The sequence below is a fragment of the Cygnus atratus genome, chromosome 15 (assembly GCF_013377495.2).
Source record: "Cygnus atratus isolate AKBS03 ecotype Queensland, Australia chromosome 15, CAtr_DNAZoo_HiC_assembly, whole genome shotgun sequence".
NCBI lineage: Eukaryota > Metazoa > Chordata > Aves > Anseriformes > Anatidae > Cygnus > Cygnus atratus.
In genome coordinates this window covers 13,342,034-13,463,929 of record NC_066376.1, presented here as the reverse complement: position 1 = coordinate 13,463,929, position 121,896 = coordinate 13,342,034, and the positions used below count along the sequence as shown (strand labels likewise).

The following is a 121,896-nucleotide window of genomic DNA, read 5'->3' as shown; positions in this document are numbered from 1 at the left end:
CATGCTGTTTTCTTTTCCTTTCTCTTAGCAGGTTAAAACAGCTGAATGCTACTTTGTGCATAAAAGCATTTAAAATGCCAAGATACAGGAAGCCCTGGAAACTTTCAACAAAAGGGATTTTGCATAATGATATCAAACATAATGCAGAAAAGGGAAAGGGGGAGAAAAATTGCCATTTAAGCTTTTGAAAGGCCCTGAGCAGCGGCTTCCTTCCCCAGAGCACAACTGATCTTGGCTTTGCACCTCTGGTTTGTGCTTTAGTTATCTGGAGTTTTGTTTGCCGAAGTTGAATTCACTGCAGTAGTGCTGGGAAGCAGCAAAGGATGCTGCTGCCTGTGGGACGCAGCGCTGGGGCTGCAGAGATCTGCCTTTTGTTTCTCTGTCTGCCACCGACCTGCAAAGTGAGGCTGGGCAGCCCATCTACCTAGTGTGTCTCCTCCTCCTGCTTGTAGGAGAGAGTTAAGGTTTCTCATACGGTCCGTTTGTGCAAGTTGCTGCAATGTATTATGGTGTTTGATGTGAGGGATCTGAAATTTTCCAATTTTATTTGTGTTACAGGTGTGTGGTAAAAATGGTGCAGAAGTACCAGTCCCCAGTTCGAGTCTACAAATATCCTTTTGAGCTCGTCATGGCGGTGAGTAACGCTCAGCACTTTTACTTCTCCAGCTGTTACGGGCTGCAAGCTCAGGCCAGTGGGAGGTGGGGAACTGCAGTTTTGGCCAGCGTATCCTCATGGCAACATTATGGGGGTACATTGCGGGAACAGAGGCTTAGCTCTCAGTCTTCTGTCCCTTCTTATTTTTCCATGAAAAATAAGAATTATTTTTATGTAGATTTTTTATATAGATTCTTATTTTTCATGAAAAAATAAGAATCTGTATCTCAGTATTTTAATAGAAACAGTTTAGTCACTGGAAAAATAAAAAATAAAAACTCAACTCTATTGTAGTTACTCTTTCACACAGAAGGAAAAAATGGTGATGTTCAGGTAGACGGGGTCAGTTTATTGCCAGATACCTTTGCATTGTCACCAAATGCCATTCTGTTTAGAATCTCTCTAGTCCTGAACCCAGTCCGTATCATAGGATTTATGTATCTAAGAAATCCATTCTAAATCAATGAGCTTCCTAATTTGATTTAAAAACTAGAAATCTTTGGGAAAGGTCTACCATATTGTTCTTCCCTGTTCACCTCATCATTGAAATGTTGGGAGAGATCTCCAAGTTCTGTGATTTCCAGAAGGGGCTCGAGGGCTGTAGTTTTCTAGTTGGTTGTGCAGAAAGCTAACGTGACCATGGCAGCTTCCTATGGTAAGATTTTAGTGGCATTTAAATTTTTGGACTTTTCTACTGTTCTTTAGTTTGTGAGTCAAATATACTTCAGAAAGGTTTCTCCTTGCATTTCAAGGGCTGCGCTGAGCATGGATCCCTGAGCCTTAGTATTGGACACTTTTTTTTCTTCCCTGCTGAGCAAGGATACCAGTTTTCTTTGGTCTTCTAGGAATCCTGTGTTGAAGAGAGGAAGGTATAGCCTGTAGGTAGCTGAAATCATTCCCGTGAATGGAAAGGAAAGCCTGGCGTAATACACTGTGTTCCTTTTGACAGCGTTGCCTCTTTTGGGTTCCTGGGAAATAAGTGCAATAAGATTTTTTCTATCCAAAACAGTCTCTAGTCTTCAAATTCAATAGTTAAAACTGGAAGAGAGATTCTTTGCTTGGTCCTAAGCGTGCATAACGTATCCCAAAGGCAGCAGCTGTTCCCCAGCTGGGAGCAGGTGCCGTTCACCTTGATGATACCTGGTTATCAAAGTAGATGCTTCCTTTCTGACAGGTGGGCTCCCACACCACAGTTTTCCCACTTTTTTTTCTCTTTCCAGTCCTGTCCAAGTTCGCCATGTCTGCTAGCAGCTCTGCCAGCCACACGCTATAGAAGTGCTGCAGCTGGGGCTGATGTTTGCGTTAGTGAAACTATTCCGGCTGTGCCTTTTGCTCTCCCAGTGCATTCTGTGTTAGAATAAGATACCAGCACTTGTTACGGAGATGCTGGTAGACTTTGCTCTGTGCATCGCTCTCCATGTTCTCACTGTCCGTCTTAGTAGGATAACCCTAACACCAGATGCCCCTCAGTAGATTGGCTGCTAATACAGGAGGGCTGTCTCTAGACAAATCCTTTGTAAGCTTGTTAGCAAAATGCCGGGGTTTGATGGGTTTATTTTTCAAGTGGTTTAGTTTTATTTGCTCCCAGTTTTTCAGAATTTAAAATTCCCTGAGATTTCAAAGCTGGGGTTGCAAATGTCATCCTTGAGGAGTGAAGAAAATCAAATTCCTGTTACCTTAGCAAAGTTATTAGTTGTCTCTATAAAGATTAAGTTACTTGTCCAAGGTCACCCAAAGGACTGTGGTAGTGTAGGATACTGAGTATAGACCCCTTAGTCCCACTCTAATCTCCTGTGACAATCACGTGTCTGCAGCAGGATCTGCTTTATTATGCAGACTGGCATTATAAAGACTCTAAAGAGTGGTTAAATCTAGTGGCAGTCCACACTGGCTGAGCTGGATGCAGCCTTCGTTATCGTATTAGATGTGTTTGGATGGAGTCCTCCCTTTGTGTGGAGGCAGTGCAGATTTTAGAGCTGTCAGGTGCTAGCTGTCAGTTGCTGGAAGTTTTGCAGGGAGTGTGGGCGTGCAGTGAAGCTGTTTTGCTCCTCAGCACATGGCATTGCTGTTAATCTGCCTCACCATAAATCTGACAGCAGCTTCCTCAGTGCTGGGAACCTTATATTCAGCTGCTTTCATCTTTTCCCCTCAAATGCTTCCTGCGAACCTTTGGAGTGCTGTGCTGTCATAATGTGGTTAATGGCAAGAGAGCAAAGATCGTGTGGGTAAACTCAACTCACCTCCTTATTTTATGGGTCCCCGTGCACTCTTCAGCCTGATGGTGCTTGTGCTTGTTCTGTGTAGCGGGAGGGTCGTACTTCTGGCGGTCTGCACAGGGTGTGTTGTGAGGTAAGTAGTGTTTGTTAGGAAAAGTGTTCTTCCCCCAGAGCCTCTGATGTTGGGGCACTGCTGTAGTAAACAGCCTGCGTGTGCTTCGTTCAGTTGTGAGGCTCTGAGAAATAAGGTGGTTGTAGCCAAATGATTCATTGCATCCTGCCCTTAAAACGCACAGCATTTCCCATGCCTTTTGTTGAGCCCTGCCATCAGGAACATGATTTATCTTGCTGGGGCTTGTTCAGGGTGCACGTATGTGCAACTCGTCCTCTAGACAGCATGGGGCTGTGCATGACAGAAGAGCCAGTGTTTTTACTTGTTAATACCTGTGTTATTGTGTATCTCTGGATAATTGGCTATGGATTTACAGTCTGCTGGTTACTAACGCTTCTGCAGCTTGCATTTGGGCATTAGCAGGCAGCAGATTTGACACATCTTCCAAGTCCTTCAGACTGCATTCCCCTTCTTGCTATCTTTGCCAGTCTTGTGCATCTGAGAAAATAAAGAGGAATCAGCCTAGTGAGTCTCCCGGTCATTCAGGAGTTTTGAACCTTTTTTTCTTCCTCTTACTGGAAGAGTCTTCCCTTCTTCTTAAACAAAGGATGATCCTTTCACACCTGCCCACATTCACAGAAGTCATTTTCATGTGCTTTGTTCCTAATCTGCACTTGCTTTAAAGGATCACAAGCGTTGTGTTCTTCAAATTATAACCAGTGCCTGACATCTTCATCCTTTATAGTTGAAAAGAACCTTGACTCATAGTATGTTTTGTTAGCTTGTCAAGTTTTTCATTTCCATTTTCTCTTTTTTTTTCCCCTATTGTTTCTCATTTTAAATGGAGCTGTTCTGTCAAAAGGGCTGTCCACACGTCTTTGGACTTGATCTTGTCTTATCTTCAATTAGATCAGCAGGCTTGAATTTGCATGTTTCCCAGATTTCATTTTAGAGCCAGAAAAATCCCTAAGTGTAACACACTCTGTTTTCGTGGGGTAGTAGTTGTAATTTTAATGTTAAATATTTTATATTAGAATTTTATAAAGAGGGAAAGATCCAAAAGGAGAAGTATTTCTGCCATGAGCTCATGAGTGTTAACTTAATCTGGATGATGCAAATTGTTGTGAGCCCTCGCTGACGTGTGGAGATGAGTTTGATTTGTGTGAGCAAGTCTAAAATGCGTAGTTGCACAGGAAACAAGGCTAAGAGAGATTGCATTTCTCATATTATTTGTTGCCAATGAATTATTAGGTCAGGTAAGGTAGTTTTAGCTTAAGACTCTGAAAACAGTATGATTTTTTTCTTATTAATTTTAGTATTGCACTCAGCCCATTACACTGCTGGTTTTGAATACTTTGTAGCATACCCTAATTTTGCTTAGGATAGTTCCTAATGCTACAGATCTGAAATACCTGCCCCACTCTTATGTGGTCTCTTGCACTCGATGTATAGTTTGAATTGCCACAATAGTGCTGTAAGTGACAAGCTTCACGACAGCACTTCTGTCAATTATTTGTTCCTCTTGCCTCATCTATGATGCACTTCATGTTCGGGCTATGGTTTCTGCTCAGAGCGAGGGCTCTTTCTGCACAGCAGTTTGCCAAGGGAACAGTGCAAGATGCAGGTCCTGGAAAGGTAATGTTCTGTTGGCAGATTTTACAGCCTCAACCGAATCACACTTTTATCACTTCACTTCACTATCTCAGATTCTATCTTTTCTGTGAAATGAAAGCTCTGCAAAACGCAGAACGCTCCTAGGTTAAAGACTGGGTTTATTTAAAAGCTAAAAGGCTGTATGTATGTATATATGTGGGTGTACGCATGTAATCTGACATTCACGCTTAAAGAATACAGGATATCAGCTTTGTGTTTACAACCTTTGAGTAGTTTATTACTTTTACCGAAAATGTCATGGTTTTGAAAAGACAGAACGAAGATCGTGTTTGGAAGCTGGCAGTAGCATCTGCTCTCGTTGCACGTACCAGTTGTGGTCTGTGCTTAGGACCAGACTGCTCTTGAGCCCCATGGTGCGAGTCAGTGCTCCTTTCTGCATGGCCTCGTTTCTTGGGGCTGCCATGGCACGTGTGGACACGTGAGCAGCTGAGAACCTGCTCTGGAAAACGTGCTCATGGACAGCAGTGGTGTGTTTATCCCGCAGGTTGAGTGGTGCTCTTCCATCTAGGGCTCATCTGCTGCTGTCTCCAACAAAGCTGCGTGCAGCATTAGTTTTGGATGGGAGAGCAGTGAGTGCATTTGGCACGCAGACATTTGTTATCCCAGGTATCCCTCAGGTTAATCAGTTAGGTGGCAGCTCCTGATCTCCCTTCTGTGTTGGTCTTCATGTAGAAACTTGGTTGTCTAGCCACGTGTACTTCCAAGCAGCTCTATGCTTGTCTTCTAGTTTTAGTGGCAACAAAGCATTCTTTGCATTTAGTTTATCTTACCTGAAAAATAAAGAACTCCAGATCAAGTTAAGGGAACCATGATGGTGTATGCTTCTGTTACTTCTCGGTATGGTTTGAGTGTTGGGGATGCTAACAAGCTGGCTGGCAACTTTAGCGCAGGCTGCAAATGTTGCAGTTTCAGTCTCAGAAACTATTTCGCATGGAATCAGTAGCAGAAAATTTTCCATCTCCATCATCTTTACTCTCATCCTGTAGCACAGGGTCATGGCCCATCAAAAGCAATCATCTGGTGATCCTTGTGTGGGTTGTTTTTCTCACAAGCCCAACCGTGCTGGGGCAGTCTTGCTGATATTCACTGGGTCTGGCAGGGGTCCTTGCTCTTACCCCCAAATAATCCACCAGCAGTTCAGCCTTGTCCACGCTGGCCATCTGCAGGTTGGCAAAGCTGCTTTGCAGCCACTGAAGCTTTGCCAGTTGAAGGTCTGGCCCACGGTAAAGTGCAAGAGTCAAACATCCAGTATAACTCAAAACACAATGCATCATTCTTTATTTCACTTTCTGGTATTCTTTTGTGCCAGCAGTGATGGGAGGCTTGTATACGCAGCCTAACTGAAAGCAGCTCCTTGCTATTTTAGCTGTCGGGATTAAGGGTGGGAGGGGAAACTCTGAGTGTTGTACAAGTGTTCTAGCTGTTAAGGTCCTGATGGCCACAGTTCCTTTCCATACCCCTTTTAGAAATTATTTTTATTTGTACCTTTTCAGTATGAACATGCATTGTATTACAGATGCTAGATCTTTAAGTAGCTTTATGTAATGACTGCTCTCTTGTTGCATTTAGCACATTGAGTGTATAAAGAGATGGTTTAAAGCCTGATACGTTGGCCATGCTCTGCTCTCTAATGCTGCAGTGTCTTAAAGGGTTCAATATTTCAGTGACTGATGCTGTGATTCTCTTGCAGCAGAGCCTCTAAGCCTTTATTGTGCCAGGTAGGCACCACAATGTGGCCCAAACAGCTTGCAGTACACGTTGGTTACCAGTATAACGTACAAGCAGAATGATGTCTCGCAAGAATCATGTTAGTTCTGAAGGTTTGTTTAGTGTGACAAGTTCAATGTGTGTCTTCGCAGCCCATCCGGGTCTCAGAAAGGCTGCTGTCATCTCTGCCACATCAGATGTGCAGACTGGCTGTCAACTACAGTGCAATGTCTTACAGTGCCTGCAGCGCAGATGCACCACAGAATACACTGGGATTTCCTATATATTTAATTGTAATTACAGACTCCCCATCTGGAGCTCCAAGACACTGCCATTAATCCAGCATCACCACAGGCTGATTTAAATAAAGAAAAGTAGAATCTTAACCAAAATCTTTGATGCCAGTTCGTAGCCTCTGCTTTCAAGCGTGAACTCTGGAAAAAGAAGGGAGCTTGCTGCAGGGAGAGCAGAGCGGCTTCTGGCAGCTGGCATCCCTCTGAAGTCACGGCAATGGCGCAGCCGATCAGAGGGCTGTGCAGAATAGCTGAAAAGATTGAAGGGGAGCTCTAGGCACAGCATCCGTGGGAGTGCCTGCAATGGCCTGCTACCCACTGTGTCCTTGAGTAGCTGCGGATAACACGTGGTAGAGCTTTGCAGTCTGTAGCCCGAGTGCCCAGTGCTCGAAGGCTCCTTTGAATCTGCTGACGTAGATAATGACACAGATTTCAGATAGTGTTGGAAATAGTATTTCTGCTTGATGGTACCCTAGAGATTGAGAAAGGTGCAAGGGGGGAAATATTTTAAAATAGTTGTTCTTCGATGCCCAGTCCCTGTCGTATACGCCATGAAAAGTCCCGACAGCCATCTGAGCAGTCAGTAAGAAACAGATACTTCCCTCTCAAGCTGAATGCACTCGCCGTAGCGGGATTGTTAGGTATATAGCATTTGCCTATCGAGTGCAGGCAAAATCATCTTTGGATCTGGATGGTCCGTCTCCAGCTATGGTCCATGCCAATGCTTTAAGGGAAGGCAGTTTCCCCTGTCTTTTTTTGGCTGTGTTCTGATGGTAGGTTTGTTGCGACTGTCAGAAGTTACTGGGTTAACATTTTATGTGCTTACAGAGGATCTAGTGTTGACTCAAGACACGATGCTTCAGTGTGACTTGATGGTTTGAAGCCATGCTGTCAAGATGCACTATAAATATCCCCTCATCTTACTGCTGAGAAGCATTTGGCAAAAGAATTCTGAAAGTAATGATTCCTGTGTCAGCTGGGACAATTCTTCACAGCTGTATTCATTTGTTCAGTCCCTGTGCCCTGCCACCACCTCCTCCTGTTATTAAGCAGGCTGAGAGTGAGCAATAGTCAGGCTGACTTAAAGAGCTGACATTTCTCTTGAGATGATGGTGTGGGACATTTCCCCTCGAGCGAGTAGTTTGGTGAATGCTGTATGCCACAGCTGCTGGAAGCGGGTGGAAGAAGAGCTTATTTGGATTTCTGGAGAACTGCTGGCAACATCCGTGTACCCTGGCCTGCTTAGTGTGTGTTGAGGGGGTCACACAAGTCCCTTTGATAGGTCTGCACTACCAGTGCTAAGGCTCTGTTCGCTTGGTAAGAATGGCACAGGAATGGATGGTGCTGGCACCATGTGTGGGTTTGGAGAGAAGACTCAAAGTAATTCGAGCATTCAAGGAATCTGTACAGGGTAGTCCCTGTTTTGTTTAATCACCTTCTCCTGCTGCAACGTGGAGGCTTATTGCCTTGAAGGAGGATGAGTAGTTTCTCAAGCTTAATTTGATGAGCGCAGTCTGTAAACTAAGCTGTAGTTCAATGGCACTGCAGCATAGCACAAAGGGACAGCACAGCTAGAGGTGTCACCACTGTCTTGTATTACAGCAGCATCAAGAAGACCCTTCTGTCTTCTACTGAATATATAAGTACAGAAGTTAAAGCTCTTGAGCAGGGACTAAAATAGGTGAGAAAATTTAGAACTGTTAAATCAACTGTTAAATCCCAGCCAGCATGGATTTTTTTTTAAACTGTTAAGCATGATGACCTGTCCAAGTTTGACTCTGAATTATGGCTGATATATGTAAATTCTTACAGCAGCTTCTGGAAACAACAGAGTGCCCTTCCAGCCATTAGGCATTGCTTTGCGAGCCAGCCTTTTTGATTTAGGGTGATTCACTGAGCAGCATGCGTGTGATGTAACACTTGATTGTTCTGCTTTGCTCTTTAAGGTGTTAGTCACCCGAGATGTCTGCTTCCTTGCCTTCCTAGCTCAGTCTGTCTGTCTCTTTCCACAATGGGCTATGGCAAACGTGTCCAGCCAGCTAGCAAGAATTCCTGGATAAGGCGTTGCTTCCATGGCTGTTTGTAAAGGCCAGTGCATTGTGCTCTTTGTGACTTGAAGTGCTCCATCACCAACCTTCTTCCCTGGTAAGCAGAGGAGAACACTATAGCAGAATAGCAATGGAATATTGTTCCTCCTCAGACAGGAGGTTGGGCACGGTGGTAATTTCCCGAGCGAGCTTTGTGCGGCTGCAACGTGTGTCCTGGTTTCGGTAGGTTTGCCATGTCCCTCGGTTGTGTCTGTATTGTAATGGACAGCTGCTGCTCCCTGAATTGTTTCTTTCAGCAAAATCTGAAGAAATGAGGCAAACTATTGGCTGTAGTCCAGGGAAACAGAACACTGGGCCAATGTTCATAGCCTGGGTAATTGTGGCCCAGTGGACTTCTGGCAAATTTCTTTCTTTCTAGTAAAATTGTTTTCTATCAGCCCCAAAAGATTTTTATGCTACTTTGCAGATGCTCTACACCTCTTTAAAGGGAAGTTCCCTTTCCCTGACTTCAGCACATTTCTGTACCCCAAATATCCATTTGATCCCCCCAGTTGTTTCTGTGTGTTGTGGGATTTTTGTGCTGCCTGTAGCTCGCAAGAAGCACGTATCTGTTCTAGGGATTAAGAAGCAAATGGATTATTGTCTGGTGAATATATATGCAGACCCTTTGTTTTCCTTCCAGCACTTAGGCTAAGTAGTAGGACGGTTTGTTGGATGAAATGATTGCTTTTTCTACTAGAAGGCAATAATCTGAAAATACCTGAATCTGGAGAGAGATATTTATGTACCATTAGAGCTGCTCAAGAGATAGTACAAATTAGAAGTGACAAGGGGTCTTATCTTGCTCTTGGCATTTCTTTTTGAAAGGATGGTAATCTGGACACCTGTAGATCAAAACCTGTAGATCAAGACTTGATGTTGCATCTTCTCCTCTTTCCCCATTCATGTGAACACAGATGCACATTTTCTTACTTTATCCTGGCAAACTGTACATGGCTGTAACACGATGTTAAGGAACCTCAATAATACAAATGTAAACCCTGATCGTGAAAGTTTGGAGTGTTTTAGGCCTTAATGCAAGGAGGAAATCTTTTACTTGTAAGCTGTTCGTTTGGTATTGACTGTGGCAAGTTCTGTCTTCATCAGGTGGATAGCAGCTTAGTTCCTTCATGCATTCTATACAACATAATTTTCCCCAGTAGCTGAGGTTTTATACTACTGAAGATCCCTCTTGAATTCAGCTTGGCCTACAAGAGTCATCCTGTGGTTTTTCCAATTCTGTGCTCTTGCCTGAATCTGAAAGAGCGGATATCCCTGAAGCTGTCACTAAGGAGTCCCACCAGTATTTAAAAAAATAAAATAAAAAAGACAGCCATTTAGCCAGTTTAGAGCACCAGTTATCAAGTGGAAGATGCAAATCTTCCTGCCAACTGCTGTTCCAACATAACTTGATATGTTCCTGTATGATTTTGTGGACAGCAGCATTTAGCACGCAAGCTTTTTGTTTGCTCTGCTAAAGGCTCTGCCTGCTGATAGGAAGGAACCAAACCAGTCACCTCTTTGGTGTGTATGGCTGAGAAGCCTGAACAGTCACAGTTCTTAGGGGTGCCTGGTGTGGGGAGAAAGTCAGAGCTTTGTATACACGCTGGTCCTGACTTCCTGTGTAATCCACCTCAGTTTTCTTTCCTGAACTAAGAGGATAACGTTCCCTTTGGGATATTACGGTAAGAAACCAGATCTAACAACATCTGCGTGGTTCTGGAGCACATTGGAGCTGCTCTGGACCTAGCAGGCTCTGGGCTGGAAGAAACTAGAAGGAGCCTGTTGGTGTGCAGGAGAGCTTGTTTTGAGGTGTTTCGTTTCATGCAGTAATTCAGTGCTTGGACTTCCTGTTGCTTTTGATTCCTAAGGCCTCTGTTATATAATTGATTTCAAGGTCACTTGCTAAAAGGTTGTTGAAACCTGCAGAGAGAAACAGGAGTAGCACTTATGAAAGATCTAACCCTCTGGCTATGTGCTGTAGTGCTCTGGATCACAAAGGAAACAGCAGTGATATAGCCATTGTCAATCTACTGGAGATTAAACCGGAGAGGGGAGCAGCAGCACTTGCACTGTTGATATCTCTAACACCTTGGTGCTAGGAAGGTGGAGGACCTGCTCTGGAGGAGGGGATTAGTCAAGTGAAGTCCGGAATGGAAATTTCCCCTTCTCTCTGTGGTGGTGAGGTTGTAGAATGTTGTTTTTTGGTTTTAATGCTTGTATTCATGTATAACTTGTTCTCATTTGGCATCCAGCTGACCTTCAGGGCAATCTCTCTCCACAGATCCTTATTTTTTTTATAGTGGTTATTGAGTATTTGCCCAACACTTCAGGATGCTTAAGTGTGACTTCTTTGGGTTGTCCTCAAAGATTCTCTTCTCATGACAAAAACTATGAAGGTGATTTTTGTCTGCCACATCAGTGGTCCCATAACATGAGAGTTCAAACAGATCCCAAATTCCTTTGCTTTACCAAGCTCTCTCGTGAAATTTAATGATGTTTAATTTCAGTCTGATGAAGGTGACTACAATGGTTTAAATGACACTTGTACGTTGGTTGGATTATATATATAATCCACTACGGAAGAGCAGTGTTGCACTGTTTTTGCAACAATCCTGCAAGAAAACTGGGAGAAAACAGCTTGATTTACAGTAGGACATCAGTGGGCCTGATCCACCAGCTCTTGTGAAATGGTTGTTCCGGGGGTTAGGAGAGTGCTCTAATCTGAACCTGTAAGAAAAGAATTAGTGTAAACTGGGATGTTGAGAGAGTTTGCTTGGATTACCAGGTGTGTGCTGTGCTCTGGCTTGCCTAAACACCTCCTGCAGCTGTGCTTGTGGATTTTCTTCAGTCCAATCTGGTGTGGAGTCAACAGAAGAGAGTGATTGTGCTAGAAAAGGAGCCCAAGTCAGGATTCAGGCTGATGTGCTGACTCGACTGGGTGGGAGGATTTGCAGGAGGTACGCAAAATGTTCACTAATTCTGCCTGTCAACTCTAATCCCAGAAGGATTTAGAGGGGAGGGAATGGCTTCACTGAGCCTTTTTTAATATATACATGCTGCTGTTCAAGACTTCAGTCGTCAGGGTGGCTGTCTTAAAGAAATACAGTGGGCATGCACTTAGGAAAAAGTAGTGGCACAATACTGCTGTAATTCCCTCAGCAAAGAAAGGAGGGACAAGTTACAGCTTTTATATACAAGTCAGCACAGAGTTACAGCAGCAAGGAGGCAAGAGCACGCACGGGCAGCTCAGCAGCTGAGGTATTAAAACAAGCTAATAATAAGTCTTCTGTGCCTTTCTGTCGTTCACCTCGCACTCTGCACAACTGTGGAGGAGGAGAAAATAATGACCAGTTCTGGTACTGGCCAGAAAAAAAATAAGATATTTCTATGTCTTCGATTTCCCTCGACTTCTCTGCTGGAGCAGAAACATACTGTTGTGTATAGATGCTGATTTTGCTGAGAAGATGCTGGGTGCCAGAGATGGAGTAATTTCCTGGTAGCTCGCTCTCTTCAGTGGTGAAAGATTCAGCATGTTAACAGTGTAAGTTTTGTGACCAAAGCATGGTGCTTCAGCTGTCCTTCACGTGATCTCAGGCATCTTTGGCCTGTTGTATTTTTAGAGTTGTTGTTGTGCAAAGAAGATTAGGAAAGGACTTAATATCAACGTGTAAAGGGGATTTGTTCTCAAATATGGACATGCTCTACCTATGCAGGTGATGGGTTTGCACTATTAACTTAGGTATATCACCAGGGCTCGGCATAGATGTCTGTTCCCTGACCTTTTTTCATTCTCCAGGTGTTGTTCAGCTGAGACAGTGACTGACTGCACTGTGTTAATAGTTGGTCTGACTTTGGTTTTGCTGGATTTAATGACGGTTTACTGGGAAGCTTGTCTCCAGCTGGATCAAGTGTGTACTTGGTGGAGGAAGTGACAGCTGTGTGTTGAGAATCAGTGGCCTCATCTTTGAAACAGAACCAGAGGTGCCTGGATTCAAAGGTGTTGTGTGGAGCTTCCAATTTGCCATAATGGTCTTTCAGTGGCGGGGAGGCACTCGTAGCTCTGTATTCTCAGTGAAACTGCTACGTGAGGTCTTTGGAGGTTATCCGTGTTTTGTTTGCTGTCCTAGTGGGAAAACATCTCTTGGTTCTCTGCAGACTCCTTCCCATGTGTCCGCGGCACAGCCACAGCCCTGAAAGAGTGGAGGAAGAGAAGCTGAGATCACCATACTTGAGCCTTTCTTCCAATCCAGCTGCTTTGCATTTCTTAAATTTGTGAGAAATCTGGAGTATCTGGGGCAAGGAAACCTTGGCCAGCCTTACTACTGACCTGCAGGAACGGGTGGTGCTGGCCCAGCCTTTGTTTCTTAGGGTTAGTGCTGCACCACCCCGTGGCACCTGTATGCCCGCAGCCGCCAGCTGAGGTGGAGAGGAGCTGGGCTGCGGATGGAGGTGGTAGGCCCTGCAGACAGGAAGAGGGCTCTCCTGGGTAGCCAGACAGTCCTGAACCCTTCCCATGTCAGCTCCTGGTGCTCGAGGTGTTTTCTAGCCTCTGCACTAGCTGCTGTTCCCAAAATTGTGGGGTTAACTGGGGCAGCGTCCTCATAGGCTGAGGTTTTCAGCAACGCTTCTTTAAGGGCACACATAAGGTGGTTTCAGTTCCAGTCACTGAAAATGAGTTGCCAAATGTTCTGGTATCCCAGTGGCCTACAAAAGCGTTTACAGCTTTCACTGTATGAATATTGAGATTCTAGTGATGAAAAATGGGTCGTCTGGGCGGCCTGAAGAGACTCTCACTTTGCACGCTAGAAAAGATTAACAAGGGAAAAGAGGGTAAAGACTCTGACCTTGAGATAGCAAGCATGTGGAGGATGGGGAGTTGGGAGAGGGCATGCAGAAGTACAAGTAGGAAGTATTAATTTGGCCTGAGCAGATCAATGTGCTGGTGACTGCAGGCACTGGGGAGCAGGTGATAAGGGGTGCGCCTTTCTGACCCATGAGGGAAGGGCAGAACACCAGGAGCAGATAGCTGGAAGCATCCTTTGGCAGGGCCCGTCATCCATCTTGTCCATCTGAATTTCCATCATAACCAGTTAAGCTCTTTAGAGCACAGGCTTTGCTTTCATTGTATGGGCCAGTTGGACTGGTGTTGGAAACAGTCACTTGCTATGGGAAGTTTTATATTCACCTAAAGAGCTTTCATTTTTCTGGAGATCAGAAGGGAAAAGCACTGGTGGAGGTCTCACAGATGCAGGGAAAGATCTTCAGCAGATATGGCAAAGGAAGCAGAAAGTTACTTGGTGTATTAGAGAGGATGTTTTAAATACATATGTACTTTGTTTATGGCCAGAACTTCAGCTAGTATTTTGCTTGTACTTTTATCATGATCGGGTAATCTGAAATAACTTCTGTTCTGTTCAGAGGTCTAGGATCAGGAGATATGGAATGTGTCCTTAAGTGCCTGAGCTATTTTAAGAGCAGGTATTATTCCCAGCACCAGGGTACGTGAATGCATACTGGGGCAATCAGCCTTTCAGAGTGCTGTGGTAATAGAGAATGCAGCCACCCCAGAGTGTGCCCATTGTGTTCTCTGTGTGCTGACAACTGAGCTGACCTCAATTATTATCACATTAATGCTTTTTTCATGTATGGTAGATAAAGATATAAATACTCATACAGCATGTAATTCTCTCATAACACAGTTGCATCTTACAGAAGGTGGGAAGATGGCAGCAGTTCATAGAGGGTATTCCATCGTCTGTGGAATGATCAAAGATCTTAGGACCAAAATGATGCAGCTGTGTTGATAATGCCATGGAAAGAGACCACAGGTTCTCCTCCAGTCACAGCTGTAGCTGAATCCTGGGCTTCCTGTACAGCTTCTACCAGTATTGCTTCAATCCTACATTTAGGATAGCAGCTCAATAGGCAAGGCGTTTTTCCTAAATCAAAGGAAAATGTTCCATCCTGCAAAAGTCTTGCCATGTAAGGAGATTCCCAAGCAGAGTGAAGTTGGGAAAGAGGTGGAACAATAGGTAACGTTTATGCAAGTTAACTTCATTTGCCGCAAGTGCAATAGAAAACTGGATTTTTTGCTAGAGCTGTTAAAGAACCTTTGGATAAAAGGTTTCAGATGGATGTGAGTCAATTAAATCAAGGAGGGTTTCAGAACCAGGAACAGAATTACTTTAGAAATGGATAGATGAAGGCAACTGAGTAGCCAATAATTGGTGTTCTTACCCTTGGTAGTTTGGAGCTGCTAGAACCATTAAACAAAACACGTCACATTTTTAGGGCACAGGAGTATTAAATATTTTAAATAGCTTCTTCATACAGGCAATATATCTGACTTGAATTTTGTCATCTCTGGGTCTTTAACTAGCAGAAATCAGCATAGTTGGCCTTGCTTATGATAGCTGAAGATTTGGTTCCTAATGTTCAAGTTAGGATTCCCTTCCCACTACTTTTTAACAACAGGCTTTTATTTCCACTTCATTTGTGAAAGAAATGTTAAGATGTGCTTAGCTGGATGACTGACACAAGTGGGTGCCAGCTTTGTTTATACGTATTTTGATTTAACTTCCCTCCCTTTTTCTCAGAGAAGAAAGCCGTCTGTTTGTTGGACTCTTACTGTAAGGGAATTAAGTAATTCAGAGAGAGTTAAAGTTTATCTGGCCAGGAGATGAAACTTGCACGGTTTTCACTTCCAGGCATATGAAAAGCGCTTTCCTACATGTCCGGAGATTCCAGTCTTCCTAGGGAGTGAAATCCTGCATGAATCCAGGAGTGACGATGGAGCTATACATATCATTGAACGGAGCTGCAAACTGAATGTGGATGCTCCCAGGCTGCTAAAGAAGGCAAGTTGAACATAAGGAGTGGAGATGTTGTTGGCTGGCTCAGATCGTTACTGATTCCTAAGGCTGCCCTTTCTCTCCGTTTTTTTAAATATATTTGGTTCTTCATCCTTCTCAGATTGCAGGCGTGGAGTATGTTTTCTTCATACAGAAGAACACCGTGAACTGGAAAGAGCGGACTCTCCGCATTGAAGCCCACAATGAGACTTTTGCCAACCGTGTTGTCGTCCTTGAGACGTGCAGCTACTCAGTAAGTGCCATTTTTCTGTTTGCCTGTGAAGAAAGTGTTAAAAGCCATGTGCTAAGGTACAGGGTGAAGTTGTTTGAGTGAATTTGAACACTGGACTGTAACACTACAGTTAGATACTGAAAGGCCACTGGGTTTTAGAGAGCCTCTTCCAGTGCTTTTGTGGGGCTTGAGAAACTTCATAAAATTGACTGACTCTGTAGTTGGAGTGTTAAGCTCTAGAGTGAGAGTAGAAAAGATGGCTGGTGCTTCAGAATTGACAGTGTTCCCTGAGTTTTTCGGCTTGAAATTCAGGTTGCTAAAAGCATCTGGAGCTTGGGCATATATTTAGATCTGGATGTTTAGGAGGAAACCTAAATTGCCAGAGAAGTCTGGTAATTAACTTTTTGCCAGCAAGTAAGTCAAAGTTTTAGCATCTCATCGTGATCTTCGTGCTCTAAATTTTTGGGTAAACGTCTTGAGCCTTATTTGTGGCCTGGGATGTCTTGCTTTATGGCTGTATCTTCAGCAACAGTGTGTCATTTCATCCTAATTGTGCTATTAGGGATCAGTCACCATTAAATAGCTTCACCTGTTTCTGGAAGCAATCAGATAGTGGTTTTTGTTCCCTAAACAAAAGTCCAGATCCTGTTACTTACCTGCCCTTTTGGCAACTGGGTAACAGCTCAGCTTCTTGGGAGTAAGCAAAACTTGTAAGTAGCTTGTATTTCAAGCAAGACAAATAATTTGAAAGTTATTCCCATTTTGGATGGAGGGGAAGGTCCTGAGCCAGAGATCAGTTGGTGGCTACGTGGGGTTTCCCAAAAATGACAGGAAATCAAACTTCCATCATTATGAAAGGCACTGACAGTTCTGAAACACTGCCAGGTCAACTCAGGAATTGCTCAGACACTGTCACACTTGCTGATTTTGGCTGTGTTGCCTCCGGCTTGAGTCCCTTGGAAGGAAACGTTAACAGCTGGGCTTTGAGGGGAGTGCTTTCCTGGAACAGAGCAGGAGCTAGCTGTCTGCATCCTCAAGATGGTTCTCTGCTCTATTTTTACCAGTTCCCTTTTCCCTGCCAGAATGCACCGGAAGCAGGTTTATTCTCATCTTTCCTTTTCTGCAATGCTCTCTGAAGCAACTTGTAGAAATTTGATCCTTCTCTTGCAGCTGCTTAGTATTTTTCCCTGGAGGATTTGTCCTTTATAGAGCTCACTGTATATTTGTGAGTGGACTGGATTATTATTTTCGTGCCAGTTTGTGAACAGCAGCACCTACAGAGAATAGAGTCCCCTCAGAAAAGGGTTAAGTTTAGAAGAGGAAGAGGTTTTGTAGGTTGTAACCATATGTAGGGTAACCCAGGGGAAGGTGGACATTGAACTGACAGTGGGAAAACTCCCAGGTCTGCCGTGCATGTTTTGGGGAGGAATACTGACTTTCAGTGGCTGAGTTCCCTGTCCAAAAGCAGAAAATATATATATTTATACATATATATAAATATATATATTTAGCTGTTTTAGTAGAGCTTCTGCTAGTAATGTTACTGTTCAGGTGTGCTGGGTTTTAAGCTTGTTTTCCTTGTGCGTGTGAAGACCACTTCTCTAACCACAAAAGTTCACATGTCCAGTTCATGACCCGTTTCTGTTACGATGGAAGAATTAGTCTGACTGTTAAATGTGGGTGTGTCAGTGCCTTGTAGGAAGCTTCTTCTGCCCCCTCCCTCCGTAGCTCTGGAGATTAAACAGCTTATTCATTACCGGAGCAAGGGCCCTGCCATAATGTGAGGTACCTGCTGCCATCCAACCCTGTGTATGTCTTTGGGCTTAGGTTCACCCTGAGAATGAGGAGTGGACTTGCTTTGAACAGTCTGCATCTCTCGACATCAAGTCATTTTTTGGCTTTGAAAGCACAGTGGAAAAAATTGCCATGAAACAGTACACTTCAAACATCAAGCGGGTAAGATGGGCTTCCCTTTGTGCTATTAAAAAAAAAAAAAATCAAACGCCTGCTCTGTGTGCCTCAGTTTTCTTTTCTGTAAAATAGACCTGCTGTAGTTTTATGTCCTAGCTTATGTCTCAGAAATTGCTCAGTAGACCAAACAAAGAAAAAAACTGTGTGGTGAGCAAAAACAATCTGTTCACTGAAATGTTTCTGTGCAGGAGAAGGAGCAGGCTGTGCCAGAGGAGGATTGCAGTGGATGCTGTGGTGCCAGGCTCCTCAGACACTGAGGACACTGTTCTCATGCAGGAAGAGAAAGTTCTGGGTAAAAGTCAGCACCCTGCCTCTCCAGTGTCTTGTGGGAGAGGCACTTTCTTCTGGTGGCTGTTTCCCCTGGGCTGCAGAGGAGCAGTGTGGCTGGCTGATAGGTAGTAGGACAAAAGGATAAAAATGTCATAAAGGTGGTTGCATCCACAGCATTGCAATGTGCCTGGCCAGTGCTGTAATTCACTGTTTGTACAGTGCTTTCATGCTGAAATTTCTCCAACAGGTTCATGCAGGTGGGAGGAGACAACTCTTTCCATTCTGTTTAACAGCATTAGTCATCTATACTGAGGAAGACCCTGCTGCACCTTGCTGGTTTGGAGGAGATGGGGCATTTTCCCTAATGTGAGCTTTTCCCCTTTCAGGGCAAGGAAGTGATTGAACATTACCTGAAGGAGCTGATCTCTCAAGGGATCACATTCATCCCTCGCTGGACACCTCCTGCTGTGTGCGGACAGGCAGCTGAGCAAGCACCAGCAGTTGGACACGATGCTGATGCTGTGCCCGTTGAGGCTGGGGCTCGGGGAACTACCAAAGAGCAAACTGGCAGCTCCTGCCCTCCAGCAGAGGCTGTCAGCCCCGATGGTATGCAGTGTCCAAGCAGTAGCAGCTGCTGGCGATCTAAATGCCTCGAGCATCACTGACTAATGAGTTTATTTTTATTTTCTTGGCATGAGACTTTTCTTCTGGGTTGCTGGTGGGGAGGAGAGAAAGTTATTTCCTTTCTTCAAGAAAATAACAAACAATTGAGTTGTTTTTTTTCCCCCTCCCAGACTGAAAAGCCAAGAAAAACTATATAGGCAGTATGGGTATTTTTTGAGTTCAGAAAAAAAATCAGTTTGGTCTGATCTTGAAAACACTTTGTACTTTAAACTGGAGAAACTTAAAGATATCATGAGTACAGTGTAAGTGAATTTATAGTTAAATACTTTGGCTGTTTCAAAATGAAAGTTTTTGAGGGTTGGTTTGGTGGTTTTTCTCCCCATATTAATCCAAGACAAATGCATGGAATGATATTGCCTAACGCATTTCTCACCCAAAATGTCTGAATCAAACTTCATCACCAGATCAACACACAAAAAGATATCTTCTAGACTAAAGAAGGTTCTTCTCTGACAGAAAAAGGAGAGGCCTTTTGATTTAGATTGGTGATATTGGAAATAGTTGTTATTTCTCAGAAGCAGACAGCACTTCTTTAGCTGAAGGTAACTCAGGGAAAAAGCTTGGCATTTGGAACCTTTCAGGGCTCTAGTCTCACTGGGCCTTCTCTTGTAACTTCTCTCTATTGGAATTCATCTGTAAACAGGATACAAATCCATAGGGAAGCTGAGTACGAGAAATGCTTCTGTGCTTTGAGATTAAAGTTAATCTAAGAGTGGCAGATCCTGTCTAGCAGAAGAGGAGCGTAGCTCTATTTCTGCTTTAATCACTTCACGAACTTGAATATACTTCCCTGTGTGTGCTCCTCAGCTTGCTAGCTCTGTGGATTCTGTGGGGGTGTAGCACTTACCAAGTATAATTTCTGTATTGTCAGTCAGAAGCAGCGTATCCTGTGGGTGTCCAGTCCTTATTCTGCACTTAATGGTATCTGCTGAAAAAAGAACAAAACCAAAAAATCCTGCATGAGGCAGAGCTAGCTCAGAGGTCCTCCTCCCAGCCCTTCTCATGTGCTTGCATGCCTCCAACACATCCACTGGCCTGTGCTGCTCCCTTTTGGGTGCCATGTTGTCCTTCCTGGCATCTGCACGTACAAGCCTTATCTACACATACGAGCCTTGGATAGCACATCTGTGGCTATCTCTGAATGCTGGCAGGCTCAAAGCCCTTGTCCTTTGTCTCTCTGAGCTGGAGGAACCTTGAGCTGCTGGTACACACGGGGCATCCTCGTGCCAAAAACCACCCTTGCTGTTGGAAATATTAATATTATTCTCCCTTTCCCTCTGGTGTCCATAAGCAGAATAACATTTCAATTTTCAGATAGCTGCCTTTTAGCCTCTTGTCGTTGAAATTGTGAATGAGATCTTTAGGACACGAGGAGATTTAAGTACCCAGGCCTTGGAGTGTTTAATGAGATGAGTGCCAGAGCTCACAATATTTCTTTAAAAGCTCCTGCTGCAGTAGTCAGGGTTGAATGAAATCAGTGTTCTGAGAGACAAGTGGAGCGATCTGGCTTTGATTCCTCACACACTGTCTGTGTCCTTATGCCCTAATCACCATGAGACTCGCTTGCTTGCTTCCCTCAGGCAGCTAAAATGAGGGCATCCGTGCTTTTCCGGTGCAAGTCATAAGCAACCTGATGTGTAGAAATAACTGCCTATCTCCTTTCTGGCTATGCCAAGTCTCCTCTGAATTGCTCTTTTTTCTTTCTCCAGCTGACAAATTGGATGCTGATTACATTGAGCGATATCTGGGCCAGCTGACTCCAATGCAAGAGAGTTGCTTGATCCGTCTTCGTCAGTGGCTTCAAGAAACGCACAAAGGCAAGGTGGGTGGATAGTGCAGAGAGCACCTCCTTGGAAGCCTGAATGCAGTTGTTCTTATAGCTTGTTTTGCCTTCAAGGTCTACAGTAAAACTCAGGGTCATGGATAATCCGTGTGTTGAGACTTGACTGTTTTGGCAAGGTTGGGTAAAAGGCCAGGGGTGGAGAACAGCCTGTGTGATCTCGCAGCAGGATCCAGCCACATCATGAACTACAGCTGCAGTGCTGTCGGTACTGGAAAGGCTGCACTGTGGTATCAGAGCACAGTGGCTCAGCCGTGTATCTAGAGTAGGCATTGATCAGGGCTTGGTTGTCCAGACCGACCGGTGTGGGTGCATCGCATTTCCCAGGCCCTGCAGGGTGGGGTGGGAGATGTGGCTAGCTGCGCTGATCGTGCAGCCCCTCTCCCTTCGTCTTCAGATGCTGACAAGTGAGGCAGTTGGTAACACCTAGCTCTGTTACTGCCTCAGCAGTGTGCTCTGCGTGTTGTATCAGGCAGGTTGTATCAGCTTGTACAGCCTGGGGCTGAATTCTTCTGAGCAGAATTCGTTCTGATCTTGTTTTAATCTCCTTTATCAAAATGTACGATTTCAAAACCACACGGAATTCAGGACGCAGAGACCATCTCACCTTGTGGTGTGAGGTATGTTGTGTAAGCCTCTAAAACAGAGGAGCTGAGGTCACTGGATTGAGGTGTGTACAGCTAGAGTTGGCCAGCTAGTATAGGTGAAAACGTGTTTTTCCCTGAAAAAAGCAGCATGACTACTGTAGGCTAGGTGCATCTCTGCTGCTGCTGTAATGTTCAGCAACTGCTTGGGCTCCTCTCAATCAAAGGGGAGTCCCTGTATTGGGCAAGACAATAAGGGGCATGTGGATGAGAAAAGAAAAGACTTGGAGCAGCTTAAATGTCTTTGGAGGAGTGTAACCACAGATTCTCTGATGCAGAGAGATTGGGTGGTGAGGAAGAAAGGACCAAGAATAGCAACAGACAGAGTAATTGGGTGGGCAGAGTAGATAATGAGCCCATAGGAGAAGGGGAAAACAGGAGAAAGATAGTTGAAGCAAGTGATCCCCCTTGAAAATGGAGTACAGCTAGATGAGATTTCAGTATTAATAGCTTCCTGGCCTAGAGGATAACTACTCAGTCAGTCACACAGAGTGGCTTAGGTGCCACTCTGCATTCATGGGCTTCGGAAGACTTTATTTTTTTTAACTGGCCTTTCCAAGAGAAGCAATTGTTTACAAGGAGCTTTGCCTGCACTTTCTGAATGCTTTGCTGTGTCTTTCTCAAAGCAGAGAGAGCATATCTCATCTGAGTATGGGGAATTTAACCATGATTTTAAGGCCCTGTTTTCTTTTGAAAAGACTCCTGTCTGTCACCCATGTAGAAAATTAGAAAAAAAAAAATTGTTACTGAATCCAGTGTGCCACAAAGTCCCTTTGTGTGAGCGTGCTTATGGGTTTTGTTGGTGCCTGTGAATGGAAAAACAGTTTAACCAAAAGACAGGAGACTGAAGAGAAGAACAGTTGAGGTAGTGTGTGAAAGTCTCTGAGTATCTGACAGTCTCCAGGGACTAGCAATACTGTTCAGTCTATGAGAGCTGATACATTCAGAACACCAAGCACCCGTCAAATCTGTGTAAGGCCACTGGTATATGACAGCATCAACAGCAGGTTGTATAACTTGGGCCATGTCCAGGAGAGTGGTGGTTGCTATCATCAGACAAAGACTATGGGAATGAATGTAGAGATATGTATGTGTATATATACACACACACAGTGGAACAAAGGACCCCTTAAAGGACTGCAACAAGCAGACACAAAACAAAGGGCAGGGATCCCCAGGCATAGCTGTGCTCTGAAATATAGGACACGTTTTTTCAGGTCTACAGTGACCTGTCTAGTAAAACAGCATGGACTTCTGTGTGATTGGTAGGAGATATCTCAGCTATTGGGTATCCAGCTGAAAATGAGCCGTAGATGAGAGCAAGACTGTGAGACTTTATCCATGCCTGTGATCTAAAAGGGTCTCGGTTTCAAATGGAGGAAGCATGTTCTAAATGTTTGCCTGTTCTGTGGGTGTTTTTTTCCCCTCATAGAGGCTGGGGAATGGAAGCTGGAAAAGGTAAAGCGACAGCACGTGAGTAAAGTGAAACAATAGCCTCTTGGGGTGCTTGGAGCACCGTGAGCTGCACAAGCTCTTGTTCCTCCTGACAGCTGCTTGTTGAGTTAGGTACCTCGGCAAGGTACAGCTGATTGCTGAGTGCTCTTTGTGACAGCCAGCAGCTGCCTTGTACCCTTTGTGTAGGCTTTGTGAGCTCTGTTCCCCACAGGGTCTTGAACAAGTGGGAAGGATGCTGCTGGCTATTTATACTTTTTCTTAAACCCCCTTCCTGCTCACCTGTGTGCTTCTCTTAAATCACAGATTGCCTGTCAGAATAATACAGAATCAGGAGCTCGTCCTACATCACTTGCATTTTCTCTGGAGAGGCTGTTATCATGCTGTGACATCCTGTTTTTTTAATTCGGAGCAGAGATGTCCTTACTGCTCTATCAAAAAGTATTTGTAGATCTCCTGTTTCTTGGAAGCTGTCTATTCTTATTTTTGTCCTCTTCTGCCTTTCTATTTCACTATCCGGATCCTTGTCCCTTCCCATAGTCAGATTTATCATGGCTCTAAAGAAAATCTGAGTATTTGAAGACACAGTCTTCAAACGGTGTTAAAAGTGCAGTTACTTAAAGCTATTAATGAATAGCTTTGTGCCATATAGATCAGTATGTGCAAATTTGCTAGTAAGTAGAACAACAGGCTGAAATTAAGACTTTGTTTTCTTGCAGGTGGGAGTTGCTGCTTTGGTTGGACAAAGATAATTAAGAGACTAATTCTATCATGAGTAGACTAAGTCCCCTCAGAGATCCCTACCTCTGGTCCATAAGTGCTGAATTTGCCTCTTACCTGTAGTTAAGTGCAGTCCAGGTTTGAAAACCATTGAAAGTAAGAAACCTGTGTAACAGCCAACCCTTCTCCCTCCTCTTACAGGATATGCAGGGCTGTTACAGAAGGGTTTTTGTCTGTTGTCTTGTGAGTAATGGCTTTCTCTGAACAGCAGAAATGCTAATGTCAGTTATCTAAGGAAAATTCTGCTGTCTTTAATTTTACTATGATGCAGAAAATTTGGGGGGTGTTCTTCTAAATACATCTGAGATCCTATTTGGAAAAGCTGCCTTTTTCCTCTCAATGACATACAAATGCAGTTTTGCAAAGTGTGTGAAATAGAGCATTGTGCTGAACAGCATTAATCGTAGAATCATTCAAATTGGAAAAGACCACTAAGACTGCCTTGTCCAACCTCTGACCTAGTACTGACAAGTCCACCGCTGAGCTACCATCTCCTCTTCAGGTGCTTCTAGGCTTGGCTCTAGGCTGCCTGAGCTCTACCCACCTTTGTACGGAATCAATTCGTAGTAACCCTTGCAGCTTCATATCAGCCTTTGAAACACTGCTGGCAGCTTTGCTTTCTTCCTTTGCTCTCTGTTTTCATGAGCCTGTCAGTGAACAAACAAAAGAGCTTTGACTCCTGAACGAACGCTTTTTTTGTGTTACAGCAGGGCTCAGATGGCTGGCATTGTGCTAAGCACAGTACAGACACTCCGGAGACTATTCTAGCCCTACAGAACTTAAATTTTTAATGGAAACTTGATGTAGCAAATGAGGCCAGACACTTTTGGGGAGTTGGGGTGAAGGGACTGAGAAGAGAAATCAACAGTACATGCAACTAGAATCCAGCTGTTTTCACACCTGACAAGCTTTTAGTCAGTTTTGGCAATTTTCTGAGATCCATTAGTTATTGTTATACTGCCTACTACCTAGTGTTACTGCCTGGTTTTCTTTTGGTTTTCAGCTAAGGGAAAAAGATAGGGGATTTGGAAGGAGGTTGGAATAATCCATTCTACAGCTGTGGTTTGGGAAGGGTTTTGTGCCTGTGGTGCTAGAATTACTGACCGAATGTGTTGGGATGAGTAACTGAGCGGGGGTGTACTGTGACTTTGGGTGATTTGTTTCTTTTGGTAAGAGTTAGTGCAGTGGGATGCGGTGAGCCTGTGGAAGGACTCAAAAGCTTTTCTGTTCAAACAACACCAGCAGCAAAGCAGAGGAGAGGCCTGAAATGTGGTGCTAGTGGGTGATCGCTAGGAGACTGTACAGTGGTGACCCACCTCCAAACAGCACGTGCTTAACTTGGTTATTGTGTTACCTACAAATGCTTTTCATCCTTTGCTAATTTGCCCCACAGGAAGGTAAGCTTGCAGCTGTATTACTTTCATTCAGTGTTTTGTTTGTCCTTGTGGACAGGTGACTGAGGGAAACTTTAGCCAGCCCGGAGTTTGCGTGGGCGTCTGGCCATCAGCTCGCTTAGTGCAGGGGATTCTCACAGGCTGTATGTGTGCATGTGCAATGCTCTGATAAATTAATAAGCCCATCTCTCTCAAAGGGACATGAATTCTATGATTCTACGAATTAGTCACTGCTTTCATGCTCCTATCACTATCTGCTGCATTGAGTTGGATTCGGGAGGGAGAAGGAAAGTACGTTTGATCTTTATCTTAAAACTGGTGCATGCTCTGCAGGCTTCTCTGCAGGCTTCATAGAGCAGTGGTACAAGTCCTGATCCTTACAATTTCTCTTTTCTCTCAGATCCCCAAAGATGAACATATCCTTCGATTTCTACGGGCTCGTGACTTCAACATTGACAAAGCTCGAGAAATGCTCTGTCAGTCGCTGTCTTGGAGAAAGCAATACCAGGTGGATTACATCCTACAGTCCTGGAGGCCCCCAGCCCTCCTAGATGAATACTACACCGGAGGATGGCATTATCAAGACAGAGGTTAGAAGCTACCACTTACACTGATTCTACAGTGTAGCTTGCATTATAAGACCTTATAAGTAGCTTGTCTGTTTTTGGAGAAGATTGTATTGATGCTTTAAACATTAATAAAGGAGTTCTAACGTCTGTAAATAGCCATTCTCTATTGCTGTAGTTACCTTATTTTCTCTGCACAAATCAGGCAGACTAGAACCAGTGCAAAGCAGCATCTCCTTGATAGGATGGCCTTTGGATGTGATTTTTATCCTGTTCAAATATTTAATGTGGCATTTGTAAAAGGTACTAGAGTGACAGTCTGGGAGACTACAGTACATGGCTCTGTCCGCAGTAGAAGCTTCTCCTCCTGTGCTTGATGTGAGGGCAGATTCTAGCTCTAGACAATCTGACTCTGTTGCTCTTTGCCTCACTAAATTAAGAATACCAAAGACCAAACAGTGTCTTATCACTCGGGACACTCTCTGCCTAGTCAGTGGTCCTAGCAGCCCATTGAACAGTTTCTCTCGCAGGCACGTGACACATCCCTGCTCACAACAGGCATGTTAGGATAATCACCTGCATACCGCTTTTCTGCATGCACTGAAGAACTTTACATCTCTGGGCATTTCAAGTTCAGTTATTGTTTTTAAACCCTTACGTTTGTTTTGAAGATGGACGACCGCTTTACATCCTTCGTCTTGGCCAGATGGACACAAAGGGTTTGGTGAAAGCCCTGGGAGAAGAATCACTGCTGCGACATGTAAGATCTACATTAATTTCTCACTTGAGGAACTGTATTTCCCTTGGGGTCTTTAGAAGTCTTGCTGTAGTGCAGCAGCAATCTACCTGCTTGACAGACATGATCACTGTGTTTTGTGGCTGACAAACCAAAGTTATACCTTTGGCTTAGTGTCTTTGGTATGCCCTAGCTTCTCTGTCTTCCTGCAGAGACAGATGTGAAGTTTTTGTAATCATACAAATGGGCCAGAAGGATGTTCTCTGATAATTTGCAGTTCAACAGTAAGCTTTCCATGGCCATTTTCCATGCAGCTCAGTTAATAACATTTGACCTTGAGGCTCTTATACTTCACTGTAGATTTTCAACACCTCTACCTTGTACGTCCAGCATAAATTTTCAGTAAAGAAGCTTTTCTTTTTCTTCCAAACACATAGAGACTTACTGTTTTGCACACTGTAAGTTCTCAAACTGGTATATTTCTGGGCTGTGTATTTTTAAAGGTTTTTGGGTTTCTCCTGGTTCCTCAGTCACGCTCAGGCTAATCCCAGTCTATACTATCTTTAATTTCAGGTTTTGTCAATTAATGAGGAAGGACAAAAGAGATGTGAGGAAAACACCAACCTATTTGGCCGCCCCATCACGTTAGTATAGTCAGTTTTCTTGTATCCTTACTGAGTTGGAATGAATGTAATGAGGATGATTCTGTGAAGGTTTTAGATGATGTTCTTAGGTTTAAACTGCAGAGAGCAGTGTTGTGCGTGTCTTACAGGCTGTTCTTGTTTGGGCTTTGGGGTATCTTGTATAGCAGACTTAAATGCAGATAAATTCTACAGCTTCATATGAAAACAAGTATTGCTCCTTCCTTGTTTTTTTTTTCTGTCCCCCTTCAGATGAATTTAACTTTGCTATTGTAGTGCTTTTAATCCAGAACCTTAAAATATACTTTTTAATATTTTTTTTTTAGCAATGTGTCTGTATGCCTTCACCCTCTTCCACACTGATAGCTTTTACTCTTACCTTCAAGGTTGAACGTCTGCTTTATCTTTTTTTTGGATGCAGTGTACTGAAAGCTCACTGGATTCAGGCTGTCTGCTGCCTGAGTAGAGATCTACTCTTTACTGGAACTGCTTGTTTCCCTCATTTAGTCAATGAAGGAAATCTCAAAAAAAGACCTCAACGGCCTTTAGATCTTGCTGCAGCCATGATGTTACTGAAAAGTTTTGTGGCTCTTAAGCTGAGCAGCCACTGTGAAAGAGAGATTCTGACTGGTCTTTTTCTTCACGTTTATTTTAGATCCTGGACATGTCTGGTGGACTTGGAAGGGCTAAATATGCGGCATCTCTGGCGGCCTGGAGTTAAGGCCCTGCTTCGAATCATTGAGGTTGTAGAGGACAACTACCCCGAAACTCTGGGCAGACTCCTGATAGTGCGAGCACCCAGGGTCTTTCCTGTACTCTGGACTCTGGTGGGTGAAATCTGGACTGCAGGATCATAAGCAGTTGTACACGTACAAATAGCTCAATCATCCAGTCATTGTAAGTTCTGCTTATTCAAAGGGTTAGGGAGTGAAAAGCTTCCAGGCACCTTGTACCTGATCTTCTGAAGAGGCCACAGCTTTGCTACAGAGCAGGCTGTGTATTTGATCCTATGGTTGTCATTCTACCAGGGCAGGACTTGGGACCCAAACTGTTCATCCTGGTGCAGCAGTGGTAACCTGTGGTGGGTGGGTTTTCATGTTCATGGGAAAAGATGATTTTTTTAATCTCATGCTGGAGGATACTGAAGAGAAAAGTAATGAATATGGTTCTTCCTAGTGCTTGCTGACAGTTATAGCAATGTAAGAATGTGCTTGATAAATTTCTTGTGAGGTTAGTTAGTGGTGAGGTTAGTGTTACGTGGTGACTGCAAACTTATTTTATCTGAAGTAGAAAATGTCAGGGGATATAGCATTTTATTTGTTATCCCTTACTTTGGGAGAGCACTTCAGAGTTGCAGAGCTCTACCCTGCTGCCGGCCTGCATTCCTGCTGATGAGGCCTTCCAGTCTTCTAGTTTGTATCTCAACATTACCTCTAACTTCACTTGGTGACAGTGATGTCCTCTGTCTACTTATTTTAGGTCAGTCCCTTTATCAATGAGAACACAAGGCAGAAGTTCCTTATTTACAGTGGGAATAACTACCAGGGTCCAGGAGGGCTGGTAGATTACGTGGACAAAGAGGTGATCCCAGACTTCCTGGGAGGAGACTGCATGGTGAGTTTTCCTTCCTGTTGTGCAGGTGGAATCAAGCTCCCTCAAATCCCCTCCTCCTACACACACACCCCACCAGCCTCCTGCTTCCTTCTGAAAGACGGTTGAATTTCTGCTCTGGTTGGGGTACCACTGTTCTGGTAACCACAAACCACTGTACAGGTAACTTGTGCACAGGAGTCTTCACCCTGAAGTGATGATGTTGCCCTAGATAGGAGAACCACACGTCAGCTTCTCTAAGTTTTTCAATTTCTTTAAGACTGATTAGAGAAATGATCGTAGTTCAGGAAAAACTTAGCCTCACTGTGAAACCTTATACAAAGTTAAGGTGCCTATCCTCAGTGTCCGACAGCTGGCAAGAGTTCAGATGACCCAGTACTTTACTAGTGGATTAATATGAACCCTCTTATTTGTGTCTCTTACTCTTCTAGTGTACTGTTCCAGAAGGCGGGCTTGTTCCTAAGTCACTTTATCAAACAGATGAAGAGCCAGAAAATGCAGATCACATCCGGTTATGGACAGAAACTATCTATCATTCTGCGAGCGTCCTCAGAGGAGCTCCACATGAGGTACAACCTTTGTAGGGAAAAAGTGTGTTTGTAGAGTGGGGAGGAAGATGCTGACTGCCATTTGAATGCCTGACTTTTTACAACGTGCTTGTTGTATTTCCTTTTTAGATAGTCGTGGAGATTTTGGAAGGGGAGTCTGTGATCACTTGGGACTTTGACATCCTGAAGGGAGATGTGGTGTTCAGCCTCTTTCACTCCAAACGAGCTCCTGAAACAAGTCATAAAGAAGCCGCGTTACCAAGTACCTCTACTGCTGGGGACAATGTGCAGCTCATTGATAAGACGTGGGTCCTTGGAGTGGATTACAGTCGTATGGAATCTCCACTGGTTTGTCGGGAAGGAGAGAGCATCCAGGTCAGATGTGTTTGGGCCCTGGCATGGATCTTACAATCCTAGCATGCTCCAAAATGATCTGGTGATGGGGAGGGGAAGGAATCGATGGGATGGGAAATCATGTCTAGTTTGGAAGCAGTTGCTGTGGTAATCGTTCTCTGAATTCCCTGTGAAAATGACTGCTACGGCAGTTCTAGTTTAGACTGAGCCATTGGAAAGAGATTCCATAAGCTGTGACAAAAAGCTAATTGAAGATAACATTAAAAAAAAAAGAAAAAAAAAACACCTAAGATTACAGAGCTGTGGCTGAGGCACGTAAAATGAATTGAATGATGTATGCTCCTCCAAGCAGTCAGCTCAGTAGTTCCTTTTAACTTTTGTCAAGTCATTCAGTTATTTCATAAGATGCCTGGTAATCACTTGGGAGTGCTCTTTTCTTTCCAGGGATCTCATGTGACTCGTTGGCCCGGCTTTTACATTCTCCAGTGGAAAATGCATGGTCCTCTGCCCTGTTCTGGCACTAGCCTCCCTCGGGTGGATGATGTTCTCGCCTCTCTGCAAGTTTCCAGTCACAAGTGCAAGCTTATATATTACTATGAAGTGCTTGCATCCAAGGACTTCAGGTAGGTTTCCTTGTGTGTGTTACTATACAACTTGCAATAGAGAAGCCGTATGAGAGGACTGAGTGTGACTTTAAACATGCAGATACCAATGACCTCTACAGGGTGCATATTTCATTGATAAGAAGTTAGATGGACACAAACTTGGTGGTATTATGTGGAAAGAGTCTCCTTAATGCGGTGGGTAATAAGGTTTTTCTTTTGTAGCAGGTTCCTCTTTGCTGGATGTCTGGCCGCTGGCTGGATCTCCACCAGTGGAATTTGTGCTTCAGTTCTTGATTACAGCTACTTGAAGTGAGGGAGATGTGCTGATGAACTTTTTGATATTAGCTGGGAACATTCTGAGAAGTTACTTTTTGAGTAACTTAACTATTTCGTTCATATTTCGTTTGGCATTTGACAAAGGTGTCTGTTCTGACTAAGTGTGCTTTCTCAGTAAGTGTGTACGTCAACCTCTGCAGGATAGCCTCTAGCCTCCTGTGATGCAAAAAGTACTTCTCAAATCAGCCAGTAATTTGAATACTTCACAAGTACTTTCCTAGGAGCCAGAGGACGGGTTAGGTAGACCAGGCTTGCAGATGGGCAGGTGCTGACCTTGAGAATGTGGCCTGGCCAGACCCTGTTGACGTAGAGTAGCAGCAAATTCCTGACTCCAGTCACTCAAACCTGTTCCTCCTTGCCCTACCTGCATAAAATGTGTTGGAAACAGTCTGCAGTCACAGCTGTGGTGACTTGAGTCTGTGTTGGCAGGGACTGAAGACAAAGACTGAATGGTGCTGGAGCTGCGACTCTGGTGCTTAGCAGGCTGGAGGTCCCAGGTTAGCTGCAGTGGCTGCATTCACTGAGCTATGCTGTGTTTGGAATGCTCTCTGGTTTTCCTTTCTGCTCAGCAACTGTGTATGCAGCCCTACAGAGAGACCAGATGCATTGTACTCCGAGGTTTACTGCAAGAGGCAAGTTGTAATACCTGTAGCTAGCAAAAAGATGTCTGTGATAACTTTTCCTTGTGACACAGAGGAAGGAACCTTGAGATTCGTAGAGACCACAGTGAAAATGATGGGACAAAAAATAAAGTACTTCTGTAAGCATTATAGAGAGTAGGTTGATCTCCTGTCAGATGTATACAGTTATCCATGAAATAGATGCCTGTTTCGTGTTTCACATCTATTTTGTCCTGTCCCAGGGGATCCATGTCAAGCCTGGAATCTTGCAACAGCGGGTTTTCCCAGCTGAGTGGAGCCACGACATCTTCCAACCAGTCCCAGAGCAGCTCCCATCTTTCCAGATAGCGAGGACAAGGCTACACCACAAGGAAAAATCACTCAGGGCTTCTTGGCTGCCCCAGAGCTGCTCTGTGCACCAAACCAAAGAGCCTGCAGGGGCTGAGCCTTGAGGCAGTTGTTCGTGTGATCACAGGCAGCAGCTGCTGGACAGCGAGTGACTTCTGGGAGCTGTTCTCGACAAAGACTTAGCACTCAAATGGCAGGTGTAGTACTTCTGTATCAGATGCCTACTTCTCCAGTAGTCTTTTTCATAGATCGTGTTTTTGGATGAATGTCAGTTTGCATGAATTCATGTTATTACTGAACTCTAAAGGGCTCTTTCCAATCAGTCCTTTTCCTGTGTGTGGCAGAGGAGACTGATGTTGCCTTATCTGATTGATCTGTAGGACTAGATTATTCACGTGTAGCAAAATTAATCCAGTTTTCTGGGTGCCCAGGGTAGCACTTACCCATCAGAAAGTAAAGTGGGCATTTCAGGTGCAGGGACTTGAAGCAAACTGTAAATACCTTAATACAAATAGGATATTTTAGAAACTAGTTACAGGTCAAACCTAAAACCTCTTCTGACCTGACAGGATGCTATTAGGAAATGTGTTGGATTTTTTTAACCCACTGAGACACAAAAATCAAAACTGTTTTCTAGAAAGTATAGGCAGAGAACCTGCCTCAAGTAAGCAGCATCTTTCTTAAAGATAGACTATTTATCCTTCCTCCTCAGGTTTACAAGCAATAATAGGTAGATCTGACCCATCTCATCAAAGTAGATGGAAACTGAATCAAATTATAAAGGGCTAAGAAAAGCAATATTTTATTTCCTGAAGGCACAAAGTTTTATGGCAGTATTAAAGAAGTCTTTATAATGTGAGCTAACTTGAAAACTTCAGAAAAAAAAGCATGTATGTATTTAAGCGCTTACTGAAACATATTTATTCAAATAATAGCTTATTTTAAGTTAATTTTTAACTTATTTATAATTTGAAAAATGAGTATTTATTAAATACAATCACTTTTTTTTAGTGAGACAAACTCCCTTTTAGAAAGGAATAACTGATTGTCTTCACTCCCAAGAATCTTTCTACTTCTAATTTTTGTGACTGCCGGATATTCTTGTGTAAAGGGCTGTATCATACATCGCACTAGGGATAAGGGCTGCATGTCATCTTTTCCTGCAAGGTCAAGTTAGAGTCCAAAGCTTTTGGGGCTCTACATGGATGTTTCCCAGGATTAAGAAGTGATTATTACATTACATTTGCGAGTTGTGAGAAGATGGTGCATCTTCATGACATTCATGACATGCCAAAACCACCGTGTTTGTCAGAAATCTCCATGATTATGCTAGAGAACAGACACATAGAAAAGGTGCTGGCAATTGATTTATCGGGGCGGGTAGCAGAGAAGTTGTGTTTTTGTTTAGGCAGGAAAAAAAAATAGGTGTCAAATACTGAGTTGCACTTAGGCGATATTTGCAATTAGCAGACATGTGGGACTTGTGATGCAGACCGATGTCTGCTCTAGGATCCAGCAGTGCTGTGCGGAGACCCCATCCCTACCAGCTGGAGGTGACTGCTGCATGGATCGCTCAGGCTGGCCTGAGCTACATGAGTGTCCAGTTCCAACCCTGGGCAACAGTGCAGATGGTTCTGGGGTTGGGGCAGGATTGAAGCACAACTTGCAGTGGAGGTGTAGTTTCTTTGCCAGCACAGCCATTCAGGTATCCATGGCCATGCTACTCAGTACAATCCTGTCTCTTTTCCCTTCTCACCAAGCTTATATTAAGGTTGATAAATGTGTGCAGGTAAAGAGAACATATATGTAAAGTAATTCCTTCTAATCCTACTTCTTTATTTAATTGCTGATTTTGAAGCACCAGGCACTGAAAAAGGAGAAAAGCATCCCAAATAATTGGAACAAAAGATGAAGTTGACGTGCTTATGTAAGTTGCCTTTTTTTTTTTTTAAGGAACAGAACTGAGGAAATTAGTCCCCCACCTTGTATCTCAGTGTGAGAGCAGAACAAGTAACTTAGTTAATGTAGGCCCTAGGAAAGTTCTGATTTCAGGGAATTCCCCAGTTGTTCTGTAGACTTTACCATTTCTCCCAGGTGATTCAATTTTTGCTTTTTCAGTATACTTGTAGTCTAACACGAAGAGGGAGAAGTACTACCTTTGCTCTGGAAAATCAAGAGTCCTGGAATTAAAATGCATGTGTGTATCCTTAATGTAAAATCCTGCAGAAATAATTAGTTCTGGTGCTAGAAATGCAGTTTCAAACTGGTTCCTAAAGCATCATGAACAAACCCAGCCCTTCCTTCCCTGGGCTGTTCCAGGATTTCATCTTTTTATGGCTTGATTCTTACTTAATTTGGTCATGTCCCATGGTGGTAACATTCCTGTTTCTAGTGTTTCCACTGGTTTCCTCTGATTAAGAATCTAAGAATCTTTCCCATTGCACTGGGTTCTCTTAATTTTAAAACATGGCGTATGCTGTTCTCCTCACACCAGTGAAAGGTTTGGGTGCTTAACGCTTGCCGGGGAGGCATCTGGAACTTGGTGCATTCTGGCAGGTAGGTCTCTGAATGAGCCAGGAAGAGATGAGGGGCTGGTCCTGCAGAGAGCTCCTTCCTGCTGGCTCTGCGGACACACGAAATAGCTTTTCCTCATTTGGTAGTATTGCTCCTGTCCCACAAGAAATTGCTGCACAAATCTGCTTGGGAAGCAGTTTGTGATCTCTCCCTTGTCGATTTCAAGCAAAATTGCCTGGATTATTTCACCTACCAATTTACTTAGCTAAAAAATGAAATAATCCAATATGGATTTTTTCCTTTTTTTTTTCCCCTGAATGTTGAGATAACATCCAGGCTGTAGTTCCCTTCCTTCTGTCATGGCTACTGTGCTGTGTTTTTGTTTTTCAAACTGGCTTTGTGAATTGCAGATACAAGAGAAGCAGGATTTTTCTAAAACTCATTTTTCTTCAAAAAAAAAAAAAAAAGACAAGAAAAAAACAGCAGGCTTTAGAAAGTAAGATGTTCTGTTTTCTTCACAGCAGTCTCTCATGAGTTGAGACCAAGAGGAGTTCTGGGTTCTGTTCCCAGTGGCTCCTTGTAAATCTCATGAGCCAGGACTCTGAAAGTGGGCTCCAGGTTTGGGCACTGAGCTGGAGGTGCAGCAAGGACCCCCTGCTCCTCAGCAGCACCCATGCAGCTGTTCTTCAGTGTAGTCGGTTTGGGCTGTGCTCAGGTAACGAGGTGGGTGCTTAACAATTAACTCCTCAGTAAATGAGGGCTTTCCCGTTTCACATATTCCATACACAGAACATAATGCCTACCTCAGAGAGCTGTTGCCATGTGTAACGTGTGATACAAGATCTCAAGAGAAACGGCGCTGTAGTTGATGTTGGCACACAGTGCTGTGCCATCGTTTACAACTAAATATGGCCATATGTGAAACCTCTAAGCAATTTCTACAGGCTTGCCCTGCCCTGCTGTTTACTAGCTTCTGTCCCAGTAGGACTAAGGACAGACAGAGCACATAGATAGGCACACGCTAAAGACGGACATCATTGTTTTTCAGGGCAAAGCTGAAATACAGTGACTGAGGCATTTTGGCTAAACGTTTTGGTGTGTTTCAGGTAGCTTGGTCTTGTGAAAGGACTGCGGGAGACTCTAGTCCGCAGGATGCCAAAGCAGCATTGCTGGCTTCTTTACCACTTTGTGCGTGCCAAGGGTGAGGCTGAAAACTGGCACGCCACATGCTTTTACATTGTCAGCGGGAAGGCACATAGTGCAGGTCCATGTTATCTCATGGCTTCCTGAGCCCTTGCTTTTGGGTGGCAGAGAGTAATCCTGATCGCCCTGAGGAAACTGAGTTACTGCAGTCATTTTGGCTGCACAGGTGTGTTTGCTGCAGTTTCAGACGCAGCCTTATTCATGTCAGACTTGTGGTTAGCCAGTTTGGTTGTATCACATTTTTCAATAACGGGGGAAAAATCAGCTTAATAAGAATTTATAAATCCAGATTTAACTAAATAACTGAAATACTGTTGAGTTTTACATTCTTTGCATTCTTTGGTCAGCTCTTTATAATAAATGGTACAACCCTCTGGGTCATGCTTTGAGCTTTGGAGAAGGCCTGAATTATTTTTGACATCTTTGGTTCCTTCATTAAAGATTTTGAAAATGCCATAACCTAGTCATCTTAAATCTGTAACACTTAGAGCAGCTCAGAACTGGTAGGGAATGGTGAGCCCAACTTGACCATTCAGCTCAGGTGTGAAAGGTGTTGGGTATTGACGCAGTAGCAAATTCCAGCTTGTTAGAGGCAGAGAAATCTGGTTTCAAAATGTATTTTACTAGCTCATACTTCTTTAACATCTGAAGTGTTTCTACTGTGAGCCAAACAATGGAAGAAGCTGAGCTATTAGACTCTAAAGACTAAAATTGACATGCATTTGTCAGACTCCTGCATGCTATTAGCTTTAACATTCCTCCAGCACTCGATTGTGATGATTCTTATACCTAATTATTTCTCTTTTGGAAGGCTAAATTGGTATTGTGTGACATGCATTGGCTTTTAATGACATTGACATCCACTTCCAAGCTATTAGCTACATAGAAATTAAATGGGCATTAACATTCTTAGCAAGCAGTGTCTTCCTTTCTCTCCCCTGTACCTGTCTGTTTTTATGTACTGAGGTCCTGATTTTTCTCAGCTGACAAAGAAGCATTCTTGAAGAGCACAGTAGCAAAATGCAGAGTGCTTTGTAATGTGTTACTTGACAACAAATCTGATACTAAAAATGTACTTAGTTATTGTATTTGTAGGTTCTGGTAGAAGCTGTACATTTCTGTATGTTGGAAATTAAAAAAAAAATCTCTAAAGAACACGTCTAATTATTTGATGAAATTCAACTCTTCAAATCTGAGGTAAATTCTGAAAATTTTAGCACGTGCTACTCTAGTTAAGTACCCACAGAAACAAAGGTAAGTCTTGCTTGTATCCAGTTATTTTTAATTTTTAAATAACTAAAATGTTTTTTAGTTTTTCCTGTAGAACCACCATTTGTTGTTTATGGTTATACCACAAAGTAGGCCAGTACACATAATCCTGCAACATAGATAGATATTGAAAATGAAGAGGGCTTCATGGCTTTGCATGGCCTACTGAGATTAACTGGGAAAGGATCGTTTCTGCCTTCTGCAGCTGAGCATCAAGAATTCCAGTTTCAGGCAATTATTACTAATTGACTTTATTCAAGTGGCAAGTTGTCTTCTGTAAATAAAAAAATAATAGAATCTTCAGTTTACAGTTTGATTTGATGCCAGCAGTGGCACAAAAATTACATATTCTTTGCTTGAAGAGATAAAAATAGAGTGCTTAAAAACATTCAGGCTCAGACAGGCTTTAAAAACCCAATTTGCAGCATTAAAGTAGCATGTTAAAGGCTAGTTTCCCCTCACATGGAAGCAAACTCATATTAATTCAGTGTGCAATTATGTGTTCAAATAAAAATATCCAGTTTCCAGCTGAGATGTTCAGGATCTTGGGTTGCTTGAAGTACCGATCATGGTCCCAGCCCCTGATGGCTGCCGTCCCCTGAGGAGGGAAAGGCAGTTCTGGCAGCAAGAAGCAAGGCTGCTGTAGGGACTGTACCGCTGGCCCAGGGCAGCCTGGTGGTAGGAAAGCACACGCTGAACGGGCTGGAGTAGGGCGAGCCCAGTCCACAGCTCAGGAGTGTCTTGCTCAGGCTGCTGCCTCCTCTTCTTTTCCCCAGGTGAGAGCTTGAGACTGTGGTACCTTACTGGCTGGGCCATGCAGCCGAGCAGAGCACGCTGCTCCTGGGAGGTAGGAGAGAACACAGGAATGAGGCTTTTCAAGCAGCATTGACTCTTCGTGTTGCTACACCATAAGAATCTACTGAAAATTCAGTGCTTGTGAAGCACCTGTTAGACTAGTCCTAGGACCAGGGATTCAGTAAGAAAACGCTCTGGCCCTGCGGTCAGCATAGGGCAGGTAAGAAAGTCAGGTGCAAGAACGCCACAGCCCTGTCTGTGTGTCAGCCTTTGAGCCTACCACTGGGGCCAGGAAGAAGAACGCCGTGGTTTTACCATGTGCTGCACCTGTTTTAACATTTTAAAACAACTTTTCATTTTTGATTAAAGTCTGAGCTTAGAAGGGAAGTGCAGACAGTTACAGACCAAATAATCCTTAAGCCTATCTTTATGCTAGAGGCAACATGCATTTTATCTTGCATCTTAAAGATACTTACAGACTACATCACTCTGTGAGAAAGGACCTTTCTGAAGTACCCTTGGCTTTACTTCTGCTGCAGCTGTGGAATTGCCTTATGTGTGTGGAAGCCAGCCTGCTGCTTGCACCCTGCATCCGCTGATGGCAGCTAGGGACCCCAAACCCCAGATGCAATCCCATTTGCTCCAGCCAGAGCAGCTGGGGAAGGGAGTTCTCAGCAGGACTGGGCAAGAAGCAAGGGTGTTCCTTAGACAAAAGCGTCTTGGGTTTGTCAGCAGTTTTACACTCTAGGTCTAGTCAGTCTGTAACAGTCAGTGCTGCCTCACAGGACGAAATGCAGAGTAACATACCTCTTCTTTTCTCATCTGGGACTCTAAAGGAGCGTCTGAATTTATTCCTGAGTATCTTCAGTCTCACAGGCAGCAGATGTGGAGTTATGACTGGCTTCTCCATTCATCTCCATCAGGGGGTGATAGAGATAATCACCACTTTTACGTTGCCTCTCTGACCTGGCCTTGAGAAAGAAGCCTATGTTTCCCATGGTGCTAATCACAAGAAGCAGAGCCAAGACAGAGGTCATGGAGATCCAGGTTCTTCTATCAGATACAAGAAAAATCCACATAAGCAACGTCTCCTGACCCGCTCTCACATGCTCCCCATGCGCAAGTGATTTCTCAAGGTTTGTACTCTCTTCTCTGTCATCTCAAGCTTATGGTTGTGTTCTCAGGCAGGTGAGAACAGGCTCTGTGCAAGGCTCTGACAGGCTGCTATGGCAGCCAGAGCTAATGGGTGGTTTTGGCTTTGCCCTCAGTTAGTGCGTGACCAAAGTGCCTGCAGAGAGGCTGTAGCTTCAGTAATACTACCAAAGCCGGGCTCTGGTGGTGGGTCTGTCCTGGTCCTTTTGCTGGACATACAGTGCATCAGTGGGAGAGGAAAGGTGGTTGTTTGTGCAAGCTGCTTGGCACTAGGCTCAGCTCATGACCTGTCCCTGATGGTGGCTTCAGCTCAGCACTTGTCTTACAACTAGGTTTTGTCGCTTTGCCTCACGTTACTCTGGGTGTGTATACGCGTGACCAGTATTACACACTTACTCTGACAGAGAGAATTTTTCTTTGCTCTTTCCCTTATTCTGGGAAGCCAAACACTGCCCAGCTGGAAAACAAAGAGGGAAGAAAGTTAGTGAAGGGTTAAAATTGCAGTGAACAAGGGTAAGCTCAGCTAAGATAACAGAAACTCAAGCCTGTTGACTAAGCAAACAGAACATTATGTGCCAAAGATGCTCTTCCAACTACTTAAAAAAATAATAATCCACCCCAATGCACTCAGAGGTACCTTTGTTTAGCTGGTCCTGTATTGCCAAATCATAGGTGATGTTACAGCTGCCCGTCTCTCGGTCGCAGGGACATGCATGTTCACATGCACAGAGCTGCTGGCAGTTTGGCCCATACCAGCCCATGGGGCATGCTAGGAAATGGATCACAAAGAAGCTGGTTATTATCAGAGCTCTGCGTGCTCAGAACTCAGCCAGTCCGTCACCCTGCAGCTCCCCCTTAGCCCCCAGCTCAGTTGTGCCTGTCTCACCAGCCGAGTGCCAGGAAAGAGGGACACACTCGCAGCTGTAAGAGAGGCTCAGCCCTTGCATATAGCTGATGAGGTATTCATCGTGCCTCTGGCACCACAGCAGGCTCCAGCACTGTTGCTTTCAATGCATTTTTTTCCTGCCACCTTTGAGCTACTGGCCTGCTCTTTGGCTCATAAGCAAAGGTGGCAGGGGGGCAGTGCCCAATTCCTAAAGGGAAGGAGGTACTTCTGTCTGAGCACAGGCATCCAGCAGACTCTTTAGTTGTGCTGAATAGTCAGCTTCAAAGCCCCCATGTTTCCTGCAGCCTGACAAAGGTGTTCAACTTCCCCCTCTGCATTCTCCATCAGCCTGAAAGCACTGAACTCAAAGTTAACTACTGTTATTTTGCTTACTTCTAGGAGGAGCTTTTGTAAAATAGGGATCAGGCTAGTTGAGTGTTCTTAGGCTGAGAACAAAGCATCACTGAAGTAACTGCGCACACAAGTTTACACCCACGCTGTAATTAACTTGTCCTGTCAGCAGAGCAGGCTGTTCAGGCAGATAGGCAGGAGCCTCCAGTACTTCAGAAAAATTGCAGTTACCCAACTGAGCATGTTGCCAGCTCAGTTATCACCAGCACACGCACAGCTGGAATTCCAAGGCCAGAAGCCAGATGGGCCCTTTGGAGCCTTTCACAGTCACTGACTTGGATCACCCGAAGCGTGACCTGCGGGCAGGGCCTGCTGCAGCACCTTCAAGGGAAAGGCATGTGGGCATTTGTTTTCTACACACACCAAAAAAAAAAAGCAACACAGCTTTTCTGGGCAGAGACTCAAGAGGGATCTGCAGTTTTCTAATGATAAAGAAAATGTCTCCTCTCTCCTCTCTGTTCCTTTTCTTTATAGTCAATTCAGGTGGGACAGGCGAGCTCTTAAGAGCTGGCAGGTTATGCTCCAGCTGTGAAGCTGAGGCCTAGTACTGTTCAGCAGAGCTCACGCTTGAGATGCTTACATGAGGTGGCTCAAATATGACAAAAAAAGCCTCTCCCCAGCCCAGGCTGTTTTCCAGAGCAGCCCTTACCATGCTCACAGCTGGTGCCATAGTACCCAGCTGGGCAGGAGCAGGCTCCGTGCACGGGGTCACACGAGCCACCATTCTGGCACTGGCATTTCTGGGTGCAAGCATCCCCGTAGGAACCGCTTGCACAAGCTGCAGGAGACAAGCAGAGATGGCATCAGGCCTTGTCACAAACACGTGCAGTCTCACCCCATGTTATACCCCAGAGCATTCACTGGCCCAGGATGTTGATGGCTGCTCAGAAAAAAGTCTGTGCCTTGACCAAGGAGCAGCACATCTCACCCAGGGACCATGACTCCAAGTGGCAGGAAAAGGGCAGTTTGCAAAGGGCTTCACACCAACCCAACCTTGAGAGTCTCAGGCTGCAGTTAAGCTCACACTGACAAAAAAAGAGAGCATGCTGTAGCCTTGCCCTTTGCTACTCCCTCTTGGAAAAGAGTATTGGGAGACCTCCCCCCTACTGCAGCCAGCCAGCCCACGAGGAAGCAGTTCGGGCTATCCTCTTGACGACTACAAAGAATTAGAGTGGAGTAGAAATCAGCATTACCTTCACTGCAGTTGCTGCCAACCCAGCCAGCATCACACAGGCATCCAGCTGTGCAAATATACACAAACAGACATTAACAACACAGAAATGCTTAGAAATTGCAGGAACTCAAAATTAGGAGCCTCTGCTTCTTGGGGTGGCCTCTTAACTTGAGATCAGGCTGCCTCTGCCAGGGAACCCACAGACGAGGAATCCTGAACTCACAAAGAGGTCAGGTACAAAAACCCCACCCATTACACCTGCCCCACACAGCAGTTCCCAAGACACCTCCTGCTTGATTGGATTTTGAGTTATTAACTCTGGGTCAGCTATTGGCAACACCTGCACCCAGTGAGCTCTGCCCAGTCATTTCACTGGTTCAAACTGGGCTGTGAGTTAAACCAGGGAGGTACAAAAGAAATGAAAAAAGTAAGCTGGAGTAAGCTGGTATAGAAGAGCAAAAGCTGAGGGTTGTGTGTTACAGCAGTTGCTGGTTTCAAGACCAGTTTACAGAAGAGTAGCAATTGCACTTGTAAAAACTGTGACGCGGGGTAACTAAGTAGGGGGAAAAAAGGAACCACAAAGGGAGGGGGCAGAACTCAGCTGCGTTATTTGTCATGCAGTGTAATACACTGCCCTTTCCAACATCTCATTTACAAAGAAAACCAGGAGCACAAGCACAGGGGTCAAAAAGGGAATCTGAGAGACGGAGTTTGAAGTGAAGCCCTATTACAGCTCTAGCTTCCAAATCTGAGTCCTAGCTTGGCAGTGCTGCTGTTCCCTAAAGGCAGTATGTTCTGACTGCCTCCACCCCTGGAGGGAAACAGCTTCGTGCACCAGAAGGTACGACCAGGGCTGAGGCAGAGCCCCTCCTGGCTTGCAAAGGGGGGGACTGGCACCTGCAGCACCAGAAGCCTGGGCACCAAAACATGGGCAGCCTCGGCTGGGAGGGAAGCAGCTGCTGCTGGTGGCAAATGGCATCAGCTGCAACCCTTCAGCCCACGATGGGAAAGGGCTCCGGGGACCAGCCAGGACCACACACTGTGACACAGAGCCTGGTGCCTCTGCACGTGACACCTGTACTACAGCGAGCTGGACTGCTCTGACCAGGTGAGCAATTCACCCCCGTGCCCCCGACCGCCACCCAGGGACACCCCCTGTTGCAGCACAGTGACTCACAGTCCGTGCAGGTGCCGTGCAGGCTGCAGTTGGAAGGGCCGCAGTCCAACATGTCACAGGCTGGACCTCTCCAGAAGTCCCCAGCGCAGCGGCACTCCCCTTGCACACAGTCCCCGTGACCGCTGCAGTCTGCGGGCTCGCAGGCGGGCTCGTGGATGCACATGATGGTCGAGATGCTCCGAGGGCAACGCCACATGTTGTCAAAGGAGCTGGGGACAGAAGATGGGTCCCATAAGGTGTGCAAGCATTTTGCTGCTCCCAGCCCTACATGAAACCGGTTGGTAACAACCACGGATTTTCATCCCGATTCACACTGACAAAGGAGAATGTCAATAATGGAAAAATATAAAGTTAGATTTGAGTCAGCGTTTTACCGAAGTATTAACTCCTATCGGACAGGAGTCATTTCAAACACAGAATTACAAAAAAGCAACGTGCAAGCAAAGTCTCCGTGTAAGCAGCCCTTGCTTTCCTAACTTTCGTGTTCAATATGTCTTTATTAGAACATTACTGCCTTTGACGTAAGGGACATTGTTGCAGTAATAGCAACACTTGGCTTTCAACTGCCAGACAGCAAACAGAATTTTCAATCGCTGCAGTCAGAAACAGCTGAAAACCTAAATCTAACATAAATTATTCTTTAGGTACCCTGACTTGAGGCAGAGCAGGGTCTCCAGGTCAGTGTTTCTCTTCCACAAATAATACACTGTTGACAGATCTCTGCAAATCTGGGTGAACATGCAACTGCAAATTCCTCAGTCAAGAGCTGCTTTCATACCCAGTTCCTACACAAGGCCACTCCATCGCCTCAAACAGCTTTGCTGCATGTCTGAAAACAGCTAAACTTTAATCCCAGATGACTAAGTGGAAAATACAGGTAGTTACTAATTGCTTTAAATTTAGAGTCACTCTCCCCGAGAACCTGCCACTTGCCTTTACACTGTGAACTTCTAGCAATGCTAGGACTGACTCCCCAGCAGACCAGAGGGATGGGACCGAGCTCTGCACGCTAACGGGAGCTGCGCAGTTTCCTGTGCAGTCCTGGCACATGCAGCCAGCACCTACCAGTGCTCTGACGGGTAGCTTGCGAGGGTCCCATTTAGGACTAGTGTTGCGGACCCTCCACCATCCAGGTTGATCGCATTGATGATTCCCTGCTGCTTCAGAAAGTCAGCCATTTCCCAGAGGTTGAGCCTGCAAAAGCAAACGGTTGTCACTGTTCGTTCACGCCATCCGACTTGGATGGCACTGCTGTACCAGAAGCTCGGCCCCTCTCCTCAGCAGCTCTCCCATCCCATGTATGCTGACTCGCTGCCTGAAGGCTGCCGTAGCACCCTGTGGCTCTGCCGTTCTAGCACCACAAACCATCAGGCAGTGCCTTCAAATGACCTCTTCAATTCTGCAGGTCTCTGCCTTAGAACACGTTAGTGGCAGCTGCAGAATCCCTGCAGCTCTAGTGACAGAATTTCAAGACTGAACTTGCACCTCCCCTGAGGGCTCACCCCAGCCCTGGCCTTACCCTCTGGATTCTGTCTGTCCATCCACGTGAACCAAGACCAGCTGCCCTTGACTGTCGTGTCCAACTGCGGTCCTGGCTGATATCACATTGATGAACTTCTCAAAGGTTCCTGTGCAGGAGAGGAAATGATTCATCCACCAGCTGGCTGACAGGACTGGCTGTTTAGACGCATCTGCCTGCAAAACAGCTCCCAGCAAAGGGCACAGCTAAACTGAAACACAATGAGAACAGAGCCCAGGTTCCTCTTGTTTATCCGAGCTATCTAGGAATAACATGCCTAGAAGCACTCTTGTCAGGTTTCCATCTGGCACAGGGACAAAGGAAGGGGACACAGAAGCCCTCAGTTTTCATGTCCTACAGGAGGCACCTGCTTTGAGTTTCTCCGGACAAGCATTAACACCAAACGTGCTACCACTTCTCACAGTCCTTAGCAAATTCTCTTCGATAGCACTGAACAGGCAAGCACAGCCCTGCCTTGCAGACTGCCGCACTTGTACCGCACCTGCCACACACTTGGGTAAAGCAGCGCAGAAAAAATGTTGCCCTCTTAAGTGAGTAGCAAATACTGCAACTAGACAACAGTTCCCGGAGCTCCCACCACCTTCCAACAGCCTCATCAGGACAATCTACGCCCAGGCTGAAGCTTTACGGTATTTACCTGTGGACTGAGTTTCATCACACTCAGCCGTCTGACTCTGACCGATGTACACTTCCCCGTCTCTCAGGAGCCAAACCACTCCACTCACAAGCTGAACAAAAGGGTTTGCTTGGTCCAGAACATCTTCCTCGGACAGGTAGCTAGGAAAGAGAGAGCAGGAGGAGTTAGCCCCAGTCACGGCAGTGTTACGTAAAAGCTGCTTCTGCTGCTGCCAGAGGGCTCCGGAGGCAGAGAGAAAGGGAAAAGGTGGCTGAGTGGATGTTAGCTACATTCAAAACAGCAGCCAAGCAGTGCAAAGCGTCCCTTCGGCAGCCCTCTAGTGGTACAAAGCCACTGTCAGTGACCTGACTGCCCCAGGCCGCTGTGCACAACACAGCTCCTGCCACCAACGTGGTCAGCAGACCCGGGGCAGGATAACAAGGGCAGAAAGCATCCGGCAGAACACGAGGGCAGAGCCACTGGCAAGCCCTCAGGGGTCTGTGGGAGCACCCCTAACAGCTCGCTGCCTGTCGGCTTCCATTCTGCGCAACGCTGACACCGAACAGCTTTTGAAGGGGTTTCCAGAAACAGCACCCAGCTGCCTGCAGCGGCACTGGGGGACGCGACCTGTCCCCTGCATCTGGGAAAGATTCCTTTGCTCTTCCAGGCAGCAAAACCTTCCACCGAACAGTCAGGCAGCAGGAAGGACTGCTCGGCTACCACTGCCATGCTCAGGCAACACGTGTCACTGGGATGCTTCCCAAGGGACAGTCTTCTCTCAAAGATCAAGGTGCTGAGCCACACCTGGTTCATCAAAATCTGATGCTGGTTGGTGTTTGCAACCCAGAGGACAGCTGCAAAGGCTTGAGCTGAGCAGCTGTACTTTCATTGTAAGCTCTGACAGCTTTTGATTTAAGACTAATTGCTGCACATGTTCCAGACATGTCCTGTGGGAGCTGGACGCCTACCTTTTAGTGTTTTAGTGTGCATGACTGTAGCCGAATAAAGCATCCCGTTTTGTAAAAAAGTGAAACTGAAAATACCTGAATAGAAAACATGCAGAAAGAAATCCCTTGAATGCTAGGAAGTGAATCCAAAAGGAACACAGCTGATCAAACTGCACACCACCACGAGCATGGGCTAGCCAACCGTCGGCTTTTAAAGCCTGCGGTTACCTAACCCCAGTCTAAGCGGTAGAGGTAACGTCTCTGCTAGGCTGGGGGTTACAGCGTGCCCAGCGCACTGTCCTGCTGATCACAGCACGGTGTGAGAGGGTCAGGTGTGGACTACTTCCCACTGCCCTGACAGTCCAAATTACTCATACCACAACTATCCCTAGTGTCACATTTTGGAAACTGCAAAGACAGCTCACACACACCAGTCTCACTCTCAGGAGCCACGAGATGCCGCAGCTCGTGCAGTGGGGAGCTGGAAGCTCCCTGAGAGCAGCACGCGTGGGCAGACGCAGGGACACCACAGGGTACAGCTCCAGCACCAACCAGCCCCGGCACAGCGGGCACCTGGATTCACTCTGAGCTGCGGAGGGAGCACGCATCGCTCCAGTCTCAGGCTGTGGGAACACCGGGTGCCTCTCCCTGTCCTGGCGTGGACTGGTTGAGAAGCTGTGCTGCCAGGACAAGGAGCTACAGGAGGAGGTCAGCACACTGCACAGCAGCTGGGATGATGAGAGAGATGGACAGACAACAACCTGCAGAAACTGAAGCCTCGATGCCACTAGGAGCACCCAGAATCTGCTCACTGGGCTGGCAAACCCTGTGCTGGTGAAGGCTGGAAGACTCAGCGCTGGCACCAGGAGGGAGGGAGCTCTTCCTCCTCCCACAGATCTGCACCTACAGAGCAGGGTCTGCGCTCTACAGCAGGAGAAGGGCTGGGAGCTCTGTGAAGCCAAGCCTAAGTGGTAGCACAGCTGCTACTGGCAACAGGAATGTGGCTTTTACAACAACAGAACCCTCTTTGAGCACTGACAGGCAGAGATGGCATCCAGCTGACCAAGTGAGGCAACAGTTGCTTTTGTAAAGAGGCTGGCCAGCCTGGTGAGGAGAGCCTTAAACCAGGAACGATGCAGTGAGAAGATGATAGCCCAGTCAAGTGAGGAAGTGATAGATCAGGTTGGCAATGGCTGCAGGCTGACATGGACAAAAGACCTTACAACAACATCAAAAAAAAAACAAACAAAAAAGCCTGAAGGGGATCTAAACCATATGCACACAAAGAAGGAAGTGCCCAGAGGACTCATATGGGAAGTTTTCACCCCTTTCCTGCGGAATCAGAACAGGTGCCTATGTGAAACTGCTAAATGCACAAAATGGGGAATTAGAGGCCGGTGCAGCTGCAGGGCTCTAACTTCATTGGGATCATGGAGACTGTGGGATAGCGTGACTGGAACGCTGGATACCAGCTTCTCAGGATAAGACTGAACCCAGGGAAGGCAGCAGAAGTGGGGCGCAGCAACCCTTCACAGGAGAGAGCAGCAGGAACGCCTGGAGCTCTGCCTAGGCACCAAACACAAGCGAGCAGAGACCTTAGGGTGAGACCTTACAGGTTAGGATTAGAGCACCAGCAGAGTGACAAGGGTGATGTCATGGTGGGTGCCCGCCTCATCCTGCCTGATCAGCAAATGGTGGATGAGACCTTCTTCAGACAACTGGGAGAAGCTTCGTGTTCACAGGCCCTGGTGCTCATATGGGACTTTAACTACCCTGGTACCTGCAGGAAGGGCAACGCAGCGGAATACAGGCAGTCCAGGAGACGTCAGGATTTCCACTGAACAATAAGACACATTTTTACTGTGAATAGTAGTCACACACAGGAACAGATTTGTCCCCATCATTGGAGATGTCCCAAACCCCACTGGACACTGCCCCGAGCAAGCTGCAGGAGCTGACCCTGCTCCAAGCAGGGTGCTGGGTGCGGCACCTCCAGGGCTCCCCCCCATCCCAGCGGTTCCATGCAGCAGCCAGGGCAGTTGCACTCTGCCGCTGTCTCCTCTGCAGGGAGGACGGAGCCCTCTCCCCTTCTGCCATAACCAAGTGCACCAAGCTGGGAGAGGAGGTGAGGAACCCTAAGCAGCTAGGGGGCATCAGAGTGACTCACCCAGCTTATCCTCATCCTAGGAGAGGAAGCCAATGGGTTCGATGGGAGCTCAGTGGGTTACAGGTAGGACATCCCTAACTTCAGAGAGCACAGCACCGTAATGATTTCCCATTCTGTGACACTGCTCTAACCATGAGAGGCCACGGAGGCAGTGCCTGGGCAGTGCTTCCCGCCCGAGCGATCCCTACCAGCCTGCAGGCCGCCAGCCACCCCCCGTTCTCACCCGAACACCATGGTGCCATCCTTCCGGATGCCGAACTGGGCGTTCTGCAGGCCGCGGGCGTTCCTCACCAGCCTCCCATCGCTCACGACGTTCCCCAGGCACTCCCCGGTCTCCATGTCGAAGTAGCCGCCGTTCTGGGCCACCAGGCACTTGCCCAGCCTCGCCGTCTCCTCCACGGGGGCTCTGCGGCGAGCCTGGCAGCCGCCCACGCCGCCGGGCTCCAGCACGGAGAGGGTCCTGCGGGGGTTCCTCACGAAGGTGAAGTGGCCGTAGACCACCCTGCGGCCGTCGCCCACCGAGGGGACGTAGGAGACGAAGGTCCTGGTGGTGGCCAGGGGCAGGCCGGTGCTGCTGTCGCCGGGCCACGCCTCGTGCGTCACGTTGCCGTGCTGCAGGGGCTGGCAGTCCCGGACGTCGCGGTGGTGGTGCCGAGGGCCGTGCCGGCCGGGGGGGTACGGCTGCAGCAGGCGGGGGCCGGAGGCAGCCCTGCAACGACAGCACCGAGGCGTTAACGGGGCGCACGGCGCCGGAGCCGAGGCTCCGCCGCTTCCCCCTCCTCCTCCGCCCGGCCCCGGAGCGCAGCGGGGCCGCCGCTCACCCGGCGCCGAGCGCCGCCTGCAGCCAGCCCAGCGCCGCCAGCGCCGCCGCCGCCAGCGCCCGGCCCAGCGCCCGCCGCCGCCCGCGTTCCCCGCCCGCGGCCCCCGCCGCCACGGCGGCCGCCATCTTCGGGGGGCGCTCGGCGGCAGCGCGGCCCCTGGCGGCCGGAGGCCCCGCGGCCGTCCCCGGGGTCGGCGGCGCCGCGGGAGGGCGACCGCGAGCCCTGGCTCTGCGGCGGGGGGAGAAGGGGCAGAGATGCTACGGGAGAAGCGGAGGGAGGGTGGCGGGAGGCCGCCGCAGGGCGCGCGGTGGTTGGGTCTTTGCTCCTGCGGGTAGTGCAGAGCCAACGTTTGTTCCCGGCCCCGTGTGGCATCTCCTTGGTTCGTGGCCAGCACCGCGAACCTGGCGTTAAAGCCCTGATCGTCCCCCTGCACGAGGCTCTGGTGAGGCCGCACCTCGAGTGCTGTGCTCGGTTTTGGGCCCCTCACCACAAGAAGGCCTCGCAGCGTGTCCAGAGAAGGGCAGTGGGGCTGGTGCAGGGTCTGTAACACAAGTCCTGTGAGGAGCGGCTGAGGGAACTGGGGGTGTTTGGTCTGGAGAAGAGGAGGCTTGGCGTAACCTTACCGCTCTCCACAACCACCTCACAGGAGGCTGCAGCACGGTGGGGGTCGGTCTCTTCTCCCAAGCAGCAAGCAGTAAGATAAGAGGAAATGGCCTCAAGTTTCACCAAGGGAGTTTTAGGTGAGATATTAAGAAAAAATCCTTCACTGAAAGGGTTGTGAGATTGGAACAGGCTGCACGGGGAAGTGGTTGAGTCACCATCCCTGGAAGTATTCAAAAGACGTGTAGATGTGGTGCTTAGGGACATGGTCTAGCAGTAGACTTGGCAGTGCTAGGTTAATGGTTGGACTTGATGACCTTGGAGGTCTTTTCAACCTAAATCCATGGTTGGATAAATGGATGGATTTGATGATCTTGGAGGTCTTTTCAACCTAATGCCATCCTGTGTAACATGTTCCAGGTGATCCTGCTCGGCAGGGGGTTGGAGTAGATGATTTTGACATGTCTCTTCCAACCTCAGTCATTCTGCGGTTCTGTGATTCTGTAAACGATTCTATGATTCTGTGATTCTATGATTCTTGACACAGCACTAACAATGATTTTTCATCTTGCCTTGGCAAGATAAAACAGCCAATGTTTCTCTCTGGAGGCTTCTGTCTGCTCTTGGCATCTGCGTTTCCATCAGAAAAGAGGGATCAGCGAACTGAAAGTAGCTGAGAATTGTTTATTACATACATGTGTTAGAACCCGGTGGGATGCAGATGTTGAAGGCATTTGGTGCTATTGTGGCTTAACCCTGGTAGGCAGCTGAACCCCACACATCCACTCGCTTGCTCTTCTCCAGTGGGATGGCAGAGAGAATCGGAAGGGTAAAAGTGAGAAAACTCATAGTTTGAGATAAAGACAGTTTAATTGGTAAAGGGAAAGCTGTGCACGCAAGCAAAGCAAATTAAGGAAATCATTCACTACTCCCCATCGGCAGGCAGATGTTTAGCCATTTCCAGGAAAGCAGGGCTCATCATGCATAACATTACTTGGGAAGACAAATCCCATAACCCCAAACATCCTCCCCCCTCCCTTCCTCTTTCTTTCCCTCCAGCTTTCATTGCTGAACATGATGCCATATGGTAGGGAACATCCCTTTGGTCAGCCTGGATCAGCTGTCCTTCCTTGTCTGCGTCCCCTCACAGCTGCTTTAGCACCCCCAGCCTCCTCGCTGGCAGGGCAGTGTGGAAAGCACAAAAGTCTTTGTGTAAGCACTGCTCTGCAGCAGCTAGAGCATGGCTATGTTATCACCACTATTTTAATTATAAATCCAAAACGTAGCACCATACTAGCTGCTATGAAGAAAATTAACTCTATCTCCGCTAAAACCAGGGCAGGTACCCGGCAGGATTGGGGCTTGAGACAGCAAAGTTAGAGACGTCACAGAAATATCCAGGATATTAATTCAGATTCAGTGAAGTTGAAGATCTCCTTAAAATTCAGTAGAATTTGATCTACGGAAAAATGTGTGTATTTAATGGTAAAGCACCCCTCTCTGGGATACTTGAAAACTTAACAAGAAAACACACACAGTGGACAACTATCCAGTGTTACCATAATTAAAAACCAGCTCCCAAGGTTTTGTATTGCAAGACAAGATTGTGATTTGAAGGGTTAATTCTATTTCACTACAAACTGAGCACCAGTACTGCTCAAGGACCGATCGCCTCGCTCTGCACGTGGCCTTCCTGTTGACAGTCTGCAGTGCGCTGTTAATGTCAGCAGCAGTAGTAGTACAGGAACCCTCCGAGCGATCCTACTGCAACAGCTGTGTAATGGGAGGAACATCCATCTGCGGAGAAAGTCGTTGAACAAGGCTACATGGCTTGCATAGGTGATGGTCTGTACTGATTTTAAAACCATATACATTTGGAAGGCTACAGTAAAGTTTAGTCAGGGAGATCAAATGTCGAACTGCGAGTCAGAACTTCGGTTGGATGTTATAGCCACTTTGCCCCATGATTTGTGTGCGACCCTGTGCTCAGCATTTGACCTCAAATAAAATACTCTGTGCTATACTGTACCCAGCTGCTGAGATAAGAGTAATCCTATTTTTCTGCCTAGCAGGAATATTGCGAGTCTTTACTTTGATAAACACTGAAGGAAAAAAAAAACAAAAAACAAAAAAAAAAACCCTATACTATATATAAAAGAAAACATTTTATTTCATGGTATGAATCTGTAGCACAGTAGTTGATATCCCTGTGTGCAAGACTTCTGGATCCTTTCCAAGGATCAGAAATGTGGGCAGCCAGATAGATTAATATTGGAGTTGCCACATGAAACAAAAATATGAGGATTTTAAGATTTCTGAATTTCCCATGCACTGGGCATACTACCATTGAAATCAGGGAGACATTTGACTCATTTTGTGTAGGATAATGAACACTAGCTCTCTGCCTACTTCAAGTGTTTTATTTTACAAATGCCTTATTAATTGTGCCTTTCAGGAGCCCTTTTTTTGTGCATCTGTGTGTGTAAGACTAGACAGATTCATGGTAAAATGATAATATTGGTGAACTGGTGACTGTGAAATTTAACCAACTTTGCTCACAAATTACAAAATGGACTTGGTGTTTTTAAGTACAGGTTTGTGGGACCCTGAGTGCAGCAATAGGTCCTAGCTGTCCTGACCAGCCTTGCCAGGGGCCTTCACCCATACCCTTTACCCATGGACCTAGAAGCCTCATTTACACTCAGGTGAGACAGGGAACAAGGTAAAGGATGTTCATTTTGCAGGTTTTCGCTAACACAGCTGTATGTTGTATATCACCCACAAGGGCAGGGCTGAGGCAGGGAGTACAAGGACGGGACGACTCTGAAGATAAGGGAAGAAAAGACTCCATGCACACAAATAATAGAACCAGCAAGAATTGGCTTGGAATGCTGAAGTCTGCAAAAGAAAGGAAGGGTCAGAAGTCTAGCAGTGAGGAAGACTTCTGGCCTTCATCAAAAGACCACCAGAGTACACTGGATGACCACCTGAGGACTCCGGTACGCAACTGAATAGGGGCGGGAACCTATGTTAATGATTCTTCTGAGACCTAATGAATATGCAAGAGACTTATGGGGGAAGTGAGATGAATATGCATATATCCCATTAATATAAGCACACTGGAAGTAACCCTTGGTGTGTATGGTAGGCGGAGCGATCCCCCGCACACGCGGCGCCATAATAAAGAATACCTGCTTAATAACTTTGGTTATTGAGTTTTCACTGCATCACAGGCCTGGCCTTCAATTATTTTCTGAACTAAGTTGCAGATGTATGTGTTTCCAGTTGTGGTCCTGTTATTACCATTTATTTATTTATTTATTTATTAGATTTCTTGGATTGACCTGTGCCTTGTTACCTTGCTTGTGGCTGATGATTACCGGGCTGTCAATAGGACCTGCTGCCACCACGCTACTCTGCTCACCCAGCTAGGGTTGCTGTGGGACTGTGTGCTGTAGGTAAGATCGTTGCCTGGCCTATTGCTGCTTGCCATCCCTTAAGAAACAGCTGACTCTTATTCCCTGTCTTTGTAATTCAGCGTATTTTTTCCAGGCCTGTTATAGGCTCTGATTATGGTGGCTTATTCAGTACAGGCACAAATTGCAGTTTTCATTCTGTGTTCATGCTGTGATATCTGTCTACAAACTGTCATTTAAGAGTAGGATTCTTCCCTGACAGAAATCTTGGACTACTTCAGGGTAATTTTTCCTGTTAATGGAAACATCTGTAACACCTTCTTTCTGCACATATTCTTAGGGAAAAAAGAAAGTCACTTGTACATTTAAAAAAAGGAAGTCAGAGTTACCTTGGGAACAACTGTGTGTTATTGAATAGCTTGTGCACAGTTATTCAGCAGCAACTGGAACAAAGCTTTTCAAAAAATACACCTTCCTTTTAAATACCTGTAAACATCTTTTCCCGTCTCTTAACTCTCCTTAGCAGCTTCTTTTGGTCTTCTGTTCCAGCAGAGTATTCAAAATCTTTACCTGGAGAGAGAAGAGTGTGGTGTGTAAGGTTTTTTTCCTTGTTTATTTTGTTCATTTTTTAAAAGGAAATACAGGGAAATGGATTGCCCTTCAATGCTGAGAGCACTGTCATTCACAGTGAAGAAGACTTATTAACACCTCCGTTTCTGGAGTTTCTGTTTTCGTGAAGCAGAGGCACTGGCCTTACTTTACAGCTCACCAAACAGTCTTCCATTGAGGAAACATATTACAGATAGACTAAGGTTCTGGCAACCTCTATGTCCAGGCACATTCTTTGTGCTGAAGCCCATGTAGCATTTGTGAAAGATTTTGTACATGGGAAAAACACTAATAATTGTTCTTCTTCGGGTGGAGGCGGGGGGGGAGGGGGCCCCCTTTGAGCTGTCAGTAAGACCTTAGAGAACTACTATAATCGAGCTCTGTGATTGGCCATGCACATCTTACACACTGAGACAAGGCACCACAGTACCTCACTCCTGTAGGGTAAGGCTTACTCACTGGGTTCCCCAAAGCATCCTTCCTTAGGCTTCTGCCAAGTGAGAATCTTCTCCAGCCATCTGAGTTTGTAGAAGTCAGAGAAACCAGACATGCCACAGAGCATAACTAGGGGAAATCAAATGGCACAGAAAACCACAGCTGTTTTTGTCATTACTGCTTCACATGCTTGATCTCCAGCAAGAAACATGCCCATAAAGCTTAATTAAAATCATGCCATGTTAATCCTAAAAATCGTTAACAACAGAGTTAGGCAAATAAATTCCAAGTTTGGAAATAATGTCCATTAAAGTATAGTTAATGTAACTAAACTATAAACTTTACTTTATACATCTTAATTTTGGATAAAAATTTAGCTTGTAAAATTAAAGGTAAATATTTGAGGCTGAAGTTTTAAATGTTTTATAACTGATTAATGTACCAAATCTTTCTTCACTTTTCTTAGATGACTCATTGCTACTGAAGAAAAAGCTTACCTTTCCTTATTTCACAATGACATTTACAACATTGTTGGTTAACTGAGAAGAGATTACGTACTGTTTTCCATGAAGAGGTCTCGAGAAGAAGACTCAAATCCATTGCTTTCGATCTGCAAGTTTATTTTCAGCATGCTAGCACAGAAAATATTCTTGTAATACTGGGTCCTCAGGAACAGATTATCAGAGCATCCTTTCTAGATACAGAAAAAACTTGACTATTGCACTGCATTTTGTTTTTTTTCCCCTCTAATTTGGATTAGGGAAGAGAGGCTCTAAGAGTTGTGAACTGCAATTGGAAATCTTATATTGGATTCAAATATTTTGTGAGAACTCAAATGTTATTTTTTTAGCAGGATGCATCTTCATGGACTATAGGATCCCTACAGCATCATGTGTCCCGCTTTGAGTGAATGTCCAGCCTTGAGTGAATGGAAAAGAATATCATTATATGGTACCTACACAGCAGGTAGGGACCCGCATCATCAGTCTGTTTCAAGACTAATAATTTGTGAAATAGTATTTTCGAACAGCTTGTTTGGTTCTCTCTCAGTAGAGTTGTCCCAACAGACATATTGCCTGGTGGCTAAGCACAGGTTAGGTACCAGTCACCAACAGCGTGGTACTTGTAGCATGTTGCATGAATAAGGTGCATTTTGCGGCTGGAATGTCTGTTCTGCAGATTTGTGATGAAGCACGTCCACGAAATATTGGTGTTAATCAGGAGGGAAAGGAGTGGCCTTACAAACAAGTTGAGAAGCTGGGGAAAACATGACCAATAAAATCATAAATATGTTCCTAGGTGTTTTAGGTACATTGCTACAGTTCCGGGTATTTGTGAGTGGAATCAAAAAAACACAGAGCCTTTGCTCTGTCTAAACTAGGTTTAGAAATTGTGTTTGGAGAAACCTGTCCTAGCCTCTCATCCCTCAGTTCTGTCTTTCTTCATCTTCCTTTCAATGCAGCCCCTGCTGCAGCTTCTTTCTCTTTTACTCCAACCTGTTTTCGGTCAGAAAAGGTCATTTCTAAGTTCTTGGTTTGTCTCCCTTGATGGACACTTGGCAGAATCATAACTCTCTCTGTCACAACTTAAGTGCTTTCCCAGGATATTCAAATCCATTGGAATGATCAGTTGCCTCCTAGACAAAGGGCAGCAAGCTAGTTCTTGCGGAGCCTTCCACCTTCCTCCATATTTGTTCCCAGGCACACCACTGACCAAATTTCCCTGCACTGCCTTCATTCACCCAGTTCTCACAAGATTACAGGTTTACCTCCACCAAGAATTTCTTTACCTCTCACAAGCTCCTGTACCCTTCAGGTGAATTTGATTATATTACTATAAAGAAAATATTGTCCTTCTTTGACATACTGCCACTTCTGTCTTTCATCTTTACTTCTAGATGAGGGCAAGTAAATAGTCTTTGAACTTTGTTTTCCTTTGAAATCCAAACCACCAGATTTGCAGTCAGATGCTTACCTAATACAGGTATTGAGAAGGCGCCTCTAGCAAAGCTTTACTGTTCCTCCTTGTTATCTCTAACATCCCACCACACAATCTACTGTGTCATACTGCTTTCTTTTCCATGTGTAATATTGACTGGCATGGTTAATAAATCTTGTATGATAAAACTTTTCACTTACCATATCAGCAAACATGAAGTAGAAAAGCTGATGGGACAAGGAGTAACCCGAGCAACCAAGTTGAGTCATTATGTTCCTACAGGTGCTTGTGACAACGCAGGACTTGCCATTCTCTTTCCTGGTTAAGAATAGCAACACAGATGGAGTTGAAGAGTCTGATAAAGGAAGGCCTATTCCTGTTCTGTACAATTGCAGGGCACAGTAACTCTCATTTCCTGCTTGCCAGCAGACAATAGAAAAGTCTTATAAAACAGTGGCAGTAAGAAAGGATCCACCGATATCACAGAAACATACCGTGTTCCTAGCAAATACGAATAGCACGTGTCACTTGTTTTCTCTGTAAAACACTTGGAACTACCAAATGAAGTGTAGGCCAGCAAGGTATCAGTTTGGTTCCATGAATGGGGAAAGACCCAGAAATGTGGTCCTAAAATTGGCGCAAATTCTGAAAGCAAATCAAAGAAGAAAGCCTGTAATTAGTGGTATAGTCAAGGGAGATCTCAGGCCCTGCCTGATCTCTTAAGTCTGTCTACACCCAAAGGTACCCTTGCATGTATCTGCACATTGCCTCTCTGTGGCTTTCAGAGCTGAATACCCCTACTGTGCAGACCTGCCTTTAGTGCTTTTCTCCAAACCACCCAAAAAATCAGCAGCAGAATCGTTACTTCCAAGAATTAGTATTTGTGTTTCCATTTGGGCTCACTAGCCATTCCTTTCGAAGTACTCTCAGGATGGATACCAAACTCTAAACTCTTTCTTTTCATTAACTCTGGCATCTTTGTTGTTTCATAGGTCACTGCATAAAGGCAAAACACTGCAATATGAATACCTTGAGCTTGAATGAGAACTATTTTTCTTTAATGCCATCCACACTTGTTATTTTTACCTTTGAAATATTTGGGATCATTCTGCGCTAGAGAATATGTTGCTTTTTCAATCAGAGGAGACAACTTCTTCACCACACTTTCAACTCGGGTACGCTGAGCAAGTAATTCATGTTCTAAAGGCCACTTTTCTAGGGCTCCTTTCAAGTACCCTGCAGAAACAAAAAATTCATTTTGTATACTACCCTAAATTCTCAGCCCACTTTTTTTTTTTTTTCCTTCCTTTTTAAAGTAGTTTTGCTGCTTCCCCTGGTGACAGCCATTCTCCTCACAGCCACCATTTTTGAAAACAAGATTTACCCTGGAACCTAGTAAGTAATCCAGTGTACTAGACTATATTATACCTAAGTAGTGTCTCTTCTGACGTGGTTAGTAGGTATCTTACTGCAGAGCATTATGCTACTGCAATTAGAAGCCAAACTATTATTTAATATATGAAGAAACAAGGACGAAAAGAAAGCTATGAAATATGTTTAGTGTGTACTCTATAAGAGAGTATGTTAAGATGTTGCAGAGGTAGTCAGGCTTTCCTGTAGCCCTTTTTTTTTTTCTTCCTTTGAAGAATGGCTGCTAATCCAGTGATGCTCCAGCAATGTTCAAACTGTTCTGACACAGGGGGGACTGCTGAGCCCAGAGAAGAGAAGGTTGGGGAGGGGGTGGCTCTTCCATGTGTACAGTTATCTGAAGGGCGGGTACACAGAGGACAGAGCCAGGTTCCCAGTGACATACTCAAAAAGCCCTGGACACGGTCCTGGGCAACCTGCTGTAGGTGGCCCTGCTTGAGCAGGGATTTGGGAAGGTGACCTCCAGAGGTCCATTCCAATCTCAACTGTTCTGTGAAATGGGTAACATCCATATGGAGAAAATGAAATAAATAAAAAAAAAAAAGACTTCTCAAATGTCAAAGAAGCCCTCTATATTGCCCAAGGGTTTGCTCACACTTCTACGGGCAAAGACTGTTTAATGAGATATAAGGTGGCAGATAATCATTGTTCGTGTTACATGTGCTTACTGTCCTTTGTGCTTCTGTGAGTTTGGCAGACTGTTTACAGCGAGTTGGTGGTGCATTCTCTTAGCCCTTTAATTTCTATGGCTGTCTGGCTGTGGATCTGTTTGCACTCCAAACTTACGTTTGTGATATCATGTAACTACCTTTTCTGTCTGCTGTATGAAGAAGAATATCTAATCCAAAGATCAGATCTTGACCCCTTCTGGAGGTGACTGGAATTTACGCAGAGATAAAGTAGCCACGTAGCCGGGTTACCACCTACCTCCAAATTCCTCCAGTGCACTGGAAAATGTGGATGTGGCTTAGGGACTGCTTTGCCCTTTTGCCTTCTCTTCTGCACCCACATTTTGGGTAAGGCAGGTGTCAAAGAGGGTGGATGCTGAAAACACCAAGTTCTGATCCCAAACTAGGGAACGGCCCCTTTGGAAGAAGGCAGCATTGCTGCTGGAAGTAGTATGGAGCATGCAGAAGTTGACGGCACCTTTTATTAGCCCTAAAATTTGTGTGTAGAGGCAACTCTTATCCAAATTGGTTTGGATCCCACAGGGGAATATAACATCAAGTATTAACAAATAGTTTTAAATATTCTTCTTACAGCTTATTGCATTCCTCCCAAGCCAGAGATAACCCAGGTGAGTCCTCTTAAAAACAAGAAGAATCAAGGTTTCCTTCTACGGCATACTTTTGATGCAAATAACAGCTGGATCACTACTACTGTCATTGCATTTAAGGAGCTGAATCTTTAAAACAGGGTAAAAAATGAATTTAGAAATAAATATATATATGTCATGCTACTAGCAGTCAAATCTGCCTAATGTAACGACTAAAGTCAAGAAAGCTGGTATCAGCTTAGTTCCTTAAAAAAAAAAAAAAAGCCACACTGTCACAATACCTTGCAAAACATGAAATCCCAGCACTGCATCTAAATTGATGTCCTGATACCGACTCTCCATGAAGACAGTCACTTTCTCGAGGGCAGAAATGACAGAGCTCCTCACATTAGGCTCAGTTTTCAAGAAGCTGGCCTTGGAGAGAAAAATCAGCAAGAAGAAAGTATACCGCATATCTACTCTGCTCAAAGAGGTTGTGTAACTTCTAAATCAATATCCCTTGCTCACAGCAGGTCCTGCTGTGTGTGATGGAATACTTTCCCTTAACAGTTTAACCACAGGTATGCTGCTGTGTTCTCACAGAAAGCTTGATTGCCATCTTCAACGCTAGTAAATGTCTTGTGCCTTTAAATGTCAGCCAATGCACTTGGCAGTACAACTCAGCAGATCAAATCCAGTCTTTCAGCCTTGGCTTCGGTAAAATTGTTGTAGCTGCCATCGGAAGAGGGAGCTCTTGCTCATGTGTAGAGGTAAGGGGAGGTAAAAGACCGTCCATCTGCAATTAAAAAATAGAACTTTTGAAGTGCGCACAGCATTCTTGAAGAAAGTGCTGAGAAATCATTTATTTAGAGCACTTTTACAGCAGAGGCTGTGTGCATGTGCGCTGAACCCACTGTGGTGATCAGACTGCTGAAGGGCACGGTCAGATACAGGCTGCCTGCCATCACCTCAGCTCTGTGTGAGGGAGCGACCAGCCCACTAAGGCCGTTTCTTTGCTGCTGCACCTGGGATAAGGGTGGAAAGGGGAGTCTGCGTGTCTGGAAATGAAGGGCTGCAGAAACAAAGGGCCTTACTGTATGTTACCGCCTGCTATGAGCCCTGACCAGTAAATACATTAAGTGCATTTATCACATACCTAGGGTTGAAGTGTTTTGATAGACACAGCTGAAGGAAATGCTGTGCTCTGTGCTGCTTCACAAGATATTACATATGTTAAATGAAGCAAATTATCCAAGTTCAGCAGGTTTCTAAGCAAAATCTGATTTTAAATTATTTTTTCGGAAAGGAATTTATTTCGGAGGGATGGTGTAAAGGGGCCATCAGAACGCTGTGGGTGGTGTGGCCTGCAGGTAGCCGGGACCCAGGCTGCCCTCAGCAGAGCTGCAGTGCTGCCGGTTCCCCACACCTGACAAAACTGCTCCAGATGAAGGAGAAGTGTGACAGAACACAGAGCGCTGGGACGGAAAACCGAGGAGCTGCTGTTCTCATTAAATGAGGACACCTGTGGACACCGAGTGGGCACGCTTGGACGAATCACAGAATCATAAAGGTTGGAAAAGACCTCCAAGATCATCTGGTCCAACCATCCCCCTACCACCACTATCATCCACTAAACCACATCCCTAGGCGCCACGTCCAACCTTTCCTTGAACACCCCCAGGTGACTCCACCACCTCCCTAGGCAACCCATCCCAATGCCTGACTGCTCTTTCTGAGGAGAAATGTCTCCTCATTTCCAAATCGAACCTCCCCTGCCACAACTTGAGGCCATTCCTTCTAGTCCTATCACTAGTTACCTGCGAGAAGAGGCCAACCCCAGCTCCCCACACCTCCCTTTCAGGTAGCTGCAGAGAGCAATGACGTCTCCCCTGAGTTTCCTCTTCTCCAGACTAAACACCCCCAGTTCCCTCAGCTGCTCCTCCTAGGACTTGTGTTCCAGGCTCTTCACCAGCTTCATAGCCCTTCTATGGACACACTCCAGGGCCTCGATGTCCTTCTTGTTCTGAGGGGCCCAAAACTGAACACAGTACTCGAGGTGCGGCCTCACCAGAGCAGAGTACAGGGGGACGATCACCTCCCTGGCCCTGCTGGCTGCACTACTCCTGACACAAGCCAGGATAACATTGGCCGCCTTGGCCACCTGGGCACACTGCCGGCTCACGTTCAGGTGAGTGTCGACCAACACCCCCAGATCCTTTTCCTCTGCACAGCTTTCATGGCGTTGTTGTGACCAAAGTGCAGGACCCGGCGCTTAGCCGTGTTAAACCTCATCCCATCGGCCTCTGCCTCGTGCCGTGAGGGATCTCTGCGCGACACGAAGCCAGCCATGAGGAGAACCCGGGCGCAAACCGCCCGCCCCACGGCTCCCTCAGCCCGCGCCCTCCGCACCGCCCGGGGGCGCGCTGCCCGCCGGCGGGGCCTCAAGATGGCGGCGGGCGGCGGGGCGCTGGCCGCCACCGGGGCCGCGCTGGTGCTGGCGGCGGTCGCGGCGCTGTGGCTGTGGCGGTGGCGGCGGCGGGCGGGCGGCGGCGAGGGCCGGGTGTGCGTGGCGGTGCTGGGCGACCTGGGCCGCAGCCCGCGGATGCAGTACCACGCGCTCTCGCTGGCCCGGCACGGCCGCGGCGTCTCGCTGCTGGGCTACCTCCGTGAGTCAGGGCGGGCGTGGGACGGCCGGGGCTCGGGGGGCGCTGCCGGCGGGGTCGCGGCTCTCACCCTCCGTCCTTTGCCGCAGAGACCCGGCCGCACGGCGACGTGCTGGGCAGCGGCGAGATCCGCGTCGTGCCGCTCTCGGACCTGCGGTGGCTGCGAGGTGGGTGCGGGCCGGGGGCGCGGGGGAAAGGGAGCGGAGCGGGGCTGCTCGGGGTGCTGGTGGTCAGGGCGCGGGGAGGAGGGGAAAGGGGGGCAAAAACTGGCCCTGAGGGGCCTCCCTGCGGGCCTCGAGCCCCTGGGGGCCGGGGCCGGGGTAAGGCTGCGTGGCGCTGGCTTGGGTCGAGCTGGGGGGTCGTGGGTTTTATGTTTTGCTCACGGTTTTGTGTGTTTGTTCATCCGCGTGTACTCCGATTTTTCTTCTAGATAAAAAGTAGAACGGGGACTTGGGGGTGTTGTGGTGTTTCTGTGACATCAGGTTTCGTTTTAACGAAATGCCATTACTTTAAAACTTCCCGATGGCTGGCTCTGCGTGGCACGCACATTTACGTTTGCAGAGCTGGAGTGTTCTCACACGTTCTCTGTCCTTTTGCAGTTGGCCCAAAGATTTTCCAGTATGTTGTAAAAGTCATTGCTCAGGCAATACAGCTGCTGTACACAATGCTGAAAATGGATCGACCATCCTATATTCTTCTTCAGGTATGCTTTCTGTGTGAAATTAATTTTAATAGTATTACATTACAGAATGTTTTTAGCGGTCTCAGACATTGCTCTAATTATTTGAGAGCTAAAATTGGCTTAATCCATGGTATAAACCCATATAAAAACTACTTATTTCATTCTAGACTTCTTTCTCTGTTAACTCACAGACACACAGACACAGATTTCTAGGTTGGAAGAGACCTCAAGATCATCGAGTCCAACCTCCGACCTAACACTAAGTACTCCACTAAACCATATCGCTAAGCTCTACATCTAAACGTCTTTTAAAGACCTCCAGGGATGGTGACTCCACCACCTCCCTGGGCAGCCCGTTCCAATGCTTAATAACCCTTTCGGTAAAGAAGTACTTCCTAACATCCAACCTAAAACTCCCCTGTCGCAACTTTCGCCCATTCCCCCTCGTCCTGTCACCAGGCACATGGGAGAACAGACCAACCCCCACCTCGCTACAGCCTCCTTTAAGGTAACTGTAGAGAGCGATAAGGTCGCCCCTGAGCCTCCTCTTCTCCAGGCTGAACAACCCCAGCTCCCTCAGCCGCTCCTCGTAAGACTTGTTCTCCAGACCCCTCACCAGCTTGGTCGCCCTTCTCTGGACTCGCTCGAGCACGTCCATGTCCTTCCTGTAGCGAGGGGCCCAAAACTGAACACAGTACTCGAGGTGCGGCCTCACCAGAGCCGAGTACAGGGGCACAATCACTTCCCTAGACCTGCTGGCCACACTGCTTCTTATACAGGCCAGGATGCTGTTGGCCTTCTTGGCCACCTGAGCACACTGCTGGCTCATATTCAGCCGACTATCAACCAATACTCCCAGGTCCTTCTCGGCCAGGCAGCTTTCCAGCCACTCATCTCCCAGCCTGTAGCTCTGCTTGGGGTTGTTGCGCCCCAGGTGCAGGACCCGGCACTTGGCCTTGTTGAACCTCATACAGTTGACCTCAGCCCATCGCTCCAGCCTATCCAGATCCTCCTGCAGAGCCTTCCTGCCCTCGAGCAGATCGACACACGCACTTAGCTTGGTGTCATCTGCAAACTTACTGAGGGTGCACTGGACGCCCTCATCCAGATCATCGATAAAGATATTAAAGAGGACCGGCCCCAGTACCGAGCCCTGGGGGACACCACTTGTGACCAGCCTCCAACCAGATTTGACTCCATTCACCACAACTCTCTGGGCCGGGCTATCCAGCCAGTTTCTAACCCAGCGAAGCGTACGCCAGTCCAAGCCCCGAGCAGCCAGTTTCTTGAGGAGAATGTTGTGGGGAACGGTGTCAAAAGCCTTACTGAGGTCAAGGTAAACCACATCCACAGCCCTTCCCTCATCCACCAAGCGCGTCACTTTGTCATGGAAGGAGATCAGGTTCATCAAGCAGGACTTGCCTTTCATAAACCCATGCTGACTGGGCCTGATCGCCTGCTTGCCCTGCAAGTGCCGCGTGATGACCCTCAAGATAAACTCATATTTGTTCTTCCTGTTAATTTTTGAACTTTTGAATTTCAGTGGCATGTATATTAGTAAAGAATAAATCTTAACAGAAATACTTGTATGTGTTTTGGATGGGAATTTTGACCCAGATCCGACAGTAAAATTTGAAGTTCCTGCCAACCTTCATAGGAGAAACTGGCAGTTCTGTAGTTGGTGAATACAAAATCGTCCCTGTTCATTAAGATCCTTTTAAACAATGTTATTTCAGTCATTTGATTTTCTTTTTCTCGTTATTGCTAAGTGTTCATCACTTGACCATAGTCTTACCCTGTTTTTACTTGTTTTTATTTGTTTAACAGAATCCTCCAGGTTTACCTAGTATAGCTGTTGCCTGGGTAGCGTGTCTTGTCTGGAGAAGCAAACTGATAATTGATTGGCACAACTATGGATATACCATAATGAGTCTGAATCATGGAAGAAATCACCCACTAGTACGCATTGCAAAATGGTTTGTACAGAAATTTCTCCTATTTACAAGTTATGAACCTTTCTAGAGCTCAGAAGGATGGAAAGCAGAAATAAGAATATAATTAGCAAAGGGCTATTTCCATCAAGAAGTTATTACATTTCAGGAAGCACATTATTTAAAATGCTTTTGTTAAACACATAGGAAGGTGGTGGTAGGTGGTATACTGTAAAATACACTAAAAATTCCGTCTAGGTAAATTTATTCTGTAAAAATGATGTACGCGGTTTAAAGGAATTAGGTTGTTCTCTAAAGTAATTTGTGAGTAGCTTATAAAAATACTTTTCTTTTACTTTCTGTTATGTACTTTCAGTGTTAAGGTTAGAAAGTATTCTGCCTGCTGTATGTATGTATGTACACAGGGCAGAGTGCAAAGGATACGCTTTGTAAGAAGCCTAGACTGTAACAAAAAAAGTGAATTTATGTTCATTTTAGGTGAAATATGGTATCCCAATGCAATGCAAACTCTCGTGCCTTTGACAAGTGAGCTACTTAGAAATAGGAGAATAAAGTAATTAGAAACCTGTCTTAAAGTAGGTGTGTGAATGTTATAGGAACTAAAAGATTTTCTCACATGGTTTAAACCTGTTCCTTTTGTTCTTGTTTGAAGTAGTCAGGTTGCATATGCAAACTTTTGATCTTATTGCAGTGACTTTGTCTAGTGTTGTGGGTTTTTTTATTCTCTAACACTACTTTACACTCCAGTCCATCTTCAAAGGTGGTTCTGTTTCTTACTCAACCTAACTGGTTACCTATGGGTAACAGCTTTAAAAGCTTTCCATTATTGTGTTCTTAGGTCTTAGTGGATAAGGAAGTCATGCTGTATCCCTTCTCATAAACTGTTACTGCTTTGGTATAACAGCACAAGGAGTCAATATATAATTGTTAGTTAAACTTCAGTTATTGGGTGGTAGTTGAGTTTCTCTTGGTTTTGTTTGGCTTTTAATGAGCATTGGCACTGGAGAGTGCCAGTGTATTTGGCTGTTGGGATTGCCTTAGGTTCTAACTAAGATTTAATTTTTGTCAGGTATGAGGAGCTTTTTGGACGTTTGTCGGACTATAACTTGTGTGTCACTAACGCAATGAAAGAAGATCTATGGGTGAATTGCAAAATAAAGTAAGTGAAGTACCTCTAACGTTACTACGTGCGTACTCAAAGTGAAATGAAAGCACATAATTGTGAATCTGGATTCAGAGTAATCTTAACAAAAGCAACTGTGCCAGTTCATCACCACTGGAACCCATTGGTCAGTTTTGTTATAAGCTAGTGGAGTGTGGGTATTGAACAGTCTTCATTAGCTTTCGTAATTAACACCTCATGGTCTAGAAGATGGCAGTCTAGATGTTATGGAAGACTTGCTGCTGCACTGCCTATGAAATAAAAAAAGGCAGACGTCACTGTATTTGCTAACAATTAGTCAACCCTGCAGATTTTTCTTTTGCAATCACAGGGCTTTAAAATCAAAAGGAAAAGGTGTTTTTAAGGAAAACTTAATTTATAAGTTTAAAAATCAGGACAACGATGTCTGTAGATTTTTATGGTTGTGTTACATCCCTTGAATACACATATAAGAAAGGGACCCTTTTCTTACAGTAGATGAAGCTTGGTCTATTCCAGCAAACTTCAGGAATACAGAAAGTTGAGTTGAATCATCATTTTATTGTAATCTGCTTTCTGCATTATATTGTTGTAGCCTGTCACTCTTTACCGTGTGCATTGTGTTAAATCTGTTTTTTTAATTTAACTTGTGAATTTATTTCATTACAGGGCAGTAACGCTGTATGACAGGCCAGCTTCTTATTTTAAGGAAACACCATTAGAGCTTCAACATCAGTTGTACATGAAACTTGCAAAAGACTATGGACCATTTAAAGCACAGCATATGTAAGTAAAGCATGCAATTACCCTGTGTCATTCAGTTAAGAAGAATGGGAGAATTGGAGCCGTGCCGGGGGAAACAATGGCTAGGCTGGGGAAGAAGGCGATGGCCCAGCTGAAGTGCATCTACACTAATGCACGCAGCATGGGTAACAAACAGGAGGAGCTGGAAGCCATCGTCCAGCAGGAAGGCTACGACTTGGTTGCCATCACGGAGACGTGGTGGGACCGCTCCCATGACTGGAGTGCTGCAATGCCTGGCTATCGGCTCTTCAGGAGGGACAGGCAGCACAGAGGGGGTGGTGGCGTGGCTCTCTACATTAGAGAATCTTTTGATGTTGTGGAACTCCAGGCTGGGAATGATAAGGTTGAATCCCTGTGGGTTAGGATCCGCGGGAAGGCCGGCAAGGCTAGCGTCCTGGTCGGGGTCTGTTATAGACCGCCGAACCAGGATGAGGAGACAGATGAGGAGTTTTATAGGCAACTGACAGAAGTTGCAAAATCGTCGGCGCTTGTCCTCGTGGGGGACTTCAACTTCCCGGATATATCCTGGAAACACAACACGGCACGGAGAAAGCAGTCTAAGAGGTTTCTGGAGAGCGTGGGAGATAGCTTCCTGACGCAGCTGGTCAGTGAACCCACCAGGGGTGGTGCCCCGCTAGACCTTCTCTTCACAAACAGAGAAGGACTGGTGGGAGATGTGGTGGTCGGAAACTGTCTTGGACAGAGTGACCACGAAATGGTAAAGTTCTCTATTCTTGGCGAGGCCAGGAAGGGGACCAGTAAAACTGCTGTATTGGACTTCCGGAGGGCTGACTTTGAGCTGCTCAGGACGCTGGTTGGCCGAGTCCCTTGGGAGGCGGTTCTGAAGGGCAGAGGAGTCCAGGAAGGCTGGGCGCTCCTCAAGAAGGAAATCTTAACGGCACAGGAGCGGTCCGTCCCCACGTGCCCAAAGACGAGCCGGCGTGGAAGAAGACCGGCCTGGCTGAACAGAGAGTTGCGGCTTGTGCTTAGCAGAAAAAAGAGGGTTTATAATCTTTGGAAAAAAGGGCGGGCCGCTGAGGAGGACTACAAGGATGTAGCGAGGCTGTGCAGGGAGAAAATTAGAAAGGCCAAAGCTCATCTGGAGCTCAACCTGGCTACTGCCGTTAAAGACAACAAAAAATCCTTTTACAAATATATCAATGCGAAACGGAGGACTAAGGAGAATCTCCATCCTTTACTGGATGCGAGGGGAAACCTAGTTACTAAGGATGAAGAAAAGGCTGAGGTGCTTAATGCCGCCTTTGCCTCAGTCTTTAGCGGCAATACCGGTTGTTCTCTGGATACCCAGTGCCCTGAGCTGGCGGAAGGGGATGGGGAGCAGGATGTGGCCTTTGCTATTCATGAGGAAATGGTTGGCGACCTGCTAAGAAGCTTGGATGTGCGCAAGTCGATGGGGCCGGATGGGATGCACCCGAGGGTACTGAAAGAACTGGCGGAGGAGCTGGCCGAGCCGCTTTCCATCATTTATCGGCAGTCCTGGCTATCGGGGGAGGTCCCAGTTGACTGGCGGCTAGCCAATGTGACGCCCATCTATAAGAAGGGCCGGAGGGCAGACCCGGGGAACTATAGGCCTGTCAGTTTGACCTCAGTGCCAGGAAAGCTCATGGAGCAGATTATCTTGAGGGTCATCACGCGGCACTTGCAGGGCGAGCAGGCGATCAGGCCCAGTCAGCATGGGTTTATGAAAGGCAGGTCCTGCTTGACGAACCTGATCTCCTTCTATGACAAAGTGACGCGCTTGGTGGATGAGGGAAGGGCTGTGGATGTGGTTTACCTTGACCTCAGTAAGGCTTTTGACACCGTTCCCCACAACATTCTCCTCAAGAAACTGGCTGCTCGGGGCTTGGACTGGCGTACGCTTCGCTGGGTTAGAAACTGGCTGGATAGCCGGGCCCAGAGAGTTGTGGTGAATGGAGTCAAATCTGGTTGGAGGCTGGTCACAAGTGGTGTCCCCCAGGGCTCGGTACTGGGGCCGGTCCTCTTTAATATCTTTATCGATGACCTGGATGAGGGCGTTCAGTGCACCCTCAGTAAGTTTGCAGATGACACCAAGCTAAGTGCGTGTGTCGATCTGCTCGAGGGCAGGAAGGCTCTGCAGGAGGATCTGGATAGGCTGGAGCGATGGGCTGAGGTCAACTGTATGAAGTTCAACAAGGCCAAGTGCCGGGTCCTGCACCTGGGGCGCAACAACCCCAAGCAGAGCTACAGGCTGGGAGATGAGTGGTTGGAAAGCTGCCTGGCCGAGAAGGACCTGGGAGTATTGATTGATAGTCGGCTGAATATGAGCCAGCAGTGTGCTCAGGTGGCCAAGAAGGCCAACAGCATCCTGGCCTGTATAAGAAGCAGTGTGGCCAGCAGGTCTAGGGAGGTGATTGTCCCCCTGTACTCGGCTCTGGTGAGGCCGCACCTCGAGTACTGTGTTCAGTTTTGGGCCCCTCGCTACAGGAAGGACATGGACGTGCTCGAGCGAGTCCAGAGAAGGGCGACCAAGCTGGTGAGGGGTCTGGAGAACAAGTCTTACGAAGAGCGGCTGAGGGAGCTGGGCTTGTTCAGCCTGGAGAAGAGGAGGCTCAGGGGCGACCTTATCGCTCTCTACAGTTACCTTAAAGGAAGCTGTAGTGAGGTGGGGGTTGGTCTGTTCTCCCACGTGCCTGGTGACAGGACGAGGGGGAATGGGCGAAAGTTGCGCCAGGGGAGTTTTAGGTTGGATGTTAGGAAGAACTTCTTTACCGAAAGGGTTATTAAGCATTGGAACGGGCTGCCCAGGGAGGTGGTGGAGTCGCCATCCCTGGAGGTCTTTAAAAGACGTTTAGATGTAGAGCTTAGTGATATGGTTTAGTGGAGTACTTAGTGTTAGGTCGGAGGTTGGACTCGATGATCTTGAGGTCTCTTCCAACCTAGAAATCTGTGTCTGTGTCTGTGTAAGAACTGGCATTTAGTCCCCAGAAATACCTTTGGATGGGATCACAAGTTTCTGAACAGCAGCAGACAGTGGTCTTTGCGTGCATTCAGTAGCAGATGCTGTGCAAGTTTGCTTAATTGTTGCTGGAGAGGCCAGAATAAGTGAAATCATTGAAGGGTGATATCATGTTGCTTGATGTGTGAAATTAGTGGGTTTTGTTTGTTTAAAGAAAAAGTTGGTGTAAATTCTGAGGAAATAAGTAATATAATACATGAAGGGTGAAAGCAGTTGTCTAGTTCCCACTGAACTGGATGACAGTGATTGGATGCTTCATTAATGGCATTAATTTAGTAATTGCTATAATAAACTCCCCATTTATTGTGGAGGGTTTTCAAAGTCTTGCTCTATAAATATTAAGCATTCTTCTCTGGCTGTGTGCAGGATGTCTGCTATAGTAGATAGCCCAACAGGCAGTTAGTTTACAAAACTAATGCCTGAAAGTGGAGGGGAGAGTCATACTGTATGGCATTTTCTTTTTGGATCTGCACACCATTGAATGTAAAGGTTCCAATTTTAATTGAATGAGAGCATTGTTGGCCACCATGCTTTGGATATATTTGGGACAGAGCTGGAAAGAGAGACTGTTTTCCCAATGTTTTAAGGAAAACACTGTTAGAAGATAGAAATGTGCTTATAATAGTGGTGTCATTAGGCTCATGGTAGTAATAAGAAAGACTCTTTTGCATCTTCCCTATGATCAGGTATGTCTCTGCAAATCAGTACAGTAATGGTTATTTCCAGAGAAATTGAGTAGCAAGTCTCAGAGTTTAGAAACTCACGTCAGTTAAGCATAGCATTTCCTTCTGTGTTTGTAGACTGTGTTTGTGTAGTCCATATTCAGAAAATTCTGTTTACGTAGTACAGAGTCTGTCAGTTCGAATGCTGAGAGGTCTGCCTTTACAGAAATGGATAAAAGAAATGGACATGTGGTAAAAACCAGAGGACGGCCAGCTCTTCTCATCAGCAGCACAAGCTGGACAGGTTTGTAAACAGATTATTTTTAATATTTTATTACCTCTTAACAAAAGATATAACTAGGGCTCTTTATACTTCCCCACACTTGAAACTTGACATGTTATACAGGCGTGTTTGCATCATGAGTGGCAAATTTTTCTTCATTTGTCTGGAAGAATTTAAAGACAAGTTGTACACGATATACCTCAGTGGCTAAAAATTAAAAAAAAAAAAAAAGAGATTTCCCACTACTCTTTTATTTTTCATTCCATAGTATCTTGTTTGGTGGTGTAAAATGGATTAAAAACCTAAAATTTTTACTTCTTTATTTCTGATAACATCTATTATGTAATTTTCTCACTTTCCATTTTTTCTCTATGAGAAAGGGAAAAGAGAGGTGAAGCAAATCAATTGCTAGTAACCATGGGCAGAACTGTCTGTACCTTTGAATTAACAGAGCAATTTCTGCTCTTAAAAATTTCTGGTTTCAAAAGCTAGAGAATTAATGTGATATATAGCACATCCTCAAAAGAGAGTCCATTGGTGGCTTGTTGGCCATGTTGCCAATAAGGAGAACAAGTAAGTTTTGTATATGGTTGAGGACTTTTAATTATGAAAATAATTACAGCAGATTTTTAGTAGGAAGAGCTTGTGCCATACTGAAATCATTCAAGTAAAGGTGAGGAAAATCTTCGTTGTTATTTACGTATAATAATTTGTTACCAATGCTAGAAACATGAATATCACTAATAAAGCCTTTTCTTTCAGAGGATGAAGACTTTTCAGTCCTTTTAAGAGCTTTAGAAGGTAGGTACTAAGGAATTCATCTTATCTATTCCAAGGGGAATGGTTGTATGCTGGACAGTTATGAGGGGTTTCTCTAAAGAACAGTGCCTCCCTATTCAAATGAAAATGCAGGCATATTTGATTAATTTGCAGTGCTTTAAGAGTAGGAGTTGAAATACAGAAGTGAAACATCTGGATTCAACTGGAGTAGTTGTTGGGGAGAATTATATTTCTCTTGGTAAATTGCAGTTCTATTTTCTAAGCTATGAGTACTCTCCATAGGTATCTGATAGGAAAGAAGGGAATATGCATTGTCTATTTAAGAACTACAGCTGCAGTTTCTAGATATATTGAAACAACCGATACGGTGTAGTCAAAGAAATGTTCTATGAATAGTACATTTTAAACATATTAAAATTGACAAATTTCTATAGAAATAAATTATAATATTTGTAAATTTACTGCTGTTTTACTAGGTGTATGTTTATAAAGAAATTACTTGAAGTAGAAAGCTAAATGATTCATACACCATGACCATTCTTAAATCAGTCCATTTATTTGTCAATTCTGAACAGTTTTTATCTTTTCCAGATTATGAGCAGTATATCAATGAGGGAATCAAGCTTCCAGCTTTAGTATGTGTGATAACAGGTAATAGTTTATTCACATTATAATTCTTTTCTGCTCATAGAGATGACTTCATTTTCACTTTTCTACTATGCTGACTCTTCTATGATGATGAAGAGAGAGGAGGAGAATTGTTTTTGTCTGATTATAAATCAGAGCAGTTGGATTCTTATAGCAATGTAATCATGGCACATCTTTAAAGAGGAGAAGCACTCAGCCTGGCTGTCTAGCACAGCTCTCCGTTATGCCATGTTCAAACTAATTTAATCTCAACATTCTGAGCACTGAGATGCTGCAGCCAAAGAAACATAAAGGTGCATGTTTGGTGCCTTTCAAGCAGGAAGGTTCTCTTAACGCAGGAGGAAACCTACTCATCAAACATCTTTTTGTAAAACAGTATGTGCAGAATGAATGCTGGTTGGTTAACTTTCTCATTAATAGCAGACTAAATCTTAGTGTGATTTTTAAAGAGCAAATTTGTATTTTTGGGTTGTCTTACGGTAAAGAAAATGCAGGTCAAGACTGGGCAACACTGACAGTAGGCTCCTTTAAATACCAAGTTAAGAGAGGAAGTGTAGGTTCACCTTGTTTTCAATGGGACTTAATCTCTGGGGTGATCATGGTTGGTATATTCTGACATGTCTGAGGCAACAGGACTTTGTCATCTGTACAGCAGGGTGCACAGACAGCACTTTATTTTCAATCACCCTGATAAAATCATTATTTTTTTTTCTGTGTGTGTTTTAAACAGGCAAAGGGCCACTAAAAGAATACTATAATGGACTGATAGAGAAACTGCACTTCAAACATATCCAGATCTGTACACCCTGGCTTGAAGCTGAGGATTACCCTCTTTTGCTTGGTAAACAGAGGATTATGAAATAGATTTGATAATGTGTGAAAAACAATTCAGCAGAGTTGTGAATAGCTGATAGACATTATGCGCAGGAGATAGCAGAATGTAGTAAGCAAATGAACTTGCTGGTTACTGATGGTATATACATGTATACCACTCGTGTTTTTGACTTAGACAAGCAAAATTGCTAATTTCTTTAACTGCATTTTTCACTCTTATCCCAAGAAATAGGCATAATACCTGCATTGCTATTTCAGTCTGTTATTTGTACTTCTCTTCTATGCTGAAATACAGCTTGCTCGTTTGTGTTGCAGTTTATGGGGCAGGTCAGTACCTGATACCGTGAGCTTTTGGCTGAGCACCCAAAAAAACCTGAAATTCTAAATGAACATGTCTTGGAATAGTGTTCCCTCAGCATGTCCATTGTATTAGCATGAAATATGAGTAAGCGTAGTACAGTAGCCAGCTACACTTTCAAGTAGATCTACTTCTCTTCGTTTTCAAACCTGCCAATTTATGTGGCTGTAAAACATGGTGTTTATAGGGTAATTTTTAAGTAATGAATATAATGTCTATAAAATAGCATTGCAATTTCTCTGTCTTGAAATCACTTGAATTGGAAGAAGTCACTAGTGAGTGATGCAGCATATCCTGTTTGAATTGTGGTAGAGTTTTCCTCTGCACTTACCCATTCTTAGCAGATTAAGAGACAGAAAGGCTGTTTTCAGATATGTGAGATTTTAAAATTCCCTTTAATTTAATATGCACTTGCTTGGTATGTTTCTAAAGCCTGGCTAATTTTAGTAAATATATAGTTTAGTGTGTGTGTGTGTGTGTGTGTGTGTATATGTGTATATATATATATATACACATAAGATATATATATATATATATATATATACACGCACACACACACATGTATAGTGTGTGAATATATATGTGTATACGCGTTTTCTGCAGGCTTGAAATTGAGTCAGTCTGGATAGTATTGAAAATAGCTTATGTGTAGCTCATATCACCCAAAGAAATACGTGCATAGAAGGGTTCACAATAAGACTAGAAGAGATGCTTTCAGAGAACTTAGGCTCTTGTGTGTTTCATTTGCTTTTCAGGCTCGGCAGATTTGGGTGTGTGTCTCCATAAATCATCCAGTGGTTTGGATTTACCTATGAAGGTGGTAGATATGTTTGGCTGTTGTTTACCTGTATGCGCAATATATTTTGAATGGTAAGAGCTTGCTTATTCTGATACAATTTAATAGCTCATATAAAACACTATTCTAACAAGCCAAGAGTTTACTAGCTTCTGCATGTATCAGATGAGATTCCAGTACTATGCGATAACAACTTACTTTTGATTCGATAAGACAAACTTCAGAAGTCAAGGTTGTTTTATTTAAGGTTGGCTAAAATTTAACACCAGATTTTACAATCTTTGGAGCATTTATTGCAACCAGCTGCCTCAAAAAAAATAATTGCCCTGTAATCCTTTGTTTCCATATGCTTCATTTAAAAAAAATCATTCTGCATAGACATGTTTCTCTTCTGTGAAAGGGTGAATGTATGCAGTCCGCCTTACAATTTACAGTCCTTCAATTAAAGATGTATTCACTGTGGAGATCTCATGTACAGATTTTCCTTGTGGGTTAAAGTAGAGTGTTGCACTGATTTGCGATGTATGTGCAGAGGAGTGGCACAATGACAAAGTGAGGGACCTACTGTAACGGTAAACCTAGATAGTATGACATGGGGGGGGAACAATCTTTAAATTAAACTTTTATAACTGTCGTTTGTTCCATTTTGTCAGGAATGTAATGTTCATATCTAGACAGCTAGGTTTTAATGTTTAAGGCATAGCCATGTCTCTTCAGATACACTGTGCAACTTTTTAAATATATATGTCCCACTCACTGTTCCTTTTTTCTTCATGTTTTTTTCTATTATTTTGTACACAGTTTACATGAACTTGTGAAACATGATGAAAATGGTCTGATATTCAGGGATTCAAATGAACTTGCAGAACAACTGAAGGTAAAGTCTTGACAGATTTTTCTTTTCCGCTAGCTTTAACCACAAAGGTGTTACCATGTAAGCTACCTTTTCGTGTGATAATCCTCTGTGTATTTTGCATTCTCAGAGGATACTTCTTTGCCTGGTGGATCTTATAGGCCATATTTCTATTTGAATACGGATATTACTGGCCACATTTCTATTTGAATATAAATCTGAAGTTGGCAAGAACGCACTAAATATTGTGATATTAAACTGTTCAGAGGGTCACACCAGAGGGTTACCCCTGAGAAGCTAGAATTAATCCAAAATATAACATGATACTTTTCTGCTTTTTTTTTGTTTGTTTGTTTTCTTCTTAAACTAACAGATGCTTTTCCTGGAATTTCCCACACTGGAAGGCAAACTCCAGAATTTAAGAAAAAACCTTTGTGCATCCAAGCAGCTGCGTTGGGATGAGAGTTGGGACCAGACTGTTCTTCCCTTGTTTATGCAGAGTGAATGACTTTTTGTGGGGAGAGGAGGGTGTCCAAAAAGCTATCACATTCCTGGAGTTGCATAGATGTGACAATCAGTGAATAAACACTCTGTGTTATCTGTAGTTACAATTTTTAATTGCTTCATCTCGGGGCCTGTTTTGATGCACCTTTTCTTTTACAATTGGAGCTTCTTGTGTGAGTAAGAATAGTGCTGCAGGTGCAGTTGAGGTTATTTGTTGTCTGTAAGTCTTGGGGGAAAATGTGATTCCCATGCTGAAGAGGTTGATCCTTGCCATCTGCCTTTTCTTCTTGTATTATTTGGGATGAATGTGGGAGGTTTAGGTACTCTAGGAACTTGTGTAAAATCTGTTTAACTGGGCTGCTTGTAGGCTACTTTTAGCTGAAAGTACTTGAATACATATACAAATTATACCAGTTATACCTACTGTACAATAAACACTTGAGTAGGTGATTATTTTTCTGCAAGGGGGAGATTTTTTTAGTTTAAATTTTTATTTGAATTGAGGATACATTTTTTGTTTTTTTCATATAATTAACGCTCTTGGATAGTCTTCCCTAGACAAGTACTGACTATACTCTTGTATGTTTTTATGAAGATGGAAAACAACTTTGAAATTAGATAGTTCTTTTTTACAGTGTGTGCAAGAGTAAAAAGGTGCAGCCACTGGTATGTGACGGCTTTATTGAACGCTTACGAGGGAAATTCACCTTTCAGTAAATGTTGTCCTCATACATTGAAGTAAATGTGTCCATTTACCTTGAGAAAGAACGTAAAATTTATCCCTAGAATAGAAAAGATATTTAAAGTATGCAATAATCTAGTAAAAGGGCACTTTACTTTCTGAGCATTCATTCAGGTATGGCCTTTGGTTTTTTTATTGTTAGTGTTCGTATGGATCTAATGCTTACAAGATGTTTTTTCGTCTTCACGATTCTTTATAAAATAGGTGGCAGTCATTAAAGGAATAAATGTGCGTGGTTTTATCATACAGTTGCTGCTTGCATGGCTCTCTTCAGGGTTCCTACTTCAGTTGTTGGGATGGATTCTGCACCAGTGTTTTTAAACCAGCTTACAGAGTAATCATTTAATACCTGCTTTTGTCAAGCTAGGCGGCCATTTGCTAATCTTGCCTTTCTCCTGCACCATGGTTACAGTAGATACTCTTTCAAAAAGAGAGCTTTGAAAGTGATTTGGTTCCACTGGTGGGAAGATGGTAGTAAGAACCCAAGCTGCTTACTGTAGGAGTTTGGCAATTTCATTGGTTCATTGACTGAAGAACGATCTGTAAAGACATACTTGCTGATTCCCCTGTTTTGCAGCAAACCCCTGTACAATGGTATGGCCAGGCCCGATGCACACATGGATGTAAATTAAGTATTTTTCTAAAGCAAATGGTGATGCTGAAAGCTTTAGAGAAGTTGGATGTTAGGAAAAGGTTCTCTACTGAGAGGGTGGTCGGGCACTGGAACAGGCTCCCCAGGGCCATGGCCACAGCACCGAGCTTGACAGAGTTCAAGAAGTTTTCTATGATTTTTCTGTAATAAATGGTTAGATTTCCTGGTTAGATCCAAAATGAGCCATCTAGCCATGCAGAACAATTTGAAGACTTTTGTGACAGGGAAGATAAAAGGAACTGTTTAGGCTGTTAGTGTGCATTTACTCTAGCACCTTTGAATTCCTCCTCCTCAGGGAGAGGTAGCTAAAACAAAAAAGTATAGCCGGGGTTACTTCTGTATGTCCAACTTAATACTAACGGTCGTGGTCTCTTTCAGCTTGAAGAATAAGATGATTCTTCAAGTTCCTGTCATCTATTTTACTTTCTGTCACTATGGAAGGAGGAGGTGAAAGCATTTTTTCCTTTTCTTTAAGTAGCCTTTAAAACAACATATAGAAATGGAAGTCAAGAGAAAGCAACACATTTGATTCTGCTTCAGGACTAATACTGTCCAGTGGCAAAATGCGTAATGGATTATGAGAAGTTTCAAGGAAGGTAAGCTAAATTCTTCATGCTTGCAGCGTACCACTACAGACAGTGATTCTTTTTGTGTCTTCTAACCAATCTGAGGGGTTGACTTCTTCATAACTAACTATAAAAGTGATAGGCCCTATGTGAGAGAAATGTAAATCAAGTACTGACTTTTGTCATCACTGCAGAGTAAAGATGCACCTGATCTATAGTAGAATCGATTACCTCTTCCTGCAGCATCACGTAAGCCCCTGACGCTATCTGCAATTACTGTAGGTATCACTCACACTGTTTTAAGATGACCCACATAGCAAGCATGCAAATGCATAAAAAAAATAGTTACAACTGGCTTTAGTATTAAAAAACATCTATTACTGTAAGACGTTGTTCTGCTCCCGTGTCAGTATGAGATACTCATCCTGTGATCACAGATCATGGCTCTGTGTAACACAGACGTGTCTGTGCTATTTACAAATCAAAATATGTTTGAACAAATTGTTGAGCTCCGATCTACAGAATCAAAGTGCATTATGATTAGGGCTTTTTTTATTTCTACAGCTTGAGATACACAGATACTTCTAAGAGGCATCTCCTTTCTTGCATGCATGCTGGCAACTGCAGAAAGAAATGTAGCTCACTTTGACAGCAGTCTGCGCATAGAAGTGTATCCTCGGTGCGTGCCTCTCTTGTAAGTTTCTGGAATTCAAGGTAGTCTTGTTGCAAGGATGAGATAGCACTTGCTGGTCTGAAAACTACTTGTGTTGTATCTACCAAATCTATATAAATAGTTGCAGAATAGTTACGTTTGACTGAGTATCATAGAGAAAAATACTGTTGCTGTGGGCTGGAATAATCTGCCATCCAATCCCAACTTTATCTGCAAAGAGAAACATCGGGAATCATATTTATGCTTAGTAAAATGAAGAGCAAAAGTTGCATGTGAAGTTCTGCAAGGCGATCTTAGCGTGCTGGTAAAGCAAGCTACAGGCAAATGCTTGAGCATGTATTTTTTAAAGTTAACAGGTATGCTTGTGCTGTGCATTCAGCATTTCGTTAATTAGCCAATGGCTGTAGGCCAGCTGTACAGCTAGTAGGCTGCAAAAGATGGACTTCTGAAGCATATGAAGAAAAAAACATCCTTTCCCCTTTTAAAGTTCTAGCTTTTTTAACCCTCAAAGAACAGTTAAGATAAAAGAGTTTTAGGCTGCATCTGAAACATTATCACAGTGACAGTGCAGCACAGATGTTTTTCCTCCTTCAAGCTTAACCTTTACAATTTTTCCTATTGCCACCAAACTTGCAATTCATCTCAAGTTGACACTCCTAACAACTGAGAGTTGTGATAGGATGTAGCCAGAAGCTAAAGCCTAATTTCCTGACCAGATCCATTTGGAAGGGTTATTGCTCTTGGACAGGCTGCTCTTGGACACAAGAATCCTGTTATTGGTCAGTACCCTTTGCAAGGAAAAAAAAAATTCATCTCTACTACAGCTAAGTAATTGGGAAAGAAGTCAGAATTATTGATACAGTTGATGAAAAAGGTACCTACCTAGTTCAGCCTGGAACAGATGATATGTGTCTGGATTACGAATTGTGAAAGCAATATAGACCTCAGGAGGTTTTCCATCTGCTCTGAAAGTTGAGAGTTTTTGTAGCATACCGATAAGGCTTAAAGTTATCTCTGGATCATATACCACATCTGCAAAAAAAGGGCAATGTTCAATATTTATTAAGAATTGTTGAGCAAGAAGCAGAAATAAAGCTATAAAGTATTTACTTACGGAAGAATGCCTCTATCGAGGGATTACAAGTTTTCAAGAAGAGATTTTAGAAAATAGTATTTTATGTGCTATGTCAAATTGCCCTCATCTCCATTGTTGGTCCAAGATCACTAAAGATCATTGCTTCTTTTTGTAATGGATTGTCAGATCCTGTGTTTAAGTCTGTGTTCAGGGACACAGCAAAAAAGTTGAGCATTGGTACTGTTACGACTGTCCTTAGCAGGACAAAACCATGTTGTTAGAAATCTGTATTTCAGAGGCTGAGTGGAAAAGTCTTGATTTCAGCTGCAGCACTTTTTATTCTGAGTAATTTCCCTCAAGTAGAAATACTGATGAAAGGTGGAAAACCTGACCATTAAGGGCTGCAAAAGATCAGCCTTACTTCTTGACGCTGTGAGTTTGAAAGTTGTCAGTTGTGTTAGTTGTGTTCAGAACTGATAACACCTACTAAAGGTGGCTGTTTACTACACAGTAACGTTGAGACACGTGTACCAGTTAACGCATGATGCAACATAGCAGAAGCATGTCCTGGAGTACCAGCAAATAGCAGATATATGTAATTCACCCTCTGTTTTGAATCGCCTCGCCTTCGTGAGTCTAAATCAGGCTGTTCTGTGCATTCTGTCAGCAGTAGGTCTGGGTTTAAGTTAACATACATGCAGTGACTTCATTTTATAGAACTCACATATGTAATGTATCACATGTGATGCCTTACAAAGAATTGTAATCAAGATGACAATTACATTTTACCATTTCTTTACCTGAACTCTTAGGTGATTTTTGCTTTGCAAAACCCCTAAGCTGGGGAGTAAAATTGTGTAGTTACAGCTCCAAAATTCATTATTGCTATATTTTCCATTAATAGATTTTTATAAACTCCCTCAAGATTTGAATATAAGCAAGTTCCAAAAAAGTAGTGTGTTTTTTTTAATATTATCCCTCATGAGAAAGATAATGCTTCCAGTTAAAATTGACGAGGGTCTCAAGGGTGGCAGATTTATCACCTGTTTCTGGATTTAAAAAATACAGAAAAGAAAAATAATTTTCTCTTCAGTATTGGGTAAACAACTGTTGAATAGCTTAAAAAGACAAAGTGGTGAAATGAACTGGGAGATGTTTCTCCAGACACAATAACCAAAGCAGGGTTGACTGAGCCCTGCAAACAAATACCTTTGTTTCTGTTACCTATTTATTCCTGCACGATGCCATACAGTTGGGCATAATCAGAAGTGAAAAGTACCTGCTGCAATGATGACGTCTGGTTGCAGATCCAACAATTGTTTTTCTGTAACTGAGCCCCAGTCAAGCTCTGCAACAATTAGTTTTGGTTGTTGGTAGTTCATCCCTTCTGCCTCCTGCCCTTCAGATTTTGTTTGGATAAGATCAATAGTTTCAGGCTCCACGGCAAAGCCATTCAAACGGATGTTTTCCGTCAGCTGTTTGAGAACACAATGGTGGTAATCACTAAATATATATGCCTTGGGGTTGCAAGTTTTGCAGATTGCCAGTCCAGTGAAGCCAATCCCACTTCCTAATTCCAAGACAGTCCTGAAGGTTAATGGAGTAAAGTAAGTATTGATTAGGACTCTGAGTTACGACATCAAAACATTCCAATTATATCTAATGGTAAAATCAACTACAAATTATTTCAGTATTTTTTTGAGTAAGCCATCTATAATCTTTATTTAAAATAACTCGTAAAGATGGTAAACAAGATGCAGTTATAAGCATAAAAACGCATCACTTGAAGTACTTCTCCTGCTTTTCCATATGGTACAAAGTACTTCCATCACTGGGGCAAGATGTTTCATGTGTTCCTTGACTTTTGCAGCATGGTTGTCTCCATTTAAACTGGTTTTACAGTTCTTCTCTTAGTCAGTGGAGAGAGACAAATGATTCTGGAGCACAGTTCCTTTCTTGTGAGGTAGATACTTAAAATTAGCTTAGCTGAACCTTTCCCCAAAAGTGCTTGTTCATCTCCATTGATTATAAACAAAGTCAAGGTGATGAGATTAGGTGTGCACATCTGCACTACAAACACTTGAAGTTAGATGGGATGAATCCCGTCAAAGAGGGAAGTGCACTAATTAAAGTTACTGGCTAGGCAGCAAGGTAGCTAAAATTCAACGGCAAACATACCGAGCAGGCCAGACTATGTGGTGTAATGGCTTTCATCTTGAAGCCCATCTTAAACTATGAAGTCATCTCATGAATTAAAGTTTAACTTGCAGAACAGAAAAAAGCAACAGCTGGTAGCCCAACTCAAATATTTCAGTTATTTTGGGGTAAATATTGTGCGTTATAAAATTATAGTTGTGCATATAACTTGCTTATGGTATGAATGAAAACACCTTGGCTTCTTTCCCCATCTTTCTGTCTGTGATGCTGTTTTTACCTGTTACTGAAAACTGTGGAGTTCTCCATTGCCCATTCAGCAAGATGAAGAGCGGCATCCCACGTGACGAGCCCTGTGGTTCCTTGAGAGATAATCGCCTCACTCTCAGAAAGAGTAACGGATTCTCCAGTAGGCTGGAGGACACGCACAGGAAGAGAAAGATGGATTAGCAGAGGCAATTGGTTTTGCAGTTAACAGTCAATATTACCGCCTAGAAAAAAAAAAGTCAGAAGCACTCTAGGTTCTGGATGTGACATTTAAAGCCACTTGTTGCTTAGTTTACATGATTAAAAGTGATTCATAACAAAGCAGTATTATTAGTTTTTACCAGTAAGTAGTTTTTGTAACAGTGAGTAGATTCTTCTTCATTTAAAATATCTGCTAGTGTATCGTACAATTCATCCAGGGGTTCAGCTGTTGTGGATTCGTGCTGCGTGAAAGAGAAAAGGACAGCTTCAGTTATCAAATTGTTAGTCATGGAACAGAGAACCCCCACACGTTAAATACCACTTTAATACACTATTGGCCGTAACATTTTACACTAAATGCTGTTTTATATTATTAAGAATAATTCAGCTTGGCCCGCAATGGTATATTTTCAAGAAGACCCATCCCAAGATGAATCAAAGTTACAAGCAACATGGAAAATAAGAGTTACCTTTTTGATGAGTTCAGTTAGAAAGCATCTTCTGTACTTGATGGAAGGGGGATACTTTACACACAGAGGGTGGAGAATGGTCTAAAATGATAAAAAAAAAAAAAAAAAAAAAAAAAACAACTGCAGTTGAAACCCATTACCAAGTGAAGATCTTAGGAAGGACACAAAATGCACAGTGATTTGAGTCTGAAGCTAGAAGAATTGATGCTGAGCCAGAAAAAGAAATTTGGTGATTTCTGGTCTGTTAGGTTTCAGATCTGTGGCAACAAATGTATTTTTCACTTTTCAAAAAAAATAAATAGCAAAATTGAGTGAAAAGTGTCCGACTAGCTGCTCTTCTCCTTTTTCTCTTCTATTCCTTTTGCTTTGCTGCCTCATTTGTGATTTCCTGTCAGCATGCAGACAGAACATGGTAAGGGATTCCTAGGGTGTCTTGGCTCACCTGCTTCTTTCTTAACATCCAGGGCACAGGGATGTGAAATCAGCTTGGCAGGCTTGCTCCTGGCATTAGGGACATCTCTGCCCAGGTGCACTGAGCTTTAATTTTGATGCTAATAAAGAACAGCTAAGTAATAGGAAGGAAAGGAAGTGACCTGTTCTGCTGGGTCTGAAGGAAGGCTGGCACAAATGTTACTGTAAGAGGCAGCCAAAGAAACTCTATAAGACTCAATTTGGAGTTTTAGAAAGCAGGCATTCCTTAATTGCGGAGATGGATGTGCAGGGGATCAATCCACCTAGTGTGCATGCTGAATTGTTCAAGCTATGGGGGTTATATACAATCAAAATATACATGTCAATGTATATGTGATATGTATATTTCATAGATATATATGAATATATATATCATATATATGTATACATAATTAATACATTCGTGCTATTTCCTGTAACTCATTAAAATACATAAATGTTTCTGACACATGCACATTTGTTTTCACTTGGGGTCTTTTGGGGCTCTCCGGTGGTCGTCGGTAGTCTTCCTCGCTGTGTTTGGACCCGCTTCCTGTGCATGCTCAGGCCATCTCGTTCTGTCTTATCGTGCTGTCTCAACTTAGGCCTGCGCACCGAGCTTGGCTGGGTACACAGCCAGGGACACACGCACAGCATGAGCTCCTCACCTATCTTCTGGCACGTCCTCCAGGGTCCTCTTGCCCTCGCTCTGAGAAACAAGTCGGCGTTTTCTCACAGATGACGCTGGCTAAATAACGCAAAGTTCTAAACTTATTTCTACGTAACTAAACGTAGTAAGGTTTGACTTACCTGCTGATAAAGCACCTCAGCCCCGACCCCCTGGTTCCCCCACAGCAGAGCCGTGCGTTGCCCTTCCAGCTCGGCACCACAGCGTTATCGCGGCGACCGCCAGCGAAGGGGCCCGGCCCTCACCTGGTGCAGGATGTCGACCAGCAGGGAGGAATCCGGGGCGCTCCTCAGCCTCTGCTCGAGCTCCTACAGCAGAGGGAGAGGAAACCTGAGCTGAGCCGGGCCGGGCCGGGCCGGGCCCTCGCTCCCCACCCGGCCCCGCGCCCTCACCGGCCAGGGGAAGGCGCGCAGCTGCCGGGCCGCCAAGAAGCGCCGCTGGAAGCGGAGCCCCAGCTCCGGCTCCGCCATGGCCCGGGGAGCGGCGTCCGGCCGTGAAGCGAAGCGAAGCGAAGCGAAGCAGCCGCGCAAAGAGGAAGCGCCAAGAAAGAGCAGCGCCGCCGCCTGAACAGGGGCTCGAACCCTGGACCCTCAGATTAAAAGTCTGATGCTCTCCCCGCTGAGCTATCCAGGCCCTCGGCGGCGGCCCGCGGGGACGGCACCACCAGCCCGCCCCTGCCGCCGCCCGATGGCGTCAGCACCGCGCGGCCCGAGGACGCCATCGCCGCGCGCCGTCGCCAAGGACACGGTGCCCGCCGGGAGCGGGGCCGGGGCCGGGGCCGGGAGCGGGAGCGGGGCCTCGCCATGGGCGGCTTCAGCGCGGACGAGAAGCTGCGGCTGCAGCAGCTCCGCGTCCTGCGGCGGCGCTGGCTGCGGGACCAGGAGCTGAGCGAGCGGGAGCCCGTCCTGCCGCGGCGGCAGCTGGGGCCCGTGGCCGCCTTCTGGGAGCGCTTCCTGCAGCCCGGCGGCCTCTGGCGGCAGCGGGTGAGGGGGGGCGGCCCCGGGCCCCGGGCCCCGAGCCCCGAGCCCCGAGCCCCGGCCCTGACCCGCTCCGTGCCCCGCAGGTGTTCAGGACCTACCAGACCGGCGGCTTCCTGGTGGCGCAGGTGCTGATCCCCGCCTGGCTCGTCCACTACTACGTGAAGTACCATGTCATGGTGCGTGCCGGGGCCGGAGGGTGCCCGGGGGACGGGGAGCGGGGGGGGGGGGGCCGGCTGTGACTTCTGGGGACACGGGGCCGGGAGGGGGGGGGGGTGACCCTGCGCTGCCTGCGAAGGTGTGTGGGAGGAGGGAGTTAGGGGCGACGGGGGCTGCGGGCACCGGGGGGAAGCTTTTATCAGCTTCCAGTATTTCATCAGCTAGTGGAAAGAACCCAGGCTAATGAGCCTGGTACTCAGTAGAGTTTGTGTTTTAGAAGGGTTGTGTTCTCTTTAGAAGATCTTTTATGTTTCATCTGGGTGATGCTCCTTTCTCTCTCTCCCCCTTCACGCTTTCAGAGAACGCCGTATGGTGTCGTTTCATCAAATCCAGCAATATTCCCGGTAAGCCTGTTGACTACTTGTGTTACCTTCCAGCTCTGTAAAACAGAGGCAGAGAAAGGAAGGCGTGAGGAGAAGCACAGGTTTGTGCAGTAACTGCAAAGAGAATTTCTAGAAGGATGCACACGAGGCAGCTTGTCCTGAAGCAGCACTGCGCTACATTTACGGTATTCTCGAACAGTTTTTGTCTCGTTCTTAGAGCAGACAGCTCCTGTTTCATTGGCATTTCCCTTTCGTAACTGCAGACTTCCAAGTACGTGGCTGGCAGCGCTGCCCATCCTGGGCAGGAAGCACAAACGTCCCCTTATGGGGTCTGCGCCTGGAGCACGCAGACCCCGCAGGGCTCACCGCAGCCTGAAGTTTTCCTCTTCAGTTCTCGGTTTGCCCAGTGTCTGTCAGATTGTTTGGTCTTTAGTGGTTCTTGGACTGCTCTGAGCTGTTACTCGGTGATCAGTGCAGCAAGTTGGTGGGCAAATACTCTTGTATAAGTTTGGCTCTGATATTTCTGCTTCATCTAAAAATAAAAAATAATTTTAAAAGTTCCACCCCTATCAACTACACAGCAACGTACGGTCAAGCTGTGGGTCTCTGACATCAGCTCAACCACTTGAGTAAGGTCAGTTCAGCAGGCCGTGGCAGTGCCTGAAGCTTTAACAAACAAAAGTCAGGCATTGGATTGATTTTTTTTTTGAGGGATTACGCAGTTCATGTGCCACAGGCCTTGAGTTTGAAGACTGCTTTGGAGACTCACTAAGGGTGGTGCTGTGTTGAATGCTATAAATCTGGTGCAAACTTTAAAAACAATGTTCTCTTTAAATGCTTGTCTGTATTTCCATGGCATGAAAAGAAAGGGGTAAAGCGAGTACAGATTTCGGATAACGTGGCTATGATGTTTTGCCAGCGCCCTGGGAAATGTTGAGTGAATGAGAGTGTTCTGGGTAAACTGAAGTAAGATTTTTTTGTCTGGAAGCGGGGACAGTCACAGCTGAAGTGAAAGACTGACCTGTGTAAAGGAATAGATTGGTTGTAAGAGAAAATGCTCACCATGCTCTCTCATCCCATTAGGGGGACAGAATTTTAGAGACGGGAGAAGTTATTCCACCCCTGAAAGACGAACCTGCTGGGCACCACTGATGGCTGAAAACTGATTTCTTCTTTGAGCAAACACGGCGAGAACTGCAGCCAGCTGCTTTTTCTCCTCTATAAAAGTCTTTATCCTGCGTTGCCTCATCTTTTCTGTTGTTAACTTTCTCCTTAGTCCAAGCTGTTCCAGTTGCTACTCATGTGGGAGTTTCTTTTGCTTTCCGTGAGTTTTATTGCTAAGCCCTTGTGATTTCCTCCCCACCTCCTTTTTTTTCTGATGTGATCTGACGGTAGGACGACGTGGGCCTCGCAGTAACAGCAGAGGTGCTGTAGATTTCTGGGAACTGTGTAATAGTCTGCTCAAAGGCAGGGTGTCTTGGCAAGCTCCTGCACACCCGCACACGACAACTGTCCTCTTCCAGACAGCCTAGCAATCCCTTTGCTATCAACTGCTTTTAATAGAGACTTATTAAAAGATAATAGGTTATCTTATTAAAAGGTAATGGAGACTAATAGGTGGAAGTTAAGCTTCCACCTGCGTGGATTTCCACATCCCAGCCAGCAGAGGGTAGCAGAAGTGGCACTGTTTCCTAGTGCCCCACTGGCCTCCCCTATCCCAGCCTGTGAATCGGCATGATGAGAATTTAGTCTGCCCCAAACGGCCTCTTCCCGAGCAAAGAATCCAGCTGGGGAGGAGAGCAGAGGTTCGTGAGCCCTCCCAAAAGGTCTGTCTGTTAGTTTGTTTTAAGGGAAGTAGGGAGGTGAGGTTTGGAAGTGCTGAGTCAAAATTCCTTATTCTTATTAAATTCTTTATTCAAAATTCTTTATCCTTTAGCACTTATCTCTGTCTTCAGCCTCTCCTGACTCAGAGTCGTCCTGCTGTCACTGTCCCCTCACACCCGTGGCACTTTGCACTGGGGAATACTGCCCTCTACTCTAGTGCTAAACCCACAAGTATTTTGGTGGCTACTTTGGGGATAGAAATGACTAAAACAGCAATTCAGAGTGTAACTGGAGGCACCGAAGGTGAGGGGCTGGGACAGGAGCACCGTGACCTTATGGAACCGCCGATGCTTGTGATGTCACGGCTGTGGGCAGGAACCCCCGGGGGTGCTGCAAGACCCCCCGTAACCCCCCCGGTAGGGACGGCACCTGCACGAGCACGCTGCTCCTCGCACCTGCAGAGCCATGGCCAACGCAGGGGTGAAAACCCTCCTGCAGTCGAAGGAGCTCCTGGAGGCCATGGAGCCCCCCCTGGGCAGCCAGGCACAGCCCCCCGTCCCCTGTCCCCTGCTGGGCCCGGTGGCTCCCCAGGCCCTCGCCAGGCACGCGGCCATCTCCTCCCCTGGGTAAAAGGCAGCTCAGGGTGGGAGAGCGTGGGGACGGGGACTGGGGAGTGGCTGGGGGGGCACTGGGGTCAGGGAAGGTGGCGAGGGGTGGCAGGACCCCTGCAGGTCGTCATGGGGCGGCTCGGGGGAGGAGCACTGGGAACTAGAGGGTCACCAGCGGGGCTGCGGGGTCAGCAGGAGCTGCTGGGGACACCGGGAAAATAGAGGGTCAAGGGGGAGATTTGGGAGGTAATGGGGGTGATGAAGGGTTATCGGTGGCAATAGGGGCTGGTGGGGGTCATGGAGGGGTTGGGGGGCATCTCGGGGGGTTCCTTCCCATGGTCATGGGGGTCGCTGCCCCATGTGTCAGTCCCCCCATCGCAGAGTTCCCCAAAACTGCTACGGCCTGAAGAGAACCTTTGCCTGCACCAACTTGCTGCTGCTCAGCCTGGCCAGTCCTGACAGCTCTGCAGAGAGAGAGGCTTCCCTCGGCCCCCGCGTACACACATCGTGCTCCCAGGATAAATCCGAGCCCGCCGCCCCCGTGGTGAGTGCCCGCTGGGAATGCCCAAAACATCCCTGGGAGCTCCCTGGTACCCCTGCCACACGAGTGAGGGACTGGCTGGCGTGCCCCACATCTCCGAGGTCCCTCTGCACGCTTCTGCAGTGCTTGTGAGGGACTGGGGACCCTGACATCTCCAGGGGACATCCCCATACCTGTGAGGATGCCTGGTACCCCCAGGGCTCCCAGATCTCCCCCAGGGAAACCCTGACACCTCTCCCCCTCTAGTGAGAGATCCCACAGGACTACAGGGAATTCACAGTACCCCAAGTCCCATGGATGTCAGAGCTCCAGCACCCCTAGGGGGCATCAGAGCCACCCGTGATCCCCTGTGTACCTATGAGGTGGGGCCCAGGTGGCTGTTCTAGGTCACAGACTCGGTCCCAAGTCTCAAGAACGGGTGTGTTGGGCCAACGGGCACACGTAGAGCTGGTACGTGGGCCCTGGGATCACCGCAGGGAGGGAGCAGACACCTCTCCATAGAACAGGGCGGGATATGACTGTCACCACCCTACCAAAAAAGACTCTGCATGACGTGGAGCATGTCCTGGCATGGTTATGGCAGGAGAACGGATCATCACCACCTCGCCTGTCGCACTGAAGAAGGCAGAATGTGGGACTCAGTGAGCGGGACTAACCACCCACTGCAAGATGCCGTAGTGCCAACAGCGTGTTGTGTCCGTGCAATGAAGGTTCCTCTCTACAAATGCAGTGTGGCTCTTACCTTGGGGACCTTGGGGTTTGTTTGGACATCTCAGAAAAATCCTTCCGAGTCTTATTTCCCTCTTGTGCTAAATGCGGGTGATGTGTTATCTTGACCATGAAATCAAAGTAATTCTGGGTTTGTACAATATCTTAAATATCCTGTGTTACACATAAAACCCCACATACACGTGTGCACACACATCTACTCCATACCCATTTTTTGAGATGCCTACCTGGTAAAAGGTATTAGATCATCTCTGATCAGTGATAGGTATACGTATATAAAATGTATTTTTAGTTGTTACATATTCTTTGCACCCTTCTTGTTGCACAAAGCCTTCCACTACAACAGCTCAAGGGCGCATAGAGGAGATCTCCCATATGGGTGATAGATCATGTGCTCTGGGCCATGACTTCCCAACCAGCCCTTTGGAGATCCATCAGGACCTGTTTGTTCCTCAGGCTGAGGCCAGGTACCAGGACAGTGTGGAAAATAGCTGCTTGCCAGTCTCAAACTAGGGTAAAACAGGAGGTAAGGATGGAGGGAAACGCTCATTAAAAGGTTGATGTTCTGGGAGACAAGGACTGGAAGATCCTCAGCTGGTTGGACACCCCAGCCTTCCTCTCTCTCACCTGATGTACCTCAAGCAGGAGCTGCTGGTTCCAGCACCTGCAAGAACTCATAGCCAAGAAGCCTGTATGCATCCTCCGGTGTTCTTCACCACCAGGCGTGCCATCCTCGATGCTTGGCGAGCTGGGTGGGCTCCAGGTCAGCCCCCAGCTTCTACCACCCCACAGGGTATCCCTTGGAGTATTAACTCATGATCAGTGCCTAGCAAGATCATTTACATGAGGAGGAGACACTGAAGATTTGGAACCTTCTCAGCACTTCTGTCTACACTGACACACAGTGGAAGCCATGAAGCTTTGCATGGCATTTGCTCGTTGGATCTTGACTGTGCAAATCCATGAGAGGCTGAAGCCCAGAGTGTTGAGAGAAGCGGCTGATGTTCTTGCAAAGCTGCTTGCTACCATATTTGAAAAGTCACGTTGACGAGGGGAGAGCCTTCATGACCAGATCCCATTTTCTGCCGTCATCAAAAAAGGTCCAACAGATGACCCATGCCAGCCAGCTTCACTTCAGTCCCCAGGAAAAAACATGGAATGACTCCTTGTAGAAGACATTTTTGGCAGATGAAGAAGATAGGGATGGGGAGCAGTTGGCACGGATTTACTAGTGTGGTTGCTTTCTATGGTAAGATGGTCAGGTTTCATCCGGGCAGAGCAGTGGATGACATTTACCTTGACTTCAGCAAGGCTTTCAGTGCTGCTAAGGCATCTGTTTCCAGGAACATAGTTCACTGAAATATTGATGGCTCTGGTGTGTTGGCTGAACACTTGCTTCTCTTTAAATCAAAGACAGAAATAGGAACTTATCTCAGGTGCTGTAATAACTGGAATCCTCCTCTGGAATTGTCTGTCTCCATTGCTCATAGATAAAAACTTGATGGTCAGTACAATTTAAATGACTCAGTTTAGATACCTAAAATTAGGTGATGTGCATCCCTGTTCATCTGACTTCGTAACAGAACATGCTGGCATTCATTCAGTACTTGAAATTGCTTTGTAACTAAGTCGGTGTTATGTGTGCCTCTGAGGGCCAAGCATAATTTCAGACTCGTCACATCAGTGGAGCTGGATGTCAGAAGCTGGGTCTTAAGCGCAAAAGGAAGGTGTGGGGAGCTGGGAGGCGGCCTCTTCTCACAGATAACTAGTGATAGGAGTAGAGGGAATGGCCTCAAGTTGCACCAGGGGAGGTTCGGATTGGAAATTAGGAGAAATTTCATCTCAGAAAGAGCAGTCAGGCATTGGGACGGGTTGCCCAGGGAGGTAGTGGAATCACCGTCCCTGGGGGTGTTTAAGGAAAGGTTGGACGTAGTGCTTAGGGATGTGGTTTAGTGGGTGACAGTGGTGGTAGGGGGTGGTTGGACCAGATGATCTTGGAGGGCTTTTCCAACCTTTATGATTCTAGGTGGATGTGGTGTTAGAACCCACTGACTGTGTAGAGACTCCTCCCTTTCCCCTCCTTCACTCCATACTATGCAGCTGTACTTCCTCTTGCATCTCAATTAATAATCAAATGCATAACAACACAAGTGACACTAAACGGGGAGGATCTGTTGACTCTCTCGTGGGTAGAGGGGCCTTGCAGATGCTGATAGACTAGAGGGCTGGGCAATCACCCACCCACTTCATGAGATTCAACAAGATTAAGTGCCAAATTCTGCACCTGGGAAGGGGCAACCCTGGCTGTACGTACAGACTGGGGGATGAGAGGCTGGAGAGCAGCCCCGCAGAGAGGGAGCTGGGGGTTGTGGTTGACAGCGGGTTGAACCTGAGCCAGCAGCGTGCCCTGGCAGGCAGGAGGGCCGACCGTGTCCTGGGGTGCGCCGAGGCCAGCGCTGCACCGGTCAGGGAGTGCTCGTCCTGCTCTGCTCTGCCTGGTGCGGCCTCACCTCAAGCACGGCGTGCAGGTTTGGGCACCACAGTATGAGAAGGGCGAAAAATATTGGAGAGTGCCCAAAGGAGGGCTACAAAGATGGTGAAGGGCCTAGAGAGGAAGACCTATGAAGGGAGGCTGAGGTCCCTTCGTTTGCTCAGCCCAGAGCAGAGCAGGCCAAGGGGAGGCCTCATGGCAGCCTGCAGCTCCCTCACGAGGGGAGCGGAGGGGCAGGTGCTGAGCTCTGCTCTCTGGGGACAGCAACGGGACCCGAGGGAACGGCATGGAGCTGGGACAGGGGAGGGTCAGGCTGGGTGTTAGGGAAAGGTTCTGCACCCAGAGGGTGGTCGGGCACTGGGACAGGCTCCCCAGGGCTATGGTCACAGCACCAGGCCTGCTGGAGTTCAAGAAGCGTTTGGACAATGCTCACACCATCAGGTCTGGTTTTTGGGTGTTCCTGTGTGGAGCCAGCAGTTGGACTCGATGATCCTTGTGTGTCCCTTCCAACTCGGGATATTCCATGATTCTATGAAAAGGGACTTGACTGAATTGCTCACACCTAAGAGACAGAGGGATTTTAGGTGCTATGAGGATCCTTCCTCATCTCCAGATGTATTCAATAAGGTTGAAGATATCAAGGATGAAGACATCTGCAACACAAGACCTATTGGATATGGGGACATCTAAGTGACATCTCCTACCTGAAACAGCCACCACCTTGTAGTCAGTGGTGCCTTTCTATGCCCAGCTTCCCCCTGAGGATCCTGCCAGGTTTCGCCCTGCAGTGGTCAGGCAGCCCTGCCGGCTGTTGTAGGGTGCTGCCCCTGGGGGCCCACGCGCCTGGATCCTGCCCTGTGCTGCCCTTGGGCTCAGACACAGGAGCGCTGCTTTCTGCGATTTCCCCAGTCCAGGAAACCTGCTGGTAAGCGGGGGCAGTGGGGTCTGTACTTCTCCCAGTTCATGCCCAAAGAACAACGGGAGGGCTGTTTCTGCAGCCTCAAGAGAAGAAATGTCTACAAGTAACTGCATCAAAATGACCAGCAGTTCCTTCTTACGGAGAGGTGAACAGAAGCAAAAACTATTCATTTAGCTTTTGGCCCCTGTGTTGTCTTTAGAGGAGACTGCCAGGCCCACCACGTGTGTTGCTACCACAGTCCCCTCACAACTGCCTGAGCAGAAAGCCAGGAAAAGTCCAGCAGCGTGCAGATGATGTCCCCGGAATAAGTGTCCTTTTTCTTCCAGCAACCATTAATTCCCCTTCTAACTGTAGCAGCACGAAGAGCGCTGCTTTTGCAGGAACAGCGGCCGTTTGTTTGTGCTCCCCTTTCCCTCATCGGCGTGCTGTGAGGGTTTGGAGGTGCTCCACCGAGGTGTGGGCTGGGCAGGGCCGGGCCGTTTGTTTATTCAGAGCGGGGGGGGGGGGGGTTACAGGTGAAGCCAGGCAGGAGCAGGCCCTGGCCTCGCAGCACCCCAGGGGCAGCGTCCCCAGGCAGGGCCGCCGAGGTCCCCGCTGCGCGCTCCCCGCGGGGAGCTGAAGCCCGGCCGCCGGAGGGCCGAGGCAGCTCAGTGCCGATCTGGGGTTTGCCTCATGCGCCGCCAGGTCATTAAGGGCTGTAATTAGCAAGCCTCGGCGGCTCCCTGCAAGGCGGCCGGGCAGGCGCGGAGCCGGCAACGCCGAGCCCCGGGGCTCCGTCTCCGCGCGGGGCACGCCCGGCCCGGCCCCGCTTGCTCCGGCTCCTCGCAGGCGGCGCCTTCCCCGGGGCAGCGCCCCGCCACGGCTCGGCCCGGAGCGCCGGGGCCGGCTGCTGGGGAGCTGGGGGCTGCCGGAGCGCCCGCAGCCTCTGCCCGCAGCCCCCGGGCGCGCAGCTCGGCTCCGGTCCCCCGGAGCGAAATCGGGCTGGGCAGCGCCGGGCGAGCACGGGGCCTGCGGGCTGCGGGCGGGGCCCGGGCAGCTCCGTGCCGGGCAGCTCCCGCGGGAGGGGCCCCGGCCCCGGCCCCGCCGGGCAACTCCACGTGCCCGCAGCCGCAGGCCCGCGGCGAGCGGCAGCACCGGACCGGGGCGGGCCGCAAGGCGCTCTGGGAGTTGTAGTCCCCGGCCTGGCGCGGGGCCCTACCCGGCGCCGCCCTGCCCCGCTCCCGCCGGCTCCTCGCTGCCGCCCGCCGGCGTCCCGTGGCCGCCGCCCCGCCTCGGCGCCCGCCGGACTACAGCTCCCGGCGGGCCCCGCTGGCGCCCGGGCTTCCGCTGCTCCCGCGCGGCGCCCCCTGGGGCTTGTAGTCTCCCCGCGCTATTCACGACGGCCTCTGCGCCGTTTCCGCGCCGTAGCGGCCGGAGGCCGGAATGGGGCGCTACGCCACGGCGGCGGCGTAAGGGCGGGCGTTGGGACTCCGGGGCACGCCGGACCGGCGGCGGAGCGGGAGAAAGGCGGCGGCGGCGGAGCGGCCGGGCGCCGCGGGGGGGAGGGAGGGAGGGAGGGAGGGGGCCGAGTCGCCGTGCCCGGGGGAAAGTGCGGGGCCGGCGGGCCGCACAGGTGAGCGGGGCCGGGCGGCGGGGGGGCGCCGGGGGTGCGGGTTGGGGCCGGGCCGGGCCGGGCAGCGCCGCCTTCCCCCGGCCTCCCCCGGTGCCGCCGGGCGCCCGTCTGCTGCCGGGGGCCGGGGGGCTCCGTCCCGGGGCAGGGCCGGGGGCAGCCGAGGCGGCGGGGGGGGAGCCGCCGGGAGGGGCGCGCCGCAGCCCCGGGGGCTCGGGAGCGGCGGCTTCGGCCGGCCCGGGGGGCGGGGGGGGACGGGGAGCCGGGGACGGGCGGCCTCGCCCCTCGCCCCTCGCCCCCCGGCGCCGCGCTCCCGTCCTTCAGGCGGGCGCTGCCCTCCGGACCGGGACCCCCCGGCTGGGGGGCCCGCAGGGTTCCGGGCAGCCCCGGGAGCCTGCGGGAGCGCCGCCTCGAGCACCGGGTGCCGTGCCCGCGGGGCCGGCTCTCCGAGGCGCCCTCGGGCTGCTCGGGCCCTGCCGCCTCCCCTTCTCGTCGTCGCCGCGCCTCAGCCTGCGGCCGCCGTGAACGCGTGGGCCCCCAGCCCCCGGGGAGGCCGTTACGGCGGGGGAAGGCTCCGAGCGCCGGCCGGCCTCGCCATTCCCTCAGCGACCCTCCTCTGCTCGCCCCTGGCTGCGGCACATCCCTCCCTCCGCCAGCAGCACGCGTTCCGGGACGGCTGCGTGGCGCGATGGAGCGATGCGCGGCCGTGCTCCGCGCGGTGCCTCGGTTCCCCCGAGCGCTTCTTTTCCCAGACGGAAGCCTCAGCCGGTGCTCGGCGCGCCCCGGGCCTGCAGGCCGGGGATGTTGGCCGGGTGGTTTCCCGTGGCCAGGCGGGAGCTTGCACGGCCGCCAGGCTGCGTGTGAGCGGGGACAGTGTCCCGCTGCTGCGGGGTGGCCGGGAGCTGCGGGTGGCGCGTGCCCCCAGGGAGCCGAGGTGAGCTGAGCGCTGCGGGTCGCGGCCGCCGACCGGTGGGGATGACCGCAGGTCCCCGCCACCAACGCCTGTTGGTCCCAGCACGGGGCTCGGTGTCACCGTGGGTTCGCAGGGCGGCCTTTCCTTGTGCCTCAGGCTCCGAGCCGCCTTCTGTAAACCCGAGCAGAGCTGCGGTGGGAGGGCAGGGGACGGGCGTCCTGCGATGCCCCATGGCTTCCGCGTGGCCTTTTCCTGAGACCCGCTGCGGAGCCCGCTGGCTGGCGCCTGTGGGTGAAGCAGAGCGGGCCTGAGCTCTGGGGACCGCGTTGTGGTGTTGTGTTGGGTGAGGCGTCCGGTCCTGCTGCCCTTTGTCTGTGTCAATATTACCCCAGCATGTGCCGGAGAGGCATGATTCAAATTATCACGGCTGTGTGTACTTAAGGATGGTAACCGGTTTAAAGCTGTGTCAGCTTCTGCTTGTGTCCAAGGCTTTACCAGTTCAAGGCAGGAGGCAAGACCCAACACCGCTCCCTTCCCCAGGTGGGGTTTGAGGGCTGGAGAGGCCTTTGAAGGCTCCGGGTGACGTTCTGTGTTTGCTGAGCCGCGTTGCTTCGTCAGGAAAGGAGAGCAGCCTGCTCGAGCCTGATGGCTTAGTGTGCAAGGGAGCCCGAGGTGCGCGCCAGGCAGAATGTCTTTTGCACTGGAATAAATATTGAAAAACAAAACTGCTAAAGTTGCGCACACACACACACACACACACACACAAAAAAAAGGTTGGGCGTCCTGCCCAGGCGTGGAGCTGCCTGGTGTTGGCTGGAGGATGGGGTGAGCCTGCGCTGGGTTCTGTGGGGGTTTGCAGCGGTCGCACAGGAGACCCAGGCGGTGCGTCGGGGTCGCTCGCTGCCCGGCGAGGTGCGGGAGGGAGAGATGCTTTCCTTCTGTCCTCCTGCTTCATCTGGAGCCCCCCTGTTTTTTTCGTTTCTGAGTTGACGTCGGGCCTTTCTGTGATCTGTGGCCACTTTGGGAAGCGCGCGCCGGAGCCTGGTGTCCTGCAGGAGGGCTTCCTGCGGCGGCTCGCTCCCAGGGAGCAGCACTGGGAGGAAACCAGCACGGCGAGTGGGTTTGCTGGAACCTGGGGCTCCCGGAACCATCGCGTGTGGTGCAGCCTTGGGAAAGCTCGCTGTATGGGCGAGTCGGCGGCTTCCTCCTGTTTTTCCACCGTAATCCTGCTCTTCGGAGCGAGCTGTGCTGCCCTCCGGGAGCCTCCTGGGTCTGCCCACGTTTGGCTTGGTGCTGCTGGTCGCTGCTGGATCCACGCGGCCCTTCCCAGGCCGTCGTTACCGAGCCTGGCAGGGAGGAGCAGGCTACCCCTGAACTTCTGTTGCACTCTGGTTGCTATTTGGGGTGGTGTTGCTCGCCTGGTGTTCAGCAGTGGCAGCTGAGGAAGCCGAGGAAGGCAGAAGGGCTGTTGTCTGTGCTGGAGATAAGTTTAACTCTTGCCTTCGCAGCTCCTGCGAGCCCTCTCTGTGCGTCTCGGCCGGGCTGATAGGAAGCGAGGGTGTTGTTCCCGAAACTCGCTCACATTCGGTTGCTTAAAAGATAAGGAGGGGTTTTGTGTGCCATTTCCCCTTGCTCTGGAAAAAATGCCGCTGCCCAGGTGCCCGGGCAGAAGAGGAAGTCCTAGAAGGAAATAAGATCTGAAGAAATGTGTCGCAAGCAGAAAGAACAATTGTTTTTCGGCATTTACATTGCGGAGCGAAGTCCTGTTCATCCAGCCGACGTTTGACAGCCGAGATAATACATTTATATTGATGCAATTAGCAGGACGTGGGGTTTGCTGAGTGGCTCGGGGGCAGCACGCTTCTCAGGCTAACTCCAGCAAATAGATCAGTGAGGATTGGAAGGCTGCCGTGGGTTGCTAGAATTGGCCCTTCGGGTTTCTCGAGGTTGAGTACATAACTGCTGATATTTCCTATTGTGCTGTACCCTGCCTAGTCGAAAAGAAAATAACTTGAGGGAACACAGGGCTATTTTTGCCAGCTTGAGATGATCAAGTTTGATTTCTAAAAACTGAAGCCGAGTCTTTAGGCTTGTGCATTAAAAGCAGTATTGGAACCACATTTCTGTTCCCCTACAAAGGCATGCCTGCGCGCTTTGCCAGCAGTGCAGACGCCAAGAAGTGTCCGTCGGGAGGAAATAGCTTTTCCTTCCCTGCAGCGCAGCCCCTCGGGTAGCAGCCCAGGGTGCCTGCTCAGCGCCCAGGGCCGGCGTTGGGGTCGGTGGTGGCGCTGTCCCCTCCGGTGGCATCGCTCCAACGCATCTCTGATGTGCTTCCCCTGGGCCACCTCGGACCCAGCGCCAGCCTGGGTGATTTCGGGGCACCGAGGAGATGGCAGGCAGCTTCCCAGCCTGCCTCAGGTTGCGTTCCTCTGCCAGCAGATCGCTCTGCTCCCGAAACCAAGCCGTTTGCGGGGGGGCTGAACCTTGGGCAGCTTTGCCAGGCGAGGCGGCACCTCCCCAGCGGCTGCACGGGACGGTGGAAGCGGGCACGGCGGTGTGCCGGGGAGACTTTGCTCTCCGGAGCTACTGTGGCACTGCTGCGGGCAAGGTCCCGCTCTGCTGCTTGTCCGCACCCATCACCTGCCGGCGGGGAGCTCGGGCAGCCCGTGGAGTTGCAGCACGGCCAGAAGGTTTTACGGTGAGCCCTGGGAGTTAAGCGGTTTCTCTTCCCAGACAATGCGTCTGCGAACACGTTTCCTGCGGGAAAAGGGACGCGGTGGCACGTAGACCGACGTAGGTATTTGTGGGGCGCTCCGTCCTCTGGTGCTTATCTCGCTGCCTCCTGAGCTCTGTAAGACGTGAGCCGCAGGGAGCCGCGGGGGCTCGCCGGCTGGAGCGCCCAGCGACGCCGCGGGCCGGGAGATCCCTGTGCAGCCTGCGCCGTGCAGACCCTCGGGCCGAAAGGCTCGGGGTGGGCCTTTCAAACCTCCATCTGTCCCTTAGTTGTTTTTTTTGCTGGTTCCTGAGCGGCATCTCTTGCTTGCGGTGTTCTTCGCGAGCTGCTTTGCTGCCGTTAGCAGCACGTGCTGCGGGCCCAGGTGCTCACCGCAGGTTGCCCGCTTCCCACTGCCCGGAGGTCTCAGCGGCGCTCGCGGAGAGAAAAGCTCCTCGCGAGAGCACCGCGCCCTGCCACGGCAGCGGCCGCTCGCACCGGTGGCAGGCTGCGGGGAGAAGGCGAGGCGGTGGGCACGGGACGGGCCCTGTCGGTCCTGTGTGCTTCTGCACCGCGCCCAGAGAGGCTCGGGGGTGCTCGTGTGTTCTGGCTGAAACCTTCCTTGTTTTTTTTCGCCTCCTCCCCAGTCTGAAATAGAGAAAGGAAAGGCGTGCCATTGAGCCAAACAGTCGTGGACAAGGATTCCTGTTGGTCTGTCTTATAAAAGCCGGTCCTGAAGGAGACAGCACTTTCACAGAGTGTGAATTTCGTTAAAACAGGTTGTTCTGGGAGCAGGGGATATGAAGGGGCACGGGGAAATGTCCTCAGGGAGGGAGGTTTGTTGCTTTTGCTGAGGCAGGCGTTCAAACGTCATCTGAAGGTATGGGGACGGGCACATTTGACATAATCAGAGGAATTTCTGCTTTTGAATTTCCAGTAGCTGTAACTGCTAACGATGTCCTGGCCGTGCACGGTAATTAACATCTCTTTTTGTCTTTGAACAGCCAGGCAGCGTGCCCCTCCAGACATCCTTCCGTTCGCATGCAGATCTCCTGGGGGATCCTGTCCTGTTGCTAATTGCCGAGAGCTGTCCAGAATCCTTATCGTTAAGATCCTGCTGCGCTCGTGAGGCGCTCTGTTACCCGATACAGCCGAGCCCGGCACCGCGACGCTCAGCAGCCGCCGTGGAGCGAGGCCAGCGGAGGGAGCAGGGCCGTACAGCCACAGCCTAAGGCGCTGACAGCAGAGCGAAGAGCCCGAGCCGACCCAAAAGCGCGCGACTCCCGTCTCCGGGTGGGATCGAGCGCCGGCCCCTCGCCAGCCCGGTGCTGCAGGAAGCACCGAGCCCTCTGGGAGCTGTAGTTCGGGCGGACGCCGAGTGAGCGACCCAAAATGTGAGGTTGGTTGCGTGCGCCGGTGCGATGCTGATCGGCCCGGAGTCTCGGCAGCCCTTTATTCTCACGTGCCTTCCCTCTCCGTTCACCAGCTCGGCGCAGCTGCCGCTCCTCCTGGCAGGCGCAGCGGTGCCGGCGGTTCTGCGCAGAGACCATCTAGCATGCTCCTCCAGCCGGGCCGTTCAGCTGGCGCCAGCAGCAGCCGTTCGATCCCAGGGACGCCGGGCTGACCTCGCACCAGCCGGGCATCGCCTCTGCAGAGCAGAAGCCGGGTCGGGTGAGAGGCTTTTCTGTCTGCAGCTGGCGCTGGGCTGGGCTGGGAGGGGCTGGAAGGGAAAAGACCTGTGTTTTGTGAGTGTGGTTACCCCTGCTTCCTCTCCACCGTGCTCTCGTCTCGTCTTTCTCTCGTTTTGGTTCCTTCTGAGTGTTCCCTTCTCCGTCTGTGTGAGGGCCGCACGCTCTTACGGGTGGGGATGCTGCTGTCCCCTGGGTTGCTCGTGGTGAAGAAGAAATGTAGGAGCGGAAAAGGAAACGAGGGCTCATCCAGGACCTTGCAACCTTAAACTGTGGGGTCTGCGTGAGTGTCTGAGCATGCGTTTGAGGCAATGCAAGGGCAGGAAAATAAATTAATCTAAGGAATTGTGCGTTGCATTGCCTGCAGTCACCACAGTGCCAGGCTGGGAACTGCCACGGCACCGGGACGGCAGCGTGGCCGTGTTGTGCCGTACGCAGCCGGGCTGCTTTTAGCCTGGTGGCTTGCGGCTGCTCTGCAGAGACAGGGCAAGGCGGAGGCAGGGCAGCTGCTCTGAGCTGCTGCCTTCAGGACGCGCTCGTGGTGTCCGCTGCAGGGCGGTGTCTGTTGGGGCTGGCCTTGCGTCTGAATGAGCCGAGCTGACGTGGCCTCGGCCCAGGCCGGGGCTTTGGATTAATCCGATGGATGCTGGCGTGCTCGCTGTCGGCCGATCGGGTCTGCCTGGGTGCTTGTGGGCTAGCTGGAGTCTCTGCGTGACTTTGGTCTCCAGTCTGCAGGAGTCTTTTTACGGTTCGGGGTCGATGAAGCCCGGCAGACGCGCTGTGATCTCCGAGTGGTGGCCGTCACCAGGCAGGTGCCAGCTGAGAGCTGTGCCGGGGCTGGGCCTCAACAGTGCGAGGGCCAGAGCAGCGTCCCTGCTCTTGCAGCAGAGTGGATGCAGCCTTGGGGTTTCTTGTGAGAGGTGCTGCAGGCGTGCAAAGCCCTTGTTCCTGTTCCCTGACCTCGCCGTGCCTGGCGCCTTAGCAAGCAGAGCTTGGCGGGGGGAAGGCTGGGCGCCTGTAGCACCCCAGGAGGCCGAGATGCGTCTTGCGAGGCATTTGGGTGACTCCTGTAACACACAATCTCCTCTCCATCTGCCTGCTTGGGGTAAGGCAGCTCCAGGCAGCAGCTGGCTGGTGCTGGGGGAGAGGCGAGCTCCGTCGCGGTGCTGGAGGTGTGTTGGATGGCCCAGCAGGGCTGGCTTTGCGGGAGCGAAGGCAGCTGCTCACTGAAAGCATGTGCACTAGTTTACAGCCCCCTCATCTACAGCGCAGCGTTTTCCTCGTGTGATCGTTATATTTGTTCAAATAATTGCTCTCATGGGCAAATATTGCTTAAGGCCGTGTGTGATCGAACGCATCCCCCAGTTTCCAGTGTATTGATGTAGCCGGAGAGGAGCCGCCTGCCGTGCAGCCAGGAAACCAGCGCAGCTGCTCCAGTGAGGACCGGGAACGTCGCCGTGGCGTCAGGCACTGGTGTGCCTCTGTCGCTTCAGTTACACCAGGGGTTATTCCGGTCAAATGATCTCAATGGCAGCATCATCTCCTAACAGAAATGACGGCGTGGCTCGGATGTCAGCGCGCAGAAGGATCCGTGTGTCGTTCAGGATGGCCCAGGACAAGTGAAACCTGGATGCGGAGAGAGGGGTGAGCGGTAACGTGATGCTCCCCGTTAGGTTACAGGACTGAGCTGTGCCGGGAGAGAAACTGCCTTTGTGGCCTCTCTGTTTCGCTCTCCCTGTCCCACCTGCCCGTGTTCTCCTCGTTCCCTGTGCTCGCGGGGAAGGTGGCAGCCTCTGGCACACTTCTCAGCGAGTCTCGCGCTTTTATCTCCTGGTTCGCTGTGACGGAAATGCCAAATGCCAGTGGTGGCTGTCGGGCTGGTCCCACCTCCGCGCTTGCCTGAGGCACAGCCAAGAGACATGGTTGTTTAAACGTGGGCTGGTTGGTTGGAAATTGGGATGCGATGCCCGATTAAAGCCAAGAAAGTCCAAATTACGTAAAAACGGCGGGAGGAGACATGCAGGCACTGCTGTCCTCGTGAAAGGAGGCGTTTTTGGTTCTGGACAGGGCAGCACAGCGGAGACTGGGATTTGTTTCTAGTAAGGAATGCAACTGGATGTGGCTTGGATGAATTGCATATTTGTCTTCTGTCTAATCTCTGTTGAATTCAAGCTGTGGCTGGAGTATCTTGGGACAGTGTGCTCAGGGGACATCTCCTCCTCCCTCTTCCTCTGAGACTGCTTTTCGAGTCTGTGCCCTGGGTTTTCGCAAGCTGTGAGACTCCTCTTCTTGCTGCAGCTCTCTTCCCCACTCTTCTTCAGCGGCCAGCTCTTCATCTGCTTATCTGGCAGCTTAGCATGATCTGAAGATACAATCCCTGATGTCCTTCTGGGTATGACCTTGTGTTTGTGCTGTGCTTGGGCACCTCCGGCCCTCTGAACCCAGCTGCTAGCAGGCAGCTGAGATCTGCCTTTCTCAGTGACCAGGAAGGACCCAGTCTAGTTCAACACTGCTGACAACAGTCATCTTGTGCAGGTCGTGAGCCCTATCAGGAACTAACTGTCGGAGCTAACTCTGTGCTTTTTCCCCAGCGCTACTGGAGCAGTTGGTCCAGAGATCTCCTCTTTGCAAGGTTAGCAACTCTCCGCTGACTTACAGTATCTGGTTTTCTCAGGCTGGTTTCTTGTTCTTGTGCCATTGCAATGTGTCATCTTGCAGATGAGAGATGACTTGCAAATTTTTTTCCTTCCCTGGTTCGCTGTGACCTTTCTGGCCTGCACTAGCCATGGCTCTCCGTACAGATTCGTCCTGAGAAATGTGAAAGCTATCTTGTGTTTCGGTTGTTTCTTTCTGGGAGGTTGGCTTTGTTGGGCTTGTGTGTTTCCACGTTGTGCTTTTGAGTGTTTTAAGTGCAGGCAGAGTTCTGAGCTGCACGGTTTGTGAATGTTGGTGGATACGGAGGAACGCTTTTTGTGTTCCTGTTACTTCTGTCTGGGTTTTTTGTTTGTCCTTGCTACTTCTGCAACGTTGCCCCTTCAGGAGGGAGAGATGTCAGAAACAGTTGAATCAAGGTGAAACTGATAAAGCAAATGTATTGAAGAGCCAGTGCCTGGCGCTTACTCATGGCTCTTACTCATGTTTATCTCGAGCTGTGAATGTGCAATAACAACAGTTCTGTTCTGCACAGGCTGGCACAGCCTCAGAGAGGAAGATCTGCTGTTTACCAATCAACACTCTGCTCTGACTGAGAAGGGGAAAAAATTGTTTTATTGCTGCTGGGTAACCCAGAGACTAGTCAAACCTATCTGGAGAGAAAAAAAAAAAAAAAGAGGAAACTAAGAGCACATGTGTTGCTCAAGATGCATTTTCCTGGCAAGAGGCCTGTGTGTGTGTTCTTCCTGCAAAGCATCCCTGCTTCTGCGGCTTCCTGTTAAATCTATAGCACGCTGCTAGCAGGCAAGTAAAAGCTTCCTGGTTTTTATAAAAAAAAAAAAGCCTCAGCAGGCGGTCTGTCGAGGTGATTTTTCAGCCTGACATGTTTTGTAGCCGGGGCAGTCTGTGGGCTGAGGAGGATGACAGAGCTGTGCTGCAAGGATTATAAATGCACGGAGGAAAAGATCTGGAAATTAGATCTGCTGGTAAAGCTCCCCAAGACTGGATGCTGTGGCTTGTCTTGGTTCGTTTCTTCCTCTTGTCTTGCTCTCTGTGGTGCTACTGAGATGTTGCTAATGAGACAAACCATGCGGGCCTGCGTGCTTTTGTTAACTCCGCGCTCAGAAACCAGCCACAATTAGCTAGTAAACGGGGAGGTACAAGTGGTCCTCTTGCATTTCATTGAAGTCATGTTAATTGACGTATTAGAGCACTAGGTTTTTAGAGATGTGTGTTTGTTGTTTTGTTTTTTTTAATCTGTGTGTATTCAGACCATGCTTCAGCAGTGCCTTTGTTGCCATTTTCATGCTTATTCAGATAAGGACCTTCCTGTTCTTCGGCTGAAAACCGAGATGGGTTCTGAAGTTAACCCTTCTTTTGGAGAAACTTTCCTGACCCTCTTCTTCTCCCCATAGTTTGTAATTAAGACGTTGATTTCCACTTTCAAATCTTCATAATCCCCTCTCTCAAAGTGACCGTGGTAGATTTCCAGAAACTCGCTGGATGATCTATCACTGGTTTACAGAGTGCTGTGCAAGGGAGAAGAAGAAACTTTTTTCAGACTTTGACGCTAATTGCTTTGTGGCTAAGCTGGCTCTGCAATAAATCTACTTTTCCTATCAATCTTTTGCTTCAGGCTTTGGACACCTCTTCCTCTGCCTGCATACTTATGAAGAGTCAGTGCTGGGCACTAAGTGCAGCTCAGCCCAACCCAGCTGATGTGTATGAATTTCTTCTGTGTTAAAGTTGGGCCAGAACCAGTTTCAAGGCAGCTGAACGAAGGTAAAGATCCTCAAGCTTGCCTTTGCATGTTAATGTCTGTGGCCTGAAAGATGTGCTGCTGTTCTGGACTTTGCTGAAATGTAGCATGAAGTATGAGGTCCTCTTCTGCCCTGCTCTAGGACTCCAGGTTAAATTATCTTGTTACCTCGTTAACAGCCCATCTGGAAATCTATTTCCAGGCAGCTAATTTTGTCTAATGATATCTCTGCAAGTAGCACACCAGTCTTGTTTCTCGCTGTGATTTGGAAAACAGCTCGTTCACAGCTTCCAGTCCCTCAGATTTCATCTCGGGCCAGAAACCCAGCTGGCCTCTCTCCTCCCAGCCCTGCTCGCCCCAGAATGAAGGTTCGGCTGGGTACGTTCAACCCTCCTCTCCACCTCCCTGCCTTCCCTGCCCATTTGTGGTGCTCGTGTAGTGCCTGGCATCCTCGTGCCTTGCGACACGGATGCTTCTTGGCCCTGGGAGGTAAGGCAGTGCCCTGAGTCACGGGACTGTGCCCCGAGTCGCACGGGGAGCTCCGTGGCAGAGCTTGAAGGCTGGAACAGCCTCCCACGTCCCCAACGAGCGCGCCAACCGCTGGGCCGTCCTTCCTGTTACACCTCAGTCTGTCCCTGGAGGTACCTTCCCACCTCTCCCTGCCAGCGACTTTGCAAGGAACTGGGACTTGCTGACACCTTATTTTCCTGCCAAGACTGCAGCACTCGGGCTGGCTTGCCAGGTGAGGGCAGGGAGAAAGAGCAGCAGAACTTTGTTTCTGGTCACCGAGGCACCAGCTTTGTGCAAGACGCTTCCCTGCTCAGCATGGGGCGTTCTGGTTTGCTCAGCTGCTTTGCCACGTGGGTCCTGCTGGCAGTCACGGGAGCTCTTGCTGCGTTTGAGCTCTAGAGCTCTTGTTGGGTTGGGGTTTAGCATCTTGGATTGCAGTCTGGCTTGCTTCTGTCTGATGGGGATGTCTTGTTGCTTGTCAGCTCTTTTCCTGCCTTGTGGGGGGGGAAAAAAAAAAAAGAGCTTGTTTTCCCTTCCTCCCCTGGTGTCTCTTATCAGGGTCCTCTCAGCACAGTGAATGCAAATCGTGTACCTGGCTTTGCAAATCCTCCGGTTTTGCCACCCTGCCCTGCGAAGCGAGGAGCCTGGCTGTGCACCACCCGCTGTGTACACAAACGCTTGAGCTGCTGCTGCGTGCGTGGCTGGTGTGACAGAGCGGCAGGCCTCCGTGCTGAGTCCTGCCTTAGCTATCCGTGCCTCACCTCCTCTGTGACCTGAGCTGGCATCTCTTCCTCTGCACGGTGTTTCAGTTGGCATGGGGCCGAGGGCCGGCCCTGTCTTTGTGGCGTATGAAGTGGTCTCGTCCAGCTTACTGCCCCAAGCCAAGCGCAGCTCCTGCGGCTGCATCTCCCACCGAACTCTCTTGTTTTTAGAGAAATGCAGATTACGTCCTGCAGTGCCCAGGGAGGAGGCTGCTCCCGCCGGGGCTGTGTGTGGGGAATGGAAGTTCAAAGCCTGCAGGAACCCTTGTTTCTCCCCGCGAGGAGCAGGTTGCATGCGAGTGAGCAGGGAGCTCCAGCTTTGCTGTCGAGGGTGATACCAGGTCCGGCCCCTCCGAGGCAGCCCGCAGGCAAGGATGCTTACGCAGCTGAAGGAAGAAGAGAAGGGCTGGTACTTGCAGATTCAATCTTAGCCACAGAGCAGGAGGCTTTCATCTTCCTCTGGGCACAGCTTTGAGGATGCTTTTCCCCCAGGTACATGTAGATTAGAATTAGGCACAATAGATTTCCAGCCTCTGATGGGCTGGCTGCTGGCCCGACGCTGTGGACGGGGAGTGTAAATGTGCGAGGTGGCCGTGTTTTCATCCCCAGCTTCTACCCAGAGCGAGGCAGCAGCTCAGAGGTGACTTTATAGGGTGGAGTTATTAACAAAGGGGCAAAGTCTTGGCCCTGGGTCCGGGAGGCTGAGAACCTTGATGTTGGAAAACTCAGGCAGGAGCTGAGCAGCTGGTTTGTGCTACACGAACAAATAAATAACAAAAGGAGTGTGTGGGGGGGGTATCCCATCCCAAAGAGGGGGCTTCTTCGCGTGGGACTAGCTGAGGTGAGTCCCACCCCCGGCTTTCTTCCTGGGCTGGGGCAGCCCCAGGCACCTATCTGTTCTTCCTGCTGTGTGCCAGAGGGAAGAGCTCGGGTTTGAGCCTGACAGAAGGGCTGGGTCCCAAAGGGTCGGTCCTGCTGGCTGGTGTTGAGGTGTAGTGGGGTTCAGCTGGCAGCCAGGAGACTGCTCGGCTCGCCCGGTAACGGGAGGAAGCTCCACGGGAAAGCTCTGCTGCCCTGACCTCGCTGTAAGCGCCTGCTGCTCGCGGTGGTGGCGTGGCAGCGTGACGAGGGGTCTGCCTCGCATCCCTCAGATCGGGGTAAACGGGCGTGAGCGACTCGGAGGCGGAAGGACCAAATCTATTTTTGTTTTGGAAGCAGTATTTTGGGAGCAGTTAAACAGTGTCAGTTGAAACCTGATAATTATTGCAGCTGCAAGGGGCAAAAAAACACAAAATCCAAACTCAGCATCTTGCTAAGGTGCTTAACTGCTAATTTCCGTGAGTGAGATCCACCCTTCCCAAGACACTTCAATCTGTTTGCTTTGTTGTTTCCTGCTGTAATTAGATAGGTGGAAGCAGTGCTTTGTTTATTAGGAGGAAAATCCTGTTCCTTCGTGCCAAGGCAGAGGAGCTCTTGGCAGCTTGCTCCCCTGCTGGGCTGAAGCCTCCCGTGTTCAGCGCAGGCTGTGTGTCTGCAGGGCACCTCCTGGGGCATCTCCCTGCCCAGTGGGAGAAGGTCCTTAAAAATACGGCTCGATGCTTCCAGAGAGGCTTTTTTAATTGTCCCCTTCCTTTGCAAGGGTGTAGTTTTCGTTTTCACCTTTACATCTCGCCAGCTTTTCATTTGCTTAAGGTTGGCCAAAGGCGTTTTCTGGCTCAGCGTGGCAAGCAGGTTCGTGCTTTGCATCGAGCTACGGTGATGCCACTCCTGTTTTCCCATGGGCTTGCCTTCTCTCCTCCTGCCCATGCTCCCCTCTGAATATTGTTCACCGGCCGCTCTCACCTGGTGCGAGGGGTGACCCTGGAGAGGAGGATTTACCGCTTTGCCCGGAGAAATCCGATTTCACGCAGCGCTCGCAGCCCGGCAGCCCACTTAGGCCAGGCAGTCTTGGAGATCACCGCGACTTAGCTGGGTTATCCTGCACCTATTTATAGATCCCTGCCTCTGCCCAGCTCCGCCCCGCGGGGGGCTTTACCGTGCAGCTTTAAAGCCGGACCCCCAGCCCCTCGCCCTCCTGCGGCGCGCTCAGGCTCCCTGCTGCAGCCCTGGCGGAGGAGGAAGGGCCAGGCCCCGAGCAGCGCGTTGGAAGGCAGCAGTGATGCAGGCAGCAGGCATGTCTCTCGCCTCTCGTGGCGAGCTAAAACTGGCGTTTCCGCGTGTGGGAGGAGGAAGCAAAGGGCTCTGCTATTCCAGCCTGGGAGTCAGCCGAGGAAGTGCTCTCGAACCAGGCTGTGGAGCTGCTGCGTTTGGCAGTTTAGCTCCGCACGGGGGGAAGAAGGCTGCGAGCTAGCTGAGCATCCTACCTTCTGGTTAGCTCTGCCTGTGACGAGCTGCATGGGACTGTGTTTCTACCCAACTTGCTTTTATTTCTTATACGTGTATTTATTTTATCGTGGTAGAACCCGAGTCTCGAGGTGAGAGACGATTAGTTCTCGTAGCAGGCCTCTCGGTTGCGTCCCCCACGCCTTGCGGCTGCGGGAGCACGCCCAGCCCTGGTGGGGGCAGCGAGGGCTGCTGCAGGAGGTGCAGAGCCGCCCTAGGTGGGGGGGCAACAGGTGTCGTCAGCTCCAGTGTGACTGGAGACGCTTGGAAATACGCTTCCCCTCGTGTAATGGCTTTCATTTAGCCAAAAAATTGGGGTTGTTATAAACTAACTGCTTACATAGCAGGAAATGAGAGGGAAAGCACCGGGGATCCGTTTTGGCTGGACGTGCAAAAGTCAGTGAAACCCTGCTGTTGGGCAGGTAGCAGGAAGCAGAGCGTGGAGATGTGTTGTCTCCAGTCTGGCTGAAGCACAGCAATTACGCAGACCAATTACGGCAAGGTAATCAAGGTAGGGAAAACTGTGTTTGTGGGCTCTTTTTTTTTTTTTTTTCCAGCTTCATTTTGTTAGTCCAGGCTTTGCAGGTTACAGAGAAGCCACTATGACAAAGTAGTTAATGTTCTCCAGTTAATGGCCTAATGCAGGCACATTCCAGTATTAAGCTTGTAGCAAAACTGCATCTGCTCCTTGAGCTGCTGCATTTGAGAGCCTGTTATCTATCAAGGCCTTTCTTGATCCCTCAGAACAACCCTGGGATTGAAAAGCTGTATTTTAGGAGTCTTTGTTTCAGCCTTTTCGCTGCACAAAGTAGATTCTTCGCAGAGGTCTTTCTACAGTTCATTCATCTCTATAAACCCTGGTGCGTAATTGAATAAGCTCAGCTGTGTTAATTTTTTTCCTTCTTCCTCATTTCTTCTTTTTTTTCTGTTAAATGTTCCCTTGATCTGTTCCTCCTGACGCGCATCCAGATTGCCATGCCTTTTTCCTTTAAGGAGAGAGATATAGATGTTTAAACTTCTTTGAATACGAGAGGACAAGAAATGTTTCTGGGGTTTAATTGTGAGGATGCTCAAAGAACAAATTCTAAAAAGTAGGAAAGAGGGTGAAAAGGCAGAACATTCAAAGCCCCAAGCCTGCTTCTGTGGGTAGGGGGATGCTCAGGATCTGCTGAAAATTGTCTTGAGCTGAAATAAAGTATTTCATTGCCCTGTGTGAAGCAGTCACAGGAACATACTTGTGCAGATAGCCACTGAGACTGCTTTCAGTCTTACTGCGGTGTTACGGGGGAACAGGAAAAGGAGGAGATCTTCTTTTACATGCAAGAAAAATAAAATCTCCTCGCTGCAGACAAATCCCGCTCCTGGTCGCTGAGGTAACTAACAACCCGGTGAGCCAGCTAGAGCCTGGAGCCTTCAGAAAACCCTTTTTGGGTGTGAGGTTCCCAAGAGCTGCTGGTGGGGGCTCTGCCTGAGGCTCGCTTGTCCCCTCTGCTACTTCAGCGTGGCGGCAGGGGCTGTGTCCTGGGCTCTGGCGTGCTTTCCTCCTGGCCGGGCTCCTTCCCCAGGCACTGCTGGTGCTTAACTGGAGGGATCCTATTCTACAGGCAGCAAAAGGTGGCTGCAGTGACGTGGGCCTGCTCACAGCATGCATTAATAGGCTTCTAAAGCTGGAGGGGTGTTGCTTAAATCATACCTTATCTTTCTCTCTTCTCTTTCCTTTTTTTCCTCCCTTTCTCTTTGTTTGTTTGTTGTTGTTGTTGTTGTTTTTTTTTTTTTTCAACTCTTGATCAGAACCGACCTTCCTTTCTCCAGTGTGTTGGGATCTTTACAGCAGCTCATGCCGCAGCGCCTCGCCTATTCCACCCGAACTGCCTGCGCCTCTGGCTTGGACCTAACCTAGGCTAAATCTCCGTGTGGCCTGGGTAGGGGGCGGCCATGGGGAGCTCTGCCTCGTCGCTGGCCGCAGAGACCGAGTCGGACCATGGCTTCACTAGCCCACCCTACCCGGGGCACCCAGCCGTGGGCTGGTATAGGAGTAGTCACAGTGGTCCTGTTTGGGAAAGTGCCCTTATAACGCGGCAGCATCAGCACTTACACCACCGGGTGCGAAGGTAAGGAGGAGGGGAAGGAGCCCGCTGACCTGCTTACCTCTCAGCTTGAGCCCAGGGTGCTGCATTCGGGGAGAAATTGCCTTGGATCCTATTGAGTGTTGGGTTCTTCCATCCGGAGGCTCGGTTCTAGTCCTGGGGAGACTTAGAGCCGAATTTCCCCTGATTTGGGTGACGCCAATCTGCATCCTGTTCCAGGGCTGCCGATGTCTCCTGCACGACAGACTGCAGGGCTCATCGCAGCTCTTCCTCACTCGCCTAAGTTGCGGAGGTGGCTGCCTGGGAAGGGGATCTCAGGTCCTTTAACAAGCTTGCCGTGTTCTTGCGGCGTCTCTTCCTTTCCCCCTCCCAACTAACTGTAAGTATCACAGGGGGAGGACTATGACTCCAGGTTTGGTGGGGATAAGTAGCAAGAGTTTCTGAACTTAAAAGAGCAAGAGATGCTGTTTACATGAAAAAGAAGTGAAACGCTTTGAATACCAGATCCCGGGGAACAAAACACACCGAAACAGAATGACTGAAAAAGAAAGAGCTCGGGGTTTTGGACCCTCAGTTTCTATCCCTCGATGAAATCAGCATCTCAGGATGTGTCCCCGAGTCATTGCCTATGCCCCTTCCCCGCCAGCCGCTTGGGAGTGAGGAGTTTTTCTTCATACTGGAGGGCGGGTGTCCTCGTTCAGTCTCTGACAGGTTGAGAGGTATGTCGAAAGCAGCTAAAAATCCTCTGCCTGGGGGCTTGGCTGTAGAGGCTGCCGCGTTTTGTGCTAACAATGTTCGAGCCTTTGCCTAATGCCTGCTCTGTGTAGATTCCAGCCTGGTCGGGTGTTTGTACTTGCTTGAGTCTGTTTGGAGCCACTAGTTTTTTTTAGGAATAGCTGCTTGCTTGTGAGCGTCCCCGAGCTGCTGTGGCTTTCCACTGGAAGCACTTGCTGTGATGGTCACATCCCATCCGTGCTGCAGTCATCGTTTTCTTGCCTCGCCGCTGCTCCCAGTCCCCACGAGTTTGCTTCACGGCGCCTGGTGCACGGCTCGGGGAGACCCCAGGGCAAGCAGCGCCGCGCTTTGCTCCTTTGTAGCCCTGTCTTGGGTTTCCTCGTTGGGCTGTTAGCGGTGTGAAAGCAACCGGTTGTTGTCTTTGCTCTCAGCCGTGGGCCCGAGTCCCTGGCGATGCCCGAGAGGCCTTTAAAGAGGCCGTTTGGTGCAGCTCCCACCGCCTGCGCTGTGTGCACCAACCCGTGTGGGCAGCCCGCGGGGCTGGTGGGCGGTCCGGGCGCTGTAGGTTTGTCTCCTCCAGCTTAGAGGGATCCTGCCAGCAGAGCTGGGTCCTGCCCGCAGGGTTCTTCCTTCCAGACTGCTGCTTTTCCCCGAGGAGAGGCGGGGAAGGCGTTGAAATTGCAGCAGGCTGCCCCGGCCTGCCTGCGCGCAGCCAGCATCGGGGTTCAGGAGCTCGCAGCACAAAGCGGGCGCTGGGTGCCGAAGAGGTGCTGTTTGTGCAGCCTGCCGCGTGCCGGCTGCGACCGCTGCTCCTGGGTTGAAGTCTGTAGCTTGGGGGACTTTGAGAAACGAAGTGAAATCCTGACACGTGGAAACGAATTTCCTGCACAACCAACCCTCGTGGTGGAGCGGATGTTGGGGCAAGAACAGGAACCGCCGCTCTGCGTGCAGATAAAGGCAGTGTCCTGGTGGGACGGGGGTGGTTCTGTGATAATTATGGATTTCCCCCCGCTAAAGGAGCGAGCTCATCCCAGCTGAGTGCTGCGTGGCTCCTGAAGCCGGGAAAATAGCTGGCCGTGCTTCACCGAGCAGCGACCGCGTGGGAAGAGCGCGCTTCGGGCTCCGGTGGTGGAAGTGGCTCCAAAAGAGGCGCTGAGCTCAGGCCAAAGTGCCCATGGCTCCCACGGCGAGCCCGCTGGAACAAGGTGAAGCGGCAGCAGCTGGCTGGTTTCCAGAGAGGAACAGATAAATATATTTCCCTTATTTAAAAAAAAAAAAAAAAAGTAACTAAATAGAACAAGTCCGAGGAGGTGGGTCTGCCTCTGAATGGCCTCGTCCCCGGAGTCCCGTAGCCAGGAAGGAAGTGGAGTACTGGGGAGTCAATTTGAGGCTGGGCTGCAGTCCTGGGATAGACTTTGCTTTTCCTGCTGGTTTCCTGTCTGTGCCTGCGGCCACCTTCGGAGCCGATAATGCTTTGGCTGCTGCGGGCCAGCAGGGAGCCAAGCCCGCTCGGCTCTGTCTCGCGCCTCGGGGACGGATGCGGCCTTTCCTCGGCAGGGAGGCGGGGGCACACGTACTTCGTGAGCGGCTGTGGTCCAGGCTTGGCGGGGAGTGGGGGGAGGCTTCCCTCGCAGAGGGGTGGCAGCAGGGGAAGAAAAGCGGTGCTGTTCGGTGTCGGGGATTGTAGGAGCTGGGGGGAGGCTGCGGTGGCTTGAGAGATGGACCCAGGTGCCCGGCTGAGGCTGGTGCTCTGGGGAGCCCTGTGTGCTGCAGGCGGGTGGGCACGGGAGGAGAAAAAGGGCCTTAGTGGTAGGAGCAGTAGGCTTGTGACAGCCAGATTTGAGTGCCTGTTCTCTTCAGGGCCAGGCCGCTCAGCCTCGTTGTATGTGTTAGCATCGTGGCTTTTGGAGGAGCATCCCCCTGCCTCTCCTGGGGTACCAGCAGGGTGCAGCTACCTAAGCCTAAAGCTACGAATTCACGTTAGTGAAAGCAGTCTTGTTGCTGAAATCTCTGCTTAGGGCAAAGATCTTTATTTTGAAATACATCCTCGGTAGCCGTGCGTGCGTTCCAGATAAATTCTGGCTTAGTTGCGGGTCTGCTTGGGCTCCTTCTCGGTCGTGTACTCGAAGGTGTTGGCCCGTGCTGGTGCTGGATGCAGGCACTGAGCGGAGCCCAGCACGGCCAGGGCTCCCCGTGCGCTGAACCCTTCGTGCAGCGGCGAGGCGCAGTGCCACGTGTCTGGGTGTCGGGAGGGGAGTATGGCACCGAGCTGACTTCCAGGGGAGATTTAAGAGAACGTTTCTGTTCACCGCGCCTCTGCTCACAAAGAGGGGCACGGGGCCCTGTCCTGGTCGAGTTCCTGGTGGCTGCTCTGCGTCGCCGCAGAGGGACGGGGCCCTTCGCTGCCGGAGCTGCCATTTGCTGTGGGCCTTCAGGAGGTCTCTGCTGGTGCCGTGCGTGTCAGCACCCGGCCGGTGGGGCTGGGAGCGCTCCTGGCTCGCAGAGCCCTTCACGTGCATCGTGGCAGGGCTCTGAGCACCGAGAGTTGCTCGGGTTTGCTCCCCTCAAGAGAGGCTTTTCGAAGAAAGCGTCGCAAGATCTGTGCGGCCAAATCTGAGCGCCTCTGCCCACCGCTTGATTTGGCCGAAGCTCTCCGAGTGCCTTCCTTTTCCAGAGAGCTGGCATTTTCTGGAGTTCCCCGCAGCATTCTGCAAAGACTTTGTGTTTTCCTATAAGAGCCTCTTCAAAATGAAGTACCTCTGAGCCTCAACAACCGTGGGGGGAGGAACAGATTTATTTATTTATTTATTTATTTGAAACGCTATGGAGAAATAAATCTCCCTGCTGTTTGGGGGAAGCGAGGAGACCTGCTTTTGTTGCTGGCAGCGGGTGGGGGGGTGCTTGCTGCACCCCTCCCAGCAGCGCCCCGCTGCTCCCCGCAAGCACCGGTTAATTCTGGGGAGACCCCCAGCACGAGCCAGCCGGGGCCTCGGCGTTTGGGAACCACACGGCTTAAATGTGTGGAAGAGGAGGAGGTCGGCGCTGCCGGGTAACTTCACACGATCCTGTCTCAGGGGCTTTGAGCCTGCCTGAGGCTGGGGCTGGGACTGTGGGTCGGGGCAGGCAGTTCCCTGCTTTTTATCAGCAGCCTGCTTGGCTTTGGGTGTGCTCAGAGTTGATTTTGCACCCTGCAGGAGTGAAAGCTGCCTGCGGTTTGCTCAAGAAGAGCTTTTTCTCATCCCAAGATAGCCGTGTTTCAACCCATTAGAGGTTTCAGCTCTTATTTCCTCTCCGCCACCTACCCTCCGAGCCCTTCTCTTCTTGGTCTCTGAGTCTTAGGAGCAGCTCAAAACCTCAGGCAAGGTCACACGTCGAGAAGCTCGGTTGGGGATTTTAGGGATATTCTCCAAGCTCGTGGAATCGCTCCCATACAAAGCTAACCAAATCCCACCCCACCTGCACAAGGACGCTGCAGGTCCATGCAGGGACCGGCGAGCTACTCCCGAGCCGCCAGGCAAGGAACAGAGGCTTGCGTGGTTGGGGGAAAGCTGGGGATAACCAAAATCTGCCCTGACTGTATCCACAAAGGGGCGAGGAGAGAAAAAGAGACCACTCTTCCGAGCTAGGAGGGTGCTGTCGTCTGCTGCGATGCCCAGGACGTGGCTGTGGATCGCACTGAGCAGAGCTCGCGCTCCCGGGCACTGCAGTGGGGTGGCTGTGTCCCCGCGTGGGTTGTGCTCCTCTGGGAGCCGTGGCGCTGAGTTCAGCTGGGATTTGGTAGGGTAACGATGCCGCAGGTCGTCCTGGATACCTGCTTGGTGGGAGCACTGCCCCTGTGACCGTTTGCTTGCCGGTTCTCCCCAAACACACTGCAGCTGGAACAGTGGCCGGCCCAGGAAGGCGTGCGGTGCCACGGGGCTGGCAGCACACCAGGCTGCTTCAGCCGCCCGCCGCTCCCGGTCCTGCCCATCCACTTTCCATGCTGGCTGTTCCAGCTGCCCGCTCCCTCTCAAAGCCCCTTACTTGTTTAAATTGAGGCTACTTATAGCTGTGGAGCTGTGAAGAAGTCAGAGGGTGGCACGGAGTAGTGGCAACTGAAGTTCTTCGCATGAACCCAAAAGGCCCCAGCAGTAAGAGGGCAAATTTCCCTTCCTCTCCCTTGCTCCCTCATGCCCCCAGGCCACCTTCCCCACCTCTGTTTCCCACAGCACAGGTAACAGGGCGGTTCTGCTCGCTTCCCCTCTACAGAGAGGGCAAAAGCCAGGGCAGGAAGTCAGAGCTTGTGCCCTGAGGCCTTACCCAGCAGGGCTGGCTAAAATCCGAACCGAAATGCCCGAACCCCATGGCTGAAGCCTTGCTGTCACACTGGAAACTGCAGCAGGCTTGTCCCTTAACCAGTGCCGTTCCTAGGAAAGGAGAGCAGCACGTTTACCCGGTTTGCTTTTTTTTCCAGACTCTGCAGTAGCTGAACTCTCTCGTTCCAGGGACGGAGGCTCAGGTCCTTCTCCAGGTGCAGGCGCTGGGTAATTTTGGTGCTCTCCGGTTGCAGCTCTGTGTGCGGGAGGTCGGCATCCAGCCTTGGCTGCGCCCGGGTCCGTGGTCCTGGCCTCGTCGCCTCTTTTGGGAAGGGATCGTGAAGCTGCGGAGGAAGGAACCAATGTAGGAAATTGTGTGTGTGTGTGTGTGTGTGTCTCAGGGGGAGGAATTTGTTTTTCTCCTTGGGTCGCGTGAAAGACCTACGGTGAAAGCCCCAGGCCCCTCCACCTACTGTTGTGCAGCATCTGTTCTGCAGGGAGATGTCCCTGCATTAACTTCACGCGTCTGTCGCGGGCTCGTGAGAGGGGCTGAGGGCCAGAGCAGCCTCCTGCTTCCTTCCCGTGGGGCGGGTGGGCAGCTCCCTTCCTCCTGAGCTGGTCGGTGCTGCCAAGCGCCTTCCATCTCCTGGGTTTGTTCTGGAGCTCGTTCCTTTCTCCCAGAAGCATCAGGTGCTGGGAGCTGCTGGATCTCCCCCGCCAGTAACTCAATCCAGTCTGACCCCGCTGGCTCTGACCAGCGTGATTCAGGAACGGAGAGGGGAACACTCGTGGAGCTGCCGCCCGCCTCGCCTGCCTCCAGCCCTTGCTGCAAGCGCCTGGCCCCGAGCTCTCTGGGCACCCAGAGGCCACCGAGAGGCCGTGCTGATCCCATCTGGGCTGGAGGTCGGTGCTGGTGTGTGGAGGGGACGGGAGAGCGCGTGCTGGGCAAACCCTCTGCAGGCCTTTGTTCCCTCGCGCGGAGCCGTCCCGCCGGTGCAGGGCTGCCACAAACAGAGGGGCGGTTGTTCAGGGGACAGAGGGGAAAGAGGAGTTGTGGGTCGATGCTGTTTCAGCTCGGTGAGCTGGGGCTGCATGACAAGTGGCACATCTGGCTGCTCCTGCCCAGGGATCTGCAGCCTGCCCTCGGAGCTGGGCTTTAGCAGGATCTCTCCGTCCCAACAAACTGCCCTGGGCTTTTATTTGACTTGGGATCCCTCCCGTGCTCCTCACCCTGCAGTACCTGCCCGCCCGGTGCCAGCCGGGGCGTCCCGCGGCGTCCGTGCCCGCCGAGTCCCTGCGAGGGGCAGGTGCTGAAGGTCGCGGTGAGGAGGGGCGGAGAGCTGAGCCGAAGAAAACTTCTCCTGCCTTCCAGCTGGCGTTCGTGAGGCTGCAGCAGGACGTTAAAACCAGAAGGAAACTTGAAGGGAACTGTGAACGCTGCCCTTCTGGATGGCGGTGGGACGATCGGCAGGAGGATCAGGGCAGTGTGGGGTAGGGTGGAGAGCTTGGGCTGCAGGTGCTTAAAGCTGCCAAGCTGGCAGCTCGCTGGGAGCCACGGGGGCCTCGCCCGCCCTTGCCTGGAGCACTGCAGAGCTCAGCTTTGTCTCCAGACACCTGGGTTCAAGCCCTGCTGCTTGTGGCACGCCGTGCCGAGCAGCATCGCGTGCTGGGGCTCGTAGGTGCCTAGCGCTGGGCTGCTGTGCTTGGAGCACGACAGGTTCGCTGGAGGAGGCAGCGGGGGGCTCGGTGCCTTTAGGGATGGAGAGGGCAGGGTGCCTGCCCACTGCCACTCCACAGCGCTCCTCGACTGCAGGGTGGGGAGAAGGAGGTGCAGGTGGACCCGAGCAGGGTCCTTCATCTCCCTGAAAGCCTCATTTTTAACCTGCGTGCCTTGAAAAAGTGAAACTATTTATGTGTGGATGTATTATAGATAGTTTATTCCACTGGTTCCTTGGGACGCCAAGGAGGAGATGCCTTTTCTTCTGAGTCCTGACACGGCTGTGCCCTGTGCAGTACAACTCGACCTGTGCCACCAACTGCAGCAAACGGATCCTCTTTGCCCTTCCCTGCCGAGGAGCCGAGGCTTGTGCTGCCTCACCCCGCATCTGTTGTGCCTGTCTGTGGAGGAGGCCAAATCTGGAAACACTCGGTGCTTCTGAAACGTGGAAGAGATTTTGCAGGAGCCGCAAGGCTGCAGCCCGTGGCGCCAACCCGGCTGATCGTCGTCGCTGTTGTCTCACCCAGCAGCTCCCGTGGCCCTTGCAGCGACGCGTGGTGGGCACGCCATGGCGTGACGCGGACCCCGGGCAATCTCTTAGCGAACCAGCAAAGCTTGGCACCACGGCCTGTGTTCCTTAGGTCGTCTTTTTCTCCAGCAAACGCTTAGATGCCTTCTGGGTTCTGGGTGTGCGGGTGCTGCAGCCCCCGGCTCGCTGGGCTGCTCAGTGGTGGCGCGGTGGGGAGGGCGCAGCAGCGGCCGTGCCCCATCCCTTTGGTGCCACGACAAGCCCGCTGCAGGCGGTGCCCGTGCCTTATCTCCTGTCTGCCCTGCGTCCACGGGTGGACGGCGACATCCTTTGGGCTGTCCTTGGAGAGAGGGCATGTGTGCCGAGGTCACCCGAGCGGTGCTGGGGAGAGCACGCGGGGCCCGAAGCGGTTCGGGAGCGTTTGGTAAGGACGGGAGGGGTGGGACCCTGCTGCGGGACGGGGTGCTGTGCTGCGTGGGGGGGGCAGCCGCTGCGAGGCCTCTGCTGGGTCGCGCTGGGGCTTCTCTGGGGTGGGCACGCGAGGGTTAAGCGCACGTGCACGAGCCGGGAGCATCCTCTGGATTCCAGTCGTCAAAGCGCTAACTTCAGCATGCTTCATCTTTACGAGGCAGTAAGCAGTGCGACGGTCTGAATTACCGAGTCCAGAGGCCTCCAGGGTGCTGTGTAAGTCGGGGGGACTTCCCTGGTAATTACTGCCTGACTGCTGGAGCAGGGCACGTTTCGGATGTGTTGCTGCCTCAGCTGAGGCTGAGCAACAGCTCCCGAGCGTGGGGCGTGAGCAGAAAGAGAGGGCTGCAGAGCGGCAGTGCTGTGGCTCCCCCCTAACCCCCCCGGCTCCCCCTAACCCACCCGGCCCCTTGCTCCCAGCAGCAGGAGAAACCAAGGAGCTGCCGTTCGGTCCGCACCTGGTGGAAGCGGTTGCTATCGTTCCTTCCGAAGTTCAGGCCCATGAGAAAAAGCGGTGAGCGACCTTTATCGACCGATGCGCGCGCGTTAGAAGATGCGTTCGTTTTAAACTCTTGGTGGCGGGACTCGGCCCGTGCCCAGGATCCCAACTTCTCCCATCGCCCCCACAAGAAGGAGCTGGGCTCGGGCTGTCCAGGGCACCGCAGAGGGCGCTGGCACAGCACGGTGTGAGAGCTCGCTGATGCCCCAGTGTTGTGAATCCTCGAGGCTGGCCAGGCTCGTCTGTACAGAGCAGGGGTGCTGAGGTGGCGCCGTGCCGAAGTCTCCTTGGATATAATTTTGAATTTCTTCAGTGGTGTCGGAGTCACGGTGCAAAGCAGCTGGCTCGGGGCAGGGTGTGTTTCCCTGACACCGACACATCTGTTTGTAACAACTGTTAAAGTTTGTTGAGGAGGTTTTGCTTTTGATTCTGTCGGTCGTGTGTTAGCACCCAGTCCTGCAGAGCACAATTAGGGTTTTGTGAGAGCGGCCAGGCACTCCGACCTCCCCGGGGTTCCTCCTCAGAGGAGCAGCCGGTGGTGGTGTCGGCGGGGGAAGCCGGGGGCTCTTTGCACCTGCAGGGATACCGATCCAGCACCACTTCAGCCTTTTGGGCCTTCTGTACGGGCAGGGCTTGAACCACTGAGAAGTGTGGGGTGATGCCGTTTTCTTTAGTTCTTTTCCTTCTGATAAGACCCAGGATGGCTTTTAGAAGCTCAGGTATCTCTCTCAAAAGTTGCTCAAGCCTTTTTCCTGCAGACCTGGTGTGCAAAGCTGCCAGTCTCCTGGAGCTGCAGGATGTAATTTAGCTCATCTCTGACCTTGGTGTAGGAACGGCGTCTGTGTTTAACCAGCGCTGGAAGGAGAAGGTGGAAGGCAGGGGTGGTGGTCGGGGCGTCCCTTCTCCTGCCCTCAGGAGCACACAAGCCCTGGGAGCAGCCTGCAGATGCCCCGGACCTCTTGTGCCATTCGTATCGAGCCTGACTTTTCAGCTGCTGGGGAGACGGGTGGATTTCTACTTACTGTGCTTTGCGTGTGCTCCCCACCCCTCCCCGAAGTCAGTCCACGGATCAGCACTGCAGGAACTGGAGGCTGGGGCGCAGCAGTTGGGACTGCCAGCTGATTTATTCGATGGAGGTGTGAGTGATGGGAGCAGACAGCTTCGGAGCCGCGCTGTTTCTCCTGATCCATTTCTCCTCCTTCCTTCCTTTCATTCTCTCTTTCTGTTCTGCCACTCCTCTTTCCATTTTATTTTAACAGCACTGTAAGTTGCAGCATAAATCTCGACTGAGTGGCAGTGCAGGTTGGTGGCCACCAGTAAATCTCCTCTTCCATCTCCCCACGCAGGAGGGATCTTAGGCTGGAAGGAAGGGCTATGGAGGAATCCTGGATGTGCCTGGCTCTTTCCAGCTGTGTCCCTTAGGCTGCCTAGACTATGGCAACAGGAAAATTCTTCTCCCAGCCTAGACTCCAGCGCTGAGACCTGGCCCGTTGGAAAGCAGTGTGCGACAGCCTCTAACATGGGATAGGAGGGAGCCGCAGTCGCTGTTCCTCACGTGTGTGGCGTCTGAAGTTGTTCCTTGTTCTTAAAAATTATTGAAGGTGGTCTTCATCTTCATCCTGGCAGGTGGACCTGTTCCTCCCAGACTACCCAGCGCATGCAGGTGCTTTTGTTTTCTGGTGCCGAATACATACATTCTCTACAGACTGCGCTGCATTGAGGCCAGGTGCTACGGGAGCAGAACAAAAGTACAGACCCTGCCTTCATCTTAGCCTCTTCTTTGCAGTCTTTGAAGCTTCAAAGGCATTTTCTTTGCTGTGTTCTTAAAACGCTGGACACATGTTGAAAGCTGCAAGGTTATGTATGCTTGAGGTCGGCAAGGCTTGCTTCTTGGTACCCGGAGGAAACCGAGGTGCAGAGGGGAAAGGCAAAAGCTGCAGAACTGTGCTGGAAAACCCTGAGGTCCTGTGGGTCTGGAATAGCTGTGACTTTCGCAAAGGAGAAGCACGGGGCCAGCAGTCCCTGCAGTGTCTAGGGACTGCAGGGCTCTGACTCCAGACGGTTGCCTCGTCCTTGCCCTGCTGTGCTCTCCGGGGAGGGCAGGCTCTTTAGAGACAGACTGCAGACCCACACTTAAAAAGAAATTCCTTAATTGGCTTAAAGACGGTTAAGAGAAATGAAAACAGTAGAGAGAGCTTCCTCTTCATCCAGACTTCTTTCCTCTGCAGGGGTTCCTTTTGGAGTGGTTGCTCAAATACCCCTCGAGTGCAGATGGCTGCGTAGGGGGAATCGTGTCCTTGGGTCCCAAGAGTCCACCCTCCTGGGGACTTTTTATAAGTCCTGTTAAACCAAACCCTGAGCGTCTTCCTAGACAGGGACATGGAGCTCGCTGCCTGCCTCCTTGCTCGCCGGCAGTCCCTGGCATGCTGAGAGTGTCCTCGGCCAGGTCTGTGCATGGCTGCTTTGTTTTATATTTATTTATACATACATATAAAGCACCTATCACCATACTGATAAACACCCTTTGGAACCACTCAGGTCTCCTGGTTAGATCCTGTGTAACCTCATCTCTGGCTCTGGCCGTGTCCTAGAGGCTGGACCTTCACCTTGCTCGGGGCTGACCGCTCTTCTAGAAAGCGAGTGAGGGTCCTGGTCGTCCTCTGGGCTGCTGTAAATCTTGCCAGCACAGAAGGACCAAGTGTGATGTCGGTGAGGAGCTTGAAACTCGCTCCCAGCCCTTGGTGTGGTGGTTGCAGACAGGCTGCTCTCTGCTCCCCTGTGCCAGGTGTGGGTTTTGGGGTGCTCACAGGTCCCGGTAGCTCCCCGAGTCCTGGGCTCAGAGGCGTGCTTTGTTCTCTTAAGATTCTCCCTGCGTACATGCATAAACCCCTTAATAGCTGTGATAAACCATATGCCCCTGTTCCCTAAATAAAATAAATGAAGTTGGAGAAACCTCCCAGGAGCATCTAGGACTTCCCCACCTGTGGAAAATTGACAATTAGGGGAGCTGTGTGTGGGGGAGCGGGGAGCAGAGCCCATAAAGACAGCATCAGCGGAAAAAGAGGAGTGTCTGGAAGCCTTTCATCTTCCTGTTGGCAGTGCTCAGATGTGACTCCAGCTGCTTTCTATTCTGGGATGCCATCAAGTGTGCGCTCCCACAGGGGCTGGGGAGAACAGGCGGGGGCTGCGCTGCCAGAGGTGGCCTGCCCAGAGCATCAGTCACTGCAGCACGCTCCTTTCTGCCTTCTCACGGCTTGCTCGCCAAACCCCGCGACTTCTGGGCTGAGAACAGTTGGGTGTCCTTGACCTGCCTGATTCCTGGGGCCGGTACTGTTTGCAGACAGCAGGACTGGATTGACCCAAAGGGTTGGAAGTCATTAAGCTAGCACGTAGGAATGATTTAGAGGATGGTGAATAGTCACTGCTAGGACTTGAGAAATTCATGTTTGGTTTCTGGGCTTGTTGTAGACTTTGTGGTTGGGCATGACCCGTGGTCTGTCGGTGCCTTGCTCACCGTCTGGGTAACAGACCCCCATGGAAGCAGAACCCAAAAGCATCGCTGCGCTCCAGGCCCAGGGCTGCCCAGATCCGTACGTAGAGGTGTGTACGGGCGTGGGGTCTAAGCTCTTTCTGGTGCTGGTGGTGTTTCTTAGGCTGGAGTGGGAAAGTCGTTCCCAGTTCTGTCTAGAACCTCCCCAGGTGCTTGGTGGAAAGGTAATCTGGCAGACAGGCAGGCGCTGCAAGGCGAGAAGGACCCAGTCCTAGCCGTGTGTTTACTGGAGACCAGAGACTGGAGTTGCTTCAGGAGGGCTTCTGTGCTGCTCCTCGTGCTCTTCTGGCTAACCCAGCCGCCTGGCATCCCGGCCCCTTCTTGTTACAGAGCCTCTACAAACTAAGAGCTTTTAGTTCCTGACCTTCCAGGCCATGAGCGCTCCACAGCCAACTCGGTTGTCTCTGATGAGCTCGAGGTGCCTGCATGAGCATCCCCCTGCACCATGTTGCGGGATGCCCCTTAGCTCTGTCTCACCCCAGAGGCACCTGTGCCTGAAGGTTCGATCCCTTCCGAGGCTGAAGGCTCGCGATGTGACCCCTCTGGACAGAGGTACGTGCTGAGTCGTCCCGCTGTGTGTCCAAGCGCCGTGGCCAGCGCGTGCTGCGCTCGCCTGCCCCCAGCGTCCTGGGTAGGTAGGCAGGTCTTTTGCAGCCTGGTTCTTCCGAGTTGCTGATATCTGCCTCGGTGAGTGATGCGTATATCGTTTGACTGCCCGTACCCTCCCCTCGCCGCTCCAGCACGTAAGCCTCTGTGTGGTACACCGGCTTTGACAGAAAGGGCCAACCCTGCTGCAGGCTTTCACCGTTTGTCAGAATAAATTGCTTCTCCAGCCTCTTGTGTGGAGGAGATGCCGGGTCGTTCGGCCCGAGCCTGAGCAGCACCTAAGGCAGCTTCTCCCCCCTTGTTCTTCCTCCCCCCGAGCCTGCGAGGAGAGCAGAGCCCGCTGGCTGCAGCGCGGCCACAGGCTCCCCGAAGGAGGGGAGCTGCCTGATGCAGCAACAAATTTGGTGCCGTGTTGCATTCATCTGCCTGCCCTGAAATAACCTGGGAAGAGGAAGAGCTGGAGAAGGCGGATCCAGGAGGGAGAAAGGCTGGAGCCACCTGTGAGGTCGGTGGGATTTACTGCTCTTTGAAGCCTTTGCTGTCCCTGCAGGGCCACGCAGCCCCATTCACCGCGCGAGCCCTTGGCCCCACTGCACCCCAGCGTGGCGGTGAAGGGGAGGAACGTGGCTCCAGTGCAGCAGGCTGCTCCAAGCCTCCCTGCACGTTTTTCCAGCATCTGGCAGTGAATGTAAGTGCCCCTGCAAGTTGTGTCTGGAGCCAAGGACTTGAGGGGAAGAGTGAGTGGGTGCATGTGTGCGTGAGCTCCGATCCCCTGTTCATTTGGGACAGTGCCCTAGGCTGCTGCTCGGCGTGCTGAGATCCTCCTCTGGGGTCAGTCGTCTTCTGAGGGGCTGCAGATGTTGTTCCCGAGGTAGCAGAGAGGATGTTCAGCTTTGGGCTCTGCCTTCTGGCCTCTTCTTGCCAAAGGAGCCGAGCTGCTGAGGCGCGTTGAGAGCGGGCAGTGCTTGCTGGCTGGGGGCATTGATGGCAAATGGCTCGGAAAGATCCACCATCCTCGCCTTTCTCGACGCTGCCAGGTGCCATTTGTAGTGTGGCTGTGGTGGCTGGATCACCGTGCCCTGATCTGACCGTGGGCTGAACTCCAGGGCTGGCGGCAGTTGCCAGAGCTCGGCTCTATTCCCCTGTCCCTTGGCGATCTTTCTTTCTTCCCGCGGATCAGTGCAAAGCTCGTTGGCTGGGTTATTAAGTCGGAGCTGCTTTCCTGAGGCACAGGGCTGGCTTAGCTTTTCATTAAGGCCCGTTAATCACCCTAAAGGGACTCTGACAGCCACTGGCAACTGACCACGCTGCCTCGCTGCCTTTCGATGTGCCAGGATGCTCGAGGTCCCGCCTGCAGTGCCCTGAGCACGGCTGGGAGCTGCGTGGGACGTGGGATGCTGCCACCGCTGAGCTCGGTGGTCTCGGGGTCCCGAGGAGTTTCCCCCTTTGCAGGAAGAGCGGCCGGCAGCAGTTCTGCGAGGGAGCCGGGATGACGGCCAGGTTACAGCCACGGGTCAGGACCTGGAGGCTCGGGGCTCTCCTTCCTCCCTCTGCCAGCGCCTCTGCGGGCTGCAGCTGGGTACTCGTTAGTCCCAGGGCTCAGGGAAACACGAGCCTTTCTCTGCACCCCTCTGCTCCAAGGGGCACCGAGCTGTTGAGTCCTGTCGTTTTGGTTTGTTTGGCAAACTTTTTTGTATTGGGCACAAAGAACCCGGTGAAAAGGATGTTCTGCAGCTTCCCCGGGTGCCATTTATTGACTACTGCTGGTGCTCCGAGGCATTAACCCGCGTTGCACTTCCTGGGATCTTCTCCAGGTTCGCTGCTGTTACCAACTTTTGTGCCCTTTGTTAGATGTGAAATGAATTGGTGTAATAGCAGTAGGAACAAACGTAATCTTTGCAGCTGTTCCTCCCCAGCGTGTCCTCCTAGCTCTGGCGTGGTGGTTGTAAATCCTCTCCCTGTTGTTCTTCCCCTCCCCTGATTTCTCTACACCTTGTACTAAACTTCAGTGGGGGCTTGCAGGCTTTTGCTCCTGATGGGACCACGAAGTTTCTCAGGCACCTGCATGATGTTCAGCATTACACTGGTCACCAGCTGGGGCCAGATCAGCAGGGAGCCCTCGGGACTTCAAGAGGAGAGGCTGTCCCCAGCGTGTGACAGGGCTTCTCCTTGCAGGATGCTCTGCGTGCGTTTGTCCTGGGGTTCCTGCGGGTGCAGGAGGCTGTCAGGCGCTCCTGGTATCACCCACCCCCTTCCTGGCACACGCTGAGGTTTAAAGGACCGTGCTCCATGGAAGGGTTGTGCTAGAGCTTG

The 121,896-nt window shown here is 49.0% G+C and overlaps 7 protein-coding genes and 1 non-coding gene across 13 annotated transcripts in view; 4 read left to right on the top strand and 4 right to left on the bottom strand.

The window, feature by feature from the left end:
- Positions 1-571: 571 nt before the first annotated feature.
- Positions 572-31,870, top strand: SEC14L5 (SEC14 like lipid binding 5). The gene is made up of 15 exons (XM_035549045.1): positions 572-634; positions 15,455-15,604; positions 15,720-15,851; positions 17,658-17,786; positions 18,458-18,677; positions 20,465-20,577; positions 25,266-25,455; positions 26,103-26,191; positions 26,741-26,811; positions 27,464-27,635; positions 28,288-28,422; positions 28,851-28,988; positions 29,097-29,342; positions 29,766-29,944; positions 31,125-31,870. The coding sequence occupies exons 1-15, from the start codon at positions 572-574 to the stop codon at positions 31,228-31,230; spliced, it is 2,133 nt and encodes a 710-aa protein (XP_035404938.1). The 3' UTR covers positions 31,231-31,870.
- A 4,591-nt stretch (positions 31,871-36,461) lies between these two features.
- Positions 36,462-48,027, bottom strand: NAGPA (N-acetylglucosamine-1-phosphodiester alpha-N-acetylglucosaminidase). Its single transcript, XM_035549044.2, has 12 exons — positions 47,903-48,027; positions 47,305-47,790; positions 43,989-44,128; positions 43,331-43,439; positions 42,877-43,005; positions 41,812-42,020; positions 40,654-40,701; positions 40,110-40,238; positions 38,801-38,932; positions 38,560-38,620; positions 37,819-38,064; positions 36,462-37,056 (listed from the first exon to the last, which is right to left on the bottom strand). The coding sequence occupies exons 1-11, from the start codon at positions 48,025-48,027 to the stop codon at positions 37,860-37,862; spliced, it is 1,773 nt and encodes a 590-aa protein (XP_035404937.1). The 3' UTR covers positions 36,462-37,056; positions 37,819-37,859.
- A 525-nt stretch (positions 48,028-48,552) lies between these two features.
- On the bottom strand, positions 48,553-58,548 carry C15H16orf89 (chromosome 15 C16orf89 homolog). Its single transcript, XM_035549003.2, has 9 exons — positions 58,498-58,548; positions 57,886-58,018; positions 55,987-56,136; positions 55,395-55,545; positions 55,101-55,218; positions 53,521-53,656; positions 52,987-53,091; positions 52,405-52,488; positions 48,553-50,299 (listed from the first exon to the last, which is right to left on the bottom strand). Exons 1-9 carry the CDS (start codon positions 58,546-58,548, stop codon positions 50,226-50,228), a joined length of 1,002 nt encoding a protein of 333 aa, XP_035404896.2. The 3' UTR covers positions 48,553-50,225.
- A 1,481-nt stretch (positions 58,549-60,029) lies between these two features.
- On the top strand, positions 60,030-73,640 carry ALG1 (ALG1 chitobiosyldiphosphodolichol beta-mannosyltransferase). Its single transcript, XM_035549041.2, has 13 exons — positions 60,030-60,249; positions 60,336-60,413; positions 60,846-60,949; positions 62,756-62,904; positions 63,950-64,039; positions 64,691-64,807; positions 68,668-68,789; positions 69,531-69,569; positions 70,140-70,199; positions 70,927-71,037; positions 72,144-72,258; positions 72,986-73,061; positions 73,411-73,640. The coding sequence occupies exons 1-13, from the start codon at positions 60,030-60,032 to the stop codon at positions 73,543-73,545; spliced, it is 1,416 nt and encodes a 471-aa protein (XP_035404934.1). The 3' UTR covers positions 73,546-73,640.
- Positions 73,641-76,025: 2,385 nt separating this feature from the next.
- On the bottom strand, positions 76,026-82,162 carry EEF2KMT (eukaryotic elongation factor 2 lysine methyltransferase). Its single transcript, XM_035549042.2, has 8 exons — positions 81,872-82,162; positions 81,725-81,787; positions 80,342-80,422; positions 80,012-80,113; positions 79,684-79,817; positions 78,529-78,836; positions 77,057-77,206; positions 76,026-76,384 (listed from the first exon to the last, which is right to left on the bottom strand). Exons 1-8 carry the CDS (start codon positions 81,947-81,949, stop codon positions 76,284-76,286), a joined length of 1,017 nt encoding a protein of 338 aa, XP_035404935.1. The 5' UTR covers positions 81,950-82,162; the 3' UTR covers positions 76,026-76,283.
- TRNAK-UUU (transfer RNA lysine (anticodon UUU)) lies at positions 82,040-82,112 on the bottom strand. Its single transcript has one exon. It is a non-coding gene; the product is annotated as a tRNA-Lys (tRNA).
- A 9-nt stretch (positions 82,163-82,171) lies between the features above and the next one.
- Positions 82,172-84,246, top strand: NDUFB6 (NADH:ubiquinone oxidoreductase subunit B6). The gene is made up of 4 exons (XM_035549043.2): positions 82,172-82,462; positions 82,543-82,635; positions 82,975-83,019; positions 84,082-84,246. The coding sequence occupies exons 1-4, from the start codon at positions 82,283-82,285 to the stop codon at positions 84,148-84,150; spliced, it is 387 nt and encodes a 128-aa protein (XP_035404936.1). The 5' UTR covers positions 82,172-82,282; the 3' UTR covers positions 84,151-84,246.
- An 11,765-nt stretch (positions 84,247-96,011) lies between these two features.
- The window catches only part of CAPN15 (calpain 15), a 48,843-nt gene continuing 22,958 nt past the window's right edge, over positions 96,012-121,896 (top strand). The window contains exons 1-3 of one of the 6 annotated variants that reach the window (XM_035548858.2): positions 96,012-96,124; positions 96,350-96,739; positions 96,832-97,016. Coding sequence is in view for 1 of the 6 variants with exons in the window: in XM_035548860.2 (XP_035404753.2) it covers positions 107,033-107,208 (176 nt within the window). In the remaining 5 variants the exon portion in view is untranslated. Of the gene's footprint in view, positions 96,128-96,349; positions 96,745-96,831; positions 97,017-98,282; positions 99,666-101,321; positions 101,468-106,704; positions 107,209-121,896 lie in introns of those variants that run through there. The other 5 variants (XM_035548857.2, XM_050713823.1, XM_050713824.1 and 2 more) reach the window with 5 other exon arrangements.

Coding starts and splice junctions, on each gene's coding strand:
- SEC14L5 (XM_035549045.1), top strand. CDS start 572: ATGGTGCAGAAGTACCAGTCCCCAGTTCGAGTCTACAAATATCCTTTT. Junction 635..15,454: donor CTTTTGAGCTCGTCATGGCG/GTGAGTAACGCT, acceptor TTTCACTTCCAG/GCATATGAAAAGCGCTTTCC. Junction 28,989..29,096: donor TCAGAGGAGCTCCACATGAG/GTACAACCTTTG, acceptor TTTCCTTTTTAG/ATAGTCGTGGAGATTTTGGA.
- NAGPA (XM_035549044.2), bottom strand. CDS start 48,027: ATGGCGGCCGCCGTGGCGGCGGGGGCCGCGGGCGGGGAACGCGGGCGG. Junction 44,129..47,304: donor GATGGCACCATGGTGTTCGG/GTGAGAACGGGG, acceptor TCTCTTTCCTAG/CTACCTGTCCGAGGAAGATG. Junction 43,006..43,330: donor GGACAGACAGAATCCAGAGG/GTAAGGCCAGGG, acceptor TTGCTTTTGCAG/GCTCAACCTCTGGGAAATGG.
- C15H16orf89 (XM_035549003.2), bottom strand. CDS start 58,548: ATGGCAGGCAGCCTGTATCTGACCGTGCCCTTCAGCAGTCTGATCACC. Junction 55,546..55,986: donor TGATCCCAAATATTTCAAAG/GTAAAAATAACA, acceptor ATTTGCTTTCAG/AATTTGCGCCAATTTTAGGA. Junction 53,092..53,520: donor AGACCTCTTCATGGAAAACA/GTACGTAATCTC, acceptor GATTTCCCCTAG/TTATGCTCTGTGGCATGTCT.
- ALG1 (XM_035549041.2), top strand. CDS start 60,030: ATGGCGGCGGGCGGCGGGGCGCTGGCCGCCACCGGGGCCGCGCTGGTG. Junction 60,250..60,335: donor CTCGCTGCTGGGCTACCTCC/GTGAGTCAGGGC, acceptor CCTTTGCCGCAG/AGACCCGGCCGCACGGCGAC. Junction 60,414..60,845: donor GGACCTGCGGTGGCTGCGAG/GTGGGTGCGGGC, acceptor GTCCTTTTGCAG/TTGGCCCAAAGATTTTCCAG.
- EEF2KMT (XM_035549042.2), bottom strand. CDS start 81,949: ATGGCGGAGCCGGAGCTGGGGCTCCGCTTCCAGCGGCGCTTCTTGGCG. Junction 80,114..80,341: donor TAACTGAACTCATCAAAAAG/GTAACTCTTATT, acceptor TCTTTCACGCAG/CACGAATCCACAACAGCTGA. Junction 78,837..79,683: donor TCCACAGTTTTCAGTAACAG/GTAAAAACAGCA, acceptor ATTAACCTTCAG/GACTGTCTTGGAATTAGGAA.
- NDUFB6 (XM_035549043.2), top strand. CDS start 82,283: ATGGGCGGCTTCAGCGCGGACGAGAAGCTGCGGCTGCAGCAGCTCCGC. Junction 82,463..82,542: donor GCGGCCTCTGGCGGCAGCGG/GTGAGGGGGGGC, acceptor CGTGCCCCGCAG/GTGTTCAGGACCTACCAGAC. Junction 82,636..82,974: donor ACGTGAAGTACCATGTCATG/GTGCGTGCCGGG, acceptor TCACGCTTTCAG/AGAACGCCGTATGGTGTCGT.